Source organism: Pararge aegeria, chromosome 14, assembly GCF_905163445.1.
Source record: "Pararge aegeria chromosome 14, ilParAegt1.1, whole genome shotgun sequence".
NCBI lineage: Eukaryota > Metazoa > Arthropoda > Insecta > Lepidoptera > Nymphalidae > Pararge > Pararge aegeria.
Genome location: NC_053193.1, coordinates 9,187,275 through 9,331,453, shown reverse-complemented (window position 1 = coordinate 9,331,453; position 144,179 = coordinate 9,187,275). Strand labels below are relative to the sequence as shown.

Below are 144,179 nucleotides of genomic sequence, written 5' to 3'. Positions count from 1 at the left end.
AGGAAACTTATTGTTTATCGGGATAAAAAGTCTCCTATATGTTGACCCGGGATATCAGCTACCACTATACAAAATTTTATTTAAATCCGTTCAGTAGTTTTCACGTGATGCCCGGACAGACAGACAGACAGACAAACAGACAGACAGACGGACAAAAATTAAATAAAAGTCTGTTTTGGACTCAGTATCGATTATAAAGGGTCCCCTGTCAAAATTTTCAAAATATATTAAATGTACAGAAATCTTCCAGTTACAGTTTTATTATAAGTATATAGATTGCAGACTGCCGTAACTGCAGGTCAGAATATCAGTTATTACTAATTCACCTCTTCCCGCGGGTGAAGTACGAGGTGACTCACGGAGAACGGGCAGCAGCGTGCTACTACTACCACCTATTGCGATCACCAAACCGTCTGGTGACAAAGACTCCCGTTCGGAGAGGGCTTTAGCCATGCAGTGGACTGTAATAGGCTATTGATATGTGTAATTCTGTTGCAAATCTATTGTTATATCTTATCTATATATATAAAAGAGAAAGTGTGTGGGTATGTTCCGTATAGGCTCCGAAACGGCTGGACCGATTTCAATGAAACTTTCAGGGAATCTCCGGATTGACCTGGCGAGTAATCCTGTAAAGTTTGGTGACGGTCGGAGCACTCCTATTTTTGAACAGTCAAATACAGCTTTTATTTACTATGTTGATATTATATTGTTGGGTGTCCATGGGTGTAGATAATGATCTTCACCCGCTCGAGAAGAGAATAGAAGATAATGAATACGGAGAGAAATAAATGATTTAATATATTATGAAACTTAAATTAAAAATTTAATGATGTAATTTTATTGTTTGAATATAATAAAGCAAAATCTAGCCCGGCGAAGCGGGCTGGGTACGCTTGTTACATATGAATTATAATAATAAAAATATAAAAATTTGAAAATGAATGGGTTATTACAACAAACGTGTTTTTATTGATATTTTATACTCGATCATAAGAAATGGTAATACTATCTATGCTTAGGATTGTAGCGTTGCACATTGGTGCGGAACCCTTCGTAAGGACTACAAGTCCAACGCACTTAGCCGGTTTTTATAACATTTCTGTGCGGACCGTAATTTGTGGCCGCTTAGTTTTCCTCTGGGAACTATGCCATTTCCCCAAAATGGATGCAAAATGAGTTAACGCGGCCTCGGAAAGCACCTAGGTACCCATCTAGCTACTTACTGCAATGCGCTTTTACTTAACTTTTACGTTTAGGGAAATAGGTACAAGTTGCGTAAAAAGGGTAGGTAGTCTAGGGATGTACGATATTGTGCGCTATAAAATCATGTTAACATATTATTACCATGTATACCTCTAAACGTGTATGTTTGTTACTCTTCCACGCCGCAAGCACTAAACCAAGTTGTCTGTTGATTATACCTAGGTAGGTTCCCTCATTTAATATATATGTAGAGTGTAGACTTATTTTTAACCCGGAAAAATCCATGATTCTCGAATGATTTGTGAAAAAAAAAAATTCACGTCGACTAGAACGCCGTTAAGGCTCAAGCGGCTCATCTTACGTCCGGTACTTCTGTACGGAACTGCGAAAGATAGACTTGGCCGACCTTGACGAGGCGTGTGCAAGAACTCAAGAGTCACGGCGATGAAAATGCTACGGCGGATGTGTAACGTCACACGACATGACCGCCTACGCAATTATCAAATCTGCAGTAGGCTGTGTCCGTGACATTGGAGATAAGTTGCACGAAGCCTGACTCAGATGGTACGGACATACCTATTGCATGGGGACCGCAAAGCTAGTTGGTCACCGATGCTTTAGCATTGCAGTCTCTGGAGCTAAAAGTCGCAGCCGCCCAAGAAAGCCCTGGCTAGACATGGTGAACGCAGATCTGGGAGCCAATTGAGTCAAAAAATCGGATGCTCAAGACCGGGCAGTAGGCTAGAATATGCCACAAAGCGGTCCCCACCATAGTGGGATAACTTTTAGTCGAAGAAGCTATAACTATATTATGCTATATAAATAATTAGACCCATAGCTATAGCTATAATTTTGAATGAAAAATAAATGACTTACAAGAAATCAGAAAAATACTAGAATACGTGACATATCTTAATTTTATTCTATCTGTAATTTTACTACTATAAAAATAGTTTTAGGTAATGAGCGTGGACATAATAATTTTAGATGGAAGTTTCACTTAAATAGCTTCAACTTGATGAGCATTTGTCAAATACTTATTTTATCGACGAGATAGATGTGACGTTCACTTGAGATTTATGGCGAAACTTTGGGATTCCAGCTTAGCAATGAATCAAACGGGCTTACATTTCAGCTTGTCGATGCGAACTGACGTATCAGTTTCATTTCTGAAGTAGGTTCTTACAGTGGTTAACTTTCTTTTTATTATTGGTGTTGAGGGTTTAGAATTATTTAAATTCGATTTGTTTAAATTACCAACTAAGTACCTACTCCGGTAGGTATGTGGTTATAACCCACGCCATTAAAAAATAGATTCATAGCGGCAGCTGATGTCATTTTATCTCAGATTCTATTCAAATATTGTGCGAATAAGACAGCGCGATATTGGCAGCCTTTCATAAATAAATTCTTTGATGGCCTGAGTTAGCTACCTAAACCTAAATTCAAATTATATTGCGTATAAATAAAATCATACTGATAGTTTAGTGCTCAAGAAGCTAAATTAATCAAAAAAGAAATTAACTACGGTCATTCCTTGCTTAGGTTAACTACCTACTTACTTAAATTGATCCGCAGTTGAGAATATTTGTTGTTTTCTATTAGCAGAAATGAATGTTTTATTTATTAACTTCAATTATATTATATATTGCTCAGAGTATAACCTTTTATCAGATAGATATAATAGAAGTACGACTTTAAAAAAATCTTTGTCACTATTGGATAGAAGCAGACGTTACTTTGCGGAAATTTATGATATATTATGAAAATTAAGCTTCATTTGCTATAATTAAACAATTATTAATTGTAAAGTCAAAATCTCCTGAGGATGCTCCGGTTTCGGAGCGAAACGTGCGTACAATGCCGAAGATCTGTTTGGTGTGGAGTATAAGGATTGAAGAAATTATAAATTACACCGTACAGATTCTCTTGCTTTTCGCGGAGTATAGCGAATTAAGCTTAATTTTAATAATTCTTTGTCACTGACCACTGTTTATTATTAATACCGAACCGCAGCGGCTGCTAGGAAAATATTTTAAGGTACTATTTTAATAACAAAATTAAAATATACAATTCCGTTTTAAGTTTTTATTATACAGATACACATTCGCATATAAAAATTGTCTAGTGAGACTATCTAACATTTAGATCTAAGCAAATTCATACATAGTTCAGATGGAAATGAAAATGCAACACATAACAATATTATAACATACTATACATAAAATCTTTTATTTTATTAAATTATAGTATTTATTTGAAATTTTAATTAATCGGTTAACCACAATAGTTTATTAACACAGGATTTTCATTATTCGTTCATAAATCAATAGCAAGGCAAAAACATATCTCAACTAAAAATAACCGCCAATATTTTGAAAAATCAATATTAGGTAAGCATGTTTCCTTCAAACATGACTAATCTGGCGTTTCTCTTGAAATAAACATAAAGTTTTAATTAGTGTGGTATCATATTGTAATTCAACGTTCAAATGAAATACCTAGCATTAGGATTTTAGTCACTGCTTTATTTGTTAAGGTTACTACCTCCAATATCTTAAAATGGTAGTTTATTTGACATTACTTGACATCCTAAAAATAAGGATTACAATTCTGTAACAAAACGTCAACAATATTGTGATAATTATGGTTTGAGCGATAGTAGTAAGGCCCCTGCTGTGTTAAGGTCAGTTATTGATGAAAAAGTACACTAGAGATGTGCCAGCTTTGCATTGGTATTAAAAAAAAAAAAAAAATTATGATAAGTACACTGATAAAAATTTATACATACTCGATGCATGCAATATGAAGTTATAAAACACAGAATAGTTAAAAGATCCTTTGTTCACAATTATTTTATTGAAAAATGATAAGAATGTATATATAATATTTATTATTGTAAATTAGCTACATATTATTTAAAAAACCATATTGAACGTTTAGTCAATTTCTTATTAACTGTATTAAAATGGAACCAAAGTTTTCATTAGATATTTATAATAAAACATAATGCTTTGAATTAAAAACTTCCTATTTCAAAAGATTATTTGCATTTTATAACAGGTAATAAGAAATTGAGTATAAAATTGCACACTTCCTTCCAGTTTGTTGCATTTTAGATAAATAAAAAACAACAAACTTATATTACTAGAAACAACATCTTAACTGTGTCAATCTCTCCACTCGATTTTTTTATGCATACTCGTTGAAACACAAATGGTTTCTCAACATCAATAACAACATTAATTATTGTGCAGTAGAAAATCTACCAAATTGACATCTTCGGCGCCCCTAGTCAATATTTTATCTGTTAAGAAATAGTATTATTTTAATATTATAATATCAGTTTCCTACCAACATGGTAGGAAGTGGCAGTCATTTCAGTGGACGACAGAGTGAACTTTTTTACTAAATTGAAAATTGGTTTCGTTTACAATGATTTAAATTATTATGGATTCAAAAATGGTAATTTAAAAAGAAAGGACTATTTGGTGATAGGATCTGTGAATTCCAAAGCCGCCGAATGAACAAAATGATGGCAAACCAGTCATAGACTAATGTTGAGTATTTATCTACCTGTGAACAATAGTTAAAAAATGGTTAATATTTGGTATTCCGTTTTTTTTTGTAATAATTGATGAACCAAGACTGGCCTGCGTGATGCTAACAGGTCATTCAAGTAATAATTAAACACTTTATGGAACGGGGGTTCTTTGTTTTGCTTATTTTTGATGACATGATGGTCTACATGGTGATTACGTCAGCAGTAGTTATTTTTTTTTTTTCATTGTATTATAGCAACCCACACATTAAAAGGAATATGCATATACTAATATTTATGTAAATATGGGGACAGTGGTCAGAGCTTTGTTTACTTTTGCAGTCAAGGGAGAGGGGGGAAAGAAATTAAATAATTGTAATAAATCTGCTTACGTAATAATTAAATAGTCCCTAAGAGGAAAACCTTCGCCTAAATACAAAGCAACACTTCGCAAGGAAATCAAGATGATGTCCTAGAAAGTGCATTAAGCTGAGACGTAGGTTTCAAGCCCCATTTGCCAGTTATTGAACCGGGAACACACCCTTCAGACCAGAACACAACACAACACAACACAACACAACGGCAGCAACATGAGCATGACGGTAGTTCTCCCATGAACAAGCTCTGTCACAATAAGTTCTTTAACTATTTACCATTGGATATAAACCAATTAATCTTCGAGGTAATGCTGCTGAAATTAGCACTATTTTCGTGCTCAAGAACAGGGATGTTCTTGCGCTCTATAAAATGGGTCCGAGAGAGTCACTGAGAGTTAAATTTAACGATTTTAAAATAATGACAGTCTATAGCCAATACGTATTTGAAATTTAAATGTATATTTACAAAGATATATCTAAATTTAAGAGAAAATGTGACTGCAATAATTTGAACGTTAGAACCAAAAATAAACTTGCAGTGCAATATACTAGAATACATAAAATAAGTAATTGATTTAAAAGAAGTTGTATATAATTTAACAATAAATTACCGGTTGATATCTTGGAGATGTCTCTAAAAAAGTTCAAAGTTTGCATTAAACGAAAGCTTATAGAAAAGTCCTATTATAGTAAAAAGGGTGACGTTAACGATAAAAAAGCTTGGGTGTGTTTGATTGTTCTAACCAGGTTGCTTTTAAAAATATTTTCAAATGACAATGTGAGATGGTGATAGCAAAAATAACACCCGGCTGTCTGTTCTGGGCTTTTTCTTAGACCACGGCGAATTTGGATATCAAGTAGCTTTAGTTTTAATGTTGATATCGCCATCACTACTCACTACTATGTACATATTTTGTTTGTAATGAACGCATAAAAAGTGCCATCTATGTGCCTACTTAAATAAAAAATATATGACGTTATTTTTTTAATGCGGGCTGGTAGGTACTGAGAACTGCGAGAGTTGCTAGGTCGTTAATAGTAGAGTGCAGCTGAGAATATATATAAGCATGGTGTAACCAATTCTACGTGACCAATTCTACGGAATTACAAGACACGTCTGAAAAACAAACTTATGTTTAGAGTTCACTTAGAATAACGTGACGGTCAACAGTGTCCCCTGCTGCGTCACGTAGAATTGGTTAAAATGGTAGTTTTTGAAAAGTTTTCTGATAAGGACTTTTGAAACGTAACTCTAGCATGTTGGACTAGTTACCTCTTCTTCGGCGTATCATCCTTAGCCTTCTTCTCAGCCTCACGTCGCTTGGCCGCCTCTTCTCTCTGCTGGCGGATGATGGCGAGTCGCGCGAGATCCGCTCGAGCCTGATCAGTCTTACCCTCCGCGTGTGCCTTCTGGTAAGCTGCCGCTGCCCGTTGCCTTTCTATTTCTTCTCGTTCACGCCTAGCAAACAAAACCGACTTTAATGTGTTTTTACATCATCATCATCAAATCATATTACTGGCCTACTACAGGGCACGGGTCTCCTCCCACAATGAAAAGGGGATAAGCCCGTAGTCAACTACGCTGGCCCAGTGTGGATTGGTGGACTCCACACACCTCTGAGAACATTATGGAGAAATACTTTACTAATTTTTACTTTTTTTTTTTAAATTGATTTTAATTTCTTTTCTTGTGTGTTTCTAAGTTTATTAGTAAATTACAAAAGGTAAGTAAGTATCATAGTTTAAAATTTAAAAAAGGACTTTGTATGAATCCACATCAAAACAGTGAAATACTGAGATGATATGTTCTTCGAATTAGCTTAAATAGGTTTTTTTACTAGTTTTCGATGGAGGCAGTATAAAATTACATTTTCACTTTTCTTGCTCTTCAAGTCGTATTTTAGGCATGTTGTGAGCGGACTAAAACTGGATTTAATAAAGAAAAGTTTTTATAGTTACAAATGACCTTCCGGTTCTTTTTAGTCTTTTTGCTCATGAGTAAAAGAGTAGTTATATAAACATTACATTGTTTGTTACTTTTTAATTTATTTTTCTAGTTTATTAAAATGTTTCTTGTAATTAGTATTTATAAGTAATTGCCTAGTTCTTATAAATACTAATTTATTCTTTCATATTTCAAATATCCACATATCTGAATCTAATCACAGAAAGAACAACAAAATAAAAACGTAGATATAGACCGTTCGTCGTAACTTGACGCGTGGCCTTCAGTCATATCAAAAGAGCAATTGGCGGAAAATCATCAAACTAATATGTAGTTATTTTTTATTTGCCTTTTTTTAAAATTCCATTGTTATTTTGTATGCATTATTATAGGCGTGCGTTAGTAATTTTAAATATTTTTTTATGGTCTATTTATTAGTACTTTGCGAGTAACTTTAATTTTAATCGGAAAACCGGGAATCAACTCTAAGACCTCAGCATCAACCTATTGTAACTCGGTAATAAAGCCCATTTTATCCTCTACTTAACTATCAACCATCTTGGATAAAATGCAATGTTTTCTGTCCTTGAAGCACCATCTTCTATTTTATAATTCGATGTAGTTAAACAAAAGGGAACCATATGTTGTTCCACACCACATTTTTATCATATTGAGGTAGTTTTGGGTCATTTAGGGCCTTATAAATGCCCTAAATGACCCAAAACTGATATGCTGTTGATAGTTAAAGTATGACAAAATACAGTATTTATTACAATAGTTATGCCAGTTTTATTTGTAAACCTCTTAATATCTCTTAACTACCTCAATGTAGGTTGGATCTTTGCTCTTTAACTATGTCTTATTAAAATCATCAAAGAACTACTTGTCCATGTTGCTGGCATGTAAACAATATATAAACATACATTTATACACACCATTTCAAGGTCTGAAAGACAACCTTAAGGCTCTCTATTAAATCTAAGTTTAAGCTTTATAATCTATATATATCTATCTCTATAAACTATTTGTACTTTGTTCATAAATAAAAATACATAATCATAATTTTAATACTATTTCCTTTGAATTTGGCAGTTTAGTTTACTAGTGGGTATTAATGTTTACCTTGAAAGCTGAGGTTTTTCCCCTTCTCCAATTGATGTATTCAATGTTGTTAATTTTTTATTTTTCTTTACTACTCGGTTGGGATTTTCTACTTCAATTAGGCCTGACACACCCTTTGCTTTAGTAGGATGCTGGAAATAATAAAAGTACATAACCATTAATAATATGATAAGAAGAGAGAAATTCATCTCTTGTATCAGTGTTGTGAACACACTTATTCCTTTCAAACTCCAACTCAGGCATACAACTTCATAGCTGGAATTACATTTGACTCCAATCTATGGGTGTTCAACTATTGTAAATAGATCTTTTTGGAAATATAAAAAATATGTAATTCTTTTACAGAAAAGGAAAAAGCTAGAGCTTGAATAAGATTATTCAGTCATTGTAAGAATATAAGCAAATCTTTTTTTTAATTTACTATCGTAGATCATAGTTTGTAAAGCTAGTATTTGATATTTAAAATCATAAAATAAGCATGAACTGCATAAACTAGTTATTAGCTATGGAACAATATGCCTTATTCAGATTAGAATAAAGACATCACCAACACTTGTTCCTGCGGCAATACAATAGAAATCCAGAAGTAGCAGGAGCAGCATCCTCTGATACCATCCACTTGTCCCGCTGGCCCAGCATGGTGATTTTAGGCAAAACCTCCCGTTGGAAAGAGACCTTTAGTCCAGCAGTGGACTGTTATAGGCTATTGATGAATGGAAAAGTAAGAAAAATAGTATGTTCAGAACTTACATCTTCATCTGATTCACTATCATCACTGTCGTCAGAGCCAGATTTATTTCCTTCAGATTCTTCCTCACTTGTGCTCTCATCTCCATGTTCCTTTCTCCATCTGGAGTGAAAAATGAATCCCATTTAATTTAAAATTAGGTAATACTACTCAAATGCAAGCTTTTAGATAAAACAATATTCCATTTAACATATCCCTAACACATATATAAGGATTTAACAAGTAAAATTACAAGCAGTTTTCAAATTATATTTGATTTATATCTTTGGAATATTAATTCAATCTGTTGCTTCACAGGAAATTTTACTGTAATCAGTGCACATTTAGAACATGATCAGTCAAGGTGGTAAAAATATTTACAATGCATTAAAAGCAGTTAATATATTCTATGAGAAAATGTACATATTTCATATGAGAGGTTTATTGATAACATCAGTGTTAAACATAAATATCATCATCAATCTCAGCTAATTTTAGTACCATACCACCAGGTCATCAGAACTTACTTTTAGCCTGCTGATAGTTTTATAACAGAGTAATTTTAACACAAATTAGTGATTTTTAATATTTAATAGTTACAACTAACATGGTAATTGTGGAAAAACAATTTCTTAATGCTGATTATAAAAATTAAATGTTAATAAAACTTTATAGTATTCTTTTTAATTTTATTTATTTGACATTAAAACTTAGAATTGTGATATTATAATTAATACAATGATTTAATAACACTATAAGATTATTATTAATATAACTTAATGTTTCAATTTTGCATGTTGCTGTATGAGCAGAATATGTTGGAACTTTATATCCTAAACACCAATATTTAGCAAAATAAATATTTCATTTCATTACTTAAAGGTACGTTAAAAAGATTTATAGCTATTATCACTAAGAAATAATAATTTTCTAACATGAGCTGTAATTTTCCAGCTAATAAGTTTTGATGAACTTATTTAGTGAGCAGCGTTGTAGGTGAGCACAGAAGCTGCCCGATTTATAGTAGTGAAAAATCCATTATGTAGAAAACTTAGGTGGCACTAAAACTATATGCTTTAATAGTATCAGAAAGCTAGAATCTCTAAAAGTAGTACAATTTTTTTCGCATGCAGAACCTTCATGAGTCATTGACTTTAGCTTTGTCCTTAGTAAAAATCAACAGAGGTTATGTGAAACTATTATAAATAACAACCTATTTCAAGTCTACTAAAGTCAAGTTTTACCCATATAAAGTAAAGTTTTACCCATATTTATATATTGTTTAAAAATATTATTCGTCATCAATGGATCTTCAATCACATAAATTGTTAGCAAGCGGAGATAGGTTACACTTATTTTTTTTATACAATCACTCACTTTTTTTTCAATTCCTCTTGCTTCCTCTGTTCTTCCAACTCCTCAGGGCTAGTGAATTTTCGGTTGCGTCCTTTGTGGTTGGTATACTTTCCTGTAATACGAAATATGATTTAAAAAAACAGGTTAAAAGACAAGCACATTCTCAATAACATTGTACGACATTGGCATTTAAGAATAAGTACAAAACCAAGGACTTACCACGTGGCATCGTAGAAGTCTTTTATACAATTCCTAAGGTTACACAAAATTAACACAATTCAACTATGGAACGGAAAGTTCAGTGGATATTTCTTCCGAATAATAATCGACGAATTTAGCTTTGACGTTTGCGGACAACGACACGATTTTTTTAGTTTGTCAATGTCACAGATTAAAGAGTAAAGACCATCAAGACCATAGACTAAGATTTAGAGATACACATTTGAGTCGATTTTATATGTTTATATATTGCTTGTAATATTGTATAGGCTAAGCGATTTTTTTTTTTATCGAATAATATGAATGCTATCTAGTGAATATTTTATTACGGTATCTGCTTGTGAATTAAAACGAAATTATGGTAAACCATATATAACCATGTATGAGTCAAAATTCCCACCTTATACTATTAAAATAGGTAATTCATCTTTACGTAAATATAGTTAGAAGTTTAAAATTATCAGTAATAGTAATGCTGGAATATTTACATTGATGCAATGATAATCTTCGTCTAATCTTTTTTTCTCCAAAGTATCAGAATGTGCCCTTGATGCATCCTTATAATTAGTTTACTCTCCTTCAAATCACCACGAGTTATCTTCAAAAATCGATTCAAAACCATTACTTGTGCATCCCTAGCATAGATTGAAGTTAAAGGTATTTGTAAAAGTCACTATGGCTCTGGATTATTTTGTTATAGAATCTATAGCTCTGGATTCATTTGTTTTACACTCGTGTATATACACATTAATACAAAATAAATAATAACAAAATATATAGCAAATAAAATGTTTTATTATCTCTTTGCTTATAATTTTATATACAGTTTATAGGTAATTTGTCTATGCTGGTTCCTGTGAGTATTTCCCGCCATCACAATAAGTTTTTAAAAATAAATTTTGAAAATTTCAGAACAAATTTGCTTTTTTAGCCTCTTACTGGCGACTTAATTACAATCTTGACAAAAATAATACTTTTATTAACGTCTAAAGTTCATATCTTGCGAATGCCGAATACTTACATGACAGGATAGATGGCGTTACGTAATGCAGGTAAAACTTGTCCCTTAGTATTTGACTTGCAAGTTATGAGATCGAGACGAACCTCTTTACAAACTTGTGTCAAATTCAAACATAGCTTAAACATTACGGATTGAAATTTTGAAAACAACCAAGCGGAATGACCAAGGTGTTAAGTTTGTGACACTACAAGGCGTTAGGCTTGTAGAATTAGGGTGTGTTGATTTAGAAGTTTGGCTCTACATGAGATCTGATACTTTTTTTATAGTGTGAGTCATATTGTGTCTTGGCAATATTTTATATGAAAATGTTTTTGGTGGGATTTCATTTTTGTTTTCTACGTTATTTTTCTACGTTTTGTTTACTTTTTCCCTGAACGAAGGCGAAGTTTAAAGGCAGAACCCAATTTTTTTTTTTTTTTTAATAAATAACTATACTACGGCAATACACACATCGCCACCTAGCCCCAAAGTAAGCGTAGCTTGTGTTATGGGTACTAAGATGACTAAATATTTTTATGAATGATATTCATAAATACTTATAATATACAAATAAACACCCAGATACTGAAAAACATTCATGTTCATCACATAAACATGTTCCAATTGTGGGAATCGAACCCACGGCCATGGACTCAGAAAGCAGGGTCGCTGCCCACTGCGCCAGTCAGCCGTGAAATTGGCTATAAAATTTTCCATTCAACTTATTTAGGCAAATTACATACTTTTTATCTTATAATAAAAGTAGGTACCTACTATATTCGACAGTTACACTCTCTAACTCTATTCTAACAATGGCATACTTTGCAGGCCTCTTCAATAATGTACCTAATATTTTTGATCCCCGACCACCCCCCGACGCAAAAACGACGGGGTGTCGTTATATATCGGGCTTATAACACCCCGTTAGTGTGTGTGCTTGTGCGACTTTGTTTTTTTTTGAAAGATGTATTAGTCCAAGATAGCCGTTGCCACAAAATTGCGGATTACATGTTTTTCTACAACTCCCTCATCAATATAGTTATCAAATTGGATCGAATAATTTATAGTACTTATATTTCAAGTCGGGAGTTTTTAAATTTAAAATTTTATTTATAGTAAACAACTTCGCACAGCAAAATACAAACACAGAGAGCGTATTTTGAAATAAAATAATAGATAACTATAAAAAAAATCTTGCACTATACCGATTTTTCGGTTCTGCCGTTTTACTCCACTACAAGTTTGCCCTTGACTGCAATTTCAGCTGCAGGTGGTGGTGCAGACAAACGTGGTTGCGATCTTACCTGTTAGGGGTACAAACAATATTAAACCTCTAATCGGTTTCTACGCAGCATTGTTTCGGAACATTAATTACTTGGTGGCACGTCTTTGTCGTTAGAGTGGTAACTTACGAGTATCTCGAACTCTCTCGTGCTTGGTTCTATCCAATATATTGTGTCGATTTCTTTCAAATGCTTAAAATATTATAAGTTGATTTCTGCACTGAAAGTTAAGTAGATACATTCTGAAACCGTGTACACGACTAATATTGAAGCATCAAAAACCACTCCACTTTAGAATGGCTTCTCGACCAAACGGTTTGTCACTTCATACCACTTAGCAGTTGACAGTAATTATTTTAACTCTAATGTTCTAAACGTTAAACATAAAATGGGAAAAAGTTTGTAAGCTAGCAACATTCAGCGGTTGAAAAGAGAGACGTGCGCGGGGCGTTTTCACTGTTTTTGGACTGCATTTAATAATGGCTGAATGAGGATTCTGTATGCTCCTAATTAAATGGATTTGTATTTTAATTATCAAGAAAACCGCGCGTCTAAGTCATATTCAGAAAGAGGAACTGACGACACAACAGTTGGGTGTTAAATTATTACTTTTACATCAAGTAAACTCTATACAGTATCACAAAACCATGAATTGCGCAGAATTAATGATTTTGTGTACCCAATTAATAAGTGATAGCATGAAGTGAACGGAAATAAAAATGCTCGTGGATAGCAAGGTACGCATAAAACTTGCTGTTGCTGATATACCTTGTTTATTTATTAATCACGATTAGTATATGCTATGTCGGAATAACAGTAATTACCTAATTACTCGCGTTGCAGTGTAGGCATGATGCGATTTATTATTGAAGCGAAGAAGATTATCTTAACGCACGTCCGAGGCCTTTTGAACTAAATTCTCAATATCCATCGAGCGAGTAATTTTTTTTTTTTTTGCCAGGCCTTTACAGGGCACGGGTCCTGTCTCACAATGAGAAGGGGTTAAGGCCGTAGTCCACCACGCTGGCTGAGTGCTTAATGGTGGGCAGTAGATACACGCATGCACGAATAAAGCTTTTTATCTGCTGCAAAGCGGCTCTCCCTGTGAGTTCAGTCACTAAAAGCTCTTCTAATACTTCTAAATCTTCTAAAGTAAGTAATACTTGATAAGTATTAGTGTGTAATTGTTCGTAAGTATGTATATAATAATAATACACCCTTTGAAAGAAATGTTTTATTCATGTAGACCTAATCACAGGCACTTATGAAGCGTTCATACATTAAGTAACATGTTAACACTAATGTTAGATGATGGTTATAACTGCATTAGTTAGCTTAAAACTAAATCTAGGAGGATTCCAAACGCGCCTTGGTCTAAGAAGAGCCCACAACAAAGTTAGCCAGGCCTTTTTTTATCACCATCTCTAATTTCATTTCAATTTTATTTTTTAACATTATAACCTTATTTAATGCAGTTCTTTCAATATATGTTGGTAAATAGACTCAAACAATTAGGTATTGATTTAATCCTACCTAAATGTATTAATTATGACCATTAATTTTGAATATTTGCCAACGTTGTGAGAATCTGTAATAATCTGAACATTCACTTGGCTCACATCGTAGAAACTTGGACAAGAAATAATGTATTAGCTTGTAGTTTTCGTAAAAAAATAAATATTATATTGTCAAATTTCATCGAGATCGGTGCAGTGTTTGAGTCGAACATAAGTAGCAAGCAGTACAGCGCACTTTCGAGTTTATAATATAAGTAGCAAAGCAGCAAAATTGCTATATAAATAGCAAGACGTATGGTTTCTCTAAACCAAAGTGCGAGCGATACCGCGTCCCTGGTAATCACTTACATGGGCCCGTATTCACAGTCAATCCGTCGCATCGCGTCGCAGCGATTTGCATGACTATGACTCGTTTACATCGAAACGTGCCAAAGCAGAAATCTCGTGCAAGTGTAATGTATGAATTTGTTTAAATACTTAGAAGGTATGTGCTATATACATTTCACTTGCACCAGTAACTTGTGCAACTAGCTTGCATCCAGTAACAGACAAAACTCAAGCCAATCTTACGCGGGTGTACTTTTAAAAAACGCTCCAGATTGCATGCGATCTCCGAAATCGCCTGCGAGGTATTTGGACATACACGTGCAATCCGCTTGCGATTGACTGTCAAAAATTTTAAAATTCCATATAAAATTATTTTCAACGCTTATGTTCTTAGCATTATGATAATGCTTGGTTGGCTTGGTTACATAAAGCTTTGATGAAATATTTAGACCTTTATTCGTTGAGCCCTTTATGTCGTGAGGAAAATGCGAGTGCTCTTATCAATGACGTCGGAGCACTAATGATTGATACACATCGCGAATTCGCAACGTCGTTGCTCGTCTTTGGATACTGTGCGGGGTTAATGACATTTGGTAACTCACGACAAAAGCCTTATCGGGTGTGATGTATGTCCCTAAGCATGACTAATGTAGGTTTACCGTTTATGTAAACGTCGTTTAGGCATTATTTTTTATTAGAAGGTACAGAAGGTTGAGGCCATTTTCTTTCTACAAGAGTCCTATAGCTTCCGTTTTTGCAAGTTGGCTATTAAGTCCTAAAATAGGTAAGTACTTACGTACGAAAAAAACAGAACCAAAAACTTAGTTTTAAAAGGAGTTGTAGTATTTTTGTTTAAAAATAACACATCAATACGAATCCTTGCGGATTTTAAGTCCCTTGTAGCCATTGGGCGGAAGTAATTTTTTGTGACAACTTAAAGTTACGTGCTAATGCAAAACGTAAGATAAGCTCGAAATGCAAAATTTAACAGCACCGATTTATTTTGTAGGCTCCTTAGGGTATAGTTCGTTTTGATCTGTTTTTCAGTCCCACTAAGTTTATGAAAGTGGTAAAAAAAGTCTTATTAAGCTCCGGTTTTAAAACAAATGCGATATCCTAATATTTTAGTGTTATATTTTTATCAAATCATGCAATTTTAAACAAATTAGCATCTCTCTATTATAATATTTATATTTACTTAGCTTATACTTTAAGTATATAGCGTAAGAGTTTGCATGTTTGTATACGCTTAATATGTTGTTTATTATGTTTGAAAGTTCTTATAGGTTATCAATTATCAAAATTAGCTATACTCCGCGAAAAGCAGGAGAATCTGTGTGGTGTAATTTATAATTTCTTCAATCCTTATACGGACGGACGGAACGGAACGGAAAAAAAACTCATACATATAGAACATAGAACAGTTATCACTTATAGTGACCTTTAAAGGCAACCCGAGCGTAAATAAGAGAGTAAATGAAAAAATTACATAGGTACTATATTTACGTACTAACTACAAAATTACAGGTACATACATTAGAACTTACACTAATTCCTTATTGTAAACGCAGGGAACACTAAGTTATTTATATGTATGATAAATATTTATTAAAACGGTAAGAACTAAAGAGGTACTTAATAAGTATTGAATTAATATTTAGTTTGTCAAAATACGCCTTCATTAGGTGTTCGATTTTTTAAAAGACTTATACTGTTACAGAAAGCAATCGGTCACCTCGATGTCGATGAGGTTATTGCCGAGTCAAGGTTGCTTATTCCGTAGATTATTATGTGAGGCGCATTCGTGACCCGAAAACCTAACGTATTGACGATTTTGTTCCGCCACAAAAAAAACAAACATTGCGAATCTCTAAAAGATTCTACTAACATAGTTTTTTCAAACAATAAATACGCATTTAAACGCCGCGCCGTCAATAAATTCGAAAGTTACTTAATCGGATCGGCACTTACTTTTTATGCACTTAACGTAGCTTAGGTACCTACAGTCATGTTTTCGTTTGTCTAATCTTTATAGGTATATAATTTTTTGGTATACATGTGTTCATAAATCTTCTGCGCCGAACATGTTATAAAAATTATGTTGGAAGTTCAGCACAAAACTAAGTATAAGACGGTTCTTAGCTATAATTGACCCCGGTAAGTAATGTCGCTTTTCGAGATCAGATTTGAAGCCGGTGAAAGCTTTGTGGATAGGATTTCGGTTTCCTTTTCGTGGGACCGAGTTCGAGCCCCGAAGCTATGCACGTTTCAAGCAACTTGCTTCAGAAATCTCCACAATATTCTCAAAGGATTCTGTAGAAGGGATGGTAACGCGTTGATAATACAGTTTCCCTTCAAAACCGAATTTATATTCAAAACTGAATAAAACCCAAAACCCTACACTGCGCGTGGCCAACGCGCAATTGACCGGTTTATAATACATATTTATATCGGACTTTTATAATTACTACTACACAAATACTGGATATTTTTATATCTATCGGGTCGTTTTACCACCGAGCTAGTTAAGCTTTTATCCGTAAGATGATATCCATGTTTATCGTGTCACAGAGTACCTAAGTAGTAAGTAGGTTCAACTTTTTTTTAAAGATCGGTAGGTATAGGTCGTATCACACTAAAAGAGCGCTGCTGGTTTACTAGTGAACGATAACAACATGCGTGCGATTTATTGGACAATAAATTATGACTAATACACAAAACTAGCCTCAACCCCGGCCAAGTTAGATATCAAAATTCAGAGGCTTAAAGGAAAAAAAAAACCTAATTTATAATTTAAAAATGGATAGTTATATCACACCTCACTTAAAAAATTACGCCCATTTTAGGCAATAATTTAATATATTTTGGGATTTTTCTCTTTCGCTTTTCTAAGCATTGCTGTTAATAACTTTCACTTATAAAAAATACTTTATGAGATTTTGCTGTTGTAGGATTTTTATTATGAAAACATGTTTTGAAAGCTGTTTATTTTAATTACGTTTATCCACCAACTTTTCGAAACTTTACAGAGCACTAAGCCTCTATCGCTTCTTAATCTTACAAGTATTTTTCTGCAATATCTCATACGCGTGTAACTGAGTAAACTACTCAATTCTGATGTTCTTTTTACGTGGCACTTCATTTAACAGTATGTTAAAAAACCTTATAACGGTAGACTATACTGCTGTAGCTTGTGCCTTGTGTTAAAGATTACGTCATAATGAAATATGATAAGAATTTCATAGAGATTAAAACAAAGATTTATCTCCGATTCATTCATTGTTTTATTGAATTGATTATAAGCTGTATAAAAATATGGTTACTTTGTAAATAGCAGACTAACCTAAAATAAAACTACCCAGTTTTATTTTAGGTTAGTCTGCTAAATCTGTAAATGAATGTATAAACGTAGTAATTGCGCTGCATTCGTATAAGAAAATGAGATCAAGATGAGTTTAATATTAAGATATATGAAAAAATATCAGGAAATGAATATGTAGTAGAAAAAAGTTAGTTACTTATTTAATAAAATTAGTATGTATCTTTTGAAATTTATCACTTGAAGTAGGTACCTAATTATATTTTGTGCAATGTATTTCAAAGTTAATTTGCGACTAAAAATTTATAACTTTAACAAATTTAATTTGTGTACTTAAATACATTTTGTAACCTGACGCCGCGCTGGGCATTTAAATCTCCTAAGGTGACTCGACTGACAAGATTGGCTTAGTTAATTTCGCTGTTTGAAATAAAATCAATTGGCTTAGGGAGCATTTACATCCGTCAGCCGTCATACGTATTTAGCTGTGTGTGTAGTTTTGATCGCAATTATACGCATCGTGCATCAAAAAACCTTGGGACTAGCCAATTTGCGGTAGCTACAAGAGTTCTTACTGCATTGCAAGTACCTCAATTTCTACCAATCATAAGTGTCCCGCTTTACAGATTATAATTTATCATTACATTTTTATTTATTTGTAAAAAGGTGCGTATTAACAAACGTTACAGGAGCAAACTTCTTTCGGGTGCAAAAGACAGAGAGCGTTAGACAGAACATCTCTGGAGGGCGATTTGGTTTATGAAGTGTTAAAGTAAATATTTTCTATGTATTATATGCAGTTTTCTTCTGGTAAATGCTAATCTACAATAAATAAATAAGATGTCAATTTGTATTACTTCACATACAATAAATATTTGTAAAATACCGTTATGAATAACAAAATATGAAAGTAAAATAACTAAATATAGTTGGGTAGGTATTCGATAAGTTGATAAAAAAAAAACTGAAAATTATGGTAAGTAAATAAAATCCCCTGGCGAGTGAGTAAAATTTTTAATGATGTCTACATAAACGTCATCAGGATATATTGAGATAACGGCGCATTATGGGAAAAAATTGATTGCGAAGATGTTTATTTAGATAACAGTGATTAAGTAAGTTACGGTCTTTTACATTTCCGACCGAAATAAGATATTTTTTGTGTGCTTAAAGTTGGTAGTCGAACTTATCGGCTACCTGTTGGTAATTATATTATTGTTTGCGTGGAAATGTGCAGTGTTACTCAGAGATATTTATTCGAAGGCAGTGGTACTTATCTAGGTTTACACACGTTGACAATTTAACGTCACACAACAGCTTTGAGTTAATTGACCAATGTCTTTTAATCAATAAAAAAAAAAACAATAGTTTGGTGTAGATGTATAGGTTATTATATTTACATAGAGCTAACATATAATAAACAGATACAAATGCTTTTCGTAGTTTATCCACTTTCCACTTGGTCTTTGGGTTTACCCAAAATTGTTAATACTTACGTAATATTTTTTTATTAACTATAAAAATTTATAAACACATAATTTTGACATTTTTTACGTCATATCTAACTTCTACGGCACAATTGAAACTCTGTCGTCGTTACCAATAGTTATAGGTTGACTGGTAAGAAATGCTTTTAGGCATTAAGTTTCACCTATGTTTATTTTTATGTAAGAACTTTACTTATTATATTTCTTTATTAAGTAGGTTTTGTAAAATAAGTGAAGCTATTTTAATCTAGGATGGCGTTATTATTCTTAAGTAATTCGAAACACATAACACCTATTTGTAGAGCAGTCGTAGACTTAAAAGAATGTACAAAATGGCGATCTTGTCCCAACAGGTATAAAAATGCACCCTAATTGGTCATCCTGCTACGAACTATTAATATTTGCCACAAAGTCGCGGTATAAGGTACGATGAGTATAAGAAGCGTAGGATCTTGGTCGCGCGTTCATACATAGTTAAAAGCCTTCTTGGAGCAAGGACACAGCCCCTAGCCATTTTCAAGCCAGCGCGCACGCGGGAAAGTTTCGTAGCGGTTCTTCATTTAAAAATTATTGCGATTTTTGAAAAGAGATTTCTAAAATCGTTTTTTATTTTTTTGTTGTGAGTGACAAGGTCGTTGTGTCGTGAAAAATTAAGGTGAGCTATTTATGTTTATTTTTATTTTATTTATATTTATGTTTTTATATAATGAAATTTAAAATTTATGAAGTCCAGGGTGATCCCGTTGAAGTCTTTTTCTAGTTAACAAAGATTAACACTAATTTAACACAACGAAAATATTATTTCAGTAAATAAAACTCTACTAGTTCTACCTATAATATTTAATAACAGGTCTACATATGTTTCTAAGAAATTAATAATTGTAAAACAATTGTTATTTTAATGAAGTAGATCAGTTAATTACATAATTGCAAAAACGTCCGTAGACATCTCAGAAAAAACTTGACCAATTCTGGAAATGCAAGACTTAGTATCTATAAAAATGTAAACCTAACATAAAGACTAGGTATCATGAACGTAAACAAGGGGGAAAAAAAGCATTAATGATGTTAATAGCATCTGAACAGTTATCGCTTGGGCAGGCTACTGACTTGAAAATAAGTGATCAATACCTCCTACACCTGTCATCACGTATCACAATAATTATGGCAGGGCGTAAAGATGTAATAATAGCCCCTGTCAAGTCAATTTCATTCACAACGAAGACGTTTTCCAAGAATTTAAAGTATGAGCACTAATATATACTTAGAACATTTTTTTTAATGTGATATGGCAAATGGCATGAGGCTTATGCCTTTGTTCTATTTAAGAATACTAAATTTCCAATATATCCAAATATGTATATATAAAATATATATTCAGATATCTAAATATATATCTAATGTCATAAGGTCAAAATTAAAATAATTTTTGCTGCACCCCTAATAGGTTAGCACTTTACCATCTGTAATCCTTATTCCTGTATATCCTTATTTATCTTAAGATATTAATGAAATTTAAAAGTTTTATTAATTATAAACTCTACATTTCACAACTATAAGTATATCATATTAACCAGCGACCTGCGACGACCACATTTTTTATTATAAATTTAGATTTAACAATTTTATTGTTATTAAGTTTAGTTTGCAACTATGGGCTCCGTTGATGGTATTTCCTTTGAAACAAAAACAAAAAACACGGAATATGTTTTCTGACTGTAGACTCATGTTGATTTTTTTCTAATTCTTTTCACTCACTTAAACCCCCTTTACGCAGTGTGGTAGTGTTGGCTGTACACTCTATGCTCGATTTACGGTTAGGCTAATTTAGAATATATTTTTAATCTAAAACTATCATACTCTAGAGATTTTCAAGACAGTGGCTGAGGGCAATTTTCAATTCGACGTGAATTTTATATTTTAACTGTGTATCTTCATCGAATCCGATTATTGTTTTCGATATCCGAAGGGTTTACGATAGGTAGGCTTTTTTTTAGTCCTGTGAATATTCATTACTTTTAAATGCTTTTAATAATAAGGAATACATCATCATTATATCAAATTAATTAGGCCGTAATCCACCACGCTAACCCGGTGTGGATATGTGGACTCTACACGGCTGTGAGAACATTATGTTTTCCTTCACCGTTGAAGCAAGTAATATTTTAATTGAACAAAAAAAGGGTAGAGTTGCGTGCTGGATTGACGTTTGGCTTACTTACCTATAAATAGGTAGTCAAGTAAATAAGTTATACTCACAATACTAACAATAATATAACATAGAAACCCGTATTCCAATCTGCGACTTTACCTCCATATCTTATTCCACATAAATTCACTTTGTTGTAGCAAAATAATGGAGTTTTCCCACTGCATTGTCGATGGTGATAGTTACACGGATAGCAATGTAAGCGGCTCATGTTAACTCAATTATTGCCATTGCTCCCGAGCTCGTTACAGAGATAAATCGTCATTCTTTGCATGCAATCTTCTCTTACCAGTCATTATTATCCTTTTAACGTTCCACTTCTTGGCAAAAGCCTCATAGGCGAGAGGGTTTTGGAGCACAGACCCGCCTCGCTGCACCAACTCGGATTGGCGGTAGTAACAATAACCGGAAAGGTGGAACAACACCCTTCAGACAAAGACGTGCTAACAAGCGATTATACGTACCGGTACGACACTGTGAAGACACCGATTGGGGGTAGGGATGAATATAAGTACAAAACTCCTATAAAATGAGCCCGCTACCATCATTAACTGCACAGTACAGTAACAGTAGTTTAAAAAAAATCCTAAGGCTGGAAACTGTTTAAAAAAATCTAATACCTATAATTTCCTTAGAACTTACGCGGGATACGAATACTATATAGATCAACTTACTAGAAACTAAATACAATTTTCTAAAAATTATCTCTAAATATGTCTATTGAAGTTTTTCTTGATCTCTTTTCTCATAAAGTAAAAAAATAATTTTATAATTATATTAACATAAACCAGTTGGGTTAACCGTAATGATGATTTGATAGATAGTTTCTCAACACAATAGGACATTTTTTTTTGTGAATTTGAATACAATATTTATTATTTTCTTTGTTATAAAACCTTCTAAGCGTAACGATCAGATATCCAAACAATTCTCAGATGAAGTAAGTATACTTAGGTATAATATCATCTTAAGATACTGAATTAATCGGCAGATTGTGAAATAAATTGTTACCGTACATAGATATACTTGATACCTAAGTTTTAGTCAAACGTATTGTATTAAAAATCTCCACGTTTTTACTCACTTCGGAAGTAGTTATAGGTATATACCTATCATTATGTCTCGCCACGATTTTGTATTTGCGGTTACTATTCCATCACAGTTGTCTATTATTTGGACATTGACTTGCGAAAAGCAAGTTCTTATTATTGTTTTCAAAGATTTTGTTCTGAATAAGCCAGTTAATTGGTGTGTTTTGTTTTTGCTCGCCATTTAATATGAGGCTTGGTTACATATTATAGTTACGATTGTTTGTAATTACCTATATACCTATGTCCTGCAAACGTGTAGGTATCAATAACTTATTCATTGGCAGGTAATTACCTACTGAGAGATGCAAGATTAGGCAGTAATCGAAATCGACGATCTTATCAAACATCGATGCAATGGATGTGTCAGTAGCTGTAAAAAATTAAGTGAAATCCATATCAAAAGCTCTTTTCAACAAGACCGACTATATAATAAAACAAGCTAATTTGTAAAATCAATCTGGTTTATCAAAATCAAAATCAAAATATCTTTATTCAGATTGGTTTGTCATAGGCATTTAAAAGAGTCTGTTCATATTTGTTTTCAGTATTGAGTTCTTCGTACTTAGTAAATTAGGCTAGGGACTCTTATTGTTATTATCAGAACAGTGTCCCTTAAAACTAAGTGGGTTAACAACGTAGTTAGAAAATGCTATAATTCAAGCTTCTTTATAATAACTTATTAACTGTTACTTTTAATAGTATTTTTCTGCAAGCTTACAACAGATATAAAAGCTTAACTTAAGAGATATACCGATGAAAAATATCATTGGGTAGTTTCGTTTAAAATAATACACACATGTGCATTACTAATTCTATGTGTGCAATATATTATATAAGTGCCAATTCTTACTTCATAATATCGGCATAAAGGCGTTTTATCATAAGCCACGAAAAATATTTTGTTTTATAGAAATGTAGTCTTTAGGAATTTATCATTTATCTTTTTTACATTTTATCACATATTTACTATCTTTTATTATACTTATAAAACATAAGTTATTATTTAATCTATTGAATTGATGCCCTTCAACACAATAAATCAAGCTGCCAAAGGTGGTCGAGATATCAATAAATTAATTTTAAGGATTATGTCCGTCAAACAAAGGAAGTCAATTCGTTTTACCTACCTAGCTGTCGTACACTTTAAACAAAATGTCACTTGGATTTAAAACTAATCTCTACAATCCAAGCATTTGACATAGGTAACTGGACCCGTTTTTTATTTCTACACAACCAGCTTAGCGATTCTGTGCGGAAATGCAAGTTGCTTATTTTCCATTAATGATTTACAAGCGGCGATAGCCAAGTTGTTACGAATCCAGCCTCACTTTCGGGGAAACCGAGTTTGAGCTCCGGCATGCACCTCCAATGTTTTAAAGTTCGCTTTGAGGATGCAGGATAACAACGCGAGCAAACGTGCTCGTCTGAGAATAAATAAATAAATATACTAAGACAATACACCCATCGCCATCTAGCCCCAAAGTAAGCATAGTTGTGTTATGGGTACTAAGATGACTGATGAATAATTAAATGAATAATATACATAAATACTTATAATATATAGATAAACACCCAGACACTGAAAAAGGTTCATGTTCATCACACAAACATTGTCCAGTTGTGGGAATCGAACCCACGGCCTTGGCTCAGAAAGCAGGGTCGCTGCCCACTGCGCCAATCGGCCGTCAAAAAATTCTCCATAATGTTCTCAAGGGAGTGTTTAGTTATAGAATCCGCATCGGGCCAGCGTGGTGTACTGTAGCGACTTCAATTATTATATCGATGAATAAACCCTTTTTATTCTTAGAGGAGACCAGTGCCCTTTAGTGGGTGACGTGGTAATAATGACGATGATGATGAAATTGGGGCATAAGATATAATATGTGACTTGAGTATCAATGCAATTTGATATTACCATTGAGCTGGTCCAATAATACTGCCAAAAGCGATATTCCTCACATAACTATCCCGCAATATAATAATATAGCCTTTTGAAAGTTTATTTAAGAATCTTTACCATTAAAGCAAGTATTAGGTATTTAATTTCTTAAAATAAATTCCAAATCTATCTAGGCTATTTCTTTCTCAATTTTAGCTTTATCGATCGTTTTTTGAACACGATTAACATGAGGATACGGATATTTAAATAAAAGCTGGTGAAAAGTCACACAGACAAATTGTAAATAAAATTGTTCAATACAAGTTAGAACACAACAAAGCCTTTTTAATGAATACAAAGTGTCCCTTTGCATACCATTCCATTTTAGTAAGACGATACGAGTAAGATTGACAGATCAAACAAAATTTGCAAGTTCGCGATTTACCTTGGTAAGATAACATTGTTGCGTTCAACAATTCAACATGAGGACCTTTTACGTTTCCTTACTCTCCTATGTTAACTTCACGTGCTTTGAAATTTAAAGCCAACATTTCCTATGTTTATGGCTAAGGCGAAGAATATTCTATTTAGTATTTATTTAACAATGCTTTACTATCAATGATAATATAATAAAGTAGAACGATTTGTTTGTTTGCTTGTACCAAATAGACTCTGAAACTAAGTACTTGACAAATTTTAACCATTTCTTTACTTAAGGCCATCATTTCAGTAAAACATATATTGATGTTACATAAAAACTATGTACGACATGATTTATATACTTATTAAAAGGTATTTTGGAGCGATTGATTGCGATATCTTAGTACATATCATATGAAGCCACAATAGCAGCTTTTAGAGGTGGCCAGTTTAACATTACGTTTTGACCTTAGTTCACGCGGATAAAACCGCGGGAAACAGCTAGTCCTTAATCAAATAGAGTTAACAAAGAAAAAAGAAAGAATTATCCAATTGTTAAAACTAATACTACGATTAGAAATATAAGTTATTTTTAAAAGTTATATTAAATAAAAAAGACTCATAACAAAATACATAAATAATGTAATGTTAAATATATTTTTGACAATTCCTGTGCAAAAGATTTTTTTGAATTTTCTGCTGCAGGGTTATATACTTTGGGGTACATCTTATTTAATAAATCCGCCCTGGGCCAGCTATGCTTTAAACCCTGTAGATGGTGATTATAGTTATACATATATATTCATTTATATATATATATATATACGTACTTCAATAAATTGCAAGCGAGGGCAAACTCCTAACCACTAGTCATAACACATATATAAATTGAAGCAGTGATTAGCTCAGTGGGCATTGGCCTCCGATTCGCGGGGATCGAGTTCAATCCCCAGCAGGCTATTCTAACTTTTCTAAGCTTTACGCGTTTTAATTGTGTATTAAATATAACAGTGATGGAAAACATCGTGAGAAAATCTTGATGATTTTTTCCTAAACCTCAAAGGCGTGTAAACTCTATCAATCCGCAATTGGCTAGCGTGCTGGGCTACGGCGTAAACCCTTCCCATTCTAAGAGGATACCCGTGCCCTATAGTGGGTCTGTAATAAGTTGATGATAGTGATAATGATATGCAAATGACTGTAAATCAAAAATAAGTAGTTCACCTAAGAACCTACCTAATGTATTTAGTGCGTATTTATGTGAAACGATTGAAAATTTTATTTATTTGAATTTAGCTGCAAAAGCAAAACCAAGGATAATGAATTGGAAGCCACCTGCAGTAGATCAGATATTATGGATACAATATGCAAACCGCTTTTTCGCAGCGTGCCTACTGGTATAAGCTCATCAAAGGAGCTTTTTATTCCCAGCTATTTTTACATTACCCACTATAGATTGCACCTAGGTACCTGTAATAAAAGGTATAAGAATATAAGACAGATATTATAGTGCGCCGTCAACATTGAATACCGGCAAACCAGTTGGATTGCCAGTTATCAAGATGCGTTGAACTTAGGGTTGCCATAATAAACTAAAGGGATTTTAATGGAATGAGTATTCAGAGCAAGATAAGAATAGTACTGGTTATTTAACTTACTTTTATGTCATGTCTGTGTTAAGTTTTTTGCTATATCTTTAGTTATTTACGTGTGAGAACATGATCACTATTATGTAATTAAAGAAGTTGCGAAAGTTATCATACACGTATCATATACAATGAATAGTTTCTTTGTTGAACATATTTGTAGGTTTACATTTTAAAATTACGCTGGAATTAATAAAAAGTTTGTCTTTTATGTACCTAAGCTTTGAACAAAGTATATTTTATGTTATGGCTTTAGCCATACGAATTTAGATCCACTTTTGTTTTGTAGATAGTTCTATAGAAATTATAAACTTTATATATCAAATCCGTGTAGGCGCTATTTTTGATGCCATTCGAATAAAAAAATTAGGTATTCTTTACTTTTGTTCACCGACATCTCCGTCAATATTTGACCGATATTCTAAATTAATTTATTATTTAGTGGATATGCTTTCAAGGTAGTCCCATTCTAACTAAATCAGAAACTGAAATGGGTAGTTCATGGAAGTCAGAGGAAATCGATAATCGAGGAAAATATATACTCCTAATTTCTAGCAAATTTGTTTGTTGAACTCCCTGAAATTAAATAAATTGTTCTTGAACAATAATAATTATAATCTTTATACATATATTTCTTGTGTGCGTGTGTAGGTCACTGAACTCCTCCTAAACGGCTGGACCGATTTGAATGAATTTTTTGGTATGCGTTTGGGTGGCACCCTGGATGGTTCAGATTCACAAATCAGCCCGACAGATGGCGCCGACGTTGGCTAGTATTTTGTATAAAATTTAACATTCTAAACTTGTGAAATTCCCAATAGTTTAACAGTTGATTTGTCCTGCTTGGTGACCCTGTTTGAACCTAAATGTAAACGGTGCCAACGTGAACAATAGATATATAGTGCCATAGTGGTGATAGTTCATTCATCAATGTGATCAACACGTCATATTCTATGGGCATATTGTATGTATTCTTATCTTATACTTTAATACGAATGTCATAAAAGCTGAATATATTTAGTTTTGACGGCCGATAGGCGCAGGGGGCACTAACCCTGCTTTCTGAGTCCATTGTGGGTCCAGACTGGGTTCGATTCCCTCTACTGGAAAATGTTTGGTTTGGTTTGGGTGTTTATCTGTATATTATAAGTATTTTTTTTTATGATTCATAAAATTATTCATTACTTAGTACCCATAACACAACTACCCTAACATTAGGGCTACATGGAGATGTGTATTGCCGTAGTAGGTATAGGTATTTATCATTTATTTGTCACCTATGTTCGGATTAATCGTTTAAAATTTAAATGCTCATCACGAACTATGTTCTTACGAGATTTTTAAAATACCTATTCCTTTATCAGCACGCTGATTTATCCAGAAAACCGATCTTGACGATATCTGCCATAGAGATAGTTTTTAACGGGACTTACATCGGATACTTTACTTTCGCGGGTTCCCACCGAAATTAATACATCAAGTAATTACATAACATCAAGTTTATAATTGTTGTTTGTTTTATGTGAAGGGTCATACTCTAAGTTATTTTGTTTTATTTTTCACTTAATTCGAAGCCAAAGTTGCGACCGAATAAGTAATAAAAACTCAATGAAAATCTCAGGCAAAACCAGATTTGCGTTGGAAATGAAGAAAATCAGGAGCAAAGTCGCAAGAAGCTAATAGTTATTCTGGTTTCCTTTTATAACTTTCTTGCCAGTTACTTCGGTTTGCTGATAAAGGTTTTTATTTGAGCAAGATTTATGGTAAACAAATTGTAACTGAATGTGGAGATTATGCTAATAAATAAAATTTATGTTTTTTTTAGAAATTCGGGTTCATTATAACAATAATTATATTACAAAGAAAGGTATTAGCAATATATTGCAAACCGACCTCACAAATTCAAATCTCAAACAGCTGGGGTTCGCGTGCAATCCTAATTCACTTTGCATCTTTTTTTGGGAAATGAATAAGTACTTTCGTTGGGTTATTTAATGCCCGCTTTTACCATCCTTTGTAACCTTAGCCTTCGAAATATAAGTCGTTACTTTTTTCAATGCCATTGCCAAAATTAAAAAGGTAAGTAATACGAATGTAGTTACCTTGTTGTGCCTCAGACATTTAAATTAAATTATATTATACAAACCAATTAGCGCATTGGGTACGAGCTCGACTTCACTTTCGGGGGGCCGCGTTCGAATCCCAGCACGCACCTAACACTATTCTAAGTTATGTGCGTTTTAAGTAAATATAATATCTCTTGCTTCAACGGTGAAGGAAAATATCGAGAGAAAACCTGCATGCTTGAGAGATCTACATAATGTTTTCAAAGGTGTGTGGAGTCCACCAATGAGCACTGGGCTAGCGTGGTGGACTACGGCCTTAACCCCTTCTCATTGTGGGAGGAGACCTGTGCTCTGTAGTGGGCTGATAATGGGTTTATGTGATGATGATGATGATGATCCAAAACAAATAAAACTACATATTAAGACAAAAATAATCACAAAGGCTCCCATAGTCGGGTAAATCAAGTAGGCCTTCTAAATGTTTACTTTTTTAAATTCGACTATAAGAAAGCCGCTGATTGCAATCAAAATCAAAATCTCTGTTAGTTAGTCATCAATGAATGAATGAATACACTTTAATTGTACACAAAAGAAAAAAAGTAGTTACAGAGATATAAATACATATCAAGAGAGTACAATTTGGTGGCCTTTTCGCTACATAGCGATTTCTTCCAGGCAACCAATGGCGTAAAGGGAAAAAACATAGAAAAGAGGTAGGTGGTGCAATAAATAAGATTGAAAAATTATACAAATATATAAATAAAATAGATATATATAAATATTACTACAATATATATATATATATATATATATATATATATATATATATATATATAAATACCTATATATATATATATATATATAAATACCTATATAAATATATAACAACCAAATACAACTCTGCAAGACGAATAGAATTCGCTAAACCTGGCATTGACACCAGTATAATACTGGTTCGATCACCAACCCACATGGTATGTAATCATAGCGGATATTCAGAGAACTTCGTTTGGGCAAGTTGAAGATGTATTTTACACGACTGGTGGCGTATGTTGACTCTGTATTATTGTATTATCTCACACGACTGGTGACAAATTGCAATGGAGCGGCGTTGTGTTCAACCTTACCCCGAACTGGAAACATGGGTCATAAATAAGAGAGAAGTAACTGGCCTGAGAGCCGGTCGGAAAGTTGATGAGGTGCTGAAAGTTTACAATAACATCGATCTTTACCATTCCATGTGCAAATTCAAAGTTCCATGTAACCACGCACCATACAACAAGCGCTATCGGCTGTTATAATTGAGCTACACTAACATTGGACCCACACAGACTAATGGATACTTAACCAAGTCCACTCTCGGTAGAACTTTATACGATACCATCTGTTGCCCGCGGCTTCATACGCAGTTTTGTTCGAATCCTAGCATGCATTTCTACCATTTCTAAGTTATGTCAATTAAAAATCACTTCTTTTAACGGTGAAGGAAAACACCGCGAGGAAACCTGCATGCCTTAATATTCTCAAATGTGTGTGGAGTCCGCATTGGGCCATCGTGGTGCACTACGGCCCTATAGGCTATTATCGTGGGAGGAGATCTGTGCCATGTAGTGGACCGGTGATGTGTTGATGGTGAAGGTCATACGTTATTTGATGTTTTCATAGTAGGTAGTAAAGGACGATAGAATAATATGGGTATGTATTATGGCTCCAACCGGGTTGCTTTTTAAATAGTCTAAGAGACAATGTGAGGTGGTGATAACAATAAGAACACCGGTGGGCCTTCAAGGACATAGTCAAAGGAAAATATTTAACTATGTCATTGAAGAATGCATCTAGTAGGTAAAACATTGAAATGTATTGCATAGACTTTGACTCTAACGGCAGGTCGACCCGTTATAATAAGATCAGCACCTACTTACGGCGTATAAATTAAAGTTATATCCATACATTTACTTCGGCATATTTGGCAACTTGGCCAAGTAGGTCCACACCAAGTTCAATGCCAAGAATCCGCTATGTCTTCCCAAATGACATCAATAAAGTTATTATTCTCCTCGTGTAACAAATGTGTGGAAACTGATTACAAACCATCTGCTTAGATGTTACCTATATGAAACTTTAGATATGTGCCTAATGCCTACTCGTCGAAGAGTTACGAAGAGTAGGCACTACAATTATTGCGAGGGTCACATCACCGCATCCTGTCTATGTCCTTAGCGGAGTTCAAGTTTACATTAGCGACCAATAACAAGACTAAATTAACTAAAAACTACTCTAACGCGAGCTTCTTTCGGTTAATCTTTTTCTTAAATTCCACTACAGCCTTTGGTTTCCACCTGACATCGTGCCAGAACTTTAATCGCTTAGCGGAGAGTCTTTGTGGGTATGGTGGTAACTAGCTACGGCAGAAGCCTTCCACTAGATCAGATATAAATCGCATCTGCCTTCAAAACCGGTGGTAGTGTCACTACAAGCAGACAGACTTGACGTTTCAAAAGTGCATATATTAGGCCTACTTGAAATAAATGAATTTTGCATTAGAATTAGAATTTTGTTGGATGCAAACTTGTACGCCGGCGGCTAAGCCATTTGGGGCATTTGCATAAAGTTCCTGAATCTCACTGATGAGTATAACACAATGTAGTTTCACAATTGGAACATTCCTTATGAGTTAAGAATGGGCGAACCTTTAATAATTCTTACTTACCTAATGGTAATTTTATATAAAATTTTCTGGATTTCTCTCGCTCGGTGACTCTCATCAGAGTGGCGTGGTGGATTTTAGCTCTATGCGAGATTAGCATGTACCGTAGGCATGTAGGATATTGTCTTATGATAATGAGGACCATTGACCCGGGATAAAAATCTTGTTGTTACTTTGCACGATTTTCCTATAATAACATTAAGGATTATTTAAACGATAAAAAAGCTTGGGTGTGAATTGCTCTAGCTTCATAGCTTAATTTAAATTTACTGGAAGATGGTGATAACAAAAAAATAAATTTACCCGGCTAAGTTTGTTGTGGGCTCTTCTTAGACCAGGGCGCGTTTGGAACCCTCGTAGCTTTAGATTTAAGTTGGCGAACGAAGTTATCACCATCCCGTTAAAATTATGTTAACAAATATGTATGAACGCTTCATAAGTGCCTGTGATAGGCCTACATGAATAAAGAAATTTTTGATGGGGTTTGTATTGCATAAACGGTTCCTCAAAAAGCAAGTTGAAAGTGAACTCCTTTTTAATAGGGTCGCCACGCTGTTCTATCTATTTTCAGGAAAATAAAAGTCTTAACTTTTGTGAACGTGTACCATTTCATGTTATATGCATTGTTTTCAATTGAAATGCATTGTTCTCAAATAAAATATAACAAATAGTTTAAATTTTAATGAACTTACAAATTAACGTTGATACAATTAATATAGATGACAAGAGATAAACGTATTTTTCAATTTGATGGCACTAAATTCGCTTGCGCTAGCCTGGAAATGATTTAAGAATAAAGAACTATCGATACAACTATACTTACTGTAAATCGTGTACCTTAAAATGAAAATTTGCATGTCCACAAAGAGTTCGGTTTACACTCAATGACTCTCCACTTTGAAGACAATGAATCATTGCAATCGATATGTAATCAGAGCATATTTGCCTGTACATACAAATCACGAACCCCGTCGCGTCCCCGTAAATAGGCATTTGGCGCGCCCATCCGACCGTTCAATGACCTCGGTTTTAATCCAGAAATCATAATTATGATCGTTATCATCGAATACGTACTGCAAGGATGTTCAGTGTACGACGCAAGGGTTTTTTTCTCTGCTTAATTAGGCAGTTAAATAACAATCAACGCCGCCTCTTTGTTCTATATTCAAATAGGATTTTATATCTCATAAATTCCCTTTTTTTTCTGTATCACTTGGAAGTCTTAACACTTCCCGCGATTAAGTTGTTTTAGGTAGATACGCTACAAAAAATATGCTAGCAATTATAAGTATTTGGCTCAACTTGTTTGAAATTTGATTACAATTCATTTCTTGATTTATGTTAGTACAAAATGCACATTACTTTGTTTAGTTTAAACAAAAATAGCTTGGATAAGCGAATAAAAAAATATCAAAAAAACAACGTGAAGTATAACGATCGTGAGAATTGTACTTTTATGTATATATACTTTATTACATGATTATATTGTAGCTACTCTATAAAGTAGATTGCGTTGTAATTAAACAATAAAATTATGATTATAATAGCAGATTAGGTTTCATTTACTGGTTATTAAAATTTCGCGCTTAATCCTATTTAAATAATGCCTATTTGGGTTACTTGTGCAGGTATCTATATAACAATACAAACCGCCCGGCTTTATTTATTATTACTGCATTATTAAACATTAAAGCGTAATTTTTTTAATAGCATTATATAAAATCATAGTCACCTCATGAGAAGCTAAAAATATCTACGAGCGATTCCGACGAACGTCAGGTAGATTGAGTGGAAATATTGGCTTAGCCAAAGTCGTTCCAAATGTTCATATATTTCTAATGAGCCATTTGTCGCGTTGATTTCATTATCATTATCAGGCTTGTAAATATCCTACACCTTGGTGGCAGCCTCATCTGTCGTTACATAAACCCACCAAGTTGTAACAATGTGAGATGGCAGGCTTAGAAACGAACGCAGACTATTATCATGTGCTAGTGATAATAACCGCATGACATTTCGCGCTGATAACATGGCATTTGCATTGGTTTGTTGGTTTTACTTAATATTTATTATTTATAGTACTGATAAAATGTACAAAAACTTAATGCCATGAGGCAATTCCTTCAGTAATCTCCGTTTTGTGCTACACACATTGTATACATTTAGAGAATAACAAAAAGTGAGTCCAAATACATTACTATCTTTAACCAAGTCTTTCTCAACATTTTTAACAAAAGAAAAGTAGCGTAACTGTTACTTTCAAACGCTTTAAGTTTATTTAAAATGTCATCGATCTGTTGTTTCACTGTTGTGTTTAATAGGGACAATTCCAACAAACACAGTTTTGCATTTCATTTTTTAGTATAAAGTATCAAAAAAATATATGTCTAAAAAGCTGAATATAATATGCTTTAGCTCTGTGCCATATAAGATCTGCGATAAAAAGTTCTATCTCACACTCAAACACATATACTATCTGTATGCAAAAAATCACGTCATTCCATTGCACACTTGTTGCGTGATTATAGAACAAATCAAAAAACTCGTAACCACTAAACATAGTATTAGATAATATATAAAAGTATTTTTTTTTTGTATAATGGATTTAGTGATGTGGCTACCTAATAATAATATAAAAATAATATCTAATTTTACAAAAAATATACGATTCAGTAGATACATAAAAATAATCTAGACGACATAAAAGTAATTAATCTGGTACAAGTAGGTATAACGATTTACCTCAACTCAAAATTTAGTGATGTACTCAACCATGAGTACATCACTAAATTTTAAAGTATGACATTTAAAGTACGACGATTTAAATCGACACTGCGTGGTTTGGCAAATAATAAAGTTATTATTTATAGGAGGCAACTGACCGTTTAATTTTATGGATCCTTAAACTGAAAATTACAAGGGTTTAATCATAAAAATATTGTTATACAAGCTCGTGAATAGCGGCGTAGTTAACCACAATAAAGTACCAGAATAAGATGACTTTATAAATTTTACTTTACAACTTCTGGTTTCCTGGTATGCTTAAAGAAACAATTCTCAAAGTTTTAATATAGTTAGTAAGTTATGATATGTGAGTCTGTTATATCAGAAGGGCTTGTAATGTGGACACAGTATTTATAGATAACACTTTGTATGAATGTGATGACTTGGCTAGGGAGCTAACAATCGTCCCTGTGGAATTCATACTAGTTCTATTATATAAATACGGTTCTTTCAATCTACGCATGGTTTAATAGCTTAACTGATTTTGACAACATGCTGCACAGGGACAGTTTACATCCTGGATACGGGCATAGATACTTTTAGCTCGGGAAACCGAAGTAACCGAAAGTTCAAAAAAGCCGAAACAAACTTGGATATAGTCATGGGCAAAAGCTAGTTTATACCAACAATGAATGAGATCAGATATTTATATGGTCACATTTATAAGATCATAAAAAAATATAAAAAGTGCAAACTTTATTCCTGTATGTATATAATTGCGGAATATTATATAAGATAGTATTTATTGGTGAAATAATATCTCAAATAACTAAAATTCTACTAATTGAAGTTAACAATACTTAGCATAAAATTAATCATAAGATAATTACTATATTGGTAGGATTCACCCATCAACGCCGATTAAAATCCGTTAGAAAAATTTCTGATAGTTATAACTATGAATTGTCTATTTAGATGGGAATTTTTATGTCTTTATTAAGGCTTTTATAAGAAAACTAACCGTTGCTCACGACATAGGTTGTTTTCAGTATCAATTAGTAAACAAAGTATCCCATTTCTGTAATTAGGATGCAAACTTTGTTTTTGCCTTTTTTAATTTTGACCGCTTCAGCAGTTAATGCAAACACAGACCACAAAGAAACAAATAGACACCCCTTATAATATTATTTATATATATATTTTAGAAATGGGAATGTCCTAATCAATAAAATCAATTGGCAACCCTTTTAATCCCTTGTATTACTCATCGTTGTTAGAATTATTTCGTATTGTTAAACAATAATAATTAATAACTCTGTAAAACATTTAACATTCAATATAAATATCATGATTTGTCTTTTTTTTTAATGATGTACCTATAAAATACACACACGGTAACATCATAAAGCTTAACCAATCACACAATAAACTTTATAACATAATAACGTTTGAGTACCGATTTAAAAGAAAAACAAAATATGATTTTTTTTAATAATTTTTATGAAGATATTCACCCCTTGTTCAACATTTTTAAGTTATTTATTGATGCTACTTTGCCAAGAAATTCGATGTTCCTACATATGGAATTAACGCTTTATAGAATTTATTTGTATAGTTTTGATATAGCTTCTTCTAATAATTTGTGAAAATCTGAACGATGATGTCATTAATGGGCCACGGAGACACAATTGCAATAGCTCACTTGGGTTGAGGGCCCACATATACATATTCCTACGCTAATATAAAAGAAAGGAAAGGAAAGGAAATAAGGTTACCTCATCATCATCATCATCATCATCATCATAGCAACACATTACCGGCCCACTACAGGGCCCGGGTCTCCTCCAACAATATGAAGGGGTTAGGGCCATAGTCCGCCACGCTGGCCCAGTTCGGAATGGTGGACTCCACACACCTTTGAGAACATTATGGAGAACTCTCAGGAATGCAGGTTTCCTGGATGTTTTCCTTCACCGTTGAAGCAAGTGATACTTTAATTGCTAAAAACGCACATAACTTAGAAAAGTTAGAGGTGCGTACTGGGGTTCGAACTCGCCCCCCAAAGTGAAGTTGAAGTTCTACCCACTGGGCGGTTAACTCACTGTTACCTACCAAAGCAGTTGCATAATTACACATTATTTTCTTGATTTAAATGTCAAATTCCCGAGGACTGATAGGGAGAAAACATTGCACTATACCTAATAATCATCAGCTATTCAACGTTTTTGTAGTATAAATACATACTATGCGTTGTATGTCTGCTTTATGTCATTATAGTTACCTACTCGTACCATGCTGTTCGAATCAGGGTGTTCCCAGTAGCCATTCGTGGCCTTCTTATAAACGACATTGAACTGAATTAACAATTTATCGCATCTTCGCAATTAAAACTAAACAATAAGAAAGTTTTACTATATCGGTTGCAACACGACCAGTTCAGAATCGCCGGATAACCGATAACATCAAAGATACCAACCGTAACGTTAAACTATGATCATTGTCGGATTTATTCACTCCTAATTTGAAGATTTTTATTTGTTTCTTTATTAGCAAAGATAGGGATTTTATCGTAGCGTTGTGAAACAAACGGATAGAAGATTTTTATACGGTTTTCTTATTCGAAATTAAATCGCGATGGTTCTTAGATATTATCGCCCAGGGAGACGGATATAGAACACTTTATCCCGGAAAGCACGCGGTAATTTTACTGGCAAAATAATTAAATAGCCTTTCTTAGCTATTCACAACTAAACCGATCTCGACAAAATTTTGCTTGCAGCCTAGAGATTGAGATGAAGAATTTACTCAGTCTTTTTATTCCGGCATAGTAAACAGTTACATAAGGAAACGAGCATAGCAAAAATGCGGCTTAGCGGCAGAAATAAGTATAGTAGTACTAGTTCTTCCCCTGACGAGCCCTGCAAAAAGCTCTACTGCTACTAAGCACAGAAGAGCAAAGTACTGTAGTTTTCTATTGACTACTTAAATGTATGCTTAGAGATGGATGCAGCTATATCATATGAAATCCTTTCTCAAGTCCACACTGCTACTAAATCATAATACCCATCGTCAGATATGCTTGTGCCATCATCGACAAAGTTATCGATTGTCATGTGGAGATTTTAAATAAATATAAATATACTACGACAATACACACATCGACATCTAGCCCCAAAGTAAGCGTAGCTTGTGTTATGGGTACTAAGATGACTGATGAATATGTTTATGAATAACATAAAAAAGCTTGGGTGTGAATTGCTCTAGCTTCATAGCTCAATTTAAATTTACTGGAAGATGGTGATAACAAAAAAATAAATTTACCCGGCTAAGTTTGTTGTGGGCTCTTCTTAGACCAGGGCGCGTTTGGAACCCTCGTAGCTTTAGATTTAAGTTGGCGAACGAAGTTATCACCATCCCGTTACAATTATGTAAACAATTATGTATGAACGCTTCATAAGTGCCTGTGATAGGCCTACATGAATAAAGAAATTTTGAACATACATAAATACTTGGAATATACATATGAACACCCAGACACTGAAAAACAGTAATGCTCATCACACAAACATTTTCCAGTTGTGGGAATCGAACTCACAGCCTTGGTGCTTGGTCTCAGAAAGCAGGGTCGCTGCAAACGGCGCCAATCGGCCGTCGAAATAATTATGGCAGAATAATTTGTTTATGTTGAGCAAAAATTTAATTATTATTTACCATTTGCCAGTTTTTGATGTAGAGCTACTTGCAAGCTGGCAACTATTTTTGTTATAGCTAACCAGTAGCTATGTTTGTTTTAGCTCTCCATTCCATGTCATACGATAAAAATAAATTATATTTCTTTATTTCTTTTCAATAACTGATTACAAAACGATTTGCCGCCAGACCTAGCCATCAATATGGACCATAAAAACAGTTTTACTATACTGTTTCTCGATAGTCATTTATAACCTTTTAGTTCAACGGGTTTCTTTGATTAGCAGCAATTATCTTATTAGCACGCTCCTTCAAATCATGAGTCTAACAAACACACCGTTATTCATACCTACACTTTTGATTATATCGTTTTGTATGGAATTTAAGCTGATTTTGAAGGTAGAGCAGCTAAGATAGAGCCTATTTTATAACAGATTGGTTTCAACTGTAAAAGGGTCAAATTTAATAAACTGTACAAACATCGTTTTAGTATATTTTTTGACATGTTACCAATTTCACAAGAATCCTCAACTACTAGGTTTAATGCAAACAAATACTGTTTGAACGCATTTTTAACTTTATTAAAAAAAATCAAATGTACGATCGCCCTGAATTTGAGGGCACAATTCCTGTTATTTGGCGTGCTGATATCGATATCTAATAACTTACGTAGATAATCAACACATGATTAAAAGTTTCTACTATGATTGAAAAACCAAGAGATCTATCCGGTAGACCTATCCAGAATAATCTTCGGAACGACTGAACCTATAATAAGATATTATTCAGCCTATATTGAATTTATAAGTGATCACTAAACAGACATATAAGTATCAAGAGTTGGCCACCAAGCTGGCCCAGTGCAAATTAGTGGACACATTTGAGAACTTTATGAATTGCAGATTTGCTCACGATGTTTTCCTCCACCGTTGAAGCTAGTTATATTGTAATTGCTTAAAACGTACATAACGTAGAAAAGTTAGAGGTACGAGCTGGGATTCGAATGGGCCCCCAAAAGTGAAGTTGAATTCCTACCCAATGGGCTATCATCCCCGCTCGTAATATTATTGTGAAAATAGTTAGACGTTATAAAGAGCGTGTAGGCGGTTAAGGGGAATGTAATAAAAAGTACGTTGCATCTGGGAACACCATCACTACATTTTTTTACCTCTTTGTGAATGTGGCAATAACTTCTTTATTTATGGAACGTAAATGGTAAAATAACTACGAGTTTATTTTTTTAAGCCATGTTACTGCCGTTAAGGGCCACGCATGTTGCAGAAGCGGATTTAGCATGGCACACTTTTTGTTTTGCTGTAGACGCCAGTGCCTGTAATATTATTGTCTTTTTTAAAGTTTAACTTTTCGTTTTGATGAATGTTTTATTTAATATTAACTTCTTACGCGATTATTTAAATCACCATCTTTATATTTGTGATATTGTTTGCTTAATATTGTTATTGTTCAACTGAATTTGTAATGGAGTAAATAGGTGTTAGTACAACTTTATGCATTCTTACAGTAAAATCATGGTTTTGTGGTTTAACACGTAGGTTATTTTTTTCCTACAAAAGAGTTTTTTACTCTTAAGCGGATTTTTCGGGCTCGCTGGGATCGTTCCACCTAGAAAGGTAATTTATTAAATCCCGACCAATATATAGATTATGGGAGTGGTGCAATTTCTATCAAAAGCGGGAGCTTTACATCTTTAGCATCGCTCACTGAGCTACATTGGGGCTTCTGGTTCTTATGAAGACCTCGATAATTTCTGATTTATAAGTGATCCTCAGAGGATTGCTACCTTCATCGTCCGACGATTTGTGGGCTTTAATAGGACCCTTAGTTATCTCCTAGTTACAGAAATAAGTAAAAAGACAAATTATGCTTAACAATTTTATAAAGTACGTTAAGCACACGCTTTATCTGAGACGTCGAAGTAAAAAAGCTACTTTATAACAAAATAAATTAACTCAATCTTAATATATATAAATCTCCTGTCACGATGTTTGTCCGCGATGGACTCCTAAACTACTGAACCGATTTTAAATTAAATTGGCACACCGTGAGCAGTCTGGTCCAACTTAAGAGATAGGATAGCTTAGATCTTTAATTATAGTCGCAATTTTATTTTATTGCAAATTATTTGTCTATAATTAATTGACAGTCACATGTTATATATTTATATATATATACTACTATACTCATTTAAGGCTTAGCGATACTGAATACTTTAAAAACAAAATCTAACGCAGACGAAGTCGCGGGCAACAGCTAGTATTTTATATAAAACGTAAGCTTATAGAAAAATCATATTATGATATTAAGGATTACGTGTGTGATAAAAAAGCTTGGGTATGAATTGCTCTAACTTCGTAGCTAAATATTAACTCGACGTGTGTATGGCTAACAAAATAAAATACCTGGCTAAGTTTGTTGTGGGCTCTTCTTAGACCAGGGCGCGTTTGGAACCCTCGTAGCTTTAGTTTTAAGTTAACGAATACATTTATGATCATCACCTAACATAAGTAAATAAATAAATAAAATAAATAAATATACTAAGACAATACACACACCGCCATCTAGTCCCAAAGTAAGCGTAGCTTGTGTTATGGGTACTAAGATAACTGATGAATATTTTTATAAATAATATATATAAATAGTTATAATACACATATAAACACCCAGACACTGAAAAACATTCATGTTCATCACACAAACATTGTCCAGTCGTGGGAATCGAACCCACGGCCTTGACTCAGAAAGCAGGGAAGTGTTAACATGTTAAATGTTTGAACGCTTCATAAGTGCCTGTTATAAGGTCTACATGAATAAAACATTTTTGAATTTGAATTTGAATATAAGTAGTAGGTATACCTACCTTATGAAGTCATCGGCCATAATAACTGACATGGCCGCATGGAAATCGTGATCAGTCGGGAAAATTACGGTATCCTATGACTATACAAGGTGTCAAGGTACGACGTATGAAATGCAAGGAAAATGTTTACGCATTTTGCACTGCATGATGATTGAATAAGATAAATCGTGATTTCCTAATAGCCTTTTCGAATATATTCTTGATTTATAGCTGTTTGTTTCGGGTTTATTTAATCCTGCAATTCCATATGAAAGAATCCTCAAGATCAGGTTAGCTTTAGTGCAAAATCGCTACGCTAGTTAGAATTCGCTTCTAAGCGATAAGGCCGCCTTTTGTATTTTGCTCCAGTCTTTGTGTTTCTCTCTATTCCTCCTTTATTTTGCTAAATGTAGTGGTGTACAAATAAAGAGTTTAAATAAATAAATAAAATATCATGCGTATTTTTAGAGTAATTGAGATAAAACCCATCGCTTTTCCAGAGGGCTATTCAATAAGTATCCTAAACTAGTACTCACCTGTATTATTTAGATGAGGTTTTAATCGTTCAAGTCGTTTAGTCACTTTGACGTTAAGGTTGGATGAAATTTGGTGTAAAAATTATGATTTTTATTATTTTTAAATGTTTCTGTAACTAGCCTTGGGAATTTGATGTTTTTTTAAACCAAAATTAGCCTTTAGCACTCTCCGTCCTTTCAACTAACTGTCTGCCAAGAATCAAGACGATTGGTTGCTTAATTAGGGCGTGAAGGAAGAGCAAAAAATCACACAACAATATTATTTTATTTTCTTACTCATTAAGTACCTACAGAAAAAAAATAAGAATACTTATAAAAGGTCAGCCAAGCCAGCTTATCTCTAAAAATTTTTTTTTCAAAAGCCCCGAACACTAAGTATAGATTATAAATGATCAACTGTTGCTATTTATTTGTAACGATATGCATTCGACTTAACATAAAAAATACCTCGAATTGATTTGTCTCAGCACGCCACACGTGCAAATGAGACGCTTGGGGTGGAATGATGTTATCAATATGAACCTATGGCCGTGGAAGACAAATATATTACTAGAAATGACATAGATACTAGTCATAATTCCATCTACAGCAATTTTTATCTAATTACAAAATGCAAAAAATAATGGACATCCGGTGTACAGCAATAGTTCCATCATATTTTGTATTTATTATGCATTCCTACCGCTTTTTTATAATTTGCTACAATTAGAGCTCTCAATTATATTAGACTTGGATGCGATTTATGTAATTATAAGTAATAAAAAAAAACGGTAAAGTTTATGATAGGATGTTATCTCTATTAATAACATTTTTTTACCTAGGTCTTGTTATCATCTCTATCTATTATATGCCTATAAAACGCGCTGCTTGGCACAGCATCCGTAGGGCAGAGGGTTTTAGAGTATAGATAACAAAATATTAATATAAAGGATTATGCTTCATTTATTTATTTATATCCTTACAGCTAGCCAAAACGTATACTAAGTTAGTTACAGAAAAAGTTACTATGTACAAATGCACGACATTCGCTGCATTAATAGTATTTTGGCTGAACCGAATGCCGTTTCAGCTAAAATTCTATTTAATTTTTATATTAACAGTGTTAAGAATAGATAAATAAAAAAACACTGAATAAAGAATATACAGAACCCTCATTCAGCCATTATTGCATGCAGTGCATTGTGTCCAAAACCAGTGAAAACTGAAAACGCACTTCGCACCCGCGGAATGTTGCTATCTCACTGCAGTGGAGTGGTTTTTGATGCTTCAATATTAATCGTGTACACGGTTTCCGTATTTTAAAAGAATTAGTAAGTAGAGATTTATAAATACACAGATACGTGTATGTGAGAATAGAAATAACCTTTAATTTGTTTGGTTTAATGAATAAGGTTTATTAAAATATATAAGATAGCAAATACAGAGAAAAGTAATCAAAAAAATGTTTTTTGATTACTTTTCTCTGCATTGTACAGTTTTGTATTCTTGTAAAAAAAACGAGCGTAAGTAGTTTTTAAAACAACTTTTTCAATTCACTTAGTAAAAAGAATTAAATTTCTAAAAATTACTGTTTCGGTGTACACCTTAAATTTTTTTAACTGGCGATAACTTCTTATTTTACTGTTAGGTATATAAATACCCTTGATGATAAAACCATTTATTTGAATAAGAATAAATACCTATCTATTGCGATATGGATATGTACCTGTAGCTGTTAGTTAAATTTTAGAACACAAAAGCGCCTAATTCGTATTAACTTTATTCATATTATTATATTCTTTTTTTTAGGTAATAAAGAGTACTTTAATCATGTGGTACATTATTGCAATTTTTTTAAGAATCTCCTATATTTTTTTAAATACATTATAGCCTATGTTAATCCGTGATAGTTTAGCTTTCTTTTGATGTAGAAATGGTTAAAATCAGCTCAGTATTTCGGAGCCTATTTGGTACAAAAAAAACAGACAATAAAATCTGTAGAAGTATAGATTATCACAATATTATGTTAGTGGTAAGCAATATTATGTTAAGGAGCGTGTTCTCAAAGGCTCGTAAATTTCCTTCGTAAACACTGAGACTGGTACTAAGATTTTGATACAGAAAACCCAAATATAAATTCCTTGAAGTCCAACCCTAGCATCAAACCCAGGATGTAGTTATCCGCAGTTGAGCATACTAACCACTTGAACAACGAGGCAATTGTCAAAGTCAAAGTCAAATATTTCTTTATTCAAATAGGCACATAGATGGCACTTTTGATGAGTGCATTATGATGGCGATAAATAAATTCGTCAACTTAAAACTAAAGCTACGAGTGTTCCAAAAGCCCACAACAAACTTAGCCAGTTGTTATTTCTTTTTGTTACCACCATCTCACATTGTTATTTAAAATCTAGTAAAGAAGCAACCTGGTTAGAGCAATAATTTACACCCAAGCATTTTTATCGTTGACGTAGTCCTTAATAGGACTATAATAGGACTTTTCTATAAGCTTACGTTTAATACAAACTTTGAACTTTTTCAGCGACATCTCCAAGATATCAACTGGTAATTTATTGTATACAATTTCCTTTAAATGAATTACTTATTTTCTAGTCTAGTTTATTGCACTGCATTGATCAAGGGTGTTAGTCGTGCTTGGGCTAATACACCCTTTATTTATTTATTTTATTGTACAGGAAAACTTACAGCTAATAACAGAAAAAAAAAATTAAAGTAAAGTAATCAAGTTTTCACAGATAGAAAATCTAGGGTATCTAGGTTCTTTGGCAACGCCAAGTTTGTCAATAAGATACTATGTTCTGAAAATGGATGAAGAGGGTTTAATTCCTGTATTGAGATATAAATTACTTGACAGACAAGCCCAATACAATGTTAAGGCTTTGACGACCTCCAGCGTAGTCGTGTTATTAAGTGGGAGCTACCGGGTTAGTTCCCGGAAGGGGATTTGGAAATTTTCTCGGGTTTAGTCTTGTGGGAGGCTTTGGTCGTGGCTACTTACTACTCTTCCGACAAAGACGTGCCGCTAAGCGATTTAGCGACACAGCTTAGGGGTATGTTTTTAATATAACTACCATACCCCTAACAGTTAAGCCCGTCACCACCTTAGACTGCTTCATCACTTGGAGTAGGTGAGATTGCAGTTGACTGAAAAAAAGGTCACCTAACCCAACTTAACTTGATATTATTAGGTTTATTTATTACGTTACGTAGACCATGACTGCTTGGTTCTATTATAACTATTTCAAAAAAAAATACAAAATCACGGACAGACACCAATTTTATTTATATGTACGTATACTTAGAAGATTAGATTATATCACTACTCGTAGATGTGTATAATTGGGCAATTACTTTAGGTATGCCGTATGGAGTAGCCTTGACCGTGAACGTGCCAGTATGTATTGAGCAATGCATATTTCGAACGGTATTCAATGTTTTAAGCACGAGCTACGTCCGCGACTTCACCCGCGATTATAAAACTTGAGAAATAAATAAATGGTAAATCGGATAAACAAAATACCCGTATTAAATAAAATTATATAAATATATTAAGACAATACACACATCGCCATCTAGCCACAATGTAAGCGTAGTTTTGATGGGTACTAAGATAACTGATAAATAATTCATGAACAGGTAAACAAATACTCGTAATGTACAGATCAACACCCAGACACTGAAATACATTCATGGTCATCCAAAAACCATTAGCCAGTTGTGGGAATCGAACCCACAGCCTTTGACTCAGAAAGCAGGATCACTGACATTGAACCAATCGGCCGTATTACTAAAATTATTCAAAACTAGCGGTCCCACGCAACTTAGTCCACGTATGAGCCAACCTTAAAATATAGCTTTTCTAATTACCTTACAAGTGAGCTGTTGACTGCAATCTCACCAGGTGGTAAGTGATGATGCAGTTTTAAATGGTGACGGGCTAACCTGTCAGGGTGTGGCAGGCAACCTGGCAGGATTATTGAAACCCTATCCTTACTCGGTTTCTAAGCGACACCGTAATACTATATCGCTTTAGCGGCACCTGTTTGTCGGTTAGGTGGTAACTAAGCACGGCCAAAGCCTCAAACTAGACCAGACCAAAGGAAATTCTATAATTATTAATTCTCAAATTGCCTCTACTGGTGATCGAACGTGGGACCTTAAACTATTTCGGCTATGCAGGACTATTTATAGTGGATTGTTTTCACTAACCATCAGGTGACCCATATGCTTGTCCCGTCAATAATTACTATCATTGATATAAAAATAAAAAACTTAAAACCCCCGACTTTCAATATAGTGTACATTATTCTAATAGCCAAGCCCTTTCATTTCATACCCACAATGTGGGAATTGTGAAAAAAAATTGTAATTCGCTATTTTATGGCGGCAGCCATCTTGTGTCGATTTTCATCAAACATAGCTAAGAACTGATCCGACGATTTCACCTTTCAAGAGAAAAAAAACAAAATCAAAATCGGTTAATGCTTTCGGGAGCGACGATGCCGCAGACAGACATACACGCACGCACACACACAGACACTTTAAACTGATAAAACACCGTAATTTTTGCGTCGGGGCTTAAAAATAAAATTAAGTAGATATTCAATCCTATATAATGAGCGAACATTCTTCAGTAGACCACTAGGGCGGTAAACGGCTAACAAAACATAAACGGGTTTAACAGGAATATCCTATTACCTTGTGAATCAATTGCGAGTTGTTACTACTCTGTAATCTACAGCTACACTGTAATCTTCACTTAGCACTTTGTTTAGCGATGCGATAGTTTTATTCTGGAACCCTGCGCTCTGTTACACCTCCGCTAACTGAGTAAGTATCTAATAACTCTTATTATTTTTACAGGCAAATTACTTTAGGCTTTCGAGCAATCACAATTTATTTTTATACAATGAAAAAATATGCCTTGTCCCCTCTTTTCAGAGGCGTTACAAATAGTAGGTAATAATGCGTTTTTAACTTTAAAATTTATAAGTATATTTTTTGAAACTTAAGACGAGCAAAATATGTAAAATAAATTTGTTGATTTAGCTAGCAATAAGATATTATACTTAATTCGATATTTTTTTTGCAAAAATGAAGAATTTATAATTTTATAATACCTAATTCTGTTTTGGTGCAAGGTAAATAAACAAATTTATATATTTATTTAAACTTGAGACGAGCAAAATTCGTTAAATAAATTTGTTGTTAGTTTGAAATCTTTATTGCACACACACATTTTATACAAAGTAAACACATATACAGAGGAAACTTAGAAAGAAAATAAAGCGTGGAAAGGCGGTCTTATCACTAAAGCAATCTCTTCCAGACAACCTTTGATTATCTTGCAACAAAAAGATTTATAATAAAATTATAATAGCCTAGCTAGAATAGCGTAAACATTTATAGATACAGTCGCAGCATTGCGTCGCTTCTCTCGCGTTCGTAGTGTGTTACTCCACCGACTTTAAAAAAAAACTTGTTATCTATTAGTTTCCTTCACAAGTGTCTCATCAATAGCCTATATCAGTCCACGACTAGACTAAGGCTTTTCCCAAGATGGGGGGGGTTTCCCATGATCACCACGTTTCACATCGCAGAAGGATTGGGGATCGCAATATATTGTAATAGCAGCACAAAGTATCTACCTACGCTGTAGCCCGTTCATCGTTACGCCTCAAAAGAGACCGAGGTAGGCGAGGGATGGTGACAACTGTATTCTTATCCGCCGCCACCAAATTACCCAGTGATGAACCAGTATTAGTAGACATGATATAAATTAGTAGTAATAGCTTTTGTGACAAAGCTCGTCCGGGTAAGTACTATCGCCATGCTTATTTCTGCCGCTAAGAAGCATTGTACTAATTTTTATCTTAGCGTTTTTAGCTAGCGTTTTTACCTACACTTGGGTCTTGGAGGAATAATCAATTTTATAAATTTAAAATGAACGAATGAATTATTTCATTTCCATCATTTATTACTATAAAAAAAAAATTGAAGCGCCATTGTGATACTAGGTCCATCTGATGTGATACTAGATAGTGTGCATCTATAAATCAATTGGAACCTATCTCATTATAAATGGACGGCTTAAAGCGACACTGCCCTTGTCTAGGATGCTTCTAGGCATTTTTATAAAACGAAGTTATTATTGCTTTATATTACGCAAAGAAGATTAATGCCCGTTTTCACTAAACCTAAGAATCACCTTAAGCAGGTGCCTAGTTATTTAGGTGATTCGTAGAGAAAAAAAAGCTTCACGAACTCTTATGTGATGTCTAACGACGTAAGCGCCATCTAAAGTTCGCCATCGGTTCGGCGTATCGAATCTAAAGTTTGGGGGACACTTGACAGATGAAAAAAATAAAAATTCGGTTTTTTTAAATAACCTTAAATCCATACGAAGAATGAAAAAAAATGGTAATACAAACACATAATACCACAAAGGCAAGAACCATAGACAAGTTAGGTTAAATGAGTTGCCTAGTCAAAAGAGATTGGTGAAAGGTAAATGCCTAGAAATCTTCTTTGATTAGGCGCTACTTACTTAGGCATTACCTTGTACGTTGTTAGTGAAAACAGAGTTAAGAATAGACCAATGTATTCATTTATATGCCGACAGACATGCCGTTTGATATTTTTTTTTTTGCGTCTAGCTTGTTTCAATCAAACACCGACCGCAAGAATGCAGTTCTCACCACAGCTGGAGGGAATCTTGAACCTGTTTCACCTGCACCCTTCAACAAGTCGCAATAAAATATCCTCTCGGTCTCGACTTATGCAATTTTACTCTCGCTAGCCCTTGGGGCTTATTAACGAGCCCACACGTCACTGAATGCCATAAATAAGTATCGAACGCAACTTTATTTACATTTTAAAGAGCTGACGCATGAAATACGAGATCGAGGAGCGTATTTGTTTTTATAAATAAGAAAGCAACATAAAAAAATATTATGAATTATGCCACAAGCGTATTAGGTTGTTGAACCTTACTTAAATAATTTCAATTTGTTTAGGAGAATTATAATTAAAATTACCCTTATGACATATGGGAAACCCTCGTTAAAACAAACGCTGAGAAAACCAGAAGGACATTAAATCAGATAAGTAGGTACAACGATAAAATTACAAGGAAATTAGTTATTAAAAAAAAACGATCAAAATAATAATGGATAACGATGACAGTAGAATAGATTCTACATGAATCTGGGTTCACCTATTAGTTACAGCGAACCTGGGGAAATCTAAATTTTAGACAAATGTATGAAAATATTTTGAAACTGTCATTTGATTTATTAGGAGATCGCAATCTTCTTGTTCTAGATGAAATATAACCTCATACATAGTCGGGGCAACGGCACCGGCTCGTATTACTATTTTGATTGTGCTGTATGGTTTGAAAACGCGGTGTTGACACCACATTAATTATAATTTGTAACCGTTAGTCGTTTTGCTCATTTACATACAGAACGAGAAGAATGGTGGGTAATCCGAACCCTAATTCCGTTAATCGCATGTTCGCACTCAATCTCGGTTAAAGGTGACAAATTGAAAGTAACTTCCACTCATATTTTACGCACTCTGCAAATTATCCGTACACTATTCCACTTTAAGACCGATTATTTAAAGGTATCGCTGCTTATGATAACTTATTTGTATTATGAATCATTCGTTTATTAATTTAAGTAGGTATGCAACAACAGTGTCAAATATCTACGGAAACTTCATCCAGAAGTGGAAAGACAAATCATCTTGGTAAATGGAGCTAGCTTTTTATTTTATTATTTTAAAATGCATATAAAAAAACCGGAACCGGCAGGAATTGAACCTGCGACTCTGTCAATCGCGGCCTGAGCGCTTTAACCAAATAAGCTGCGGCTCTCCTTCCCGTCGATGTCGAAATTCGTATAAGCCTTTTACATCAGTCTTATAGCGACTGTTGCGCCATCTAGTAGGAAACATTGCCGTTTCGAACTACTTTTTTAAAGGTCCATATTACAATAAGATACGTTTGATACGAGAGATGATAAAATGCTTTTTTTAATGATATAACTTTTATTAGTTTTTGGATTAAATACCTAACCTTTAACAGGATAGTAAGCTACCATCTTAGACTGCATGATCTCTTTCTACTAGGGTATATTGTAGTCGAAGGCTATCTTGGAAATTATTTTTTTTTACAATATTTTAGGCTCAATCTTTTAACTTTATCTGTAAATTAAATAAATAAATTCAATAAATATAAAATAATATTTAAAATAAAATGCATATAAAAAAAATTACCTATCATTTTATTATATAATTTGGAGCTTTTTACACTACACTACAGACAAATATAACATAACTGGGTCAAGAAAATTATATAAAATAATTATTTTTTCAAATTCCGTATGAAGCCTTAAACCGCAGTATCAAGAACATACAAAAATTCAAATTCAAATTCAATTATTTCAAGTAGGCCTACTTTATAAGCACTTTTGAAACGTCAAGTATGCATGTTTGTGTGACTCTACACCCTGAGACAAGTAAGAAACAAGTAAGTAAGAAACCGTGTACACCATTAATTTCGGAGCATCAAAAACCACTCCACTCTAGTACCGTTTCTCGAACAGTCGGTTAGTAACTTCATTCCATGTTACAATTTCAGTGAATATATTCAGGACATACTAGGATTTTGCGTTATATCATAACGGCTATTTACATGGTTTTGTGCCGCGTAGCGATATTATTTGGCGAAAATTAACGTACAGTCCATATTTAATTAGATGAGTAATCCTTAACTGTTGGTTTTAATACATGTAGGTACACGTTTCGTCTCTGATAACTACAGTTAAAACCTTATCAAACCTATAAAATAACAACGCGAAGTTCTTAATTATAAGTACAAAAAGTAAGTAACTATTGATGGATATGTAAATTCATTCTGAAGTTTAACATTGGAGAATAGGTAGAACCTATTGTATCACCGTCTGGACAAATTATAATTATCCAAGCGAGTATACATTTTGTTTTTTTCGCTACATCTACCTGTAATTATTCGTGGCAATGAACTAGGTGCGTCGTCGATTTGTTCTTATGAAGACTGACTGGTTATTCACTTGTGACCTTTAGAAAAATGCCTGAGGTATTACCGAGAACGCGATGACTTGGTGGAGATGGGCCCTTAATGTGCGTTTTCGATCCTCGAAGCCATTTTTCTTTAGAGTTGTCTTCTTTTTAGAGCCATTATGTTAATCAAACTGTCATTTCGTAAGCGTTAAAGTTATTAAGTAATTTTCAATTATTTTTAATGCTTCAATGTATCAACCATTCAAGAGCTAGGCAACGAATCGCGAAGTCGCGAAAAATATACGATCAATCTTCACAGCCTTACTAAAATTGTAAAAGCGATGTTTGTCTTTTGGGTTAGTACTTTTTCACGCAGCGACAGCGCATTAACCATTCGACGTATTTTTTGCAAAACGTATGTTAATAATATCCGGCCATACTATAATACTACTTTAACCTCGTCAAAAATGTGTGTTTTTTTAAGATTAGATCTAATTCCAACATTCTGTTATTAACTTTTAAAAGCTGAAAAAAAAGGTTATCGAAGTACTCAATGATATCACACACAGGATATTGTTTTTATACCAAAAAATCTACTAATATTATAAATGCTCGGTGAAGGTAAGTATATTGGTCCGTTCTTTCACGCAGCAATTTTCGAATACGTAATATTAGTTGGAAAAAACGAACACAGCCCTCGAATGCTGTAAAATTAATAACCAAAGTTTACTGCTTATTAAACCTTTTTATTAAATTCAAATTCAAAAATTTTTAAGTAGTTGATTTTCTATTTAATGATTTAAGTACCACTTTTAGTAAATCCAATTTATCTCTAAAATTATTTATTGCTCGCCAGCATACCTACATATACCTAACCTACAATGAATCATTCAGTTGTGCGTTTTACCATTTACGCAAAACATAACTCACAAGTGTAAATTATTTCACGCTATGCATAACTTAGTAAGAATTTGTTTAAATTTGATTAAACATTACACTTGTAAGTTAAGAATTATAGCTTTATCTTATTACAGTACTAGCTGTTGCGCGTGTTTCCGTTTAACCATATGACTAACCAATAATTCATATTCTGTCCCCCTTTGTAAAATACTTTAATTGCCTGAAAGGTTTTGCGGAATAAGTACAGTCAATAATGCTTTTAAAAGGGTGTTTGGATTTTTATTGAGTGAATAAAAAATATAGAGATTGCAAATTCACTTATTCTGAATGCATGGCAAATTATTCGGTAATACCTAAAAGGTGAACAGAGGTTGTTGACAATATTCTTATAAACGCTCTTGAACTTTCGCTTCCACACAACAACTTTTTTATATGCTACGATACGATATCGGTATCAGACCGTATTTTCGGTAATTTCATATTTTACTATAATATGATAGAGGTCAGGACAGCAAAATCTCATGAATGTTGCTGTCATCCGCTTTATATACTCTTACTCACTTTATCTTTTGTGATCTTTTCCATTTTTTTTGCCTTCGGAATCAGTTATAATATATGCATCACCAAAAAAAATTCATTCTCTTTCATAGGAGAGAGGATTTAAGAGCATAGACCCACCACGTTGCTCCAATGCGAATTGGTGGGCTTTAACGATCATGACCCCATGTTAGTTATATAAAACGGGACCGACAGTTTAACGTGCTCACTGAGGAACAAGTGTGAACAGGGCCGATATCCTAACCTCGGGGCTACTGAAAATTTTTAATATGAAATTTAAATCACTAATAGTTCTTGACTTTAGCTTGGTGATTTACCACTAGAACAACGTTGTGGTCATAATATTTTCGCATTAATATAAGTTTAAACAACCATAACCACTTTATCCATTTCCAGCTATAACCCCAGCTAAAGATGGCACAGTAGATGGGACACTGGAACTACATCCAAAATGAAGATCCCTGTAAGAAAGTCTTGCTTATCCCTGATAGTCTTGTCTGCGTTAGTAGAAGTAATAAGAGCAAACGAAAATGGTACGTAGCTCAGATTAATTCTTATTATTTATGTTTACTCCATCATCTTTTTGAAACTGTTATATTAAAGTATAGATGATTTTGGTTATCATCATCGTAATCCTCAGCCTATTAATATGCACAGCTTATCACAACCTCTCATAAGAAAGATATTCTACCGTTCCATTCTACGCCTTTGTGATTTTGGCGGACTTAACACACTTAAGTAATTTTCATTCATCCATTTAGATTTGTGATGGTTATTGTGTTTTTAATTATTATCATTTACTTACAGCAAATTCTTCCGAAGAGGTACGAAAAGGTCGAGTAAATGGACGAATAGTTAAACTATATTCTGGATATAAACCAGATCCTGTTTTGTGCACTGAAGACGGTTTCAAAGCTGATCCTGTTCAATGTTCTGTATTCTATCGATGCTTGAAATCATCTAGTGGGAAATTTACAGTCTTCAAAGTAAGCTTACTGTTGATTATTAGATATTAATGCCTATTTATTTAGCGATTTTTTTATAAACGTCTTAATTGTGTAAATTTTATAATTTCAGTTTCAATGCGGACCAGGTACTGTTTATGATCCCGAAACTGAAGTTTGTAATCATCCTAGTAGTGCAAAGCGATCTGAGTGTGGTGGCATAAAATCGCATGTTGAACGAGACAATGAAAACGAAAATGAAATAGAACAGCATGAATTGCCTTCACCTATAAGTACAAATTCACCGGTATATACAAGTGATTCAAATAAAAATACTTATGAAGCTCCAATTAATCCAAATCTGAGTAGTTCAAGCATATTTATAACGTCTGCAGAAAATGCATTCATAAATTTACTCACGACTTCATCAACACCTTACCAAGTAGGAACAAATAATAAAGAAGTTGAAGATATCAATAAAATTTTAGTAACTTATCCTCGGACAGATAATAAAAATACGACGCAACAAAAAACTTCATCAACTACTATGTTCCAAATTTTAGAAAACAGACAGGCCTGTACTTCTGAAGGATTTATGGGGGATAGTGAGAACTGTAAAACGTTTTATCGATGTGTCAGTAACTTACGTGGAGGATTTATACGTTATGAATTTCAATGTAGTGATCCTACAGTCTGGGACGACTACATGCAAAGCTGTAACCATCCTTGGGCAGTTCGAAATGGACGATGTGGACGTGGTGACATAAATAACGAAAACCATGAAGAAGCCTCAAATATTCTAAACGATGCACCACTAGATCTGACGGATGTGAATTCCGGTGCTACGCATCCTGAAATCTCAAATCGAAATAGTAGTGAAAAAAGAAAGAAAAATGAATCTTCGGCAAATTACGGAGATCAATTAAGTAATTTTGATGGGAACAGTATAGAAAAAAATCAAATAAATTCTGAATCCCAATTCAACCAGCCAACAAAAGTGGTAGATAAAAATGGAGAAACAAATGAAATTATTAATATAGATGACATAAATAATAACTATAACTTTGGTCAAAAGTTACAAGCGACCGATTTTACAAATAAGTTTGCAGAAAATAGTGCCCCACAATATACTGGAATGGAAAGACATTTTATTTGTACACACAGTGGTTTTTTTGGAGATTATAATGATTGTCAAAAGTTTTACAGATGTGTGGAGAATGGTAAAGGTAGTTTTAAGAAGTATGAATTTACATGCAGTGAAGGTACAGTATGGGATAAGAAGCTAGAAGCATGTAATTATGCTTGGGCTGTTAAAGAATGTGGTGGTACATCAACAGTTGATAGTTTGACAGCAGCTCTAAGTACAACATCAACTAGTACAAGTGATTATGCTTTAAGCGAAACTGGAGATAATGGATATACAAATCAGGTGAAACAGGAACATGAACCGCCAACAACTATTACAGTTAATACACCTGTATCGTTAATTTCAACAACTGAGGCTTCAAAAGATATAGGAACAGATTGTACAACAACGGGTTTTATAGGAGATATGAATGATTGTAAGAAGTTTTATAGATGTGTAGATAACGGAAGAGGTACATTTACCAAATACGAATATAAATGTGGTGATGGAACTTTATGGGATCAAAGTATTGAAGCATGTAATCATGCTTGGGCCGTTAACTCTTGTAAAATTGTTTTATCGAGTAGCACAATTCGTACAACGAGTGTGTCTGCTGCTCAACAAACCTCTACTACAGAACGCTTGATTCAGCCTACAACCCCAGATAAATCACAAGATTATAACGAAGCTTATGGGCCGCAAGATGTAACACCATTAGATCCTGGAATAAACTTACATTCGACGTTAGCACCGATGATAAGTCAGAAAACAAATTGCGAATCAACCGGATTTATAGGCGATACCAACGACTGTAAAAAGTTCTACAGATGCGTTAATAATGGGCAAAGAGGCTTTATCAAATATGAATTCTTTTGTGGCGAAGGTACAGTCTGGGATCCTGAAATTCAAGCGTGTAACCATGCCTGGGCAGTAAAGCACTGTGGGACAAGTATTCCATTGAAAAACGAAGTTCCGTCTAGCTCTGTGCCTAATATACATACCCCGACAAATACTCCTGCTGAGGGAACAACTACAGCTATTTCATCTATAAAAACTACAACGACCGTATCTGAGGAAATTAGTGAGTATGATTCGGGCTACGGTCAACAACAAAGTGTATCTACAAAACGACCAGATATTGATTCGGACACAACTACATTGAAGCAAATTCATAGTCAGTCAAATAAATGTGAGTTGTCAGGATTTATTGGTGATGTTGACAACTGTAATAAGTTCTTCAGATGTGTAGATAATGGAAACGGTGGTTTTATTCGTCATGAGTTTTCATGTGGAGAAGGTACCCTTTGGGATCCCGAAATAGAAGCTTGCAACCATGCCTGGGCAGTGAAAAATTGTGGAGGTAGTATGCCTGCTAAAGAAAATATTTTAACTAGCTCTACTACTAATTTGAATATCGTTGAATCAAATAATGAGTACGTAACACAAAATAATATGGATAGTGAAAGTACCACACCATACAGTCATTTCCAAACGACAGCAATATCTAATATAAATGAAAATAAAGAATGTACAACAAATGGTTTTATGAGTGACAAAAGCGACTGTAAAAAGTTTTATAGATGTATTGATAGTGGTAATGGCAAATATACTAGATATGATTTTACTTGTGGTGAAGGAACCCTGTGGGATCCTCAAATGAATGCATGTAATCATGCCTGGGCCGTAAAAGGGTGTAAAAATTCTAATGTTTCTGACATATCTGCGAAACCTACTTCAAATCCTAGTAGCGGTGTAATCATTGACCAAACCACACCAACTCATCCACATTCTAACAATTATATGGAAACTACAATTCCACCCAGTTCCTCAGCTTCCTCGATATCTGTAACAAATCCGAGTAAAGAGTGTGAATCAAGTGGATTTATGAACGATGTCAATGATTGCCAGAAATTTTATAGGTGTGTGGACAATGGTAACGGAGGCTTCGTTAAACACGAGTTTATGTGTGGTACAGAAACCGTTTGGGATAGTGAAATTGAAGCGTGTAACCATAAATGGGCTGTTGCAAATTGCGGAAGTAATTTACACAGTGAATTTGTAAAAACTACAACTCAATCATTATCATCGAAGAGCCCTATAGCAGAATCAGATGGTACAACGGTTTCTGTTGCTTTTTCATCTTCGACTATATCTACAACATCAGTAACTCACTATCCTTCCCGTGAAGATGGAGTATGTAATTCAGAAGGAATTTTCTCTAATCCTAATGATTGCAAGAAATTGTATCGTTGTGTTAATGATGGCAAAGATGGATATACGAAATATGAGTTTTCTTGCGCAGACGGTACCGCTTGGGATGCAAATACTCAGTCTTGCAATCATTTGAATACAGTTGAGGCCTGTAAAAAATCACCTAACATACCAGAAATAAACCCAATTTATGATGAACAATCAGATAAAGAGTCAGATATTACAAAAACTACAACTTTAGCGACAACGAGTACAACTGATGACCTAAAACAAAATATTTGCAAAGAAGAGGGATACTTTGGAGATAAAAATAATTGCAAAAACTTTTATAGATGTGTTCATGACCAAGACGGGTACACAAAGTATGATTTTACTTGTGGAGATGGTACAATTTGGGATCAAGACATAATTGCCTGCAATCATCCATATGATGTCAAATCCCCCTCTTGCAGGGCTAACACTGAGAGCACTTTACCTACAAGTACCATTTCGACATCACCAGCTGTCATTTCGACAACAACAGCTAGTAATAATGAAGCTCCTTTACCTAGTACTGAAACAGAAAAACCTGCGAGCGCATCAAGTGAAGCAGTTTCTAATAACAACGAAACGAAACCAAACTGCAATAATAGTACAATTGAAAATAACAAGAATGATAGCAAAAACTTCACTTGTACTAAAGCTGGATTTTATTCTGACCCAAATAATTGCAAAAAGTTTTATAGATGTGTTGATTGGGAAAATAATGGTCAAAAGTTTTCAATTTATCACTTTGATTGTGCTGATGGGACCATATGGGACCCAGCTCTAGAAACTTGCAATCACGAAGATTCCGTATATCCTCCACGAAATTGTAATGGTACAAAACAACAAAATGAAAATACCACAGGAACATCTTTAACTACTGAACAAACAACAACAACATCTTATCAATCTGAATCAACTACCACATCCTCCAAACCTACTAAAACTACAACGCAATCAACAACTACTACTGAACGTACAACAACTAAGGCACCTACAACACAAACATCAACGACTAAAAAGCCCCCAACACAGTCATCAACAACTAAGCAGTCAACAACACAGTCATCCACAACTGAGGAGTCAACAAAACAATCTTCGACAACCGAAGAATCAACAACTCATTCAACTTCAACTGAAGAATCAACAACACAGTCAACAACAGAAGTGACAACAACTCAACAAACTACAGTAGGAACATCAACCACAAATGAACAATCTACACAACCGGTTTCAACAACTACGGAAACAGATCAAGACCAGACAACAAAATCGAGTACTTTTCAATCCACTAATGAAGATACCACAACTCTAGAACCAAGTACAACTACAACACAAATGACGACATCTACAACAGATCAAACTTCTACTACTACTGAGCAATCTACGTCAACAGTTGAAACTTCATCAGCATCAACAACAGAACCGAGTACAACTACAACACAAATGACGACTTCTACAACAGATCAAACTTCTACTACTACTGAGCAATCTACGTCAACAGTTGAAACTTCATCTGCATCAACAACAGAAAGTAATCAGGAATCAAGTACAGAACAATCAAATAACCATGAATGCCCCGACACCGCTGATGATCAGTCTTTATACGTTTGTCCCACTTCATTTAAAAGACATCCTAAATATTGTAATTTATTCTATCAATGCACTGAAGATAACGACAGCCACGAATTAAAAATAGCAGTATTCAACTGCCCAAATAATACTATATACGATGAAAGTAAAATTCAGTGCGTGGAAAAAGAAAAGAGCAGTAAAAAATGTAATGGACAAATATCACAAAAATATAGAGTTAAACGATTAGGCGCTGCTCATTATGACCAGGTAAATTATTATTCATTTTTTTCAGATAATATGGTAATTTTTGTTACAATATAATAATCTCTTTTTTTTTTCAGTTTATAGCCACAAAGGAAAGTATGGCATGTCGCAATTCTGGACATTTCCCTTTTGAAAAACATACAGAGTGTTCCTCATCTTTACTAAAATGTGAATTAACCAAATCAGGAAAGTTGCGAGGTTTTGTTTATAGATGTCCGGAAGGTTTTGTTTATTGGAATATTAGTAGAAGATGTGAACCCATAAATAAAGTAAGAGATTGTAAACGTTCATCTTATCCATGGAAGAGAAGATATGACATACCATTGGAAAAGTTTAATATTGCATCCTAACGTTATTATTTAATGAACAGTTTGTACATTTATGTACAATGAACAAAAATCATGAAAAACGCAAAAACTAGCGGATAGTGGCCTATAAAAGATCGATATTGTATGAAAAACGTTGCACAGAAAACCCATCACCACGGCATGCCAGCCAGGACTATATCAAATGCAGCCGTCCCGATCCGTCCCCACAATTTAAGCCATTACCGAAACTTCCCTGATTCTTGCGAGATTCATGATGCAGTTTTGAGTTATAATAACTTGTAAATAGTAGTTTTGCTTAAGATAAAGTAGCAAGCTAGATTGCGTATCACCATAAAAAAAACTCAGCGTTGATTTATTAATTCTAGTCCGCTTACTATTATAAAAAAAACGATTGATTTAATACTATGTAAAAGTGCTGCCATAATGCTAAGACACGAATAATACTACTTTGTCATTTGTGAACAAAATTCTGTACTGTGACATTATTTTGGTCACGACTGATTAGAATAAGGCCCAAAATAAATAATTTATTATGAATATTTTTGTGATTTTATTAAAACATTGGTACATAGTTTGTGTATCATTATCACTATTTATTAAAATATGTAACAAAACTTACAATAAAAGAACTTCAACGTTATTACAAATTGATAAATTTCCTCTACAAAAGAGAGACAATTCACTAATAATAAAATCAGATACAGATTTTTCATAAGTATAGTGTTGAACGTTGTTAAATACTGTTCCTATAAAAGCATGACAACCTATTTCTGTAGCAATTAAGTTGCCTTTTAAATCAATAATCACTTTAGTATTTTCATTTCCACTGGAAGTTTTATTGGAGAGTTCAGGTGCAATTTTGCCTATTAGATCATTAACTATTGGATGTACTTTAGATGTTGTGTCGTTTTTTTCATGCAAGTGCATATTTGACGTTAAGTTTTTTGAATTCGAGTGAAAAAGTGATTCTAAAAATTTCGGAAGGATGTTTGCCGCAATGCCCCTTGCCGTAGTACTATTCATTACATTAACGGTTTCAAGTATATTACGAGATAGTTTGGTATTAGGCCTCTTGTTAGAATGATTTTTATGCAAAAATTCATCTTTTTGTTCAGGGAGAATAGGATGATCAATTAAAATTAAGTCCACATTTTTAGTTTCTTCCAAAGGTGTTATTGTGACCGACTCAATGTTTTCTGCTTCAGTGAGACTATCTGTAATAACATTGGCATTCGTTTCCCCATTTTCCAAGTCGTTTATTATATCACGAATATTATTAAACGTTTTCTTAGTCTTTCTTGTTAACTTCCTTTTTTTAGTGGGCATTAATTTATTTTTGGACTGTATATTACCAAGAACACTATATAATTTTTCAAAATAAACTGAACTTAGTGAATTTGGGGTTAATATTAAAGGATTAAATGATACACCTCCCTTATCCCATATAGCTATACATCGAACTAAGAAACTAAGAAAATGATAAGGTAGAAGGCGCCAATTTTTTTTTACGGGCGAATTATCCATGTATTTAGTAAGCGAAATAAATTTCAGTGTAGGATTCTCATATGGTTTATTTTTATCCATTATGTTACCGTTCGCCAGCAGTAAATTTAAAGCCATATCATTTTTCTGCTCGTCACTGAAATCACTAACTGTATCTTGAATTACGTCATTTAAAACAACAACGAAATTGTATTTGAAATTAGGATATTTTTTTGCTAATGCCTTAACATATGGCATATAATCATAGCTGTTGAATTCATCATAGCTTGCAACGAAAACATGCATGTGTATATTTAGTGTATTGAGATTTTCGTAAGATTTATTTTCTGTAGGTTTTTTTGTACTTATAGTTTTCAAAGGATTATATTGAGACCTTGGAAGCACGGCTATAGCAAGAAAGCTGTTATAAATTAAAAATACCATTACAGCAATCATGCCGAGACCGATCCACCAATATGCTAGTAGCGACGATATATGATCTGAAATTAAAAAAAAGGTTTATTTTAATAACATCATACAATTAATATATTTGTAGCTTATACTATGAGCTAGCGATAGAATTTTTTAGGGTCACATATTATTATGTCGGAGTTGAGCAAGGAAGTAAGTTATATTAAGAAACATTAAATTGACGCCAGCGCCACCGGGCGGCGCTGGATGGAGCCAGTGGCGTACACTTCATAGATGCACAAATTCACTGCTTACCCTAAAAATTTTATACAACTTGTATAAAATTCTGCTTTATACCCACCCTGGTTAAATCACCTATACACACGACTAGATGGAACCTGTGGGTTATGGCGCAGTACTACGTTGGCGACGGGGAATATAGAAAGATAAGGTGGCGGCCTGCGTGATCACGCGTAGAACTGTCGTGCGTTCTAAGTGATAATTTCTGTGATTGAGTGTAAGTTCTGTGTATTTGCACATTTTAATGTCTTGTTAGTGTTTTAATAGCATGTAAGTCTATCATGTTATGTACAACATAGGTAATTAGTGCTTGCATTTGCTTATACATAACTAAATGTTCAGGTTAGCTACAACAAAAAATACACATAATAAGTACTTATAAGCCGAAAGTTCGTGGTTGATTTATTATGATATCCTAGACACAGATATCTAGTTGTTAGGAGTCAAATATTCACCCTAACATATGGCCAATTATTCTTTTTAAGTAAAAATGTTACGTGTACATAAATTAATTTGGATAACCTTGACTGTAAGTGGGTTAAATGTATAACTAATGTATATGTACTTAAATAAATAAATAAATAAATAAATAAATAAATTTAACCAACCCGTAATGAAGTCCATGATAACAATAAAATATGACTTATAAGGATGATTTCTCAGCCTCCCCGTTATCATTATCATATCTACCCATTACCGGCCCACTACTAAGGCAGTAGTCCACCACGCTGGCCCAGTGCGGATTGGTGGACTCCACACACATTTGACAACATTATGTAGAACTCCCAGGCATGCAGGTTTCCTCACGATGATTTCCTTCACCGATGAAGCAAGTGATATTTTAATTACTTAAAACGCACCCCGTTAAATATATTATTATTATGATTACTCTTTATTTGGATACCACATCATTAACATATTACAAAAATAGAATAAAAAAAGAAACATGAAGAAAGAAGTAGAATACAAGAGGTTCGTATATAGGTCTGTACTTATATTTCACTACCAGTTGGCCCTTCACTGCAATTTCACTTGAACGGCCTAACCTGTTACCTGCTAGAGGCATGGCAGTTTTATATCAAACTCTTACCACTAATCAGTTTCCACGCGACATCGTACCGGAACGCTAAATCGCTTAGCGGCACTTCTTTGTCGGTAGGTTGGTAAATAGCCTTGGCCGAAGCCACCAGACATAAGTGCAACTTAATAATTTAATATCTTTTACCTGGCCAGCTAGTAATTATAGCAGCAGCTCCTATTGCATGCGTTCGGGCTCGTCCTGTGGAAGCCGAACGGCAAAATCGCCTTTGAAACTTTGGCCCGGTGTCTTGTATATGAAATTCTTCATCAGAGTATTCATCGCATAACAGCGGATGCTGTTCTTTATGCGACTCAGTCATTACTGGCCATCAGTTTAACCGAAGAGCTGTGAATGGGGTAAAGAATGTTCTCTTAAACGTGGATAAAGATAATGTAGTGTGTAAAGAAACATGGACAGTGGACACTGTCGGAGGGCCGGTGGGCCGTCTTACTAGTGATGTAGCGTTTATACTAGAACAGATCCATATACTAGGTATTTGACAATACTAGATCGAACCTTTTCCAACATAACTAAAACTAAATAAAAATCTGTTTTGGACTCAGTATCGATTATAAAGCATTCCCCGATCAAAATTTTCAAAATATATTAAATGTACAGAAATCTTCCAGTTACAGTTTTATTATAAGTATGGACTTGAAACTTCTATGTCTGCTACAAGTGCATAAGGATATTATAATTGGTCAAAATTAGGAAATTTTGAATGAAATTCGATAAATACCGTGTTTATACAATGATTACGCCTGCCTGGTTACTGAAGAAACAGTTTTTCAGTTTTATCCACAAAGAAGTTTCAGGGGATCGAAAGTGGTCTGAACTGCTTCGAGAAGTACGGCCCGGCCTAGCCGCTTTTCTGCTCGATTTTGTAACATATATCATACAATACCTCCATTTAATCGGGGAGCCGCCGTACCCCTCGATTGTATGGTAACTAGTAACTAAATGTCGATCCCCATATTTTTAATTATTTATGTTTAATCCTAAAGATATATTTAAATAGGATTTTAAGCCTTTGTAATTATAAATGTAGATGTTCATTGAAGTTAATCTCTTAAACTAAAGATGTAATTTTTTTATATTATTGGGAAAGTAATTCATTCATTCAATGTTAAAATATATATAAGTACCTACGTTTACCGATTGAAGTTTATATTTTGTGTGTAAGATAAATACCTTACCCAGCTAAATATATGTTCTTATAAATCTCTGTGTCGTAAAATTTTAAAACTTCGGTGTAGGATATTTAAATATATTCAGGTTACAGTTAAGTTAAATTCATGTCAAATTAAGACAGGACATGACATGACACATAAAAAGTAAAAAATAATTAAAATCTGCGACAAATGAGTAGGTATGTTCCAAATAAATTTAGATATCAATAATGAATGTACAAACCCTTCGATCAATTAATAGAAGTACAACTATATGCAAAGCTATCAAATCAATAAAATAATTCACTTTTAGTCACAACCACACCTAAGCTATCACTTCGTTTGGCAATATGAAAGTCCAATTTAATAAATAGGTAATGGAATGTAACTGTATAATATTGCCCTGAGAACACACAAGGATTTAAAAATCTTACACACTTTGCCAATGTATTCTAATTGCTATGCTTAAATCATGTTTATCTTTAATTCGTGAGGTTGACACGTTTATAAGTTCCGCTTTAATTTTGTTGATTCAACATGCGTTCGTCTCACGTACTGACTCTCTTTATACGTTATTATGATAAATTCTTCAGTTTTGCACATACTCTTTCGTATTAAACATTTATGAAAATCTGAATTTTGCTTCGCTTGATCTACCAGTTATCAAGCGATTCTCTGAACAATATAGAATGCTAGTTGGAAAGAAGGTACCAAAGGCACCACCCTGCACCCATACAAAGTATCAGTAATACTTGATTATGAATATTTTTTAGTAAACAACGAATTTTACAGTTTTCATATGAAAGTAAAAATTTACAACCCTAAAAAATGTAATGACTTAAATCGCATTTTCACGTTTACCTGTCCTATAAAAAGAATCTGATAGAAAGCGGGTTATATAAATGATGGCCTAAATACCTAACTTCGATATATTTAGATTACCTAGAAAAGTAAAAAATTTGAAGCCCTTACTATTGTAATGACTTGATATCGAATTGTTACGTGACCTATGTAAGAGTAGGTGCGCATGGACGTATAAACGTTTATACTGAAATAAATTAGGGCTGCTTCTATTAATATAGTTAGATTACCTACCTTATATACTTGATTTATCAGAATGGAGCTTTAGGTAATAGTTTAGGCTATGCACCCATATGCCAAAAGTTTGCGGCTGGCTGGTTTCCTCCCATATGTTGTAAACAAAGTGTTCATACAACGATTTTCGTTATTTGCGGAACTTCCTTTGACAGATGTCATTTAGTCCGCGGCCGTCATTCAAATGCAGCGAAAGGACCAGTGTGATTGATCTAGTCAGCGATCATTCTGTGCATCTTATTTGCAGCTGAGAGTCAAGTAGCCGACCTACAGTCATAAACTATAGACGGGAAGAGCGACAAGTTTTGAAGCCTTTAGGCAAATAGTTGGCGGCTAACTTACGGCTAGCTGACTAAGACTTGCAAATTGGTTGCCAACCATAGGCGAATAGTTGCGTTCAACTTGATCAAACGCTACACGTAGCATCTCTCCGAATTGGAAGCTGACTGAATCATACGAAAGGCAAGCAAAAGGCCACGAGCCAACCACAAATTGAATACAGTAATCGGTAGCTACGCTTTTTTTACAGCTCCATATAAAATATATGGGAGGCCAACCTATTTGCGTAGTGCCAAAGCATTGATTGAATGTGTCAATATCATTGCCGACATTGCTTCCTTATTGACATATTTATTCCCAATTTATAAAAAAGATACTAATGAAGATAAATAGTTGAGTTTAAATGTCACATAATTTGAAAACAGAATTTCTAAATTTATTGTCACTGTCCAAAACCAAAAGCACTAATTATTATTCTCATTATCAAAAGTATTTAGATGAAAACAATATAAATAACGGTAAGGATAAATTTTATTAACTTATTCTGATAAATCTGTGTATTTTTAATCACAACTACACCTTCATTAGCATGTGACGAACACAGATTTATATAATAGTTTTAAGACCTAAGCATTAGCCCGTGGCATGTGGAGATGCTTACAAAATTTCTTAGTTAAACTGTAAACGTACTACGGTCGAGATTTCAATACATAACGTTTTATTGACGGCCGATTGGCGCAGTTTGCAGCGACCCTGCTTTCTGAGTCCAAGGCCGTGGGTTCGATTCCCACTACTGGAAAATGTTTGTGTGATGAGCATGAATGTTTTTCAGTGTCTGGGTGTTAATATGTATTATTCTAAGTATTTATATATATATAATTCATAAAAATATTCATCAGGCATCTTAGTACCCATAACACAAGCTACGCTTACTTTGGGGCTAGATGGCGATGTGTGTATTGTCGTAGTATATTTATTATTATTATTATATTATTTATTATTCTGGAAGAATTGTAACTGATTACCACCTCAAAGTTGTATCAGCATCAGTCATCACCGTCGTAATGGGAGCGAGTCCGAAGCTCGCCCTGAGTTGAGCCGTCCCTTTTGCGCCCGGAACTCCTCTTAGATTGACGTTTGAACTACGTGTGGGGTTTTGGACTAGGACATCCCTGTGGATAAGACTCCTTGTAGGATGACGTCAGATATCGGCGTCAAATACAGAATGTAGAGTTTAGTGTAGCCCTAAACTGTCACAAAACGTACGGTTGCAAGGTTAATTAGCAATCTTACTCAGTGATGACTTCTTACAGCTACGAAAATGATGGAGCATGCAGCACAAATAAAACGTGATGAAGAATATCCGTTGCTGAAAGTAGAGTCAGGTAGTGGAGATAATGTTATGAAGGCTCAAGTTCCTTCAACAATACCAGCATCGGGATGGCATGTCACTTGTACATCCAAGCAGTTCTGGTGTAGCCGCTGGCCTGGTAAGTTGAGAAAAGGACCTAGCTTGGACTAAAAAAGGTCAAAGATGATAAATAATTATGTCAACAAACTTCGGCGTTACTTGCGTGCGACAAAAAAGACTGATATACTTAATATACTATTTTTTACCTAACATACAATTAATATAATACCGTTTCTTTTTACGCATATAGCGTCAAACTTTGCCAAGATTATCTATCTATTTAGGCTTTTGTTCATTCGATTTTATATATTAACCTATGTTATTAAAAGGAAATATTTTTTTTCAGAATTTGTCTATGCTTGCTGGATGACTACTATTTTACTAGCAATTTCCTTTCTCGTTTTTTATGCTTTAGGAATGAGTACTTATAGAAGAAATGCAGTTGTGATAGTAAGGTGTAATGATTCAAAGCCTGCTAGCGATGTTTTCTATCACCATATTATACCTAGAGATGCTTATGTACCCTATTCTCTCTTTTCTGAATATCTTTCATACATGGCTACTCATTACCCATTTTTGCGTTTCAATGTTTATTTTCTAATTGACGATTCTGGGCAGAACACTATTCAAGATTCTGGCCACACAATATTTTTTGAAAGGTTAATGCCACAAATAACAGGACCGTTCAATAGAATTTTTGGTCAAAATTATAAAAGAGAATTAAAGGATTTCCAGAGAAGATATGAAAATGTGAATATAAATGTGATGTATCTCACAAAGTATATGGCAACGACGCCTCTTAGATACAAGTGGAAAACTTTTTCTTCAAACCACTTATCATTCTTTGCTAGGATTTATGCAGTTTGGCAAAACGGTGGAATCGGGTTCGATCTTACTACCTTCAATAATCAATTTAATCACAATCAAGCTATTGATCACCGGCTTGATGCAATCTTAAAACAACACAATAATGGTATTAAGTCGGAAAAATATGCTGACACATTTAATTATTTGGATAATCAAGATCAAAATGAATTGTTTTCAATGTTTTTCAATATGATTAATCAAATATTAAACGAAACCAGCTCTTTTTTTGGTGCAGATAGCCCTGATATAAAAGTGATTAACAATACACCAGTCTTAAGAACACAAAGAAGTAAACGTGAAATTCTAAATAATCATACTGCTACTGTTAACGTTAAAGTTAAATTGGGAAATCACTCAACTAATGATAACGTAAATGAGACTAGTAAAATTTCAGTTAATCTAACAAGCCTTTCTAACAAAATTAATATTTCGAAAGATAATAATAACACGAGCAATGGAAAAGTTAATGATGAAGTAATAAATCCGCATGAAGTTTTGCAGCACGATCTATTAAAGATACCAAATGTTGACAATTTTAACGCAGACAATATGCCACATGTTTTACTTTTTTACGATATTTATGGATTTTCAGATGACATTGGTCCATCCTACTCCTTCCCTAAATATTATGCTCCAGCTGATCCTGTTTCCATAAAAAAACCTCTCGTTAAATCTGCAACTCAACCAATGCAGAGGAATTCAAACTACCTATCTTTAACCCCTGAAGGGCATTTCGTTGCAGCTTCTTCACGTCATCACCCATTTTTAGCTCAATTGTTCTCTTCTGGATGTCAGAGGGTTAGCCCTCAATTTGCAATTAAAAATACTCTGTTGAACCAGTGTTCCGGTGTTAGAGATGATATTTATTGTGAAAATATACGTCTTATTTACAATGTTGAGTAGAATGTCGGTTTCTAGCGGATGTAATTTTTTTTAATTTCGTATTTTTATTATTTTTCTAGTTTTAGTTTCGAAATTGTATAGTCTATTGAAAATTTAAGGATTTTTAGAAATAAATTACTTTTTAACTAGTACATTATACCTTTTGATTTTTGTTATATACCTCCTTTCTCTTACTAATGAGTTTAACTACTGGGAGGTGGATATTTTGGTAGGCACAAGTGGAATAGCCCAAAAACAAGTCTCACAAATAGAAAATAGATATTGTAATTAAATGGTGTAAAAACCTCTTCACAATCTGACTATTACCATTCAATACTAATTTTAAAAGGATTGTGAAATCAAGCGAAAATTATCATCATTATAATATTGCAAAATCTTTACTTACCTAATACGTTTAATTGTACATACTCTGTTATTCACAACTCTGTTACCTATTAATTTAGCAAGTCTAAAAATCTATAATAATATAGTATATATTTTTAGACCTGCTATAATATAGGCTATGCTGTTCTTTCCGAAAAAAAAAACATAGTGAAAAGCGTGAAAAAGATTACTTATGACTTACGTTGAGAGATTTCTGTACGTTTGTGTCGTATCATAGAGGATACAAACTACTTTTATAAACATTAAGTTAGATTTGTCACCTTATTTTTGTTAGATTAATCTGCCTTTATATTATTACCTCTCGGTAGGTATTTTTACTATTTTGACACAATTATAGTATCTATTAAGTCACAATAAATCAATGTTTCATCCGTGTAGAGATGTACCAATAAATTCTTAACTTACTATTGTTAATGGTCTATTTCGGATGAGCTTTCACCTTACAAGATGTTATTGTGATTTCTACAAAATTTAAAATGAAACTACCTTTTAGTATAATTTTGGGTCCGGTTCTTAAACTACACTTTACAAAAACCAAGTTGTTTTGCAAAAATCTGACTTTTTCTGCTAGTGTTCCATACACATATGTTTTCAGCACACTTGGCTTGGTAAGTATTGTTTTGTTCTGAATCTTTCTATAAAAAAAGAAACTTTGTAGGACCAATTTATTACCTTTCCATAGATATGTCATAGCCTGTTTATAGCAACTTCCTAAGGTCAGGTAATCTCTCTATGCTGTAACAGTTAAAAAATCCCAAAGGATCTACAAAAGTTCAATGAATAATATTAGAGTTGATGTATATGTAAATATTACTGTGAAATATAATATATCTTTAACTAGCACTGTGTTCAAGAAATCAGAAATAGGTTTAAAATTTACAATCAAACCGAGAAATGGGATCCGGTACCTGTGGATCACAGTACCCACTCCTTTCTCGAATTTTTTGCTAACTGGCAACGCAGTTTTACGGGATCGATATCCATAATAATATAGATTTCTACCTATCTTCTATATATATCTATCTATATTTACATATAATAAAACCGTGGACTAGCCACAGCTGGGAGACGTTAGGAAGACGTGGAGTATTTGTCTGTATGTCTGTTGGTTTGTTCGCACCGCATCACGCAAAACTACCAAACAGATTTGAATGCAATTTAATAGGTACATTTATATACTTGGTATTAAAATAAAAAATACTTTTGATCTCGAAAATCAACAGGGTTCGTTCGGGATATGCGATAAAAGTTTTTAAAGATTATACTCCGCCATACCAATTATCACAATTCTTCTTTCACCTAAAATGCTTTGTTATTAGTTTAATTTTGCCAAAATTTAGTGAAGATCTGGTCAATATAGAGGTAGTAGAAATAACTCCTTATGAATTAACGAAACATTATGAGAAACTATTAGTGATAGATAAATGATGTAGGTACTACATGATTAAAATGTATAGTTCACAGTTAGAAAGTAATAGATTAAGTTATGAATCTGACACACAAATCCTAGAAGCACAAATAGCCAGATTGCAGACTTCTTTACGTACACTGGCAGTAAAGTTTGATATGTATCAAAGGCAAATGATATCTGAGTACACACAGACTTCAGATGAATGGCATAAGACAGAACAACCCAGTGGTAAATTAACTTCACTATCTACCCATAGTTTTGATAGTATAGGCAGTCATCCCCAGTTTGTGTCATCAGTGTCATCACCCTCTAATGTGAGAAAGGTGTGTGTCAGGTTAAGTAACTCAAAATCACAAAACATAAATATTAATAATAATTCCTTTATTGAAGCAAATGCTCATAGTAGCAGTTCAATAAAAACAATTATGTACAGCGATGAAATTGGATGTAACATGGGCTTATATCTTAACTCTCAGTTGAATGGACACACAGTTTTGAACTACTGTTTACCCAACTCAAATTTAAAAGCTATTGTAGCTGCAATTTGTAGAAATAGGAATATGTTTGACTGTAAAACTAATTTAATTATCATAATGGGAAATAGAGGGAATGTTAACAAACCTGAGCTGATTAAACTTATTGATTCTTTAAATACATTAAATGTAAATAGTATTGTATTATACACATTTCCTTATTTTCATAACTTGCCACACCAAGAAAATACTATTAGGTATAATTTAAATATGACTTTGTACAATTTATGTACATATAATAAGAAATTTCATGTTATAGACTTTAGCAAATGTGCTAATCCTACTTATAATTTGTACCGAGATAGATATTACCTATCACACTATTTTAAACAACAGATAGCTGTTTCGCTATCTTATTTTTTTACCATAACAGCCAAGAACTTGGCTAAACCAGCTGCTTTTATTGAGCAGTGTAATAGTTTTGACATGAAAACCTTGGAAATTATTCCAAGTCATTTTAGTTTAAACTAGTTAAGGAGACAACAGAGGCTTTCTCTTGCTTAGAAAAGCAGACAACTGAGTCTCCCTCAGGCATATATGAAAAAAATTATAGTAAGGGGTCGCACAATGTACTATTAAACCAAAAATATAATCAAAAATCTAATTCTAATTATATCAACTTGGTTCACCAAAATATTCAATGTATTAGAGGAAAAGACTTAGAGATTGAATTATTTTTAAATGATTTTAACATTAGCATTTTATGTATAACTGAGCACTGGTTGAAAACCCATGAATATTTGTTTAATTTTGGTAACCACCAGGTTGGTAGTTCGTTCACCAGGGTTACAGCGATTCATGGAGGCTCTTTAATTTTATTAAATAAAAATTTAAAATTTAAAAACAGAAACGATATTGTTAGCCTTTCTGTTGAACGGACAATAGAGCTAGCCTCGGTTGAACTAGAGCAATTTATAATTGTTACTGTTTATAGGCCACCCTTGTCAAACTTTGAACTTTTTGAAAAGGTAATGGATGAAGTGTTATTTAAAATATCAAAGTGTAATAAAAAGTTAATAATATGCGGAGATTTTAATGTAAACATTTTAGAAAATAACTCTTTAAGTATCAAGTTATTGAATTTATTTAAAACTTACAATCTATCAAATATGTTCATGGAGCCCACAAGAATAACTGCTACTAGCGCCACCTGTTTGGATAACATCTTTACAAATATAATTCCTATAAGCAAAAATATTATTAGTAAATTAGACTCTGATCATTGTGGTCAAATTATTCAATTTGAAAATGTGAAGAAAAATGTTTCTAAACGTAAAATAACATTTGTTCCTGTAACATCCAACCGCATAGAGAAAATGAGATATAGCCTAGTAAATGACCTCCCATTCCTACCCTCAGGGGCGACTCCAAATGCAATGTACAGCTCCTTTTTCAATACCTTTAATAGACTATTTCATTCTATATTTACTAGTAAGTCGGTTGTGATTACTGATACATTAAATTTTAGTGAGTGGGCGACAGTTGAACTTCATAAAAATAGGCAAAAGCTGTACGAATTGTATGCTGAACGTCAATTTAACACTGGTGATAAGTTTGGGGATTATGTTAAATTGTTTTCCAAGAATTTTAAACGCGCTTGCCACTTAGAAAAGACGCGATACATCAAAAATAAAATTAAAAATAGCAGCAATGCAATCAAAACTACTTGGAACATAATTAATGAGGAGACGGGAAGAGTAACACCACGAAATATTAATTTTAAACTTAATGTAGATAATAAAGCCTTAACAACAGATTTCGAGGTGGCTACTGCTTTTGAAACCTTCTTTACCAACATTCCCGTCTCCACAACAGAATCATTAAACTCTTCACCAGATATGGCTCTCTCTCTATTAAAGGAAAATGTGCCTGAGTGTAACCATTCTTTTAAATTCACGCATGTTAGTGGCTCTGACGTTATTAAAGCCTTTAAATTATTAATTAATAAAAAAACAAATGATCTGTGGGGCATTTCCGTAAACGTTGTCAAATCATTAATTGATATTGTTGCACCCGATTTAGCCTTAATATTCAATAATTGTATAGATTGTGGTGTGTTTCCTGACTTAATGAAACTTAGTAAAATAGTTCCATTGTTTAAATCGGGTAGTACTTCTGACCCCACTAACTTTAGACCAGTATCCGTACTACCCACTTTCAGTAAAATCTTTGAAAAACTCATTTTAAATCAATTACTTTACCATTTTCATAAGTATAATTTACTTCATATTAAGCAATTTGGTTTCACACGGGGTCGCTCAACAATCGACGCAGGTGTTGAGCTAATACAAAACATATTTGAAGCCTGGGAGGAGTCACGTGATGCACTTGGTGTGTTCTGTGACTTATCTAAGGCGTTTGATTGTGTTCAACACGAAACGTTAGTTAGGAAACTACACCACTATGGAATTCAGGGTGTAGCTCTAGACTTAATGAGCAACTATCTACGCGATAGAATTCAGAAAGTCGACGTGAATGGAAAACGGTCTAATGGATCAGTTATGAAAATAGGTGTCCCACAGGGGTCTATATTAGGACCATTTCTGTTCCTTATTTACATTAATGACCTTCCTTACCTTGCCAAGGATAAACACGGGATAGTTCTGTTTGCCGATGATACATCACTGACTTTTAAAATAAATCGACGTGAACTAGCTTTTGACGACGTAAACAACTCTCTCGCTAAAGTGGTACAGTGGTTTGAAGCTAATAATTTGGTTCTTAACGGAAAAAAAACCAAGTGTATAAAATTCACTTTACCTAATATTAAACACGTGAAAACCACTGTACTACTTAATAATGAGGAACTGAAACTGGAGGATACGACAGTTTTTCTAGGAATAACGTTAGATTCTAAACTTCAATGGGGCCCTCATGTAAATAATTTATCGAACAGGCTTAGTTCTGCTGCCTATGTGGTAAAGAAGATACGCCATATGACCGACGTAGAAACTGCTAGACTGGTATATTTTAGTTACTTTCACAGCATTATGTCATATGGAATTTTACTTTGGGGTAATGCTGCTGATATTAGCACTATTTTCGTGCTGCAGAAGAGGGCTGTTCGTTCTATCTACAAAATGGGTCCGAGAGAGTCATTGAGAGATAAATTTAAAGATTTTAAAATAATGACAGTGTATAGTCAGTACATATTTGAAAATTTAATGTACGTCCATAAAAACATTTCTAAATTTAAGAAAAAATGTGACTGCAATAATTTAAACATTAGAAGTAAGAATAAACTTACAGTGCAATATACTAGGTTACATAAAATTCATAATTCGTTTAAAGGAAATTGCATACAATTCTACAATAAACTACCAATTGACATCTTGGAGATGTCTCTTAAAAAGTTCAAAGTTTGTATTAAACGTAAGCTTATAGAAAAGTCCTATTATAGTATAAAGGACTACGTAAACGATAAAAAAGCTTGGGTGTAAATTATTGCTCTAACCAGGTTGCTCTTCTAATAATTTAAAATTACATTGTGAGATGGCGATAACAAAAAAAAAAAAAAAAAACACCCGGCTAAGTTTGTTGTGGGCTTCTTCTTAGACCGGGACGCGTTTGGAACCCTCGTAGCTTTAGTTTTAAGTTTACGAATGTGGTTATCGCCATCATCTCACTACCGTGTAATTCTTATGTACGCATCAAAAGTGCCACCTGTGGGCCTACTTGAATAAAGATATTTTTGACTTTGACTTTGAAAGAACTAATTATAAGAAAATCGTTTGTTTTTTAGTTCATCAACATACATCATATAAAGAAACATTTGGGGGAAATTCCTGAAATCTCCGGCAACGAAGTGAATCATGTGAATCGAAACAAAATGCTAGTCCATGATCTGAAAATAATTGCAACTTCTATGGGTTTGGTTCAATATACTTGCCTTTTGGTCGGATGCCTTACAGTAAGAATTTAACACAACACTGTTTATATAGTGTATACTATATAGTATCGATATTGGACTTTCAAGCAGGATACCATTATTTATTTTAATTGTATGTATCGCTTGGACTTTATTGGTACGGAATAGCCCACAGAAATTCTACTGCTAAGTTTTCATACCGTGTTCTTATTATGTAGTGTTACGCTAATAGAATGCCTATTTTTTTTAATAAAATCATACTGAGGTGTATTATTACTATATATATATATATATATATATATATAGGTACATACCATAAAAAGTACCTACGATGTAAAAACTTCAGTTGGTTATATTTTAGTAACTTACTCATAAAGAAAATATAATACCTACTTATTAGACTCTGCTTTCCGTCAAAACAAGTGTGGTAGCATTACATTTCATGGGGAAGTTCCTTAAAATGTGTACCTCTGATTCTGATTCCGTTCATAAAAATGTAAAAAATAAAAAATGCGTTTCAAAAAATGACAGAGTTTTTGAACACAAGTTTATGGGTCTCTTGATGTTCATAATAATTAATTACGGTTAATTCAATTCAAAATTCAAAATTCATTTATTTCAAGTAGGCCTAATATAAGCACTTTTGAAACGTCAAGTCTGTCTGTTTGTAGTGATTCTACCACCGGTTCGCAAGGCAGATTCTACCGAGAAGAAGCCGGCAAGAAACTCAGCAGTTGCTCTTTTCCAACATCAACAATTTACATTTTGCATTTTAACATTCATTTTTCTATCTTGTGAGAGCTGAAAGCGGAGCCGGATGCTTTTAAGCAACCTTGTCATTAAATTTTAATTATTATGAACATCCTCAATTTGGTGCCGGGCGGAGATCGTTTTTTAGCGGGAATTTAAAAACTGTCCTATGATCTTGCAAATTTTATTTATTCAAAATAAATACCAATCTCAATTCGGATATAAATAAAAATACGTTTTTCATAATACATGAGACATATATCATTGGATAAATAATAAATTTTTAGCAACTCTTTGTTACCGTAACGTATTACACGATTGATGAATTCCTTAACGACAAAGCTGCTTGGAAGCAGGCCACTCTGCTCTCATCTCTCACAAAACAGAAAAAAATTTAAAGAATGTTAAACTATAAAATGATGTTGGAAAAGAGAAATCTGCTGTTTCTTGCCGGCTCTGCTCGGTGGAATCTGCCCTCCGAACCGGTGGTAGAGTCACTACAAAGAAACTGACTTGACGATTCAAAAATGCTTATAAGCTATGCCTACTTGAAATAACAGAATTTTTGAATTATTTTTTTATATCCTAGAAAATAGTAATTATGAAAAACGATTTTACAAGTAATTCTTGTTGGTGTCTGGCTCTGGATGTCTATCATTGCTTGATGTAAATTCATGATATGGTCATGATTGCGGCGCACATGCCGAGATATCCCTTCTTTTTGCATGCCTCTTTACTCAAGGTACCTACTTTAAATGTATCCAAAATAAAATTTTCAGGAAAATCCATCGCTTTTCTTGCCGCATCTATCGGGACAGTTGGTCGTAATTTGCGTAAGACTATTTAATACCATTCTCTTCCTAGTGAATGTGAAGACATTAAGCGAACTGCAGCATAAATTGGCTGCCATTGCGCTCATGACGTTCAATTGGCTCCAAGAGTTTTGTGTATTTAGGCAGTACCTGTGTGTTTGTGATCTTTAAATCATGGAATAAATGAGACTTAATAAAATGTATACAGAGTTTTTTAAATTGATATTTATATTGATCATCAACATTATATCAACAGACGGGTCTCCTATCATAATGAAAAGGTTTGCTTGGCCCAGTGCGGAATGGTGGACTCCACACACCTTTAAATAAATAAATAAATATACTACGACAATACACACATCGCCATCTAGTCCCAAAGTAAGCGCAGCTTGTGTTATGGGTACTTAGATAGCTGATGAATAATTTTTATTGTAGGGTCTGATAACAATATATAAACAAAATACTTATATTATAATAATAATTAACCACGTTTTTTAGTTACGTAAGTAAAGTGATTCTTAACTACAAGTCTGTTTAACATTTAAATCAACCTAAACATCATCGGAAGATCATAACTCACAACGCATTGCCCCCCTAAATTTATGAATAATATACTCGTACATCAATGCTTATAATATAAAGATAAACACCCAGACACTGAAAAACATTCATGTTCATCACACAAATATTGTCCAGTTGTGGGAATCGAACCCACGGCCTTGGACTCAGAAAGCAGGGTCGCTGCCCACTGCTGCATAATATTACCCAGGTAGGTATTATTTATATATAAATAAATACAGGCGTAGGTACATACTTATTGGGTTCCCAAGGGGTATAATGTTAATAGGTATAAAGTTAAAAACAACTTTTATTTATACAGTTTAATTGTACATCACAAATAGAAAAAAAAACAATGGACACAACAAAAATAAACTTAAAAATTAGGATACAGAGGGCGGCCTTATCGCTTAGTAACGATCTCTTCCAGGAAAGCTTTGGATTAGGAAAACCAAAGGAAACCGATTGGTGGGGTGTATTATTATTATATACACACTTACGAACAATTACACAGTAATACTTATCAAGATAACAAACGTTCTTCTTTCTTTCTGAGAGATAAACCACGCCCATCAATGTTTCGATATTGCTGATGGTGATGATGTGGATGGCCTTATTGTATAAAATACTTTTTGTTATGTACCGGATTTTCTAAAACCATTTAGTTGACTGTCAAAATATAATGTCATCTTACATCACAAAAATAAAATACGTTAACATGTAAGATTTTGGATTTTTAATATTCACCGTTAGGTACACAAACCTACAATAATTGGTATGACTCTCAAGGCGCCCTAAATTTTTATTTTATCTTAAGGTATTCCGATACATCGTTACTATACATTTGTGTCGAATTTATTATGGACGCCGAAAGCAATAAGTTTTTGGATAGCATCCGACTGAAACATGAGAATACGGTAAGTAACCTACCCACAGCTACTAATTTTATTATTGCATGTGGACTGATCATTGAAGTAACAAAATACTGGACTCATTAGTGAGGACTCATTAGTGCGAAACAGAATTTCCATTTTCGAATACCATAATTTTCAATATTACCAAAAAATACTCTGCTGAGCAAAATCAGGTCATCTGGGCGAAATCATAAGGTACGGTACATTCGTTCTATATGTAAAATGTAAATTGTTGATGTTGGAAAAGAGCAACTGCTGAGTTTCTTGCCGGCTTCTTCTCAGTAGAATCTGCTTTCCGAACCGGTGGTAGATTCACTACAAACAGACGGACGTGAAGTGCTTGGTATTAGGCCTACTTGAAATAAATGAATTTTGAATTTGAAATTTAAATTTATAGAAAGTTATGCCTTATTTACTTCATGACAAAAATACGACATGTGATCCGTAGTAACCTAGTTTACGAGTTGGTATTACAGACGTCCATAATATTCATACCGATGGATATGTAGATAGCAATACTTAGATATCAGGAACGTTAATATATTGATTGGATTTACATTGGTTAACATTTTGTGCTTCGTTTCGTTGAACTTGCATGTAGTGGTTGGAATATGGGTTCAGCCCAGAGCAGATTGGAAAGGTAATGTAATTTTTTAAAATTTGAAATTTGTTTTCAGATAAATTCGGTAACGAATGAGAACAGTGACGGTATACGCGTAAAACTGCGTGCACTTTTGGTAGGCCTTTTAGGGGTTTCAATGTCGGCTTGCGCTTTCGCCTCGCAACCCGTAGAATTAGAACTTGACGATGACGACGTCACGCAGAAGCTGAACAATGTTAGCTTTGCTAGACGGTAAGGTTTTTGTTTTAATATTAATTTTATGAATATTGGCATTTTTAACTCTATTAATAGCGAACCGTTGACCATTCCGGCAATGAAACTTAATAGATTTGTTGGTGATTCTTCCAAATTGTTGTAGGTAGTTTAAGATTTATTTGAATTTAGGATTCATAAGTGGTACTGCTACCAACTGAACATTATAGATTGCAATTTTAAGAAGGTATAAAACTCACAGCACACAATGGTGAGTCGTAATTGGTATTTGCAGTTTTTGGAATTTAGCACGTAGGCCTACTTGAAAGTACCATCGGTCTAATAAACTATCTATATTTTACAATTATAGGTCATAGGGGTGCTTAAACCGCGTTTGAATTTCATTTTAAGTGTCATAAGAAGTTTGGTAATCTCATGCTAAAAAATTCAAATTCAAATTCAAAAATATTTTATTTTTTTATACTTATGAAGCGTTCATACAATTAACATGGTATACTAATGTTAGTGATGGTGATAACAGCATTCGTTAACTTAAAACTAAAGCTAGGATGGTTCCAAACGTGCCCTAGTCTAAGCTTAAACTAAACTTAGCCTTTTGTTTTTTTTTTTGTTATTACCTTCTCAACAGACAATGCTTTAAATCTAACTTAGTCGAAAATATCAAAATCTAAGTGCTGCGAGATTTATTAACTTGGTAGATACCTACAAAAAACAATTTACATGGTAAGTAATTACTTATTATGAGTTCGTGACCCCGCCTTTTAGATACTAAGGATTTATTAGGAACTTCTGGTCACTTTTTAATGCCAAAATCAGGGGTTCCCTACCTTATGAAGACAGCGCAGCAATTCGACATGCCCGCGCCCTTGCCTAGCTAGTTAAAATAGTTGATACTTGTAAGCAAGCCAGATAGTCGCAAAAATAAAACATTCTCGCTATGAAACTAATAAAACCATAATAAATAATAAATTTTAACAAAGAATTAATAAAGATAATTCTAGCCCAACAATACGATGGCTGAGCTTGGTGGTCTCCACACAATTTTTCAAAGGGTCGTGATACCGCTGCACAGACTATCAAAAATTTTATTTTTTTATTTTTTTAAGTACTTTGTAGTTATTTTTTAGAAGGAACGCCTCGCGGCTCACCTCTGTACTTTATACGGCGCCCCAGGGCGTCGCGGCGTCACGGCGTCCAGGATGGGAAGCCCTGGCCTAAATGATTAACTAAAAATACGATTATTACTATGGCATATTTAAATTTTCTATTTTATTTATTTTTTATTTAAATTTTCAGGTTAACGAAACCTACCATTCGCCTTGTGATGGGATACAGCAAACTCAGTGCATTTGTGACTTGTTCTACTTCTCTCCTTTTACTATTAGCTGTTATGTCCAAGGTAAGATAGAGATTATATCCTTTCCTAGCGACTTTTTTTTTACTATTACATATAATATGTTAGCCCTTGTCTGCAATTTCACTTAGTGTTAAGTTATGATGCAGTCTAAGATGGTAGCGGGCTAGCATATTAGGGAGTATGGCCGTTATATTTAACCTACTTATACCCTGTCGCTGTATTTATGAAAATAAGCCTTTACGACAGTTTGGAGCCCAGGCTGGTTTGGATTACGAATGATTGTGTAGGTACCTACGCGTTGTGTTGCGTAGGCATCATTACGGTCGATCGATATCAGGGTCAGGAATTTCTAGGCTTCATTGCACCCACCCAAACTGTACAATCCTTTATGGTTAATGCTGAAAAAGAGTCAGGCTTTTTTGTTGTTCTTTGATAGTTCCCCATCTAAGTTTTTGTAATTACCTAACTTAGTAGGCATGTATCTATCGTTAGCTAATAATAAAATAAAATATAAAGATTATTTGGGTAAATAAAATTACTGTAAACACTAATGGCTGGAGCCTTCTTTTAAGGGTAGTATTACTACCCCTGTGTCAGAAGATACCGCTCTTCCATAACAAGAAATAAACATAGAAACGAGGGTAGGTATACAAACAAAAATATTTGTGTTGATATTAGAAATAATAGACACGTTATATAGCAGACGCAGAAAAGAAAAATGACATAATATATTAGTACAAAGTAGTTCGCGTGCGTGTTTGTGAGTATGCGTGTGGGTGTGGATGTGTGTGTGTGTGATAAGCTAATCACATTGCCTTAAAGGTTTCTTAGACACTTATATAAGTTCGGGGATTAATAAATAGCATCACACAATAAAACAGTTTCATAATTCATCATTATCATCATTTACCGGCCCACCACGGGTCTCCTCTCAGAATGAGAAGGGTTTAGGCCGTAGTCTACCACGCTGGCTTAGTGTAGAATGGTGGACGTCCACACGCCTCTGAGAACATTATGAAGATTTCACAGGCTGTAGGTTACCACGCGCTGTTTTACTTTGTCGTTAATGTAAATTATATTTTAATTGCTTAGAACGCACATAACTTCGAAAAGTTAGAGGTGCGTGCTAGGATTCGAGCTCGACCCGCGGAAAGCGAACTTTAGACACTAACCACTAACTAGGGCTGTCACCGCTTACTTACGGCATAGTTCCCAAATTACTAATACATAATTGATGTTTTTTTTTTCGAATTGTGTGTAGCTGATTAGCCTAATGGGTTTAACATCATAACGCGGGCTTGTTGGCGGGCTTTTGACGGCCGACTGGCGCAGTGGGCAGCAACCCTGCTTCCCGAGACCAAGGCCGTGGGTTCGATTCCCACAACTGGAAAATGTTTGTGTAATGAACAAATGTTTTTCAGTGGCTTGGGTGTATATCTGTATATTATAAGTATTTATGTATATTATTCATAAAAATATTCATTGCTCATCTTAGTACCCATAACACAAGCTACGCTTACTTTGGGGCTGGATGGCGATGTGTGTATTGTCGTAGTATATTTATTTATTGGTTGGCGAGCCTCAGAAGAGTTTGAACGAAATTGATGATTAAAATGGTATTCCACCACGCTGGTTAAGCGCAGATTAGTAGACTTTATAGTTCATACGCCTCTAGCAGCATTATTGACTTAAGCAGGTTTTCTTGCGATGATTCCCTTCACCGTTTAAGCATAATATTTAAATTTTATAAATGTAAAAAACATATAAAAAAATTTGGAACCGACAGGATTTGAACCTAAAATTATAAAATCATAAAAACGCAATGTGTCATCTCTTGTTTCAAACGTGCCTCATTGTAATATGGACCTTTGAAAACGTAGATCGAAACTACAACGTTTCCTACTAGATGACGCTACAGTCGCTATAAGACTGATGTAAAAAAGCATAGGTATACTAATTTCGGCATCGATGGTAGGAGAGCTACGGCTCTCCTACAATCGATGCCGAAATTAAATGCGCTTTTGCCAGGCCGCGATTGCCAGAGAGTCGCAGGTTCAAACCCTGTCGGTTCCGAAAATTTTTATATGCTTTTTAAATTTATAAAATTGATAATTCCTCCAAGTGTAGGTAAAAACACTAATAAAAATTATAATATTTAAATACCTACTAATCTCCATTATGTAATAGCAATCTTGGTGGAAACGCGGCGCCCGATGGCTCGCAGCACCAGCCTTGCTTGTGGCCGCATTAGAAACGGCGTCGGATGCGAGTGACGCCTTGCTGGCAGCTGTGTTACGTGGCTCGGCTGCCCCGGCACTCTTAGCAGCTCAAACTATTTCCGCTTGCTTCCTCATCACCGTTGAAATTCTTGTATGGTAGGTTTACATAATTAGTGATTCTCTTTTAAAAAAAAAATACGTACCTACTCGTGTAGGAATTTACGTACTTAGGTATACAAGAATTCTTTAGCCGTCTCTCTAGACTGCTAAAGATTTCTTGTAGCGTTCAAATTGAACTGAGATTGATAATAGGTTACATCAAATTCCACGAACTGAAAAATGCCTCCTGCCCCACCCCCTATTCTAATTTCAAAACTACCGGCCATGACTTCATCTTATCATCTTACTCAAGTAGGTTTGCTTTACGTTTCCTTTATCTTAAAATACAAACGCTCTACAAGATCTTCGCAAAAAAAAAAAAATATTAGGTGTGTAAGATACCTGGGTATGCACTTGGATCGTAAACTCACGTGGAAAAAACATATCCAAACTAAGCGCGACGAACTAAACCTTAAATATAGAGGACTCTATTGGCTGCTTGCTAGAAACTCTAAGCTGTCTACAGACAACAAACTCCTGATATACAAAACAGTACTCAAACCCATATGGGCATACGGATTACAGCTCTGGGGCTCCGCCTGCGATTCCAACATCAAAATAATCCAAAGAGCTGAAGACTCTATTCTCAAACAAATAACGAACTCCCCTTGGTTTATCAAGAACAATGAGATCCATAAGCATCTGAGGATCAGGAACGTAAAAGAAGAACTGCAACAGTGTAGTAATAACTACCCAACCAGCTGGCAGTTCAACTCACCGTACCAGATTGTCTCAGCCGGCTAAAAAGAAAAAAAATTCTAGACCTAAATAAATGCTAAACCAGTCTTTCCTCAATATGACAATTTCCAATGGGAAATTATCATAAAATAATTAAAAATATCTATGAACACATCTGCTCATAGTCAAGGACTGATTGCAGGATAACAATAGAGAAAAAAAAAAAGGTAGGCAGTAGGTAATCGGTATTTCTTTTAAAGTATTTGATTTTCGTTGAGCTTTTTTTTTTGAGCGGTACAATGTAACCGTAGAAATCTATTGTTTATAAAATATATTTACCCATGTATCTATATTTTATAAACTAGGTAACTTCTTTGAGATTTTTTTAACCTCCCTTTAGGTACAAAGTTTTGTTTACAATTTACGGTAAAACTCCATTATCCTTTGATCTTTGGCTAGGCACATCTTCACTTTGACAATCAAGTTTGCAAAGATTATGTTGTTCCGTAAATTAAATTAAATTAGTCCTTCGAGTCGGATATCAAATTTTAAATAATATTAAGAAGTTTTTTTAATTCGATTGAAGAATGTTTAAAATTACTAAACAATATTATTTCACAGGTATTTCATAGCTAAATTGTTCGAATACAACCCGCCGCCCCTGTCTACCGATTTAAAGAAGGATATTTTCATGGAAACTCCGCTTATGTCCACACCTCTTTGAAATCCAATGGATTTATTTTATTTGATGTATTTTATGTTCATAAAATAATAAACGAATAACAAAACTATTATTGAATTTTAATGGTAGGTTTGTGCTTTTTACTATATTCAATAGTTGGAACGTACCTTTAGCGGGGTAATTGGTTATAGGGACATATCGTGCACGAACCTTCAGAGCTCAACGTTCCTGAACAGCTCAAACAGAGACGTAGGTAATTCGCGAAGGCCAACGTTGCGCAGGCGCATGTATCTGCTTAGAAGCGCTCGAAGCCCTGGAGTTAGCGCTCAGCAGAGTTGGATTTTATCGTCTCATCCTACTTCCCTTACCCAGGGCTATAGCTAAAGTCGAATTTGAGGTGATGCAGCATTGGTTACAGGTAAGGTGGAAGTAAAAAAATATATGATAACTGGCCTGAATGACGTAATGGCGCATCAAATGCCATGTATACACAGAACAAGGAATTATAATAATATGAAAGGAGTGTCACAAACTGCGGCATGCTCGGAAAAGTTAAGATACCTACGTACCGCTACAACTTTTTACCTATCTTAAATTATGTTGTATTATATTATTAATTTGTCTTCGTTTTTGGTATTATTAAAAGCCACGTGCCCTAGATGGGATGCCAAAGAGATGCGGGCGCAAGCACTTACTGCTATCTACCTATTGAGTATTGGAGTGTCCCGTTCTTCTGTGGAGCGCTCGTTGTCTTAAAGCTCTTTAGAAAATAATTATTTATGAAAAAAAGAAAAAAACCTGTGCTGACTTCATTAAAGTTTTATTCTATTTTATCAAACAAAAAAAAAACAAATTGCTATTCAAATACGACAAGTGTTGGGTTTCATGTTAGTCAATAAATAAATGAGAAGTTGCAAGGATGTAATAACACACCTGTTGCGTAAAGGCCGCATAGCTGTCGCGATAAGTTTTACACGCCAGGCGTGTGGGGCCGCATGCTCGTAGCGCCTGTTTCGAATACGCTTAACCAGTGCTGAAAACACGCCTAGAGTGTAATCCTACCGCACTAATGTACCGTATTTATTAATGTTAGGCAGCAGTCAATTTGGGAATTTTAATTTGATTTCGACATAGACAAATACATTCCGCGAAGCTATCAAAATCGACTAGGGTTATGAATGTGCCATACAATTGTCACCACCCCTCGGGCGTCGTACGGGGCGACTAAGGGAGTATAACAGGGTGCGGGCAGCAGCGACATCTGTGCTAGTACGACCATCTACTGCTGTCGCCAACCCGGCTGCCAAGCACGGTGATTATGGGCAGACTATCCCGTTGGAAGAGGCCTTTAGTCCAGCAGTGGACAGCTATCTTAGAGCAGCATCACTTACCACCAGCTGCGATTACAGTGAATAGGTAACTTGTAGAGCAAAAAAAAAAGGTATTTTGCAGGTATTTTCATTTATTTTAATTTATTGAAATAAGTTAGATATATGCAATTTTGACGCCTCCACTGTTGCCTGTGTTTTTCATCCGCGCTTATTACGGTATTTTACGAATAGCGTTTTAACCAATGGCGTGCATAGAGGGTATGCACAGGGTATGCAGATGATATAAAATGAAGAAAATCTCCAATATGAAATATAAAAAAATTAAGGATAGGCATTGTAAGAGAGAGTATTTATAATTCGTTCTGCAGATATTAGTTACGAGACAAAGCATGCCACAGGAAACGCCATTTATTTACATTGCGCGAATATTCACGCGACGCGTTTTTTCTTGAGGCCAGCACGTAAGAAGAAGATTTAAAACACAACGCACAATATTATAATGCATTACGTATATTTATATTACATTTTTGTAGCCAAAAACATAAAAAAAACCAAATATAAGGTGCAAGGCACTATCTTCATCATTTTAGCGTATCTCATAAGATTCTCTATACAATATAATATAATCTTCAAAATTACATGGATTTTTGTAAATCATTCATATCACAGTGCCGCTGAAGTTAATATTCATTGCGACAAACTATAAATGTATATAATATGTAAATATATCTAATAGGATTATCTTAAAATTAAATATACAATTTTTTGATGAATAATATTCAATTTCACGCAAAAATACAATAATTAACATTGATTTAATTAAATTTTTGAATTTTTCAGTCTTTTCATACTTTTTAATACATTTTTGTATCTAAAGAACTAAAAAATATTACTCACAAATATATACACCAAATTGTACTCTCTTGCTATGTATTTATATCTCTGTAACTACTTTTTTTTCTTTGGTGTACAATAAAAGTGTATTCATTCATTCATTCAAATATATATATCTCTTATTATTCATAACGCTTACTCATTAGCGTGTTTTATATCAAAAAGTAGTTTTTGTGTAGTTTTATGTATATTAAATAATAATTACATTCTTATAGTGCATTATAATATCATAATATAGGAAAACGTACACTTTTCGTTAGCTTGCATATGCAATAATATGCAAGTATATAAAATGTAAATAATACTAGTTCCTACTGATAAATAGTGGTCAAGTTATTACAATATTCGTTACCGCTAATCATAAGTGCCATCCGAAGTTTAATTAACAATTGTGATATGTTTCTTATAATTTGGATTAAAATGTACATTTAATATATTATAATTTTTTTTTTTTTTGGATCAATATAATATTTTTATCCTATCTTCATGAATAAGCCAGTAACCATTGCATAAGCGCAGCTAAAATAATGCTCTTTCATTTCAGGTTAACTGACGGACTTAATTCACGTAGTAGTTAGATCTAGAACGATAACGTAATTTGTGATAATATTTTTTTTGGTCATAGTTGACGGACCAAGAAAATGGTCACGTGATGGTAACTGAAAAACATTGTCTTTATACAGAGGAACACTCTCACTTCGCAGGTCATTCAAAGAAAACTTCTTACAAAGTACCGCCCTGTTTTCATCAACCTAAAGCTAGGATTTAAAGCCTGGCATGAAGATTTTTCATAAATTAGTTATTTTACCATAAACCAAAATTTTCGTAGTTTATTCACGCTCAAAAGTTTCCTCATTCTAGGATAAATAATCATGAGAGAAATCTATATGTGGCTAAGTTAAGGATATAGAACAATAAATAGTAGAATTACCATCCAATCACGTTTGCATGGACATATGTGCGGGTAGTTCTCAAAATACACCACAGCCAATATTAGTGCGCTTCAAAAATGGCTTGTTAGAAAATATCAGCATAAATAAACCTGGGTTTAGATTAAACAAATAAAATTCCATTACATTTGGCGCATACAATGCTTTTTTTGTTTGGATACTGCTGTCTTCTTTGGTGTATTTCACTGTCCACCCAATTCAAAAGTTGATCCTTCAAGTGCAATATGGTATCTTGGCGTATCATTCCATTTTGAAAGAACTCCGCTAGAACAACCATTATACCGTTGTCCGTTTCGCGGCTCGGATCGCCGAAAGGCCTTTGGTGTCTCAGGTAGTTAAACACAAATTTCACAGTTTGCACTATCAGATCTTCATCTGGGCTCAAGAGTCTTAACCTTGCGATCTCTTCCGGCACCAGGTTAGATAGAACATTGAAAGCTACTGTCATTAAATTCGCATAGACATCTTGGCTCAGGTTCTCTAGCAGTAAGGCAACATTTTCAGCACCAGAAGCGCTAACTCTTACTAGTAATGTCCCAATCCGTATGATTTCCCCAGGATGTATTCCCACCAACATACCTCTAGGTTCTTCTTCCCCGTCCAGATAACCAGTAACTGCTGTAGTCGATGGTGTGATACGAGTGGGTACATTACTGGTATTAACAGACGCCGTACCTAGAGAAGAGAATAATTGCGCCCTACCCTCTTTACCTAAGTTATACAATTCCGAAGGATTGAATTTGTGCATGGAGTTCAAATTCACTTGGCCATCAGAGGTCATTGATATCCTGAGTTTGTGCTGGTTGACATCTTTATTTATTTTTAGCACGTCCGCGAAATACTGGTCTTTGTTCAAGATGTTCTTGATACCTTTTATAACTTCGGTGTTACCTTGTACGGCACCTTGAACTCTACGGGATTCCGCGCTGATTTTGTCGAACATTTTCCTGTGTAAAATAACGGTTCCATGTTAGGATTAGTTGTCTTGATGGTAAGAGGAAATCCATCGCCAATAAAAAGAGAACTACTTCGAAGGGCATGCAAGGGGCATCCCCTGTGTTCATGAACCAGAGACGTAGGTGCTAAGCCTCGTGGGCCTATAATTACACCAGCACCCACGTTCTTCAGACCGGAACACAGCACCGCAAAAATGCTGCTTAGCGGCAGAAGCATGGCGGTAGTACTTCCAAGGATGAGCTCTGTCTCTGTTGATGGAATACTACTAAGCGATAAGGCCGGCTTTTTATTCTACTTCGACCTTTTTATTGCTATTCTTCTTTTATTTCTCATCTCAGAAATGGTGTACAAATAAAGAGTTTCTAAATAAATAAATGATGAAGACTAATACCACGATTACCAGTCTGTTACTCGTGAAGGTGGTGCGGTAGACCGAGGATTTTGAAAATTGTTGGCAATATATATATGGTGAGAACCTTATTGCTACTAAGCGATAAAGCCTTCGTATATCTTTGTATTGCTATTCTGCTTTTATCTCCCATCTTCTTAGTGGTGTACAAATAAAGGAGTTTTTCAATAATTAATTAAACGCTTACCTATGTCTGTTACTTCTGAGGGAGGTGCGGTATTCGTTGATGGTGGTAGCTTGTGCGTCTTCGATGATATTCTGCGCCGTGCGGTTGGAAACCACGGCGTGGCAGAAGAAGAGTGTCGCCGCCGAGAATTGGAACAGTTCTAGCGTTGTTGGCGCTTCACCGTGCTTGCGGTACTGGAAACAAATACATAACATTGAAAAGGAATGTGTATTTCAATGATTCCATTCATTTTCGTGTACAATACAATACAACATATCCTCTCGTTTCCTTATCCTAAGGTTGCCTGGCAGAGATCTACTAAGCGATGATGCCGCCTTTTGTTTACTGATTATTATGTTTTTTTTTTGTTTATTTAAACTCTTTATTTGTACACCACTACATAGTTAGGAAAATAAAGGACGAATAGAGAGAAACACAAAAAAACTGGAGTAGCGATCTCTGCCAGGCAACCTTAGGATTAGGAGACAACAAGAGCGAGAACAAAAAGGTGGTGTAAAATTATTATAAACCTACATTCAAATACATAAACAAAATATACACAAATAAAAACATAAAATAAAATATTCATATAATATATATATATGACGGCCCAGTGGCGCAGTGGGCAGCGACCCTGCTTTCTGAGTCCAAGGCCGTGGGTTCGATTCCCACAACTGGAGAATGTTTGTGTGATGAACATGAATGTTTTTCAGTGTCTGGGTGTTTATCTGTAATAAGAAGTATTTATGTGTATTATATTCATAAAAAAATATTCATCAGCTATCTCAGTACCCATAACACAAGCTACGCTTACTTTGGGGCTAGATGGCGATGTGTGTATTGTCGTAGTATATTTATTTATTTATTTATATATATATATATATATATATAAAATAAATATAAAAATAATAAACTAATATATATTATGAAAAGCTATATTAATGAATAGATGAAATAAAAAAATAAAAATAACCAGTCGTCTGCAAAGCTTATTATGCGCTATTGCGCAAGATAATAAGCTTTAACTGCATTTTTAAACATATCAAGCGATTTTGCCTGGCGTATGTTCGTAGGTAGGTAGGTTTTTGTGTGCAAATAAAGAGAATAAATCAATAAATAAAATCATCATCATCAACCCATTAGCGACCCTCTCAGTCTTCCCATGTAGGCATTGCGGGTAATGAAACGAAGTGCCTTTCTCACTGGACTGAATATTTCGATGAGCTATCCAGAGAGAAAGGTATTTGGTACAAGACGATGCAGCCCCAGCCATGTATATCTCAATCGCTCTGATACAATTACAGCGTTAAGACTTCATTCCGGACATATTCCAACAAATAAGTTTGCCTACCTCATTGGAAAAAATTAAAGCCCTAATTGCTCCACATGTGGGGTAATTGAGGATATTTATCACGTTGTGTTGGAATGTGTTCGTAATGAATAACTTAGAATAAGTTTACTAGATAGTTATCTAAGTATAGTAGATGTAATTAGCTTTTTAGCGTTTCCTCTTAGATCAGAATCAACACTGATATATAAATTAGTAAGAACATATTTTAGATTAAGAGAATAAATATCTGTACATAACTAACAGAACAGAGCGACATACATAGTCACATTATGTGACTAAGCTCTTTAAATAAAGAGAAAAAAATAATATATAAATCATATATCCAAATATAAAGCTGAAGAGTTTGTTTGTTTGATTACTTTAACACGATGATCTCAGGAACTACTGGCACTTTTAATAGGCTATATATCATCACGCTAAGACCAACAGGAGCATAACTCCAATGAAGAATGTATCAAAATTAGAGTTTTAAAGAGCTTCCGCTACGTGCGATAAAATCTTGTATGCCAAAGTTGTTCCCCTTTAAAAGTCCGCGACAGCGTATGTCTACCTTTTAAGGTTGACTTGTACGCGGACAAAGTCGCGAGGGACCGCCAGTCATTAGATAAATACAGTATTTAGCGATTCTTTTTTACTGTCATAAATAAAATCTATTCAGTCGTTTCAGAGTTAACGAATCCAAACAGAAAAAACAAAGCCCGTTCCGTTAAGCTTACCTTAAGTATTATATGTATCAAACTGTTGAGGACGCCTGCACCGCCGGTGACTAAGTTCGCGTGTCGGAGTACTTCTACCGATACTGCCAAAACTTGACCAGTCTACAAAAAAATAAATTAAATTCGAAATTAATTCAAAAGTCTTGACCTAACAGTTAATGAATGTGGACACAATCCATAAAAGTATCATCCATCTATCTTGTAATGAGGCCCGCTTCAGCGGATGCACTTCGACCCTCCAGGATCTTTTGTGCTCAAAGTATCACCCATACTCAATTGAATATGATTACAATTTCGATTAACAGGGTATATATAATTAAATAAAATCAAATATTATCAATTTTTTTTTATTAATTTGAATGCCTTGAAATTGCATTTACACTTCTGAGCATAAACCATAGATACGTTGCAAAGTATCCATGACCAAATTTGGCCTTGAATGTAAACAAAGCTGATGTTATGTTTGTCACTGCGTATTTTTCATAATAACTTATCACATAGTATTGATCTCATGAAAATGTGGAACATTATTATTCCGTTTTTATTACCCTTACCTATATACTTACTTTGGACAAATTAGTGCCAGCCGCTGCTGATTTGGAAAGCAAGCCACTGGCAGCGCCGGCGGCTAGGCCAACGCTTGAAGCGGCTATATTCAGCCAACTACCTCGCGCTTCTGCATCTGTTGGACTTATGGTCTGAAAAACAAATTATAGACTTAGGACCATCGTATACAATTCGTTTATCTTTATATTTCTTGTGTGCGTGTGTATGTCACTGAACTCCTCCTAAGCGACTGGACCGATTTGAATGAATTCTTTGGTATGCGTTTGGGTGGCACCCTGGATGGTTTAGATTCACAAATCGGCCCGACAGATGGCGCTGGGGTCCGCTAGTTTACTATAATATTTTTCATGGTTCGTTACAGGCAAGTTCATATTACATTTAACTCTTCATTGTAACACCTAAAATTACTTAATGCTTTGAAAAGTATAATAATATAGCTACCATAAAATTATTTAATTATTACAAATAACTATAAGAAACTTTAGTAACCTGTTCTATAAAACAACTATAAACCTAAAATTCCAAAAACAAATAAGCTGCCAGTGCCAATTATATTTCTCTCACATAATCGGGACACCCCTTTGGTAACTTTATCAGTAGAATATAATTTTGTAGAGTCAACAAGTGGTATAATATTTACAGTATCCACAATAAGTGCCAGAGCTGCATTTTTCACTAGCAGCTACAGCCAAAGTTCTTGCACTAAACCAGACCTTAAATGCCAAATGCCTTAATAGTTTTTGATTTTTAGGTCAGTCTAGATTTAATCACACCTGCCTTAAACCAGAAATAGAGAACATTAAAGAGTACCTGCTCATGCACTCGTCTATCGTGTAAATGCAATGAAGACCTTACAAGGCCGTATATGCCTGTAGCGACCGTGGCCACAGTTGCTCCAATAAGCACAGCAGGGCCAATAGGTGTGAAGGCAGCAACACCGAGAACCCCCACTGCTCCTATCGAAGCCACTGTGCTTGCTGTGTCAACGGAACTTAGCACTCTTGCAGTCAGTCCTAATGATGCAGATGGTGTGACGGTTAACTTGACAGCAAATGTTTCTTCTCCCTGTAATTAAAAATCTATAATCACAACACATTATTTCACTAATTTTAAGCATGTGAAACTTTGTACAAAACATGTGTGTTATTATACAATGTGTAAATGAAAACCGAAATATTCCTTTACAGGCTTTAGTTTGTTTACATTATTCACCATCCCAGAGACTTATTAGTGAATCAAAAACGATAATAATTTTTGAGTAAACAACTGCTATAGTTTTTAATGAAAAATATCAGATACAGTCATAACATCACAAGCAAAATTAAAATCAAGTGTCGATCTTTTGCTTCAATAGGGTTGTCATAAGAAAACACGAAAATGTTTTTGATTAGTTTGTATGGAAAAATAAATATGTTTCTTTAATTTGATATATTTTTACAGGGTGACTCCTGTTCAAATATACGTATGCACCAAATTCAAATTCCAAAATGTTTTTTTCCTGTAGACCTTATTACAGACACTTATGCCAACACACAACAACATGTTACACTAATGTTAGTGATGGTGATAACTGCATTTGTTAACTTAAACTAATGCTAAGAGGATTCCAAGCGCGCCCTGGTCTAGTCTAAGAGCCCACAACAAACATAGCCAGTTTTTTTTTATGTTATCACCATCTCAGTCTACTTAATGTTGAGCTATGAAGTAAGAGCGATTCATACCCAAGTTCTTTTATCATACATGTACACCCTTCAAAAGTATTTCGCAATTCGGTTACATTTTGTATACCACTGAAATGGCTAGACAGATTTGATTTATTACTAACATAGTGATAGACTATATACCATTGTTATTATTGTACATAGTGAGATTCTGACCAACAGTATAACTTTTTAAACATACCTCTTGTATTACACCCTGATATTCTCCATCTTGTGGAGCAATGATAACACACTTAGGTAAAGTGTTGTTGGTCAAGTAAGAATCCCAGTCCTGGTAAACTCTTGCATTTTCATCAACATAAACTTTACATGTTTTAGCTGGAAAATAAAAAAATATAAAAAATAGTATTAAGGCAAGAAACAACGAGCTCTTTCTAAAAATAAAAGGTAGCCCTGCAAGAACAGACATAGATTTTTTTTAAATATTTGGCAATTTATTTGAATCATTTAGGTACTATTTATAATACTATTGCTTTTTACGTTTCGTTCGCTATTTGAATATTATAGCGAACACAAGGTGTGTGTAAGCTGAGCAAGGAACATGTTTTTTTAACAAAATAAGCCCAATCTTCATAGATATTTATTTTTCTTTAATAGGGTAAAAATGTCTGCATACATACACATGAATAACACATAACAAGTTCACATTTTAATGCTTTATGTACACTTTATTTTTAAAGTTACTATTGTGAACTAATAGTCCCTTTTAAACTCACCTCCAACTAATGTAGGGATACATTTTCTCACGCGAAACACAGCAGTACACCAAATATCAGTATCAGTCCGTTGGTGTAAGTCCAACCAATGGTTGGATGGTTCTATCTTATAGAATTTCACAGGCTTAGGTTTTGCGCAAACAATTAATAACACAGACATGAAAATGTCTTCACTGTTTTGCGAGTATTTACCTATAACATAATATATATTTACATTTTAATGTGATATGTTAATGAAAATCTTTGGAGAGTTGGTAAGAAAATATATATATAGAAAAAAAACAGGTTTGAATAGCTATATAATATGGACAAAAAGTAGGAAAAACTGCATGGTATAAGGTAATAAGTTGACTTTACAATTAATGATTGCTAAGTGAAAAATTTGCCATTTTATCTAGTTTTCAAGTAAAACCAGTACATTTTGGAAGATCTGTTTAGTGTGGATTGAAGAAATTATAAATTGCATTATACAGTACTTCCTGCTTTTCGCAGATTATATAGTAAATTTAGATTTATGTACATTGTATACCATGAAATTCCATACATCTAAACACCTGCTTGCATTCTATATGTTGGTTTATTTCTAACTACCTTGTAAGTCTAGTAGTTGATTAAGTTGACCATGGATTCCAGATTTGATCATTAAGTTGGGCCAATATTTGCCACATACTAAGTTTGAGGAGCTCCACTCATTCAGAGAGGACATTGGATCATTTATTAGTCACCAACATGACAAGGTAATAGTCTTAAAAGTCCATCAATCTGCGCTGGAGCAGAGTGACAGGTCAATGCTCTAATTCCCTCTCTCCTAATGGACAACTGTGTTTGTCAATGCCAAAAGATGTTTTTATTTATATTAAGCTAAAGTGTATTCTTACTTTGTTCACATAATTTTTCATAAACATTCATGACCCGTTCTTTTTGCCGAGAGGTGTAGCCTTCAAGATGAGAATTTTCTAAAGAAGGATCAAACATATCTCCTTCTAAGCTTGGACTGCCAAACAAGGCAAACGCTATATTTTGTAACAGGTATTTACGATTGCTGAGTTCATACCTAAAAATATTATGTAATTAATAACTAAAGATAAGATTTATCAGTATAGTCATAAAGGATCAACCTTTAGACTGTACTGGACAGAACTGTGGATAATGCATGACAATATTTGTGGTAAGGTAGTTCTTCAACAGTAAAGTGTGGTGGGGACAGACCATATGGAGACGGAATTTCATATAAGATTTGTTAGCCTCAGTTTTGCACAGTTCTGCTACTGTCTGTATTGTTTCATTCACTCTTTTGCAAGTCAAGGTTTATCAGATTCTTATATCAATGGTGTGTATAGTTTGTTTCCCCCAGCTTTAATATATTTTCTGTGTCCAGGGTGTGAGCTAATATAAAATTTTGTAACAATCAGTTTGGCTGTGTTGCTTTAGCAACAAAGTTTATTATTATAAACCCTGTATTAGCAATAAAAAAAACCCAGACGATTTTTCAGGATAAAATCCAAATATAATTTGTAAAGTATCAATCAATTATTATCTACTGCATTTATAACATTAGTATGGATTTAGGGTCTTACAAAAAAACATGGTATATCATCGGATTAGCTGTGCAGTGTTCTGCTTGAGAGCCTGTGATCAGTCCATTGCATTACTCCTCTCAATTTTTTCATTCATCATATCAAACCATTACCAGCCTACTACAGGGCACGGATCTCCTCCCACAATGAAAAGGGGTTTCTTCATTATGCCACATTTATTTGTAAAACTATGCCATCTGTGTTACTGCTACGTGCTGCGTGCTACTGTTTCTATCTATGTTTTCTTTATTCTTGTTCTGTTTTTTTAACTAGTAGCGTACAAATAACCCTCTGTGTACAATTGAACATACAAAATGAACATACCTACAAAATAGTTTAATAAACTTACTTGACCCAATCATATTCAGGGAGATTTTCAAAATATTCCTGTTGAATTTGTACCGGTGATAAAATTGGTGCATCAGTTCCATGGTTCCCATCTTGCATGATTTGTTCCAACTCTAATTGCGATCGTTCCAGAGCCAGGTGATTGTTTTCAATTTCGGTCATCTTTCTTTTACACAAATATAACCTCCGATGTAATAAAATCAAAAACAATTTATGTAGGTATTACAGATGTTTAATTTTCATTACAAATATTTTGCGCACTTTTCAAGTATAACAGTGCCGTTCTTTCAGATTTCCCAATGGAATATTTTCATTTTTGATGACATTTGGTGAGTAAACAATTCAATTCAATTCTTGTTTATGGCTTTTGTCTGCGCCAACTGGGCACAAGGTATTTCGCCAATGTCTTGTAGATGAAGAAGGCACGAAGGAGATTGATCGGTGAAACTAATGAAAAGTTAATTTTGAATTTGTACCAAGAAATAGTTGTTATTAGCTAGTTAGCTCTTTAACCTAAGGACACAGACAACATATGCATATATATCTTACACGGATATTTTTTGTACATTATACTTTAATTTTATTACTTACTATATATTTACATAAAAATCTACAATAAGGACTGAAAACAAACATTAAAAAACATTTAACACTCAAAGGACGGGGGACTTTGGGAGGAAGAATGGTGGGATTATGAAGGTTAACTCATGTTTCTTGGGACGTAAACTTTTACAGTTCCACTGTAGCAGGGTTATTGGGCCCATTTTGGAGTAGTTTAAAAAGTTGGCTTAAGTTTTTGGCAACGTTGGGCGGTAAGGGAATTTCACTACATGGAGCGACAATACTAAGTAGAAATTCAGAGATAAACTCAAGCATTTTACCTTGGGAGGGAGGGTTCTCAACATTGTTGTTGAGAGCGCATCCATTAGGAAGGGATGAGGAGTAATCACCGACAATAGTCTGAACAGCTTTTTTATCGTAGCCCTTTGCTAGAGGAGCTCGGGGACGAGGAGAGCGGAAAACTGTTTGCCGGTAGGAGGTTTTGGAGGAAGTTACATTAGTAGGAGTAAACATTTCTTTTGTTATCTCAGCATAGGACCTGCGGACAGGAGGAAACTGAGATGATGCTTCAATGTAAGATTTATTATTCTGAGACATGACCATTTTAATAGATTGCTGCCTGGAGAATTCTGGGCAGTCTTTATCAGTAGCAAAATGACTACCAGAGCAGTGTAAACATGTAGATAATTCCTTGATGACCAAACATGAGTCACCTGTATGGGGCTGAGCACATCTGTAGCATCTGGGCTTAGATCTGCAGATTGTTTTAATGTGGCCAAAACGGCAGCAGTTCTGGCACTGTATTGTTGGAAGTTTATATGTTTCAACTGGCAGTGAGGTGTGGTATGAATATACCTTAGCAGGAAGCATTTGCCCCCTGAAGGTTAGGACAACAGATTGGGTAGGCACCCAAGTGATGACACCCTCTGTGACAGATTTTCTGTTCAGTCGCCTTGATTTCAGAACCTCACCACAGCCAGGCGGGAGCTCTAGCGAATCAACAAGCTCGTCCATCGACCAGTCCACGGGAACTCCTTTCACCAGCCCCATTCTGGTTATGTTGTATGTGGGAATTATAGCTCTATATTTGCATAACTTCAAAACTGGACTAACCAGAAAGTTGTTGGCAGCTTGGGCAGAAGTAAACTCTACAGTAATTTTGTTGCGGCCTATATTTTTGACGCCGTCGTGGATAATTGAACCAATTTTGTGTTTGTGCAAGAATTGACCGAAATTTATAGCCCGTAATGACGCTCCAGAGGATGGGTCCTCCACTTCCCGTGAGACTTGGACGATAAAAGGCCCATTATCATCGTCAGAGTATGACTTGGCGCCTTCGGTGAAGGAAGGATGTATGTAAAGGCTTTGAACGGATGGGTTTACCAGAGTAGGATCAGTTATAGTTTTTTTGGCCGCATATACGTTGGTATCCTCTCCTTGTCGTTTGCGAGACGAGGCTGATGCCCCCGGGTCGGGCGGCTCAGGAGGTGTATCTAGATCCATTTTACTGGAAACACTATAACTACAGACACATAATAAATATTTAACCAACACCAAATACGGTTAGATTTATACGAATATCACCAATAACAACTATTTCTGCTGCTGTGTAAATTCACATAAAACACCGAAATTACACCGGAATCTCACTAACACGTGTGCACAAATTGACAGGCCAAGTTACAGTTCAATATAAACAACACCAAATCCTTTTCAAGACGAGTTTACAGTAAAATCAAAGAAAAATTTGAGAAAACCGCGTCCGCCATGTACGAAGTTTCCCGCCGAAAAAAACGTGAGTAAACAAAGTGATCCGTGACAGCAAAGTGAAGTCATTATAATCAATGTTTGACTTTGACGTTCGTAGTGATGATGCCTCACAATTATGGAGGGTAGAGGTAAGGAGAGTCATCTTATATGGGAGAAAAGTTGAAAAAGTGTCCAGTTGTATGCGCTAAATAACAGTTCAAAAATCCTCCACAATGGCGCTGGTGGATGCACAGGGTATGGTATGAGTGTAGCAATCGTAGATGAATTGAAGTATGCCGAGTTAAAAAATTTAATGTCATTATCGACTAAAGTAGTTAATTATTGAGAATTTCAACAACTTACGTTGTACAAAATATTGTGGTAAATATAACCTTACTTCCTTGTTTATTTTTCAAGCCTATTCTAACAATATTTATATTTGGCGCTTCTTTTAAGAGTTACCTTGATGCAAATGTGGCGCCATCCTAATTTAATACATTTTGACGACACTTTTTCATATACACAGATGATCCTCCTTACCTCTACCCTCCATACTCACAATAATGCTCTCAGGATGATGCAATGCGATTACGAATTACGGGGAATTCCCAATTAGGGATGTTAACAAAACTGTCTGAACTCAACAATTTCTGGTACCTTCTCAAAAATAGTAACTTAATAATCGATAATTTAAAAAAATAGTTGCAAACATTAGTCAATCGCAACACAAGAATCATATTATGACACAATTTACAGAGTACCAATACGTTTGTTTATTACGAGTTGTTTTGGTGGTTGTTGGTTGTTCTTACCGATTCAGATGAATACAGACAGATTTAAATAAAATTCTGCGGCGGTCGGCGGATGCGCGCTGCTTTAGTTTCGCGTCAATTGAGTGACTATTCGCGCCAGTTCAAATATGTCTATATGAATTATGAATTAGTTGACACAATCCAACACAATATCAATAGTCGTCAAACGTCACTCTTGTTTAGGTATTTATTGTATGGAAAAGTGACGTTTGATAGCAGTGATTACAAGATTTACGCCTGTCGCAAGCCTGTCGCGAGATACGTAATCACCCTGCTGCCTATGTATTCAAGCTATGGGGCTCTTTTCATAGCGAGCTTTTGCGCTCGCTTCCTTCCTTGGGTGATGCTGTTACAACTTATAATTATTATTAAGTTAGTTATCTGTGCGAGCGAATTCGCATCGATTTGAACCTATTAATTATTGGAATCCTGTGTTTTGTACCAGTTCTGTCTAGCGGTTCTTAGTCCTAATATTATAGTGTACTAATCAAGTCCACTGCTGGAGATAGGTATTTTTAGGGAGTTCAAAATACATGTCTTGTGCCACCAGCGGCTCCCTGCGACTCGCTTGATGTCATCTGTCCATTTAGTGGGGGGTTATCGGCACCAACGCTGCGTTTATCGGTGTGAGGTTCCATTCCAGCACCCTGGGACCCCAATGTCAATTGGTTCTCCGAGCTATGTGCCCCACCCACTGACACCTTAACTTTGCGACTCCTAGAGTTGTTGGTACTAATTCTTCTAAGGATCCCCTCTTTCCTGATTCGATCACGTAGGGATACTCGAAACATAATTCTTTCCATCGTCCGCTGAGTAGTGACCCTGAGTCTTTTTATGAGAACCATAACGTGACCTCGCTTTTTATTATACATGCACTGACGGCCAACTGGCACAGTGGACAGCGAGCCTGCTTTCTGGGTCGTGGCCGTAGGTTCGATTCCTACAACTAAAATATGTTTGTGTGATGAATATGAATGATTTTCAGTGACTTGGTGTTTATCTGTATATTTATAAGTATTTCTGTTTATTATATTCATAGAAATATTCATCAGCTATCTTAGTACCCACAACTCAAGCTACACTTACTTTGGCGCTAGGTGTCGATGTGTGTAATTTGGTAGTATATTTGTTTATTTTTATTATTTATTTATTATATAAATCGATCCCTATGAGATTACCCATCAAAGTTACTACCCGCTTAAACGAACATTTTTCTTTTTAGCTGCATTAAGTTATGCCTGGTACCTAGATAAACTGTATAGTTTACAGATTTATATCTATAGTGTGCGCTTACAACGTGTAATGTGCTTGGTTTTGTGTTTTTCTCTACTTAGCGAATTTTGTAATTCTTGTAAGAAATATTCGACTTTGACTTTGATATTTAACATATCATACCTACGTCGACCTCCCTGGCGCAGTGGTGAACCCTGTGGTCTTACAAATGCGAGGTCCTGGATTCGATTCCCAGGAGAGGCAATTAAGAATGTAATTATAACTTAGTATATGTTTTCTCTGGTCTGGTCTGGTGGTTACCATCCTGCCGACAAAGACGTGCCGTGCCGTATTACACTTATGATCATAATCGGGACCCTCCGACGTTTTGGAGTGCTCTCCGACAGTATCGGGTGGTACCGAGAATTTCTCAACTCATTGCCTAACTATTGCCCGATCTGGGAATCAAACCCAGGAACTCGTAAATCGCAGACGGAAATGCTAACCATTGCGGCAGTTGGTATAAATTACATCAATTTCAGAGCCAATGGCGACGGCCTTGTATCGGAACAAAAATATGATTTAACAGCTATTGTTCTCCGATAAAAAGACACAAAGTTTACATTTCGAAAACAATGTATGATCTGATTTCCATTTTCCATAGTGACACCAATGTGCGCGTTTGTTAGGTAGGTACGGAATTGCAATTATAGTAATTTCAGTTCGTGAAGAAAAAACGCTGAAATTCGTTGTTCAGTTTAACTCTTATCACCTTGATTATGATATACTTATTTGATTACAACGGGCAGCCCGCGATATCTTATTCGATCACGGAATTCGGAACTGTGATAATGTGGCATAGATAATAACATAAAAACACAAGTGTACAAACGAATTGGATTTAAATTTGTGTTATTGTAAGAATTAAGTATTGAACTGTTGATGGTTATCTAAAATGCGTTATTTAAGTACTGTGCTCAAAAGGTTTTTTTCTTTTAATACATTGTTCATAATTTTGTTAATATGCCTACTTTTACTATTAGTTTATAAACCCGAAATTAAATTTGAATCTATTTACAAAAGTGATATGAATCGGTGGATGGATGTGCGATATGAAAATACTTACAGACTCAGTAATTCTTATAATCATGAACAAATTGTCGATTTATATTATGAAAAGCGACAGGTAGGTGAACTTTAAAATTTATTTTATCAAATAAACTAAGCATTATTATAAGCCTAGCCCAATGTGTGTTCATTTTTCCATGGACACAAGTAGGTACGGGTACATACCCTGCCCTCTTTTATATCATGTAGGAGGGATTTTAAGCTTCGACCCACACACACTGCTCTGCTTAAAAAATTATAGTTATGTTAGGGCACTTAGGTTTTATTTTGTGACAAAAGTTACCTTTACCTATTGTATTCCATTACAACTTGTAGCAGCCCTTGACTGCAATCTAACCTGGTGGTAAGCGATGCTGCAGTCTAACGTCCATTTTCAATATTAAATCTATACGTAATCTATAGATTAATTACATTGTAACTTTTTGAATTTTCAAAAAATATCCTTACAACTTTTAAAATATGACAACTTTGCTAAGCAACTTACCGACAGATAATAGATAGATTGAATACAGTAAACGGCCGTAAGATCGTATCGGGCTACCTTGTTAGGGGTAGGTACCTATAGCAGTTATATTAAAATATAAGTTACGTTGGCGGCAAGTATTTATCGGTAGCGAGGTAGCCAAGGCCTAAGCCTCCAGATTAAAAAAATAAAAACTATAAATACCAAATTGTCCAGCCGGGGATAGAAGTGCGGAGATGGCGCTGTGGTGCCCAAGTCACCAAGACTTGGGCACCACACTTGACTGCTGCTCCAGGGAGGTCGTCGAACATATTTAAAACCTACTTTTACCCTTTAGAAAAACTTTATATGCCCATTTTTACTAACGACGAACAAGGCAAATTTTTAGGCTGATTGGCGCAGTGGGCAGCGACCCTGCTTTCTGAGTCCAAGGCCGTGGGTTCGATTCCCACAACTGGAATGTTTTTGTGTGATGAACACGAATGTTTTTAGTGTCTGGGTGTTTATCTTTAAGTAGTAAAATATTCATCAGTACTCTCATCCATAACACAAGCGACGCTTACTTTGGGACTAGATAGCGATGTGAGTAACTGTCGTAGTATATTAATTATTTATTTATTCATTTAATGCCTAAATAAGTAAAGCTCATGTAAGGAGATACCTAGGCATTCATCAACAGCTCACCAGTAGTAAGATTTAAGAGTTGGTGAAACGTTTTTTTTTTCAATATACATAGGTATATCGCCTAATTCATTAGTCATGCTATTTATTTATGCTATTCAGTTCATATAAATAACTAATTTTCTTACGAATCTCGAAATTTTTAAATCTTTCCTCTGTATATGCATGGCAAAAAAAAATTGAAAAGCAATGAAAAGAAAATAACAAATTAAATAATTGTTTCAGAATTGGAGAACATCAAATTTAGGATCAATTTTGTTTCAAAATAACTCACGTGGTGCCATTAAATATGCACAAGAAAGACAGAACCGAACATTTGTAGTTTTAATATGGAAGTATTGGAAATGGCTGGTGAACCGCCACGTCAACAGTTTCAGTAGCAAACGGTCAGTATAAGAATAAAGAATGTGTTTTTGGACATTAACAGAATCATATTATATATCGATTCCAATTAAAAGAACAAAGAGTATCTAAACTATGATGTTCAGATCTTTAAAGCGAACTGAAACTTTGCTTACGTTGAACTGTGCTAAGCTTCAGTGACGTGCATAGAGGGTATGCACAGAGTATGCCGATGATATAAAATGAAGAAAATGTCCAGTACGAGTTATAAATGCGTAAGGGTAGGCTTTTCATAACTCTTACAAGTTTAGGTTAAGTTTTTTTTCCTTAGGTTTTTTAAAACTCGTAATGGAGATTTTCTTCATTTTATATCATCTGCCTACCATGTACTTTACGCACGCCACTGATAAGCTTATGCTCCTAATCTTTGACTTGGTGTTTATAGACTTACAACGCTTATAAAGCTAATAAGACTGATGAATTATATGAATTATGATGAATTATAATTACTTAGCGGTGGTAGCACAGTCGGTAAAGGCCTTCGACTTTACTTTCGGGGGCCCGAGTTCGGATGCCAATTTGCACCTCTATCTTGTCTAAGTCATGTGCGTTCCAAGCACTTAAAATATAACTCGTTTCAACGGTGAAGTAAAACAACGCGCACCAGCCTACCTGATAGTTCTCCATAATGTTCTCAAAGTTGTGTAATGTCATAGTACCCGTGTCCTGTAGAGGGGCGGTAAGCGATTAATATGGCGATGGTGATCGAGAAATGAATAAATTTAGAAATGCGCTTTAATTTGAAGCTGAGTTCAATGTTTTAGGCGTTTTTAAAAATTAAGGTACTTAAGGATAGGGTACGTGTAGTGTAAAATTTTCACTTACATTTTAAGGTGCTTATATTTTTACTTGTGCTTATAGTTTGTGATGTGCTTAAAAACCAAGGTTCAGAATAATAAAGATAATTATTGCTGTTATGTTATAATCCTTAATTTTTCATAAGACGTCGATTTTGTGAAACAGCTAAACTTGGAGCTTGGACTCATATAAAACAATACAATAATTATAAATGTATCTAAACTCCTTCTGTGCTATCACACATCTTGGATGACAAAAAGTTATTAAGGTTAAAATTAAAAAGTCTGAAACAAAGTTCAGAAAATTAAGCTTTATTCACAATATTTCATGGAATTTAGCAAAGTAACCCCTGATTCTATCCAATCTGAAGCAAAACTAAAATAGTTTCTCCAACCAAACGTTATGGAGGTGGGGGAGATCGCTTCAAGCGATATTTGCGAATATTTTAGCGCATGTATTTTTTAATCCTTCTTATGTTCTATAGACTTTATCTATCCATAGTTATCTATTTAAAACATTGAAAATGTTATCCGTGAGATTCCTCAAAGATAGTTGTCGGTACGTTCCAGACGGAATTCACTGTTTCGGAGTACTGATTCTTGAATAAGCGGATAAGTCAGGAATTACATATTAAGTAGTGTATTAGGCTACAGAACATAGAAAAAAATATCTTTGTGGATCATGCGTCATTTATTTGTTTTTAGCGTCAAATTTTAGTACTTAGTTACTTAACATTGTGATGTCAAAACTTAATTGACGGCAAATCTTATGACTCATAGATTAGCCGTGAATTAACCTTTTTTAGATCACGCATTAATCTAAGCATTTAAGTAAGTATATAGTTAATCATGGTATTTAATATAGGTAGACATTAATAATTCGTGCGTGTTTGCACGAAGTTTAACGTCATAAGATTAAGAATGAAGTCATAATTTGTAGGCATCGACCGAGGAAGGGAGTGTCAATTATAAGTTCTAGTGTCCGTACTTTGCGTGTTATAGAGATCAAAATCGATTATACCTAACTTCATAATTATTTTTAGTGGTTATACCTAGATAGCGATACGATAATCGATCTATAACATTAAAAATTAACATGAATTCATCGGATAACGTAACTATTACCACAATTTAGAACATCAAAGCCCTTCTGGCAAGATTAGTGAAGCTCAAATTAATCTAAATGGACATACGAAGTTATGGGGGATTTCTCTATAAACATTAGTAATATGTTTACTTTATATAAAACGTAAGCTTGTAAAAAATCCCATTATAGGATTTCTTTAATAATTTTTTTATTCCATATTACAAGTTAACCCTTGACTGCATCTCACCTGCATGGCTAGCATGGGCAGGAGACAGTTATATCCCCGGGAAAGGATATAAATTAATCTTCTCCCACAGCTTTATCAACTCTCAGAGCACTGGCACACAAGTGGAATAATATCCATATAATTTATGTGTATTAAAAACGGGGGTAAACATCTCCTATTCCATGTTCAAGTGATTTAGCAGGTGGGCACGTTAATTATATCCCTTGTCAGGGGATATAATCGGGGGATATAATTTTTATATCCCGCCCGTGCTAGCCCTGCTGGTGGTAACTGATGTTGCAGTCTAAGATGTGAGCGGATTAGGGAGTATGGTAGCTATATCCCTAATCGGTTTTGACGCAACATCACACTGGAATACATAATCGGTTAGCGACACGTCTTTGTAGTAGGGTGGTAACTAGCCGCGGCCAACGCCTCCCACTAGACCAGAGAAAATTCAGAAATTATAAATTTCCAAATTGCCCCTGAAGGGAACCCAGGACCTCCTAGTTAAATTCATACCGCTCACCGTTGCGCCATTGTGGTCGTCAAAATTAATTTAAAAGTATCTTTTACGTTCCCGTGTAATTAGAGGCACACGAGGCTTCCAACACCTACGCCTCAGGTTAATAGACACGGAGCAGAACATTGTTAATGGCATGCTCTGAGAAGTATTTCTCTGTTTACAGGCGATGATTTTCCTTTTGCCACCAGGTGGGCCACCTGCTTTGTCATTTAATAAAAATAACAATAGAGAACAATAGAGAACAATTTTTTTTTTTATACTTGATGTATTAAACATATAATATTGAAGCATGAATAATTTGAAGGCCGATTGGCGCAGTGGGCAGCGACCCTGCTTTCCGAGTCCAGGACCGTGGATGTGACCCACAACTGGAAAATGTTTGTGTTATAAACATGAATTTTTTTCAGTGTCTGGGTGTTTATCAGTATAATATAAGTATTTGTGTATATTATTTATAAAAATATTCATCAGTCATCTTAGTACATATACCACAAGCTACGCTTACTTTGGGGCTAGATGGTGATGTGTAATGCACGCAGTTTATTTTTATTTATTATTTTAACAGTGACTGATGGTGATGAGACGGGCTTCTGGCTTTAGTTTTAAATTTAGAATTAAGAGAATTCTACCATCATCTCACTATCTTGTGAAAGATGATTGGTGTGCATCAGTACTGCCTTTCGTAGGCTTTTTTAAATAAGGTGTCATTTGACTTTCAACCTTAGTAGCTCTTATTATTGTGATTTATGACATTACAGATTAAGCGAGCCTCTCACTGATTGCAGTGTTAAGAACTGTAAATTCACAGGGAATGACGGAGAGTTGCTCACAGCCGATGCTGTGGTTATCCACATACAACGCGGGCTATTTCCGAATGAAACTAAAAGGAACTCAAAGCAAAGATGGATATTTTTGAGCGACGAGTCTCCGGTGCACTCGTTTTCAATGGCGAAAAATATACCCGAGCTGGCACGGCTGGCTGATGTTTTTAACTGGTCCATGACATACAGGTGGGTTGGCTTATTCCTTATTGTAGATATATATATTTATATATATATATTTTATACATTAATTTTTTTATGAATGTTATATTTTAATACTTATCATCCTATACCGGTCTCAGAGAAATCCAAAAAAATCAAATATCATAAAAATTGGTCCAGCCGTTCTTGAGTTATAAATGTTGTAACTAACACGTCTTTCTTATATAGGGTGCAAACTCGGCCTTATAACTTAAAGTGATCTTTGAAAGCGACCTCAGGATGGGTTGTACACAAAGTAATTATTAAACAAAACTACAAAAGTATGCGTACTTAACTTATGCAATAAATACACAAATATTTAATAAATTTAAATACCTGTGTAAAAGGTCACATGTTGCGCTACCAGTCCCGATGTCTTATGTTAGTTTTCCGGGTCGGACCCAAAATCTGTTACGTAGTTTTCTGCACAGAAATTACCAATAGGTACTTACCAGCCTGGAGTTAGGAATTTGACATTGTACAACTCCATGAATCGGAGAGCACGTTATGACAATGTGATCATCATATAAAACCCTTTACCGGCCCACTGCAGGGCACGGGTCTCCTTCCACAATAACAAAGGTTTAGCCGTAGTCCACCATGCTGGCCCAGTGTAGATTGGTGGATTTCACACACCTTTGAGAACATTATAGAGAACTCTCAGGCATGCAGGTTCCCTCGCGATGTTTTCCGTCACCGTTGATGTAAGTGATGTTTTAATTAAAACGTACCTAGCTTCGAAAAGTCAGAGGTGCGTGCTGGGAAGTCCTAACTTCTAGGCTATCACCGCTTCACCGCTTCAGACAATGTGATAGGAATCGTTAAAGCCCACCAACCATTGAGTACCGTGTTGGAAATAAGGTCATTAGCTCCTCCTCCTTTGTGAATTTCTTTTTTTGAAAAGAAACATATATGGAAACATTTTGTTGACCTCCCTGGGGCAGCAGTGTTTTAAGTTGGTGGTCCAGGGTTCGATTCCCGGCAGGGAAGACTTGGGAATTTATTGTTTCCAGAACTTTCTTTGGTCTGGTCTGGCCGTGGCTAGTTACCCCTACCGACAAAAACGTGCTGCTAAGCGATTTAGCGTTTCGGTACGATGTCGCGTAGAAACCCATTAGAAGTATGGGTTTAATATAACTGCCATACTCCTTAACAGGTTAGCTCGCTACCATCTTAGACTGCATCATCACTCAAAATCTCATCATCTCATCACCACCAGGTGAGATTGTAGTCAAGGTCTAACTTGTAGGGTGATAAAAAAAAGCTTTCCTATAAGCATTTCCTGGAAGTTATTTTCATCAACAAGAATATATATCGCCTTATACCTTGTTGTTGTTCGTAAACCGTGGGGGTCAACTTTCTTATCTCATAACATAACTGCCGTAACAATGACTTTGAGCAATGTGTTCATATCTAGTTTATATACATTTCGCTGCCGTCTACGTATCTAGAGATGTACCTAATTGGAACTCCTATGTTTTCGGTTAAGTTCGACTTTCTCGCACACACGATATTCTATAGGTATAGTAAGATAAGCTGTGCAAAGAGCTCTTAAAATTCCAATGAAGAGGTCTTAAGAGATAAGACAGTCTTTAAATTACCTTGTACAGACTCTCGGCGCCGTGTGGCGTATCGCGTTTGTCGCATCTTGCAATTGGTACTGGGTTGTTTACAAAGATTGCCTTTGATAAAATCTGTGTATTTGCTCTTGTTTATTATAAAGAAGAAGCAAAAGTAGTCTTAGATTTATGTGGTTTATCGTTGTTTCGCTATTTGACAAAGAACAGTTTTACTTTAAATGGAAAATATTGGAGCATTTTATAAGCTAAAGCTGGACATTTTATTTACTCTTTCAAATAAGTCAGGTTTGTACCTATACCATGTATACAATAGTTAGTTTTATTTTAACTGTAATTGTTTATTATATTATGTGAATGTGATTTTATTTTCAGTGTTCGTCATAATAACATTTAAATAAAAAAAAACTTTTTTTCAGGTTAGCATAATTATTCGTAAATCCATTTTGTTTTATACTTTTGAGTTATTGAGCATCAAACCATTTACAAATAATACCTCTCTTGAAACAATACAATCCGTATTTTTCGACACACAACAAATTGTAATAAATTCCCGATTTCCTCGACCACTAAACCCTACTTATTTTTGCGATGATTTATTAGGAAATATTTTTCAGAAGCGATTCCGACGTGCCTGTACCATACGGCCGAACGATACCCTTACAAAAGCCGATATTGAGTGGAATAACAGCGGATTCTTTGTCTACATTGGTTCCGTATTGGGATAACAAACGTACGGATATATTGGTTACAATTCTTATATCAAATTGTGGTGTATCTAGAAGAATGGATTACTTGAAGCGCTTGGAGGAGTATTTGACAGTTGATGTGTATGGAAAATGTTCGTTGAATCATAAAAACAGGTATTTGATACATCTTTTTATAGTTATTTACTTCTATCATTTATTATTTTCCTTTTTTTTTAAATTATTAACAATGCTTAAGAATAAATTAAAATACACTATTAAAAATTTATAAAAAAAAAGATTATTATTATTTATTTATTTTTTACTTATTATTAAGGTAGAGCTATCGTAAGAAATGAACAGAGTGGTAAAATAGCCTGAGATTTCGGGATTTCCGAATTTGATCCCCGGCACAAAATGTTTCGAATATTATGTACTTGCTTTAACGGCGAAGGAAACCTTGTGAAGAAAACTAAATGCCTGAGAGTTGTCCATACATAATGTTGTCAAAGGCGTGTGAAGTCTACCAATCCGCACTTGACCAGTGGCCGTTGTGGACTAATGTTTTAACCCCTCTCATTCTGATAGGAGTCCCACGCCACGCCGAGTAGAGGGCCGGTAATGGGTCGATAGTGACGACCTCAAAAAGGCATTACATTTATATTAATATCAAAAAAAAAAAATCTAAGCGTTATCAAAAGATTAATACTTGTATCGATATAATTCTACAAAGTTGTCATACAAATTTACGCAGTGACAACCATAAAACCAGCTGTGATTGCATTTAAGGTCAAAAAGCGGTCAAGGATTATTACAGTAACATAAATTTATAATAATAAGTATATTATTAAAAGAAAAAAGTATCGTAATTTTTCATAAAAAAGTAAACTGAAGATTTTAATAACTTCTCTGAATCGTGTGTATGTTAGTGATAATATTGTAGGATTCCTACCTTTTTTTAAAAATAGCCTTGTATAATCAAAAACACAACATATTTAGTGTATAAAAACAAAAACAATCTTACGCAATTGCACTCTAGTTCCAATTAGATTCACAACATTAATTGTATGGATAGATCGGCAAACCATTTTCTTAAGGGGCAGAGTGCGATTAGGTAGGAAACACTAGTATCTAGACCGGTGTTATAACGCATATCTACAACTTCCTACTTTGTCAAAAACTTACAAAACGTTTTCCTTTTGCACACAAAAACCCGAAGCAATATTCCGATTTCCAAGATAGGATTGTACTCGTAACATTATTTGTTTCAGCTGTCCTGGACATTTCAGAGCAGATTGCAAGTTGATGTCGGAATATTTATTCTATTTAGTATTCGAGAATTCGCAATGCGATGAATATTTGACAGAGAAATCGTTTTACCATGCCTATAGCAAAGGCGCGATACCTGTGATAATGGGCCCCTCAATAGACGTCTGTGAAAAGCTTTTGCCACCGGACTCGTTTTTACACGTAGACAGTTATGAAAATGCACAAAAATTAGCATACGACATGATCAAAATAAGTCAAGACGAGACACTTCTTCTCAAATATCATCGATGGAGGAATGACTTTGCAATCGCTAATGAACATGGTTACTTTGGCTCGAAGTCTTACCACTTATGCAGGATATGTGAAGCATTGAATTTTAATGATGACAAGGAAAAAGTGTACGACGAAAACAGTTTGAGACAATTTTTAGACCCATCTTTGTTATGTCGCGATTAAACAAAGTTTCAACCGCCTTTAGTTTTTGAGGAAATTTAGATCGACTGCATTGGAAGTCAACTGAAAATTGATAAATCTGTGGTGTAAATGACAACCGATTACGCTATCTGTTTGCAGTCAGCGTGTAGTCTGCAAACAGTTCTAGTAGTGTGCAGATAAAATGCAGCTAGGAAAATAATGTACACTATAACTGAAGTTTTAATAGTAATTATAGTTACCAAGTTTATTAATTAAACTACGCGGATACAGTGTATATGTTATCATAATATGATTTCTCCCTTTCGCCGGCACGCACTTCAAAAGTTTCGAGTTAGGAAAACATAATTATGTGTGTTTTAATCAATTTATCATCACTTGCTGTCTCTAAGGAAATCATAATGTTCTCAAATGCATGTGATATCCACTTCTCCACATTTGGCCAGCGTGTTGGGCTACAACGTAACTCTTGATAATGGTGATGATTACTTATATTAAGCCGACCGAGTTACAATTACTTGTGTTAATGACAAGTTTTAATAATGCATTCATAAGGAGCGTTTAAAATTTTCATTTCAAACTATAAACGGTATACAATAAACTTGCACCATATTTCAAACAGACGGGTCTTTTGAATAATAATGCAGATATTATTTATCGCCCAATGAGTAGCGAATTTATGTTTCTCACGCACAATCTCTTGGGAAAGCCAAGGAAAAGGTTTGCGGATTTTGTACAAAATTCATCTGTATGGCGATTGTGTGAATTTGTTTAAAAACAAGCCTAGTTGGAAAAGCCTTTGTCAGAAAGGTATTGTAAATTAATTAAGCGTTACATTAGGCATAAGATACATTAAATATCCATATAATGTTCATCATATCAACCCAATACCGGCCCACTACAGAACACGGGTCTCCTCCCACAATGAGAAGGGCGTAGTCCACCAAGCTGGGCCAGTGTGGATTGGTGGACTTCAAACACCTTTAAGAACATTATGGAGAACTCTCAGGTATGCAGGTTTCCTCACGATGTTTCCTTTCACCGTTGAACCAACTGGATATTTTAATTGCTTAAAACGCACATAACTTAGAAAAGTTAGAGGTGCGTGCTGGGAATCGAACTCGCCCCCCCGAAAGTGAAATCGAAGTCCTACCCACTGGGCTTTTTTCGTCATATTCAGAGACAGACACGTCTAACTTTTAAATACCTTCTTCTTTGCGTCGGTGGTTAAAAATGTTGTCCATTATCATTTTTTGAAGACAATGCTGGGTCATATTGACCAGAGCCATTATTAGCTTTGAAACGGACATCTTTTTTGAAGTTATACTTCTTTTGGCGCGTTATAGAAAAATGATGAGAGTAAATTTTTACGATGCGAGCGCACACCGTCACAAAAAACCGACACCCTGAAGTTAGCTATAAGGTTTGACAGTGTACACTTTCAATTGTCAATATCTGCGGGCTTATTCCCGTGATTTAATTGATTCAATTTCACGAAAATCTTTAATTTTGTTATCGACTGAAACTTGGTCGTCCGATAATTAGATATTAGTGTTCCAATTTTATTATGTCCACTTCTTTAATTATGTAGAAATATTTTTATGTGATATTTAGATAAACTTTTTTTAATTAGATAACGCTTTTATAATAAAACTTTCAATATATCAATTTTTTTCTAATGTTAGTGTCGTTTTTTTTTACAACTGTAATTAATTAATAAGGCGAAAGGTAAAATTTTTGTAAAGATTTTGATTGTGTTCCGCCAAAGAAGTATAACTTCTAACGCGTGTACATAAGTACACACACGTTTTTTTTTTATTTAATCTTGTGGAATAATAATTTAATATAGGCTATGAACGAAAATTCCTCCAAACAAATATGACAAGAATAACGCTAATGAGAAGTTCACTAATCCTATTAAAGGGCGCCTAAGAGCTACGGAAATCTTGCTCGTCTATTATCTTACTACGTCGGAGTTAATTGTTTTAAGAAATACACGGCAGCTCATAAAAGGCTTTACGTCTTAGTTAATTTTAAGCTCTCACAGCATGCAGGGTTCCTGACTGAACTAAGGTTTACTTTACTTATTGTTGCCATCCCTTCATTATTTTCTATTTCGTTTCATTATTTTTTTTAATTGTAAAGTAGACTCAGATTCACTCAGTAGGCATTGCGGAGTTAGCTTATTTATTTACGAAAGGACTACGTCCAACAGTGGACCGCTTGGGGTTGTTTAGATGACGAATTAACTTATGGAGCCGTTTTTTCAATGAACATTGCGGCCGATTGGCGCAGTGACCCTGCTTTCTGAGTCAAGAATGTGGGTTCGATTCCCACAACTGGAACATTTTTCTGTGATGTACATGAATTATTATTATTATTTTTAATATATTTGCAATTGAGTTGTGATGTATAATAAAATAATATACCTACTTAGATACTTTAAGATTTGCATGTCGTAGACTGCGACTAAACAAGTATAATACTTTGTCATGTTTTAAGCAAATAAAAGTATTTGAATGTTTCTGAGTGTCTGGGTGTTTATTTGTATGTTTATTTTATATAAGTAGGTACTAGCTCTTGCCCGCGACTTCGTCTGCGTTCGATTTTGTTTTTTGATGTGGCATTAAATTTGGTTGTAGATCTAAAAAAATAATGTATTCAGTACCGCTAAGCCTTAAATGAGGGGTTTGCTGCTGTCTACTGAGGAGTTGTGTTCTCTATCTTCAACCACAGTTTGGGCAAAATTAAACACATATTATAACCTCTATAGTACAAAAATAATTATTTAAATCGGTTACAATTTGTCGGAGTTATGGTGTAAAATCGTCGAACACTTTCATCCTCTCTCCCAAAGGAACCGAGCTTAATGTCGGGATAAAAAGTATCCTATATTACTTCTAACACTTCCAAAAATATGTGTACAAAGTTTCATGAGGATCCGTTAAGTAGTGTTTGCGTGAAAGCGTAACAAGCAAACTTACATTGACATTTATAATATTAGTAGGGATTCGTGTGTATTATTCATAAAAAATATTCTGTAGCCATCTTAGTACCCATAACATAACCTACGTTTACTTTGAGGCTACACAGCGATGTGTGTATTGTCGTTCTATATATTTAAAAAAAAAGGTGGAAGGTGTGTTAGTCACACTACCATCAAAAACATTAATTACGAATTTGTCGTGGTTGTTAAATAATTTAAATCCTTAATATTAACCACTGAAAGAGCCTTTGCTTCTTATTAAAAGACGCATACTTACTGATTGGCTCGTATATGATGGTCTATTAGAGACAAAGTATAGAAGTAGTGCAAAATTAGTTGTAAGGGACGCAAAGACCGTAAGAAAATGCTAATGAGCAACGAAGAGTTTACAGATAATGGCGCTTATATATTTCTACGCAAATCTCTAAACTAAGTTGATATGTCTTAAAATAATGCTATACTTTTGCAGGAACAACACAGACTTCAGTGTGAAAACGACAGCTCTGCTTTTGAAACCAGCAAATTTAATTCACTTCAGAATCCATATATTTTCCCTCAAGGTTATGTTATTATGTTTCATGGTCGCGTGCATATCTTATTTTGTGTTATCTTGTTCTCTATCTTCTATCTTCTCTACAGAGAAGCAAAATTTAATAATGATTATACAAAGTGATCAAATTATTTAATCATAGTAAAATAAAAAAAAAGATTTTGAGCAGCTAGTACTTATTACAAGTCGAGATAACTAAGTTCAGTGATCCAATTAAGAATCAATTTCTACAGAAAACATGAAACACTTTGTAAAAAGAAAATAACCTGAAATTAAGAACAAGATTTTCGAACTACCCGTATTACAAGTTGCAAGCTAACAGGAAGTTCACTAATCCTGTTAAGAAGCGTCAGCTACTTAGTGCGATAGACGGAAGATAATTGCGTTAAAGTCGACGAATGCTGAAGTACTTATGCATAATAAATATGGTATCCGTATCTCCTAAAGCGATTATATATTTAATTCTAGATACCTACTCTTTATTTGTACACCAAAAAATACGTAAGAACTTAGAAATGGAAATTAGAAGCATAAAAAACAAGACGCAAAAACCACCATTATTTTGTATATTTTTTTTATCGCTTATCCATTCTAGTTTGTAGCCCCCGGGTGGTATAAGTTTGATGTGCCTATGTGTGTGTGTGTGTGTGCGTGTGTGGCGTGTGTGGCGTGTGTGTGTGTGTATATGTGAGTGTGTCTGTGGCATCGTATTTCCTGAACGGATGGTCGGATTTGGATTTGGTTTTTTTTAAAGGGTGTGACTCTGGAGTGTTCTTTGCTATGTTTCATGAATAGTAAGAACAAGGGTAAGAAATTATAGTAGAATACTGAACACTATATTGAATAGTCAACACTATATTGAAAGTCTGGGATTTTAAATTTTAAATTTATGTGTCTTACTTCTGTGTAGGTTGGCCAAGACTTCAAATATCTGGATTCCGGTTGAGTCCTATACTAGTCATGTGCAAACCAAAGTTTTAAACAAGTGTTAAGTTATTCGTCTTTTTAGCCCACGAGGTCTTTGATTATTAAAAATGAGAATGCAATAAAAAATAAATATATAATTCGAATAAGAGCGTTGATCTGTAATGAAAAATTATATTCCGGACCATAGAGAATATCCGTTTAAATATCGGTTTAACTTCAGTTTGTGGTTGGCAATAAACCAAGCATCGTTAAATGTTATTATCAGGATTTCCATTTGGGTTTAATATTCATATTATTGCTTACTAGTAGATGGCTATAACTTTTCTCGCATACTAAATCTGTGCAAAACAAAATGATTGATAAGTGTCATGTTTCCAAGGTGGTCATAGCTTAATGGCTAGGACTTGGTCTTCACTTTCCGGGGGCCGAGTTCGAATCCCGGACCGCATCTCTATATTAAATGCTTTTTAAGCAATTCAAATATACTTGAATAGAACTCTCAAGCATGATGGACATGCTTGAGAGTTCTCTATAATGTTCTCAAAGGCTTGTGGAGTCCACCAATCCGCATTGGGCCAGTGTGGTGGCCTAAACCCATTGTGGGAGGAGACCCGTGCCCTGTAGTGGGCAAGTCATGGGTTGGTAAGAGATGATGATCTTGATGATAATTTCAGGTAAAACTGTAATTTTTTAATAACTCTGATTCAAGCAATGGTACTAAGGCGCGTGGTGGCCTAGAGTAAATTCTATAATCAAAACTATATGAAATGAATGCTTATACTTACTACTTGACTGCCATTTTTCCAAAATACCCTTTTCCCGAGCTTAAAAGTTTCCTATGTCCCCATAAATAGGATACTTTTTCCGCAGGATTTTTAGTGATTTCCGCAATAGTTAACGTATTAAAGAGTGGATTAGCTAGATGTTTTTTCGTTTGCTGGAATGTACACCACAACACAGTTTATAACGCAAATTGAATATTAAGAGATACAATGTTATTTTAAAGCATTTTTTGATTCTTGACAATATTCATTGCGTTCGCCATAAAATATCTCATTTACGGATTATTAGGTAAGTATTTAAATTTGTAAATACAAAATACTGCTTTGTTAAAATGCTGCAATATTAATTGCACCCTTTTCGTGATAGGTAATTAAAAACTTTTTCCCAAATTATAGAGTGGACACCCTATTGCGGTAAAATAAGAGTAGCAAAAATGCTACTCCTATTCTACTCTTATTTTAGTAAAAGTAAAACTTTTGGTGACGAGGTGAAGTACCATCACGATGCTTATTTCTTCCGCCAAGCAGCATCGCTGTGCTCCGGTTTAAAGGTATTAATTAAAAATGTAATTGGTAATGAAATAAAATTTATTATTATTATTATTATTAAAGAGAATGGTGCAGGTTTAATTACTGACATATAGACGTAACACCGATGCCTCAGACTGATGGATACAAGGCGCTGCAATGCAGGACGTGTCGCTAGCATACCGTGCGAAGTGTTGGTTTCTCGCGTTTGGAACCCTCGTAGCTTTAGGTTTAAGTTGACGAACGTAGTTATCACGATCCCCTTACAATTACGTAAACATATATGTATGAACGCTTCATAAGTGCCTGTGATAGGCCTACAGGAATAAACAAAACAAAACTTTGGTTCTGATTACGAAAGGAAATGACGGCATTTCAATAAACGTATTTCAGTAATCACTTAAGTACTTCTGATTATGCCGTTATTGGAGTAAAACGTTAAACACAACTAAGTTTGAACAACAAAACTTTGTACAACCTTAAGGAGATCAATTTGCAAATGGAACCTTCCCAAATTACGACCATTACATCTCCCCGTCTTTTCGGCAAGCGTTTCCTATCAATATCTTTAAGTGTGAGCGAGGTGGCTATAGCTAAAGGTTCGCGCAGACAGACGGACGAACGTTTTTTTATGTTTCGCTTTTTTTTAATCCCGCATAAACCGTTTGCTATCCCACGCTGACCAATATTTTAAGTCAATTACAAAGTTGCAAGCTATCTCTATTCAAAACTTAGTCCGGTTTAGCTGTTGAGCTACGAATTAACACAGCTTAATAGCTACAATTTCATATGCTAGCGAAGGTTTTTAGCTACACACAAACACATAGGTTGTTCTTGTTTTAGTTATACTTTAACCCCTTATAAATGTGGTATAATGTAAGAATAGCTACGTAGGTTTTTTGAATCCTTCTGACATTTGAATGGTCTTTTAAATTTGGAGCCCGCTTATTAAATGTATTATTACTTTTTGTAATCATAATTTGTTTTTTTACTCGGTTTTCTCGGACGTCTAAAGCTTGGCTGGTAGATAATGCTTTAGGAACGAGTCCGCCATTTGTGAGCCTTCTTTTGGTTGTGAAACTAAGGGAAAAAACAAAAAAAAAGTGACAAAACACTGCATAACTGTTCTAACGTTTTTTAAAAGGGGACAAACGTTTAAAAATAGAATAACATCGCGCCAGGTCGCGCATTTGGGACAAATGAAAGTTATGTTAAAAGTCGAAGATATATTTTATTATTTTACTAGCTGACCCGCGCAACTTCGTCTGCACCGAATCGGCTATTAGAGGTTTTAATATCTTAAAAAACCAAGAAACGAATTGCAGCGCTACCTACCAGGTCCAGTTTTATTTCCAATTTATGTTATTCGCGGCCCGCTGCATTTTTCTTGCTTTTAGCGTATCTATACCCGCCGCAACTTCTAAGCGATATTCAATTTGAATAATTTAAAAAGGAATTGGCAGGTATATAATCAAAATAAATATTTATAAAACTATTTTTTTTGGATAAGGATTAATATCATGATAGGAATGTCAACGTCTTACGATTATACCCGTGTTTTGAAAGAAAAATTATAAAAAAGCAGTTATTGTGACTTAACCATAACAGTTAGACAGACAGGCAGACAGACAAAAATTAAATAAAAATCTGTTTTGGACTTAGTATCGATTAAAAAGCATCCCCCGATCAAAATTTTCAAAGTATATTAAATGTACAGAAATCGTCCAGTTACAGTTTTATTATAAGTATAGGTTGTAAGTATATGAAAGGAAATTACAAAGTGATATGGGGACCACATAAGTTTGTGGTAGCCTTAAGAGGCCATTAGTATAAATTTTACTGGAGTTTCAAGTCGTGCGTATTTGTTGGGGCGATTTTCGAAATTACCGAAGTTGTGAATTCGTAAAGATAGACCTGCTCCCCTTTGTTATGAAGGATAACAAAGTTTTTGATACCATTATGACTTTTCGCACGTTGTTATCTCAGTTTTACAAGCGTTTGTATATTTCCATCGAGAATTCACGTACAAACATGAGATTTTTTGGGCATTTTAATGCTTAAGAGAGCTTATCTGAGCAGAGAGGAGTGGGGAGAAGGTACTCGTAAGTCTTCTATCTATCATACTGATTAGTCTATTCGTATATATCTCTAACACCTCTCAGAATAAGGCGGGCTTTCGGCCGAAGTCGACCACGGTGGCATTGTGAGGATTCGTAGAATTCCTTTTAGAACGTCATGGACAACTCACAAGCATGCAGGTTTCCTCAAGATTTTTTTTTTATCGGTTAATAAAACTTTAATTGCTTTTAAATTAAAAATGCTCATAGCTCAGATAAGTTACAGGTGTATGCCGGGGATCGAATTCGGTCCCTCCGAAAGGGAGACTGAACCCCTAACTACTAGCCTATCACCGCTGCATTTATAACTGTATCACTCTTCAATCTCATTGTTGTCTTTTTTCACATCTTTGCTTCGTTCCATTCATGATTTTACGCAAAATTCTCAATGCAAAAAAATTAACCTAAAAAATTTAAAAGCCCTAGAGTGAAAAAGTATACTTTTTATCGTGGGTTATATGTTACGCACAAAAGCTAGTTTGAAATGAGTCTTATTAGTCTAATACCAACTTGGGAACTGAAATACCATTATATTTTCCTGACCAATTTATGAGTTTCCGCAATTTGTGGAACATCTGTGCTTTTAACAACTTGGTTGTAAAACTGGCCGTACCATAATAAACCGTTCCATTGGAACGGCTGTAAAACGTTACAATTATTAAGTTTTAGATTTTATTTATAGTAATACTAATTAATGGACCAAGCAGATGGGCCACCTAATAGTAAGTGGATAGATCACCACGCTGGCCCAGTGCGGATTGGTGGACTCCACACACCTTTCAGAACATTATGGAGGACTCTCAGGCATGCAGGTTTCATCACGATTTTTTCCTTCACCGTTGAAGCAAGTGATATTTTAATTGCTTAAAATGCAAGTAACTTACAAAAGCTAGAGATGCGTGCTGGGATTCGAACTCGGCCCCTCTAAAGTGAAGTCGAAGTCCTACCCACTGGGCTATCACCGCTTTATACTACCCCCTACTAGCAACTAATAAATAATTGAACTTAAACTAAAATTACATATAAAACATTCTACGCATCGAATTCGATCATAATATTGGGTATACATTTTTACTGATTTAATCGTTATTTCATATTAATCAGCAAGATTATAGCATACACGATTTTGCTTTATTTGTTATCAAATAGAGATTTGATTTTTCAACGCTATGCTAAAGATATTATAACAATTATTTCCTATAAATAAGATATGTAATGAGAATACAAGTTGTTAGTTACTACTGAAAAAACTAATGACTTTTATTCTCATTAAAATAGAATAGCCACTGCATCCTTCCGACATGTCGGATTTCTCCTCACTAAATCAATCCTTACTAATATTATGAATGTGACACTAAAGACGGACAAATAAACAAACAATCATGTTTGTTTATTTGTCCGTCTTTCCTTTACGCCCTAAATAATCAACAAATCTACTTTTAGGATAGACTTCGTTGAAAGGTCGTTGAGAGGTTCAAAAATTGTAATTCCCACTACTTCGCCAGGGTCATACTGGTACTGAGAATTACTTGACTGCAGAATAATCCAGAACTTTGTGAATCAAGTTAATGCTACATCATATTAGTTACACAAATTTATGTTCTTTCTCACGAGCGAAATTAGAAAAACATTGCTGCTATAATTTTATAGGTTTTCCCCAAGTTATATAACAAAGAGAGTTGGCTGAACATATTTTCTTGAATAACATCTCCCCGGGGAAACTTATTGACATTCAGAAATCTACGTATTGAGACCCATGTGCATGACATAATATATGATACAATCATACATATAGAATTACGATAGAGTTATAGAACAAAAAGAGGTAAAAAAATGTTTATTGTGAGATTTTTATTGTATTTCTGATCTAAATCTTTACAAAGAGCAACTATAGTCAAAATGTCTGTGTACAGTGAACATTAGGTGAGGTGTCCAAATTGTCTCAAGTAATAGTTGTCACAAGTTCATTATTTAAAAAAACTAAAAGGATTTAAGGAACTCTTAATATCTATTTATATTAATATATAAGTATTTATAAATAAAGCTTAATTTTCTTTAATCCACGAAAGTCAGGAAGTTAACGGTGCAAAATTTCAAATTCAAAATTTTGTTTGTAATGTCAAAATGTTTTAACAGCTTTTTACAAAAATACTGGAAAAATATACAATACTAATATACAAAACTATTTTTGAATTTGTGCCTGAAGTTGCTGGACAGATTTTGACGGAATATTCAGAGTCAGATAGAGCATTGGCTGGGGCAGTAGCATGGTTAGGCCTTAGAAGTAGGCTACTTTTTACTGTGGAAGTTTATTCCTAAGTGGGTGAAAAGGCTGTGAAAAGGAGTCCCATGTTTTCCAAAGTGAGTTAAATTTTCGATATATTACATTTAGAAGATAGATTCAAGATATACCAGCTAAGAAAAATATTCTCGAAAATGTATCTACCCTTAAAGAGGTGTTTAAAATATCATATTTTTGAAATTAGGGTATTCATTCTGCATAGTTTTAAATAAAATACTTCTAAAAGTGTTTCGTTTTTAAACAACCCTCGAGGGTGTAAAATAGGAAAGAAATGTTTGTGTGGGAAAATTTTACGTAGGTAAACGAATTGCAATCAGAGAAAGTCGCGTGTAATAAAATATAAATTAAGAAATACAAAAACCCCAACTTTCAATATACTGTACATTGTTCTACTAGTCAAAAATTTTCGTTTGATACCAGTAATTCGTTATTTTATGGTGGGTTCTTGAATTTCAAATATTTTATAGTGTATATTCTACTAGTCAAGCTGTTTCATTTGGTTCCCATACTGAGGGAGTGGTGAAAAAATATATAATCAGCAGCGGCCATCTTGGGTTGATTTTCATCAACCGTTCAAACAAATAAAAAAAACAAAATCAACATCGGTCCATCCGTTCGGGAGCGACGTACTACATACACACACACACACACACACTATCTCACCAGTCATTTTTACGTCGAGGGTTAAAAATTAGCAAGATCAGCTGATTATGAAATGCTGATAAGACGTTTAATATTAATGATACTATTCTGTTTTTTAATATTTAGTTTGTGTTTTATTTCTTACATACCGTCTTCTTATTTTGCCAATATTAAGGTTGCCTAGCAGAGATCGCTATTACGCGATAAGGTCGTCTTTTGTTTCTTTCGTTTTATTTCCGTTATTACCAGGTTTATGTCCTTAATGTGATGTGATGTACAAAATAAAAGGAGAAAAAATAGAGTTTTCAAAAATAAATTATTTGCTTCAGTTAATAATAGGAACGTGTAAAATACCATCTTGATTAGTACCTAGTTTATCTAAGTTCTTTCTTTGAAAGGCCACGTTGTTTGTTAACAATTTTTTTGACATTTTAAACGGATCGTCAGTTACATTTTTGATCCCTTCGCCTGTGGGGTATTATTTGGATATATAAATAACGGGTGTATTATACATCCAACAACTGATTCAATATTCAAAATCCAAAATTTAAAATGTATTTTAAGTAGGCGTAATAATATACTACATTTGAAAAGTCACGTCAAGTCGTCTGTTTGTAGTTACTAGACAGGACCCACTGGTTCGTGAATTAGGCATGGGTCAATAAAAGTGCCATATCCTTAATAGCTTACCCACTCCCAACTTAGACTACATGATAACTAACCAGCAGGTGATTTTCCCAGTCCAAGGTTATCTTGGATTTCGAAAAAAATCTATAGTAGCAGCATACTTAAGTACTTATTCTATGAAAAGGTTTTCCTGTCTATTCTCCGAACTATAAGGTATTCCGTTGAAACTATAAAGCTTCCGTAATCAGCTTTGCGGAAAAGTAACAAGGGTAAGTTCACTCGTGCAAAATTAAAGCAACAACGATATACGAAAACAAATAAAACTCTCAACAACAGATTTTCACCATACTTAGGTAAGGTTATATGTTAACAGTGTGGCAACTCATATTCACAATATGATGCCTTGCATAGCCCGATCGCGGGTTTTAAGAGACATATGCGTCTAATCAATTAAATATCACATGTTTTACTGGGGTAAGAGAACACCGTGAGGAAATCTGCATACCCGAAAGTACACCATGCTGGCCTAAATCCTTCTCAATCTGAGATGTCATCTGACTACTGTAAGGCGCCGCTAACGGATTTATAATAATGATGGTGATGTTTGATCGTCCAAATGTGAATTTTCCTTTAATTTCTAAAGAATAATCTCTTTTTTGAGATCCTGAGTTTAGACAGACTTGACGTTTTAAAATTGTCTATAAAGTGAAATTACAATTAAATTGAATGTTGAAAGCTTGGCTGGGAAGATAAGCAAACCAACAACAATGAATTGTTTTTTTTTTTTTAATTCTTTATGGCACACACAAAAACAAAATAAATAACTTAAAAGCTAGTTTGGATGTGTAAAGGCGGTCTTATCGCTTAAGCGAAATCTCCCGGACAACCTTTGGTGAGGAACAAGTTGTCATGCCTATTTGTGTCGCCGCGCCGTACCGTTGTAATGACAGGCAATTGAGGTTTAACACTTAGGTGTTCCTTACATGCCCCGTGAGGAGTTGCTCTGTTCGTAGTCGAGTTCTTTAGTCGGGGGGCCCATCTGGCTGTCCTGTCAATTACTACCTCGGTCAATCGGTACCTATATCTATGTTATATGAATAATTTATCGAAACATTGTTCAAAACATGTTCGAGATTTTTAGTATTAACCTTTGGTGATTACGGCCAATTTCGTACCTATGGGCTGGTACTATCTAATTATTATTGGAAATCGATCCTAGCACCTCGTGATCCGTATATAAACAACTAGACCATCAAGGCATTCTGAGACAGCAATTCGATCAAACTTATAACATCCTTTTTTTTTTCGAAGTTAAAAATATCTGTTAGGTTTTAATATGATAGCGCCTTTACTTTTATTTTAAAAAGCATTGATATTATCTGTATGATCTTTGTCTTAGTATGATCAAACCTTGTTTTAAGTAATTTCTTTAATACCACACGTTTCGACGGTAAAATAGTACATCGCACGCCTAAGAGTTCTCCATAATATAACATGCAAATCTAGGCCATCGAGATGTTCTGAGACAGCAAACATATAAATTTTTTTTTTTTTCGAAGTCAAAAATATCTGTTAGGTTTTAATATGATCGCGCCTTTAATTTTATTTAAGTTTATTTTAAAAAGCATTGATATTATTTGTATGATCTTTGTCTTAGTATGATCAAACCTCTAGCTAGTTAGCAGCCCACATCTAAATTCCTAGGCTTAGTATATACATACAATGATCGTTATTTTACCAAATAAACTACGCTATGCTAATTTACTTCGTTAATCTGCTGGCCCTAAATCCTATAAATGTCGTAAGGCGTGAATCTAGATAGTATTGTTACATATCTGCAATGCAAATGGACTCATCTGAATTCAACATACGGTGATAAGGATTAGGCTGGCTTCACAATGTTGGCCCCAATACTGTTCTCAAAACATGTGAATCGAGAAGATGCCACTAGCTCCAACATTCGTACCAATATTGGCTGTAGGTAAAACTTGTCACCGTCAGCATGTACTGTGAGGGGATACAATAATCGTTATCCACCCATTACGGGCCTATTATAAGGCACTGGTCTCAGAATTACTAAGTTTTAGTCTACCACGTGCAGATTGTTAGACTTCACACGCATTTATGGAGAACCCTCGAGCATGCAAGATTCCTTACTTTATTTTCCATCACTGTAAAAGCAAATGTTACTTGCTTAACTCCAAATAATCAGACGTGCGTGCCGGGAAGCGAACTTGGTTTCCGTAGGTTAATATGTATTTATTGATGATATGCATGGATAGTTAATTCGGTACAGGACTTTGCTCTGTCTATGCTAAACAAACATCATCTACATTTGTTTCCCAAAAGTTATTACCAACCAACGTGGGTCCAACGTTGGGCCCAAAGCTTAGAAGATTTTGCTTACAACGTTGGTACCCAGTGCCTAGGTCTTACTTACTTACTTTCTAATTGTCAAATTGTTGACCCTAAAACCCTGTTGAAAGGTATCTTAATTATGTGCCATAAAACTTTGTGCGATATTCTGTAATGAGAAATTTTCTTGTTAAATTAATACAGCTGAGTTCCCGGGCTATGTTAAATTGGATTCTTGTCTTGAACTGCATAATGTCAACTGTTTAAGAGACGTCGGACTTTATTGTTTTTGCTTCATAGTACGGCTAAGATAGTACCTACTTAAGTAAGAAGTAAGTAGTTAACTATTTATACCTATTTTGCTAAAATTTAATTAAAACAGAAATAAAGTATCCTACTATAAACTTGTAGGTACGCGTGTGAGTATGGGATTACAAAATTGAATATAATCTAATGTGTAGATTAGGATGAAGGTAGCCCAGTGGATAAGGCTTCGGCTTCTCTTTTCGGGGGACCGAGTTCGATCCCCGGCACAAACCTTTAACTGTTCGGAGTAATGTGCGTTTTAAGTAATTTATTATCACTCGCTTCGACGGTGAAATAAAACATCGCACGCCTAAGAGTTTTCTATAATATTCTCAAGAGCGTGTGAAGTCTACCTCCGCCAGCGTGGTGGCCTGAACCCTTCTCTTGCTGTGAGAAGACCGTATCTTATGATCTCGTGACCGGTGATTACGTATCACACGACAGGTTTGCGACAGACGTAAATCTCGATCACTGCTGTCAAACGGAACTTTATGCTCTGTTGTGGGCCCCTAATGGGTTTATAATAATAATGATGTTGTGTTGGTATTTTATGTTATGTATGCTAATATATTATTTAGCGCAGAACTAAGAACATACAGATTCCGTGAACGCGACTAATATTGAAGCATTAAAAAACCACTCCACTCCTTATTGTTTCTCGAACAGCCGGTAGGGACGTGATTCATTCAGCGGTTGACAGTAATTATTTTACCTCTTATGTTCTAAATGAGAGAAAATTTGAAAGGTTGTGAGCTAGCAACATTTCGCAAATGTGAAGTGAGACGTGCTCAGGCAGTCTTCCCTGTTTTTGGACACAATGCACTGCATGCAATAATGGCTTACTGAGGATTCTGTATGTTCTAAATTCTGAGTAATATCAGTATCTTTCGTTACTTATAGGTACTATTTTATTTTAGTTATACACACATATTCCAGAATCTAAAAATTTAGAATCCCTACTAATATTATAAATGTCAATGTAAGTTCTTTTTTTACGCTTTCACGCAAAAACTACTTAACCGATCCTCATGAAATTTTGTACACATATTCTTGGAAGTGTTAGAAGTAATATAGAATACTTAAAACCTTTGGGAGAGGGGATGAAAATGTTTAACGGTTATACACCATAACTCCGACAAATTATAACCGATTTAAATAATTATTTTTGTACTATAGAGGTTATAATATGTGTTTAATTTTGCCCAAACTTTGTGTAGATCTGAATGTGGTTGGAGATAGAGGGCAGAAACCCTCAGCGGAAAGCAGCAAACCCTTCATTTAAGGCTTAGCGATACTGAATACTTTTAATTTCTTTAGACAACTAAAATGAATGCATGAAATCAAAAAAAAACAAAATCAAGCGCGGACGAAGTCAACAGCTAGTGTTTTAATATAATTAAAATTACCACGCACTTATAAATATTCATTATACGATACGTAGAATACTTAGGTAGATAAGTACTAAAATTTGAATACCTAACTTAATTTAAATAATATGGAGAGAATACAAAGTTAACGTTGTAAAAGTAATTAAACGGTAAAGTAGAGACAGGAAAATTTCGCGGACTAATTTGAAGAGCGCACTTCAACATTTTACTGCGCTCAGCATTTACTTCTACACCTTGTAGTTGCTTAACTGAATGGTAGCTGCAGACTAAATTAGTAAATTATTAACGAGACAAGCATTGTATCTACTCTGTAATATATTTCATCATTACTTTTATATGTTACTATCACAAGTCATAACTTTTATAAGGTTTTGGATTCATAGGAAAGGGAAATAGGTAGGTACTGTTTACGGCATCTACTCTGTAATATATTTTATCATTACTTTTATATGTTACTATCTTATTATCATAAGTCATAACTTTTAAGGTTTTGGATTCATAGGAAAGGGAAATAGGTAGGTACTGTTTACGGTTAACGCAGTTTAAAGCAGTTAACTTTTTCCACGTCAAGTTACTCTTTGACTGCAATTTCACCTGATGAGATAATTGATGGTAGTAATGGGAGAGCTTTTTGTGTCGGAGATTGTCCGGGGAAATACTGCCACCATGCTTATTTCGACTGCTAAGCATGTAGACCCCCCACGGGGTGGACGGATGACATCAAGCGAGTCGCAGGGACCCAAGCGGCACAAGACTGTGGTATTTATATCCCCTATATTTACATTTGACATGATGACATTGCTTAAAAAAAAATATTACTTATCTATGTAATTGAGTATTATGTAAGTTTATAATAGCATAAATATATATCATATATATCTATTATAGTATATATAAATTTATATCGGTATTTGTGTAGTTAATATGTAAATGGCATGATTATGTAAATTTTTTTTTTTTTTGTAACATACTTTATGCACCATCCACTTTCCACTTTTTTTATCGGCTTCGTACGCTCAGGTTGCCTTTAAAAGATCACTTTTAGTGATAAGGCCGCCTTTGCACCCCAGCACTAAGTACCTACTATTACTGTTTTCCTTGTATTTTTACTATTGTGTTGTGTTGCAATAAAGTTTTTCTATTCTATTCTAGTCTATTGACATTTTACATGATGATGAGAATGATAAAATCTAAGGTAAATCCTAATTCACGTTCGATTTAGTGTTTGAGTATTGGGCATTTCTCAATTGACCTGTAAAATTCAAAAATTAGTAGCTTTCAAGACAGATTTACAAAGGGAAGTGTGAAATTAACACAAATCCAAATTTCAAACGCTCTTTGAATGCGGATTGCAAAGATTTCGATGCGCACTAGTAATTTTACGTAGGTACAAATAGAGTTTACTTTGCTACCTAATCGCTTAGTAATCTCGCTAAAACTCTGCCAAAAGTTTTGAATATCCCATCCCGTGGTAGCGTGGTAGCGATATGAAGTTTTTAGACATGTTTAATAGACGCGGGAGATTATTCTAGCGCTTTTATCTACGAATTAGCTTTCGACTGCAATTTCACCTAGTGATAAGCGATGATGCCGTCTAAGATAGCCGTTTCGACGAGTTAATATCGGAACGCTAGCTTTGTCGGTAGGTTGGTAACCAGCGGCGGTCGAAACCCTCACACCAGACAAAGGGTTTTGAATATCTAAAGTGCAAGTAAATAAGCAATTTTTTAGTTAACTGGTTTATAGATGGTTGAACACAAATTGTCTACGTACTTGGCCATCTACCGATCCACACTTGACCAGCTACTAGACTATGGCCTAAGCCTTTCACATTCTGAGTGGAGACCCGTGCCCTATAGTGGGTCCGTAATGTTGATAATGATTATATTGATGAAAGAAGAATTCGTATTGCGTTAACAGCTGTCTATTCAAACACCTAGGACCGGTAAAAAAGTAAATTGCAAACTATACCTATGAACCTTAGGCTTAAACACGATTAAAATCATTCTACTGTAACAAAGATATCCACGGTAAGTATTTATTAAAGTTTTTATTACAAAATACCTAATACCGCTAATACCGCGGAAATTACAACGGATGCTAAAAAATTGCAAGGTACGACACATAAATCAGTTTTAATGGCGAAAAACAACAATATTGTTGCTTTAAAAGGTAAACGCGTTAGCTTACGTCGCGTCTTTATTTATACGAAACCTTTTCGATTTGTTAAATATCATTATCAAAATATTTAATGTCTGTCATTAATGTAAAGATTATTATCAGCTTAGTGCAAATAACTGTGGATGCGGTAATAGCCTAGTGGTTAGGAAGTCGACTTTAATATCAGGGGGCCGAGTTCGGATCCCAGCTCCTCTAACTTTTTCACTTGCTTCAACGGTGAAGGAAAACATCGTGAGGAAACCTGTGTTTGAAATGTGAAATGTTCTCAAATTCTTAAATATTTAGTAAACGACGGCCGATTGGCGCAGTTTGCAGCGACCCTGCTTTCTGAGTCCAAGGTCGTGGGTTCGATTCCCACTACTGGACAATGTTTGTGTGATGAGCATGAATGTTTTTCAGTGTCTGGCTGTTTATATGTATATTCTAAGTATTTATGTATATTATTCATAAAAATATTCATCAGTCATCTTAGTACCCATAACACAAGCTACGCTTAGTTTGGGGCTAGATGGCGATGTGTGTATTGGCGTAGTATATATTTTTTTATTTAAATGCGTGTGGAGTAAATCAATCCGCACTGGGCCAGCGTGATTAACTAAACTCCTTCTCACTGTGGGACGAAACCCTGGATCGCTAATGGGTTGATATGATGATGATGCCTTATCGTGCTGTCTAAGGCACGGAGATAAAGGGATAAAACACAATTAATAAACTTACCCATTCAGTAGGTAACCGACTTTTTTATACAGCGTAGTTGACCGATTTCAAGCAAGCCGCTCTTCTTTCATCTCACACAATATAGAACAAAGATTGTTAAATTGTAAAACGATGTTGGAAAAGGGCAACTGCTGAGTTTCTTGCCGGCTTCTTCTCGGTAGAATCTGCCATCCGAACCGGTGGTAGAGTCACTACAAACAGACATACTTGATGTTTCAAAAGTGCTTATATTTTTGTTTATTTATTTATTTATTCTCTTTATTTGTACACCACTTAGAAAAACGAGACAAAAAAAGATATTATATTATATTTTTATATTAGACCTACTTGAAATAAATAAATTTTGAATTATGATTGTTTTTTTCAATTTTTTCAGCTCTCACAACTGACCGGCTCAAATAGGCCGATTACATAACTCGAAAATTGAACTACCAATATAAAAAATTCGTTTTTTTATCAGTTACCAAACGTACATTCGCAACATTCGTATAAAGTGCTTCAGAAATATTTAGGTATGGATAAGTAAAGTTATGCAACTCCTCTTTCATATGTAAGACTCAAGTAGCAACGGAATATAAATTTCAAGTATCCTGGACTCTTATCATCGGAGACCTCTCTCATAAATTATGGGAAATACAAAAGGTATAAATTCACAATCTTAGTCCCAGGGTAAAACAAATATCCCTATCCCTATCCCTACTAATATTATAATTATAAATGTCAATGTAAGTTTATTTGTTTCCCTTTCACGCAAAAATTACTAAACCGATCCTTAAGAAACTTTGTACACATATTCTTGGAAGTGTTAATAGTAATATAGGATACTTTTTATCCCGACATTAAGCTCGGTTCCTTTGGGAGAGGGGATGAAAGTGTTTGAAGATTTCACACCATAACTCCGACAAATTTTTACCGATTTAAATAATTATTTTTGTACTATAGAGGTTATAACTTATAATATGTGTTTAATTTTGCCCAAACTGTGGTTGCAGATAGAGGACAGAACTCCTCAGCGGACAGCAGCAAACCCCTCAATTAAGGCTTAGCGATACGAATACTTTAATTTTTTTAGTACTACAACTAAATTGAATGCCACATCAACAAACAAAATCAAACGCAGACGAAGTCGCGGGCAATAGCTAGTATATTATATAGGTAAAGACTAGCGCTTGGTTACGATTACACTTTATGTTAAGTGTACTTGTCTAGAAAATGCCAGGTTCTCATATAACAGTTTTTGGGGAAAAAGAGCATTCCAGATCTTTGCTGGCGTGTTATAGAAACGACGAAGCCACGCGTTTCGTATTTATCCATATCGTAAAGGTGCTCCATACGATGCCTCGCGGTTCAATATTCATAAGGTGAGCGGAGAATTAGATCAAATAAGATTAAAAATAAATGATGCTTTATTACCATAACATATTTCTATATATTTATATCGAATAAGAATAAAGTATTATTATTTTGAAGTTAACTGTAAAAACCTTTTTGTTATAATGTAGGCAATGACATGTAAAATGTAACCACGATATGTGATGTGAAAGATAGAAATATTGAAAAATATAATACCGTTATCAAATATTATACATTTTTATTTACAATGTTATTGTATTTTCTGCAACTCTGTTTCAAGTTTAAATTGCCCCATCATAGCCTTACCTATTTTCGTTCTTGTTTCGGAGAGTTATATTTACAGGGAACTTTGACACTCCAAAATTACATATTATTCACTACTTACATTTAACACTGCACATCTTACACAATTGAAATTTCTTTTGAAGCTACATGATAAGATTAGGCGATGTTCTTTTGGTATTAGAAGAAATTAAATAAGATAATACATCTTTATAACAAGAATAATTATTAGTATGTATTTTTTTTTTTAATATGCACAACCTGCAGTATGTTATCCTTTTGTTTTCCTTATCCTAAGGTTGCCTGGAAGAGATCGCTACAAAGCGATAAGGCCGCCTTTTGTATACTTCTTCTGTATGTGTTTTTTTTTTATTCGTCTTCTGTATTTTTGTTTGTGTGCAAATGAAGAGTATAAATAAATCAAATAAATAATTGAAATAAATAAATTACGTGTACCTATGTTTTGAGTCTATATACCTGTAATTTAATCCACAACCACGCTGTTCAGATTGGAACATGGCACTGCTGTAACACAGCAGCTCTGGACGAGCTCTATCACATATAGCTCCACTACTACTATTCTAGACTACTACTTGTCTAACGCCTACTCTGGATTGGATACTATTTTAGACTACTAGGCAATCTGGACTATTACTACGATATACTAGATCGCAGATAGTAGTAAGTCACGTAAGTTTGTTTGAAAAGCCTAGGGGCTCAATTTGTCCTTCCTTAATGCATTACCTAAATGTAAGCGGAACGCTAACTCGAAAGTGCCAACCATGAAACTCGAAGTGACGACCGCTTTGCTACGAGCGTATTCCGTGAGCTTATTAAATTTAACAATTAACAAAGTACGAAGTATTTGCAAGATAACGAGCATAAAATCGTAATATGAGCTAATTTTTGAAAGCCAACTAATTAGCGTCAATCAACTTCAAAGTACTATTAAATTCGTTCGATTATTGTGTATCTATGCTTATCTTTAAACGAACAAGTCTTGTATATATATAATTGGAATCTCGGAATCGGCTCCAACGACTTTCATGAAACGATTTACATTGGGTTTCGGGGCCATAAATCGATCTAGCTAGGATTCATTTTTAGAAAATGTCATTTTATTTGTGTTTTCCGGTAATAACCGATTTGGTGCAGACGAAGTTACACGGGTCAGCTAGTTATTCAATAAAATATTCATCAGACATCTTAATACCCATAACACAAGCTACGTTTACTTTGGGGCTAGATGGCGATGTAGGTATTGCCCTAGTATATATTTCTCTATCTGGGTGCCGTATCATAAATAACCTAATTTAGTTTAAATAGTGATTTTAGTTGTAATACTGTGATAAGTTGTATAATAAGGATACATTTAACGTTCCAACCAGTTTGTCGACCTCACTGGTGAAGCCTGAAGGGATGAGTGATGGGGTTATAATTGGGAGGTCTCAAATTTATAATTACTGAATTTTCTCTGGAAGAAGCTTCCAAACGATTTAAGTGTTTCGGTATAATGCCACTGTTGTGTGTGTGTTTAATATATACCCCAAACACGTTAATCCACTACCATCTTAGCTTTACATTCCACGATCAATCATAATATCTGAAACATCATCTTAGGCCTATAACAGTCCACTGCTGGACAAAAGGCCTATTTCAAGGGGGTGGTTTGGCCATAATCACCACCACGCTGGGCAGATCAGTTGGTGATCGTAGTAGATAGTACTGGTAGCAACTAGCACGAAGGCCGCTGCTGCCCATTCTCTGTAATATATCGGCATAAGATCTTGGAATTAGGAGCTCCCTATAAAAGAGTACTGGACGTCCATTAGTTAACATTTGCGGGACCTATTGAGCATTGCATAAACTTCGATAGCGCGATGTAGTCTTAAGACCGTTGTCCCTCTGATCACAATTATTCTGTGGCGCCATTTCGTTTGCCGTAGAGGCCATTACATAAATGATGATGGCCACCCAACGCTCCTGGTGATTGAAAGAATAAGCCAGTAACCTTATTAATAACTACTACTGGACACCGGCCAAGGTTATAAATTTACTAATGGCTAAAGATTTACATAAAATAAATAAAAACCCCCTATTTTAAAAAAATAGGTATCATCAAAACAAAAAATGTTTAAGTGTCTATCATTTATTATAAACATTTATTTCTCCGAAAGCAGGGGTGGATTATTTGCTCTCGGATTTTCCACAGCAAAAAGATAATTAATGTTGGGCGGTTTTAGAGAAGGGCACCAGATGTTTATTATTGAATTGCTCTTGTCTACCCATTTGCTTTGCTCTTAATTAAATTATTTTCTATATTTAATACAAAAAATCATTTACTTTTTTTGCTTCGTGGAACTGAGTAAAAGTGATATTTTTATTTTCTTTTTTATAATCGAAGCCTGAAATCTTAACCTCTAGGCTATTAACTCTTTGTTAAATAAATAAATATAACTCTTTGTCGTTTGTTTTTTACGTAATAATCAATCAGACATTCACACATATAAGCACAAACACAATGCGTATATGACCCAGCATCAAGCTGAGGCAGCGCCCTGTTCAGCCAATTTGTTCAAAGAAGAAGTAGTGCCTGGCTTTCAGAAGTGTAAGGAAAATTTTTAAACCATCTGCCAATCAACCAACTACCTACCAATCTGTATTTTTAGGTTAGTATAATATTTGCTGAACATATAGGTCATGTTATAGGCCATGTTATATTAGGTTAGGTCGCTCTATTTTGTTTATTTTATAAAATGTTCCAATTACGGCTTTTTACTAAAATAACTGAAAATGGTAGTTAGTGCATTCGTTTATTCTGCGGAGCTCTAGTTACAGTATATTACATGACCGGCCGTTTTAAATTTAAGCCTTTTATAATATTAAAAACAAAAAGTAATTGTAAAGTACTTAACTATATTAGTGAGGAATATACTTAAGTACTTTACAATTACTTTTGAGGAATACTTAATGAGGAATTAAGAGAGGTTTTTAAAGCGAGTTGATGAGATTTCACTATTATTATTACACTTACTACTGCTACTGATATCAACCGTCTTATAGCTAAACGTGCTCTGTGACACGGACGGATTGGACCTTACTGAGAACTTCTTGACAGAAAATCCAAAACTTCTTAAAGAAACGTGTAATTTGTTTTATCTTCATGAAATTTGGTATGAGATCCTGGAAATGGATTAAAAATACTTTTTATCCGGCAAAATCACCCGTTCAACTTTCCCAAGGTATTAAAAAAAATAGTCTTTGTTTTGTTACCTAGGTATGTGTTTGGCTTCAAAGATATTCATAGCCATGGCGAATTCACAATACAGAGTTTAATTTTAGTTCCGGTGAAGCTAACGGCTCCCGTTAGGTTTTTCAAAACCGTAAAAACGCGGACTAGTTTCAGAGCAATGTATGTAGTAAAATATAAAAATTATATTTACCCAAGCTATATTGATGACCATTTCGTTTGTAATTGCACTAAGACCGGAAACCGAACAACTGCGCAAATAAACAGCGAAAAGTTGCAGAAATCGCAGCTTTTAGTAATTGAATTTCATCGGGGCAGACCGTGCAATTTTTCATTTGCTGTAGAATAGAAGATATTTCGAACGGTATTATCTTTTCTGAACTCGTTAGTACACGGAAAACATTAATTCGATTACGTTCACACGTGAGGAAAAGCGGTGAGAAACAACGAGCGTCGTAAGCCAGCGATTGCAGGATGTATCTATTTGTCTATTTATCTATCTATCTCTCTTTTCATTTTAAGAAAGATATACTAATCTGATTATCTTTATTAATTCAACCTTCATGTGTCAATTTGAAAACTGCCCTTTCTCCGTTATATTCCACTAGTCGCCTCGCCCGATAGGTACGCTTCCGTCGCGTTAGTGACAACTACCTAACTGCATTCTGATCTGTCGTCACCTTAGAGTACATATTAGTGTTATTACATACAATCTATTTCTACTTTCTTTAACATATGATCGCACAGGAATTGTAAGTAATTCATATCAGACTTATGTCGTGGCAACAGCCCATAGGACATTCGCACTGCGCGCACGGCGAAACATCTAGCGACTAAAGCAAATCAATGAAAATAGTTACACCAAACATGCCAAGTTTACGAAGTTATCTGGCCAAGGTTTAGCTAGTTCTTAATATACACTCTACTTATACTTATTATCCATTCATTCCATTCATATTAGTAATTGATTGATATTTTACAAATATTATTTCTGACTAGATAGCTTTGTTATTTTTTTTTTTATATATTTATTATTTTGAAGGGGGCTTTATCACTTTGTGATTATGTCGCTCCCATAATTAATTTTAAACCTATCTATGATATTATTCTAATTTAATCACAATAATGTACACTTAATAAGGGGAGGCTTTGATAAGGGGAAGGCCTAGATGCTATTGTACAAACCTACCTGCAAAGATTGAGTAAAAATTTGTTGTCTTTCAACGGCGTTCCGTTCACACTCCGTCAAAACATTTTGGATGTCGTCAATAACTACACAAACAGGACAGTTCGCGGAGTCAGATATACCCATTAAATGTGTAAACTTAAAGTATGGATGAATTTAAGCTTTAATAAAAGGTAATTATATCTAAATAAATAAATAAATAAATAAATATACTACGACAATACACACATCGCCACCTAGCCCCAAAGTAAGCATAGCTTGTGTTATGGGTACTAAGATGACTGATGAATATTTTTATGAATTATATATACATAAATACTTAGAAAATACATATAAACACCCAGACACTGAAAAACACTTATTGCTCATCACACAAACATTTTCCAGTTGTGGGAATCGAACCCACGGCCTTGGACTCAGAAAACAGGGTCGCTGCCCACTGCGCCAGTCGGCCGTCTATTTTACTCTGATGTTAAAGGTGTCTATATTCTATAGAAAATATATTATTACGAGCAAATATTACGCTTAATACTATCACCCTAAAATTCCTACTAGAAGAACTATGTATAGAGGTTATTTCGAAAACAAATTAAATTGCGAAATAAAAAATTTTGGTCGCTCTGACGGTTCTATGTTACTTTATAGCATTCAGTGATAGAATAAATATCGAAATAAGGTAAACGTGATCGATAGCCAAATAAAAAAGTGAAATGTCATTGCAGTGTTTCAAAAAATCTAATCGCGAAATATTTGTTACCTTAAAGAAATAGTTTAACCCCGATCAATGTAACTGATTTTTAAATATTGACAAATTCAGGCACCGGTTTTATTACATTCACTAAAACGTGGGTTTAAAAATAATTACGTTGTAATAGTTCCTTAAATCAAAACTAAGAAGGCCAACGTGTCAAATCTCAATAGCTCCACAAAGAAAAATTATTAACGCACAGGACTGAAAATGATAGGAAAAATCATTAAAAATGTAAGAAAACAGACTGATATGACTGAAAGGAACAATCTACATATTTCCTAACGTTATTTTTGATCTACGAATGTCGTTTCAATTTCTTATTATATTATTATTAAAGAACCGGTCATGATTGACCTCTATCAACAGTGTCAAGTCCTGGCCGTCCGACAGTTGTTCATTTACAACAGCATAATGCGGCAACATGCAAAAAACCAATTTAAAGAAAATTTTACCTAAAGGCGTAGACAAGACAAAATTTGTGGTGTCACACCGTGCCGAACCAGATTTGCTCAGAAACACCAAACTTTTCTTGGCAGATTCTTATATGATGCAGCCAGCAAGGAAATAAAAATTAATTCCTTGTCAAAGCATAATTGTAAAATAAAGGTTAAGGCCTGGCTTCAGACACTAGATTACGATAAAACGGTAAAACTATTAAGAATTACCAGATAAAATTTAACGTATCAATATTTAAACCTATCCTTACACACGAACGCAAAACACACACATGCACAGACACAACACACACACTCACAAACACCCGCAACATACACAGACACACCTACACACACACAGTTCGCCACACTTATTAAATTATATCTCAATTATCTTCACTCAAATAAAAAAAAAAAAATTGATTAAATAAATATAATAGTTTGTAATTTTCCATAAAATTATATTATTTGAAATTGTAACACTTAATAGTTATAAATTATTATGTGCAATAACGGATACCATCTATCAGGAAGAGATCCAAAAGCTATACCCCAAAATCGCAAGATTTTAGCTTAGTTTTTGGTTCAACCATTTTAAATTAATTTATTATATTTTGCATCATTTGAAAAAGAAAACTGTATATTAGATAAATTATGTAAAATTGGTATTTGTAATGTTTTCACCACTATGAATAAATAAATTTATTATTGTTATTATTAATTATAAGAGCATATTAAATCCCGTAATGTCTTTAGTTAAACTATTCTTGCATAAGCCTACTAACAAGGCAATGTAAAGTAACGGCATTATTATTTAACTCTAAGGCCTCTAATGAAGCCCTTTATTTGAAGTCCCTTGAAGTTTTTCATTACGACTCAGTTTAATTAAAAGCCACAGTGGTCCCGACAATAGGACAAAAGAAAAGAAAACCAACTGACAGAGGTACATTAATAAAATTGGTATGCGCTTTTTTAACACACTATGTTATACAATGTGTAACAGAATTCGAAATGATATTGGATGGGATAGTATAAGTATGTTTCATAAGGAATCACCTTGGTAAAAATATTAAATCAAAACAAGCATACTTATTTTTCCATACAAACAAATTTAAAACATTCTAAGTGTTTATTTATGTCAATCCCATTGAAGATAAAAGACCGACACGCGCATAGTACCTACTCTGCGCGACGCCTACCTAATACAGTGACAGGAGTCACATGATTTTAATTTTAGCGTGTAATGTTAGGTATGAATCTGATTTCTTTCAGTAAAAACAATGGCAGTGGTTAACTCAAAAACTATTAGGTTTTCGGTTTCACAGATAAGTCTCAGAGACTAAAATTATAAAGTATAATACTTTAAACGCTTAATTTCAGTATTCATTTACACGTTTTATATTGAAATTTTGCTCACTTGTACATACTACTAGCCCACCCTACAAGGACATCGGCCTGCGTTTTGAGGGGACCGAGTTTGATCCCCGGGCCGCGGCACGCACCTCCACCTAATTAAACCTTACTTTTCGGGTTATGTGCGTTTTTAATTAAACTCTTCGCACTTGCTTACCTTTACATCGTTAGAAAACCGGCACGCCTATGAGTTCTCTATAACTTTTTCAAAAGGCGTGTCAAGTCTATCAATCTGCACTTTCAGCATGGTAAATTACGGCCTAAATTCGGCCAAAAACGGGTCTCTTCTTATTCTGAAAAGAGACCCGTGCCCCGCAATGGCCCGGGTATGGGTAACACACACACATACTTTATATAAATCTACACTTAAGGTGCAATATATAGGTATTTCTATGGAAATGATTGGCAAGCTCTGGCATACGGTATGACGTTACATAACCGCAAGAGAGATCAGAATTTCCCTTTGACAATGTATGTAAGATTGGAGAATTTGAATTCACGTTGGTATTCGGTAGGTACATATTTTTAGGCTGAGTAAAAGTGGAGATATGCGCAATGTAGGTAACGTGTATTCATCCGGCCGAAAAAAAGGTAATACCTATGCTATGTTGATATTATATTTACAATTTTTTTCAAATACCTACCGATATACTAAGTGGTACCTCGGTATACAGAGTTGAGAGATAGGACAGGGAAAAATGCTGAATGCTACACTTAGCTTATCTACAATTTTCGGCTTTGGTCCACGCATTTCTAATATGATAATTTAGGTAATATATTGTTAATTGTTCTAATTATATTCATTTATTTTGAATTTCTAACAAAGGAAAAATACCAAGAATCGAACTTACTTCGTTCGACCAAAACATTTTAACTATATATAATACTATCGTCCGCGTTTGTTGGTTTTTTTAAAGCATCCCGAAGGAACAGTTAACTTGAAAGATGCGTAGCAGTAAAAAAAAATGTTTAATTGTTGTGTAAGCAATGTTAAATGGAGTCAGTGAATGGATAAGAGTTTTGAAGGAGCACGTCGGTTCCAGCTTTAATAACAAACAATATATAGTAACGATAGTAACCGATAAATTAAGAGAGAAGATACTAAAATATTCTGATAAAAGCATTCAATTAAGGTGTTATCAATTTAGATCTACAGATTTTTTTATGTTGTATATTCCTGTACAAAGTAACGTGTTTTAAAAGAACTTTTTCAGTTAATGTAGCTTTAAAAACAACTGTTTTGTTTACGTGTAGTCTTTAAATATTGAAACCCGGGATAAATTCTAAATTAAATGTCCAATTAAAATTAATTTAAAAAATGTAAAACTAAATAAAATCTAAAATGTCTTCGAAACCACCGCAGCCAGGCACAGTTCGTAAGATGCTGGCAGCATTGCCCGTTTGGATGGCCAAACTAATTCTTTGGCTAAGGTAACGGCCCGTTCTAAGATCACCGGTAGACCCGATAAGCCTTTTTGATCATTCTTTAAAAAGAGCTCGTGCCTCCGGACTCCACGGTCCCAAAGTCTCTACTCTAAAAGACACAAAAATGAAACTGCTATCCAGGTTTTCGTACTTACGCCACTTGGCCTGCTCGGCACTGGCAGCAGCCGCACCCACCATTGACGTTTTGGCTTGAATGTGTGATGCAGCTAGGGTTTCGACACAAATTGTATCCCACACAAGGAACCTTCCCAGCCTCAAAGGAATGAGCGTCGTACCATCAGGTCTCTTGCCATCGCTCCGCGACAAACCAATAGATACTAATACAGCTGAATGAATTAAAATGTATTTTACTGCCATATATAAATGCCGTTTATAATAAAACTATTTATTTGAATAAGAATTAATACTGCGATAGAAATTAAACCATATAGTAAAGTAATATACTTTAAATGTAGGTACCGCTACTGTAAATATTATATGCCACTTCTGTTTCTACCGGCGATCTAATAAGGATTTAGGAACACAGAAGCTGCCATTGTGACTTAACTACGATAATAAAACTTTAGGAGAAAGCAGTGAGTGCCTTAAAAGTGGAATTATCAAACTTCGAGCCTCACATTTCACGCCTAAAATCTTTTGCAATATTTCTTACAACAGATTTCGTGAATAATGCTAGCAGTGCCCATCTTTCTTAATTTATCCATAAGCCATCCATAATAAAAAATCTTTACAAAAGAGACATAATTTTGTTTACATAGCATCAAACCTTTTTCGATATTTCTTAAAACTGAGTAAGTAAATAATGTTACCAGTTCCTATCTTCCTTAATTTATCCTTAAGTCATTCAACTTCGTTAGCAATAAGCCGGGGGCTAAATACGAGATGGAAAACAGCATTAGCAAAATTGTAAACATTTTCAACAATACAAATATAGACTACACGCAAATAAGACTGAAGTTGCTGTAATTTTGAAATTCCTGCCAATTCTAATTACTTACTAAGTTTATTCGTTTAGACTCTTTTTTTTTTTTTTGGTTTTTGTCTGCCAGGCTTTTCGATTCGATATTAAGACGTATACTTAAATATATAACTCTATAAATATATATTAGGTACATAGAGACTTTAACATTGATTGATCTTCTTGTGAAGTTACCTCTGTTCGTAACATGACCAGTTTAAAATTACATAAGAATACTCTTTTTAACCGATTTACAAAAAGGAGAGGTTTTTAATTCGGATTAATATACAATAAATAAATATACTACGACAATGCACACATCGCCATCTAGCCCCAAAGTAAGCTTAGCTTGTGTTATGGGTACTAAGATAGCTGTTGCCAGACACTGTTTATCACACAACCTTTTTTCAGTTGTCGGAATCGAAGCCACGGCCTAGAACTCAGAAAGGGGGGTCACTGCCCACTGCCACTACACAATAATAAGCATAATGGTATATGGTTTGCTGCTAATGAAGAAGTCCCGGGAGAATTCCTCAACCATTAACACCCCATGTTCGGTAAAATAAATATATTGTAAAAGGTTATGAGAGATTGTCATTTGGCAAATCTAGCCACTAAGAAGCGTGAAAAAAAAAAAAAAAAAAAAAAAAATTCACAAGTATGTTCTTGACACCTGCCATTTTTTTTTTGTATTAACAATTGACGGCTCAAGGAGATAGGCCCACCTGTGTTAGTGAAAACCAACGCCTTTAAACAGAACAACACTTCACAGGGTAGTCACACTTCACACCCACAAAGCCATCCGTGTCCATAAACCTCAATCGTAAGTGTTAAGTCACATGTGCCTGTAATTAAACCGGCAATCATGCCCTTCAGACAGGACACAACAATACTGCTTGGCAGCGTAAATAAGCATGTCGGTAGTATCCTATCCTCGGACGAAATTTTTTTTTTTTTTATTCTTATTGATTAAAGGGCTTTTATTTTACAAAAATATGTCAGCCCTATCGTAACTTATTCTATTCTTGTACAACTTATAAATAACTACTTCTATAAAAATCATATATCATTTTGGCTCCCCCAGAAGTTGGGGAAGACAAGATGGTGCCACCACACCATAAACACACCTATATCACTAAGGTTTAATTTTAAATCCCTTAGAAATCTATGTTAATGGTCTGCGGTATGTAACTATCTATCTATACGATTGTTATACATAACCAGTTGCGGCCCTCAGGATATTTTGGGGATTAATCATAGAGAATCATGAATCTAAGCTCTCTAAGCCTCTTGTAATTGATATTATACTCTGTCGTTAGAGGCAATATAGTAATTAATTTAGGTTAGCTGTAATTAGGTTGTAATTCAAGATCAAGATTGCTTGGTAGTGGCGTACTGTTTTGGATCAGTCTGACGCACCTACGTCTTTTATTAAAAATGGATAAATAGATCGATTTGAGACTCATATTTTGGATAACTAAGACTGAGGTTACTTTATAATCCCTCTCCCTATCCCTATCCCTACTAATATTATAAATGTCAATGTAAGTTTGTTTGTTACGCTTTCACGCAAAAACTACTTAACCGATCCTCATGAAACTTTGTAAACATATTCTTGGAAGTGTTAGAAGTAATATAGGATATTTTTTATCTCGACATTAAGCTCGGTTCCTTGGGAGAGGGGATGAGTGTTTGACGATTTTACACCATAACTCCGACAAATTATAACCGTTTTAAATAATTATTTTTATACTATAGAGGTTATAATATGTGTTTAATTTTGCCCAAACTTTGTGTAGATCTGATGAATGTGTTTGGAGGTAGTGGACAGCAGCAAACCCCTCATTTAAGGCTTAGCGATAGTTTAGTTGTAGTTCTAAAAAAGTTTAAAGTATTCAGTATACTTTAAACTTTTTTAGAACTACAACTAACTTGAACTACAACTAACAATTACAGGCCTATTTCAATCTTGCCAACTCTTAGTAAGGTCTTTGAAAAAATTATACTTTATCAACTTTTAAATCATTTTAATGTAAATAACTTACTTCATCCGGAGCAGTACGGCTTCACTAAAGGTCGTAGTACAACGGATGCAGGCGCAAGACTCATAAAGCATATTTACGATGCCTGGGAACGTTCGCAGAATGCCATTGGTGTTTTCTGTGATCTGTCCAAAGCATTCGATTGCGTTGAACACAAAACGTTGTTATTAAAACTAAGCCACTATGGCATCAAAAACGTTGCACTCAATTTAATTGCCTCTTATCTAAGTGATAGAGTTCAAAGGGTATGCGTAAAAGACATAAAGTCTAAGGGATCATCTGCCTTAATGGGTGTCCCACAAGGCTCAATTTTGGGTCCCTTATTGTTTCTGGTGTATATAAATGATCTGCCACACCATGTCAGGGGCACTTGTGAGATTGTACTGTTCGCAGATGATACATCTCTCATTTTTAAGACTGATAGAAACAAAGATAATTTTGACGACGTAAACCGTGCTTTGTCACATGTGTCAGACTGGTTTACTGTTAATAACTTACTTTTAAATGCAAAAAAAACTAAGTGTTTGGAGTTTGTTTTGCCTAACGTAAAAAAAATTGATAAAAACATCATAATAAATGGAGAAACACTTGAAATAGAAAACTCCACTGTTTTTCTAGGAGTGACCCTAGATTGTAAGCTACAGTGGGGTACCCATATAGAAAGCCTAGCGAGTAAACTCAGCTCAGCTGCATATGCAATCAGGAAAATTAGACAGCTTACCGATGTTGAAACAGCTAGGCTTGTTTATTTCGCATACTTTCACAGTATTATGTCCTATGGGATCTTGCTGTGGGGAAAAGCTGCAGATATTGAAAGTATATTTATACTACAGAAAAGAGCCGTACGATCAATATATAAACTTGGATCACGCGAATCGCTTCGTGAAAAATTTAAACAAATAGGTATTCTTACAGTAGCTTCGCAATACATTTATAGTAATATCGTCTTTGTGAGGCAAAATATTAATCTTTATAAATCAAAAGCTGAAATTAACAATCGACTTACCAGAAACGGTCATAAATTAGTGATATCTGCATATCGTCTGCGAAAGGTGCCGAACTCCTTTGTGGGGTTGAGTATACGCTTTTACAACATGATTCCTAAGGAAATTCTTGACCTACCAATGCATACATTTAAAAAATGTGTAAAAACGCATCTAGTACAGCGAAGTTACTATACATTTGATGAATTCCTCAATGACAAGGTAGAATGGAAGCAGCCAGCCTCGCTCTCATCTCCCGCAAGATAGCAAAATGATTGTAAATGTTGATGTTGGAAAAGAGCAACTACTGAGTTTCTTGCCGGCTCTTCTCGGTAGAATCTGCTTTCCGAACCGGTGGTAGAGTCACACAAACATGCATACTTGACGTTTCAAAAGTGCTTATAAAGTAGGCCTACTTGAAATAAATGAATTTGAATTTGAATTTGAATTTGAATGCCACAGCAAAAGACAAAATCAAACGCAGACGAAGTCGCGGACAATAGCTAGTATTGGATATATATTTCAACGTTAAATAGCTGTTGTTCTTTTAAAACTTTGTGTTATGAATATTTAGTATTATTCCGCTCTATATAGTATATTTTGATATTTGAAACTATGCTAAACCAACTGCTTAAATAAAAACCTTCATGAACTCAAATTCCTGCGAATTAAAGCTACTATCTAATAAAAACTTCTCTTTTTCATAGAATATTTTAGGGATGGAATGGCTAAGAATGGAATGTAAAAATAAACTTTCTAATACATTGCGAAATTATATTATTATATCAAGTTAAACAAGTATAATGTGCATGTTTAAAATATACTTAAAATATATTATTCAAGTAGGCAACATTCAGTTGTCCACATAAATTAACAAAATAAATATGCTTTGGCTCAATCTATTCGGAGTTCATATTAGCTTTGCGGTCGAATCTCTGATGGTAAATAGTGTGATGTACAGTTACACAAATACGTTTTCAATTAACTTGTTATTAATAAACCGATAGAGCGCATTTCAGTGTTACAAAAGACACTAACTGTATCTATTTGGAACATTGTTTGATACTAAGCAATCGTAAAATGTGTAAGAATATTGATTTAACTGAAGCAAACTAGTAAACCATTATATTAATAAGGATAGTTTAACGTTGATCGGATAAAGTGTCTCCATTGTTTTGATTTTACCTCCTTATTTAAAGATATGTTATTTATTGTATATATTTTTTTTTATTTATTGGCATTGTTGATTGGCACAGTGGGCAGCGACCCTGCTTTCTGAGTCAAGGCTGTGGGTTGGACTCCCACAACTGGAAAATACTGTGTGATGAGCATGAATGTTTTTCAGTGTCTGGATGTTTATTTGTATATTATAAGTATTTATGTATATTATTCATAAAAATATTCATGATTCATCTTATAACCCATAAACAAGCTACGCTTACTTTGGGGTTAGATGGCTATGTGTGTATAGTCGTAGTATATTTATTTATTTATTTTTGTTTTTTATAGTATTTTAAAAATTTTAATAGAAGCCATATAAGTTTTATAATAGTATAAATGTCCAGGCTTTTCAATTACTCAAACATAAATTGGAAGTCTAAGTAAGTATGCATTATTCATAATTTGGGTCCGAAAATACACAACCATATGATTTAAAATGAATCAGACTTATTGGCTTTTGCCGACAACTTCATTCGGGTTGGTTTCGATTCTTCTTAAATCTGCGAAAACTTTTTTTGATTACAAGATATTGTTAATCCTGACTTTAAAATTGGGCTCTATGAAATTCTAGATAACGCAATACTCAAGTTGTACCTGTTTTACTTTTATGCCATGTGTTCACACATAGAATATGGTAAGTAATGGCCCCAATAATTATTTCGATAGTATTATTTTATTCATATTATACCCAGTGATTTTTTGAAACAATGACAGAACCTTAAATCTACAGTATCTCTTAACTCCTCAATGTTTACTAAAGAATTAAAACATAAACTTCTGCATTTAGAAAGGAAGCAGCTGTTTTCGAATATATTATCTTAAAAATACAAGGAATGAATATAAATCGACACGCGACTTATGAGTTGGAGTCGGAACCCCTGGTTCAAAAGCGATATTTGATGTTGGGATAATACCAAATTTAAGTATCTCTTTTATACGTTTTGGTACCTACATTAAATAACTAAGCAGTAGCTTTATAGGCAAAGCGAAAAATTCAAAGGATGGCCAGACATTTTGACGTAATTACTTTTTGTTGCCCAATATGTTTTCATCTTGAATGAAAAAAAAAATTAAATGAACAGCTATAAAATTCTTTGTTCGCAATTTAAATATTCCATACAATAGACGTGAACAAAGGCAGAATATTCCATTTATTCAATTTTAAATTATCCGAATACTCAAAAGAGTTTAACGAGTGTGAGCTAGCTCGTAAAAAAGAGGAATTTCACGCTATTCAGCGATTTCGGGAAATTGGTATGGCAGGTACATTTAAGTTGGGAAACTTTGCTTTTCAATCTAACAGCTTCGACTGACTACGGAATATGTTTTTTTTCCCCTATAGGTAAAGGACTTCATGTGTACCAAATATTCAGTAAAAAGCTTTTACTGCTGAAACTGTTATCTGTGTGATCAATCAGTGTGTCGACCTTATCTTGTTGTGTTGAAACTAAATTAAAGTTTATGAAATTCAGTTGCCTAATGTAGAGCTGACCTTCTTAAAATATCAGAAAAAAAACGCATTACGAAACAAATACATTACTTTCAGCGGTAATGCTACACGGATTGGTCACAGATTTGCATCGACTTGCTTAGATACCTATTAGTAATACTTGGTTGCATAAAGGTCTCAAATGTATTAACTTAATTGTAGGTTTCATAGTAAGTGGATCCACCCTATTTAGAATGTTGATCAACAGTTACATTAAAGTTAGGAAAATAGATGAGTCA

General features: G+C 34.4%; 7 protein-coding genes across 9 annotated transcripts; 4 read left to right on the top strand and 3 right to left on the bottom strand.

Annotated features, from left to right (window-relative positions):
* Window positions 1-3,279: 3,279 nt before the first annotated feature.
* Window positions 3,280-10,648, bottom strand: LOC120629436 (28 kDa heat- and acid-stable phosphoprotein). Its single transcript, XM_039898379.1, has 6 exons — window positions 10,494-10,648; window positions 10,296-10,386; window positions 8,942-9,041; window positions 8,192-8,322; window positions 6,398-6,583; window positions 3,280-4,782 (listed from the first exon to the last, which is right to left on the bottom strand). Exons 1-6 carry the CDS (start codon window positions 10,501-10,503, stop codon window positions 4,779-4,781), a joined length of 522 nt encoding a protein of 173 aa, XP_039754313.1. The 5' UTR covers window positions 10,504-10,648; the 3' UTR covers window positions 3,280-4,778.
* Window positions 10,649-52,194: 41,546 nt separating this feature from the next.
* LOC120629148 (serine-rich adhesin for platelets) lies at window positions 52,195-58,681 on the top strand. Its single transcript, XM_039897949.1, has 4 exons — window positions 52,195-52,293; window positions 52,568-52,746; window positions 52,838-57,907; window positions 57,982-58,681. Exons 1-4 carry the CDS (start codon window positions 52,212-52,214, stop codon window positions 58,252-58,254), a joined length of 5,604 nt encoding a protein of 1,867 aa, XP_039753883.1. The 5' UTR covers window positions 52,195-52,211; the 3' UTR covers window positions 58,255-58,681.
* Window positions 58,682-58,770: 89 nt separating this feature from the next.
* LOC120629147 lies at window positions 58,771-63,152 on the bottom strand. Of its 2 annotated transcripts, none has more exons than XM_039897947.1 (3): window positions 62,921-63,152; window positions 61,652-61,852; window positions 58,771-60,215 (listed from the first exon to the last, which is right to left on the bottom strand). In XM_039897947.1, exons 2-3 carry the CDS (start codon window positions 61,824-61,826, stop codon window positions 58,849-58,851), a joined length of 1,542 nt encoding a protein of 513 aa, XP_039753881.1. In that variant the 5' UTR covers window positions 61,827-61,852; window positions 62,921-63,152; the 3' UTR covers window positions 58,771-58,848. The 2 variants fall into 2 exon arrangements, with proteins under 2 accessions (XP_039753881.1, XP_039753882.1); XM_039897948.1 differs by lacking the exon at window positions 62,921-63,152 and adding an exon at window positions 62,704-62,779.
* Window positions 63,153-64,456: 1,304 nt separating this feature from the next.
* On the top strand, window positions 64,457-67,362 carry LOC120629637. Its single transcript, XM_039898630.1, has 3 exons — window positions 64,457-64,568; window positions 65,364-65,540; window positions 65,808-67,362. The coding sequence occupies exons 2-3, from the start codon at window positions 65,372-65,374 to the stop codon at window positions 67,229-67,231; spliced, it is 1,593 nt and encodes a 530-aa protein (XP_039754564.1). The 5' UTR covers window positions 64,457-64,568; window positions 65,364-65,371; the 3' UTR covers window positions 67,232-67,362.
* A 622-nt stretch (window positions 67,363-67,984) lies between these two features.
* LOC120629638 lies at window positions 67,985-82,470 on the top strand. The gene is made up of 6 exons (XM_039898632.1): window positions 67,985-68,223; window positions 73,302-73,469; window positions 77,139-77,314; window positions 78,593-78,695; window positions 80,841-81,028; window positions 82,331-82,470. The coding sequence occupies exons 1-6, from the start codon at window positions 68,092-68,094 to the stop codon at window positions 82,431-82,433; spliced, it is 870 nt and encodes a 289-aa protein (XP_039754566.1). The 5' UTR covers window positions 67,985-68,091; the 3' UTR covers window positions 82,434-82,470.
* Window positions 82,471-84,670: 2,200 nt separating this feature from the next.
* Window positions 84,671-94,429, bottom strand: LOC120629338. Its single transcript, XM_039898255.1, has 9 exons — window positions 94,096-94,429; window positions 93,048-93,223; window positions 92,170-92,361; window positions 91,635-91,771; window positions 90,543-90,797; window positions 89,732-89,863; window positions 89,166-89,267; window positions 87,120-87,292; window positions 84,671-86,513 (listed from the first exon to the last, which is right to left on the bottom strand). Exons 1-9 carry the CDS (start codon window positions 94,254-94,256, stop codon window positions 85,670-85,672), a joined length of 2,172 nt encoding a protein of 723 aa, XP_039754189.1. The 5' UTR covers window positions 94,257-94,429; the 3' UTR covers window positions 84,671-85,669.
* A 4,840-nt stretch (window positions 94,430-99,269) lies between these two features.
* On the top strand, window positions 99,270-108,967 carry LOC120629330 (4-galactosyl-N-acetylglucosaminide 3-alpha-L-fucosyltransferase FUT6-like). Of its 2 annotated transcripts, none has more exons than XM_039898244.1 (5): window positions 99,270-99,614; window positions 100,926-101,086; window positions 104,497-104,748; window positions 106,958-107,200; window positions 108,295-108,967. In XM_039898244.1, exons 1-5 carry the CDS (start codon window positions 99,384-99,386, stop codon window positions 108,746-108,748), a joined length of 1,341 nt encoding a protein of 446 aa, XP_039754178.1. In that variant the 5' UTR covers window positions 99,270-99,383; the 3' UTR covers window positions 108,749-108,967. The 2 variants fall into 2 exon arrangements, with proteins under 2 accessions (XP_039754178.1, XP_039754177.1); XM_039898243.1 differs by having other exon boundaries at window positions 106,955-107,200.
* The last annotated feature ends 35,212 nt before the right edge of the window (window positions 108,968-144,179 follow it).

Bases quoted from the DNA above. Each gene is read 5' to 3' on its own strand.
- LOC120629147 (XM_039897947.1), bottom strand. From the start codon at position 61,826: ATGACTGAGTCGCATAAAGAACAGCATCCGCTGTTATGCGATGAATAC. The intron at 60,216-61,651 runs GTAAAAGATATT...TTTTAATTTCAG, and splicing joins TATAATTACTAGCTGGCCAG to ATCATATATCGTCGCTACTA.
- LOC120629338 (XM_039898255.1), bottom strand. From the start codon at position 94,256: ATGACCGAAATTGAAAACAATCACCTGGCTCTGGAACGATCGCAATTA. The intron at 91,772-92,169 runs GTGAGTTTAAAA...TTTATTTTCCAG, and splicing joins TATCCCTACATTAGTTGGAG to CTAAAACATGTAAAGTTTAT. The intron at 89,864-90,542 runs GTACTCTTTAAT...TTTGTTTTTCAG, and splicing joins ATAGACGAGTGCATGAGCAG to ACCATAAGTCCAACAGATGC.
- LOC120629330 (XM_039898243.1), top strand. From the start codon at position 99,384: ATGCGTTATTTAAGTACTGTGCTCAAAAGGTTTTTTTCTTTTAATACA. The intron at 99,615-100,925 runs GTAGGTGAACTT...TAATTGTTTCAG, and splicing joins TATATTATGAAAAGCGACAG to AATTGGAGAACATCAAATTT. The intron at 101,087-104,496 runs GTCAGTATAAGA...ATGACATTACAG, and splicing joins AACAGTTTCAGTAGCAAACG to ATTAAGCGAGCCTCTCACTG.
- LOC120629638 (XM_039898632.1), top strand. From the start codon at position 68,092: ATGAAACTACCTTTTAGTATAATTTTGGGTCCGGTTCTTAAACTACAC. The intron at 68,224-73,301 runs GTAAGTATTGTT...TTTGTTTTTTAG, and splicing joins TTTTCAGCACACTTGGCTTG to TTCATCAACATACATCATAT. The intron at 73,470-77,138 runs GTAAGAATTTAA...ATTTGTTTTCAG, and splicing joins TTTTGGTCGGATGCCTTACA to ATAAATTCGGTAACGAATGA.
- LOC120629148 (XM_039897949.1), top strand. From the start codon at position 52,212: ATGAAGATCCCTGTAAGAAAGTCTTGCTTATCCCTGATAGTCTTGTCT. The intron at 52,294-52,567 runs GTACGTAGCTCA...ATTTACTTACAG, and splicing joins AATAAGAGCAAACGAAAATG to CAAATTCTTCCGAAGAGGTA. The intron at 57,908-57,981 runs GTAAATTATTAT...TTTTTTTTTCAG, and splicing joins GCGCTGCTCATTATGACCAG to TTTATAGCCACAAAGGAAAG.
- LOC120629436 (XM_039898379.1), bottom strand. The intron at 8,323-8,941 runs GTAAGTTCTGAA...TATTATTTCCAG, and splicing joins ATAGTGAATCAGATGAAGAT to CATCCTACTAAAGCAAAGGG. The intron at 6,584-8,191 runs GTAAACATTAAT...TTTGTTTGCTAG, and splicing joins GAAAAACCTCAGCTTTCAAG to GCGTGAACGAGAAGAAATAG.
- LOC120629637 (XM_039898630.1), top strand. From the start codon at position 65,372: ATGATGGAGCATGCAGCACAAATAAAACGTGATGAAGAATATCCGTTG. The intron at 65,541-65,807 runs GTAAGTTGAGAA...ATTTTTTTTCAG, and splicing joins CTGGTGTAGCCGCTGGCCTG to AATTTGTCTATGCTTGCTGG.